At 39.8% G+C, this 117942-nt stretch overlaps 1 protein-coding gene across 1 annotated transcript; it reads left to right on the top strand.

The window, feature by feature from the left end:
* Positions 1-25554: 25554 nt before the first annotated feature.
* bahcc1a (BAH domain and coiled-coil containing 1a) lies at positions 25555-101360 on the top strand. Its single transcript, XM_014990874.2, has 29 exons — positions 25555-25852; positions 28666-28993; positions 64902-65084; positions 73208-73330; positions 73420-75702; positions 76173-76284; positions 76386-76585; positions 76830-76991; positions 78566-78819; positions 78909-79254; positions 80619-81563; positions 83122-83291; positions 83624-83760; positions 83934-84047; positions 87441-87555; positions 87867-88098; positions 88222-88413; positions 89247-89420; positions 89865-90145; positions 90398-90478; positions 91790-91916; positions 92268-92382; positions 92788-92863; positions 95151-95259; positions 95338-95451; positions 96599-96760; positions 97494-98734; positions 98843-99079; positions 99236-101360. The coding sequence occupies exons 2-29, from the start codon at positions 28822-28824 to the stop codon at positions 99443-99445; spliced, it is 8667 nt and encodes a 2888-aa protein (XP_014846360.2). The 5' UTR covers positions 25555-25852; positions 28666-28821; the 3' UTR covers positions 99446-101360.
* Positions 101361-117942: the final 16582 nt, after the last annotated feature.

Raw genomic sequence — 117942 nt, 5'->3', positions numbered from 1 at the left:
ATAGTCTAGTCAATCACAGTATATTTCCAGCTCTCTTTCAGCTAAGAGACTCAAAAGTATAAAATTAAGACCTAAGACAAAGTGCTCATAGTTCTTCAAGTGCAGCAATTTCTTAAGAAGAAGACACAAATTAAAACCCCGTGACAATAAAAGTTAAAAGATCTGGTCGACCTTGACATATTTTTGTTAAACTTTGACAGAAATGTATTTGAACAGCTGTTGCCTGGCTTGAAACGGGGCTTTAGTTGGCATCAGGTAAGCAATTTCCTCATCCCGGCCAACGCAAACATCTGCTTTGCCCTGGCCAATATCAGACAAAACCCCACCAGCTCCGATGCCACCCATGACCACCTTTGAATGGAGACATGCCTTATACATTGACCCGGCTAGAGTCGATCTGTTATAGTGAAATCTGTCACACCTCAGGGAGCACAGCTTTTATTCTGGTGAAAATTCCTTACACAATATCTGTACTTAATGCTAAACTGTACAGTTAATACAAAATTCATTTGACCACCCTTGCTGTTGCTAGCTGCTCAGATTCTGGACTGAGATAGTCCAGTTACTCTCGCTACAGCTGTCTCTGTTTTAGTGCTTTCACGGAATGAACAGACTAGCCACACAGACATCAGGTCCTGCATACATAGGTCACTGTCTCCAATTCCACTTTATGGCCTGCCTTATTCAGTTTCACACAATGCATTCCAGCGACAATTTACAGTTTTTATTGCAGAGCAAAATTACTGTCGAGGCTCCAATCTGTCATCCTAAGTGTTCACCTCCCAAAAAAAAAAAAAAAAAAAAAAATCAAGCTTAGAAGCAGTTTCAAGAGCCAAACGGTTTAAATCTGTTTTTATATTTTCACATGCACTGTTTTGCATCTTACTTTAAAGGGAAAGGACAATAAAAATGTCCAGAGAAGAAGGCAGATGCATGTTTTCATTCAAACAGTGCAATCCAAGGTACAGCAAGTAAATAAAAAAAAACAAATTCTTGTTTTTATGGATTAACAAAATGTCTCTCTCTCACACACACGCACACCCCCCCCCCCCCACACACACACACACACATATAAACAAATAAACAAAACAACATTCTTATTGATGTATTTACACTATATACTTACAGTAAAGTACATAGTGTCACTTTATATTACCCTCAGTTGTTATAAAATATTCTGCATTTATTAAACATAACAAAAGAAATTTGACTTTTTGCAATCTGAAACCTTGAAATTGGCCTATGTTTCTTTAAGAAGCTCCTGCTCTTTCAGACACTCCGCCTTCAGCACATTATCACAACAATGCCTTTCCACTACTCTGCTTACAATAATTATGAGAGCCTTGATTTAAAGGAACTCAGCGTTTCAGCATGTTTGCAGCTTTCTGGAAGTTTGTTCCAGATTAGAGGAACACAAGAAGTGAATGTCGCCTCTCCATGTTTAGTTCTCAGTTTGGGGTGTAAAGTAGAATTAAACCAGAAGGCCTGAGTGATCTGGAATGTTGATGCAATGAAAAAAAGATTATTAATGTATTTTGATGCTAAGCCATCCCACTGCTGAAAGTCGAGATTGGGACAAATCTTCCTTGTATAATTGTCAGGGGCTTGTAGGTAACTGCAAGAAATATCTCAAGTAAATTTGTAGTTGGTAGGGTGTCCTGACTTTTTCCTCTTGTCAATAATTGAGCTGTGTAGCACTAGGTAATGGTGTTTACCTGTAAAACCCACACAATTTGATATTAATATGTCAACATTTCTTTGAAATGCTTGAACATGTAGTGTGTGGTCAAATTTTGTTGTGTAGGTGGCTTTCAACTAAACTTGGATCCAAACCCTTTTAAAGGAGAATATGCATACATACACGCCCTTCCACTCACACGCTCTGGATCATCTTGGTAAAATTGTGATGTCTTAGTGGTTCGGTTTTGGTCCGTTGAGCGGTTAACACTCACAGGCTTTCGCCCCAGAGCTGAAGAAGAGCAATAGTTTAGAGAGAGCCGTGCTAACTGGGAGCGTTTCGGCTTCACTGGGTCGAGCAAGCACTCAGAGCTTCATTGTATAGACCACTGTTTTCTAAATGGCTTTTATTACTGAATGGGAAAAGGTTGAACTGCAGGAGTGTGTTGTTAGCTCATAGAGGACGGGGGTACTCGGCTACTGCTGCCCTGCGTTGTCTATACAGCAGCTGACCCGCCACACTGCCATGTTTCATCGCCATCGGACTGATACGGCGCCGCTTACAGCCACTAAGGTGCAATTTGTTGCATTTGGACTATAACTGTCAGGAAGAGATATACTGTACCCTCACTTAAATCGCATCCCATAATCTGCCCCTCTCCCTGTATTATCCTAATTGAACCCATGGGCAGCCAACGCCATCAAAAGCTGAGCTCATCTGCAAATTAATAAAACATGGGCCCTCACCAGCTCCATGCCTGGGATACAGCTTGGAGCTACTCAGACACACTTAAAGGGAAGAGAGTTTGCGATTGTTATGGAGGCACAATAAAATCCTTTTATTTTGTTTTCAACACTGATGGCTCCCACACTCTTACATGTATTCCCATTGAGCTCTTTTCCCTTCTTCTCGCTTCCTGGGCATAATGGAAAATGCTTATTAAAGCCATCAAACACCATTTACCAAAGCAGGCTTCTGCAGTTTCTTCTAATGCATTGTTGTTAGGTCAGCAGCCATAACGCTTTGAAATGCAGATTCTCACCAATTCAACAGGTGATCAGACACCAGAATGTTGTTTTTTTTTTTTTCCACCATTGCTGGTTAATGTGAGGCCATATCGCCCTTAGTCAGGACTGAGACATGCTGGCACCATTAGCAAGTGCTACATCAGCACTAGTACAGGGGGGCGGATGTTGTCTTTGGGTTTATTTTGAAGCTCTCCTAGACGTGGGAGACAATAGAAGAGGTGGTCATCATAATGAGATCTAGTTCCTAATAACAACACATCCCGGGGGACCCTGGAAAAAGCAGCCAAAGGTTATTAAAGGCATCTATCACATCTGTTGAGCAAGCAGCCTTTCACTCACCAACCCTACCTTCTCTTTTTGTCACTGCTGATGACTCTTCTGAACATGCAACCGAGACCACTGCGATCAAACACCTGATTTCAGCGTCATGTTACAACCTCATTCCACAATGCCTAATTACACTGTGGAAGGAAAATAATAAATGGTATTCCCTTTGTCCTATACCAAAAATATGAAATTTGTGCCATGCATCTGTGTTTCGTCCTTCAGACTACATACCATGCATTAGCATCTTTTTCTGCTCATTTTGCTGGACTTTTTGCCGGTTTTTCTTTGCTAAATCACTAAAGATCAGTCGAACTGATTGTCTCCTTTGGACAATATAGACTGTCTACAAAATAGGATAAAGAGTGAAAATTTTGAAGTCTTCCCACGGATTATCAATTAGACCAACGTCTAGACTTTGGCTGGCCTATTCTAACACATGGATATGGCGTTGCATGAACCTTTACTGCGATTGTTGTCTTTCTGAAGGGTGAACCTCTGACCCAATGTTGCCTCTTTGTCCAACAGGTTTTCTTCCAGTATTTCCACCCATTTTCCATTCAGCTCTGACCAGCATCCCTGTCCCTGCTGAAGAAAACATTTGCGCTAAACTCTATACTCATGTGACGGATGAATTTCTCAGTGGTGTAACAAAACTGAGTTTTAGACTTCTCCATAGCTTTCTCCCAGATATGTGTGGTTTGTTTCTTGGACGTCATGGCACTTTTTTTTTTCTAATGTTCTCCAACCAACTGCTGGGATTAAATTACACAAGAGACTTGTAATCTGACGGCAGTCGGTTTTACTCGCTTGAGAGTAAAGGGGGATAAATGCAAATCCATGCCACATTTTTTCAGCTCTTTAGTTGTTAAAATGTCAAAAGCAACGCATCGTTTTTCTTTTACGTCATTACTATCCACGACTTTGATAGGTCTGTCACATGAATAGACTACCGTGAAGTCTGTGATTGCATCATGAGAAAACGTGATGACGTTCAAGGAGTATAATTAATGCATATAGAGATCAAACCAGGCATTTAAAGCAATGTGACCTCCTATTATTTCCCCAAAAAGCAAGCTATATCCAAAAAGACACGTACCTCTGCAGGAGGTCAGAACTCCTCCAACACCAACACAGTGTTTCACACCAGATACAGGAAGGATGTAAAAAAAAAAAAAAAAGCTCTATTACAAACAAATGAAGGCTAAGCATGTCGTACGGCCAAGACAACTAGATGAGCATCAAGAGATACTGTGCACATGCAAAATTATGCAGAGAAAAAGTTGACAACACATAAATTGGATCTGAGGTCATTGATATATAAACTCAATTAAAAGAAAACAAATTCTTTCTCCAAAGAAAACACTTGGTAATTCTTGGCTGGGGTATTGCTGGAGAATGCTCCCAGTTCTTGAAGCACTTTAAAGCCACGGTGACTGATGGTGCATGCGTGTCTGGAGCACTTGCAAAGTGAAGAGTGTGAAAATATGAGGAAAATGAAATCAAGTTCCCATGGGCGACAAATTTAAGAAGCTTAGTTTTCATACAGTTATCAGTCAAAATTAAATCAAAAGGTAATTACAACTCCCATCTGGGTTAAGAAAGTACATGGAGTAAAGAAAAACCGTGAAAATAAGTTGCAGATCTAAATTAGATCGTAAAGTGTGAACTTTGAAGCCGAGAGTTTAAAAAAGGACGAACCAAAACACACCATTTTTCAGACACGTTAAACACACTTTAAAATTGCTCCCCAACCGATTCCAAAGGTTTAGTAGTTGAATATTTTACTGAATCCTTAGCTTTGCAGCAATACTTCATACTGAGCGTGTGTTTGACAACAGAGGGGAGGAGAAGTGTGAGCAGCCATCAGTGGTTGCTATAGTTGCTTCATTTAGGACAGAAAGACAGCTAAACACATACATCTGTTTGAGAGCTCAAATAGAAATAAGTAACCAACCTTGGATTATGTTGCTTACTTTCAGCAAGACGAAGAAACTTTTGTATGAGACTTTTAGGAGGTGGAAGCAAAAATAAAGCAATTTCGATTGATTGGAAGTGAGCTCTTTGGTTAGTTTTGGTTTTTACAAAACAAAAACTTATAAAAACCAGAAGGAAACACAACAATGTGGTTAAACATCTTAGAGGTATGTCTTTAATCCCCCAAAATGTGATTTTTTATTATTTATTGTTTTTACATCTCTAAAACACCTTTTCCCAGTTTTAATAATTTTAATATTATTTTATAGTTGTTTCAAATGATAATGGTGGTTGAGACTCCCCAAGAGTGCACAAAGTAGTTTGCGGCATCTATATTAAAATATTCCCTGCTGCTTTGTGCATAAATAATTTACCTCGCTGAATGGGGTCGTTCTTCACAAAGATGACTGCTCCTTTTGATCCCCCACCTAAAATAAATTTCAGTGTTTTCGCTTACCTTCAGCTTTCTTTGTAATTTTCCACATGATTTGTAACCCTAAATGCAGCTTCTTGAAGATGAAAGTTGGATGGATGGATATAAAGAAACGAAACAGATGTAATTCGTCCAGTGTGGTCTTTGGATCATTTAGGAGCCATTTGAACTGTTTTCTCGTGAATTACACGAATTACTAAAATTCAGTCGAAACACACACACATCCCTTTGAAAAGCTTGTGTTCGGCAATGGAGCAATAAATTGTCTTTTATTGATGGATTGGGAATTGCTTAATTTAAAGACTAAAGTCTTGAGTTGTTCTAGGCAGCCTTGTTGAAATTTGCTGTGTTGACTAACATTTCTAAACGCAAGTCACTCAATGTCATTGCCACTGACCGTAAAAGTGGAGCCAAAAGGACATTAAGTGGTGGATTTATGGCCCCTATATATCTGAGTGCTAAAACCTTGTGAAGTCCCTCCTGGCGCTGTAAGGTTTTGCTTTCTCTGCCTCGCTCTGTTGGGTTTTTTCCCCCCGTTTCTTCAGAGTGCCTACATTTTCCCTTCCCTTTATTTTCATTGGCATTTAAAGAGCACGGTGCGCTGTTCAATGTACTCATTCAATGCTGAACTTTTCAACACGGACATATTAGAACACATACGCATGTGCACACAGAAAGCAAGAAAGGAAAGCAGCCATGGACATGCAGAGAGCGGACCCTGACTCTGCTGCTCCGGGCCACAGCGCGCTGGAAGCCCAGCAAGTCGCAGACATGCGCAGCGGCTCTGAAAGCGTCCCCCCTCCCGCTCCAGCCCCCCCGCCTGTGCTCGTTATTGTAGAAGGGCATTAATTGATCGCTTTGGTTTTCATTCCCTTTTGTGAAGTGGGTTTAGACGTGGCTTTATGGAGGTCGGTGAACTCTATTGAGACCGTCCTCTTTGGCCGGAGCACAGCAGTAAAGCAATCACCGTCTCCACCTTTATTGGTCTAAATTGTACTTGTAGTTTTTAATCGGTCATTTCCTGGGTTTTCAGGGCCATTACGCTTTTTTCATCTGATCCTCGATGTGCTTATTTAATCTAAATGTTTTTTTTTTGTTTGTTTGTTTTTGACATGTTCTATTTGTTTCACGTTTCCCGTTAAATTACACGTCGTAACGTGTTTCTAAGTGATTCAGGAAACAGAAATTTACACTGCCTTAAATTTTTGAGAAATTTTGGAAGGTTTTTCTGTCATCGCTAAACACCAACAACTGTTCTCTCTCCTGGGAAAATCTCCTTTGCAACTGAGCTTCGTCCCACTAACTGAACACCCCTAATTCTAGCTTTGCCAAAGTGTTCATGATCCTTCACTTTTCAAGATTTTGTGATGTTGCAGCCTCAAACTTCAATGCATTTTCTCCGGATTTTATGCGATAGACCAACACAGAGTAGCCCATAATTGTTATGTCGAGGTTTCCAAAAATGTTCAAAAATGTGTTTTTTAAAGTGTGCTTGTATTTAGCTGCTTTTACTAAAATCCAGTGCAACTAATTGCTTTCAGACATCATCTAACCACAGTATACCAGCGTGTAATTTATTCTCAGCTTATTCTGTGAAAGTGCCAGAGGTTTGTCGGAAAACATTAGTGAACAAACAGCATGATAAAAACCAACACACTAGACAAGTTAGGAGTATACAGAGGCTTAAAATGGGGTCAGGTCAAACATATCCCAAGCTTTGGACATCTCATGTTACATTTCATCTGGAAATGTAAAGAACATGGCACAACTTACAAATTTACCAGGAAATGGCTGCCAACTGAACTGACACGTGGAACAAGACAATGAAACAGAAGCAGCCAAAAGGCCCATGATAACTCTGGAGGAGCTACAGAGATCCACAGCTGAAGAGGGAAAATCTGCTGTCAGCCACACACTCCACTAATTTGGCCTTAATGGAAGATAAGACTAGAAAACAACATGGTTCCAAAAGTGATCATGCTGTGAGGATACATTTTTCAGCTGCTACAGGAAAGCTGACTAAATACAAGGCAATCCTGAAGTAAAACCCATTAGAACATTTCAAAATGTGTCTCTTGTCTTGAGTCTGGATCGGAGGTTCACTTTACAGCAGGACAGTGACTGTAAAACATACAATCAGATCCCAGCATAATTCATGTGTCAGAATGATCCGGTCAAAGTTCAATCTGCAGCAAGATTTAATCTTCACAGATTTATGAACTGGAGTTTTTTTTTTTTTTTTTTTTTTTTTTTTAAAGAAAATTTTGGGTCTCTGTGCAAAGCTTTTGGAGGTGTGCTCCAAAAGGCTTGCAGAAAAGGTGCCTCAGACCCTCTGATTGGCTCTGAATTCAAATACAAAACTAGAACAGCATACATTATTCTTCTTCAAATTTAAAACAACGTTCTATTTTGGGTCGGTGTGTGGCATAACCCCCAGCTCTTCCTCCAAAACGTGGAAATGTTCATGGGTATGAATACTTTCTTAGTTAGTACAAGAAAGTAGGTTTGATTATTATTGGTTTATCCTGTTTATGTATAAAACTTTAAATTTTATGCAGAAATGGTAACAGTCAACGAGTGTAGAAACTTTCCATTTCCAATGAATAAACTGTAAAAAAAAAAAAAAGCATTAAAACAGAAAGGTATGCTTTTATTTTTATTCCTACCTTATGTGAATGATGAATAGCAGCAGTTGTGCTGCGCAGCTCTAGTTTATGTTCTGCATTTTAATTGGATTAAACTGTGACAAGATCATGAAAGTTTATGAACACACTTGAAGCTATGTTCCACTAATTAAACCTTTCACAGATTTTCCCCTTATAAAACAGCCAGCGTGAACAGTGGAGCTATCGAGATCTTCTGTAACGCCACGGTGTCAGGATCAAATCATAAAAATTAAAACGACAACAACAAAAAAAGAAAAGAAAACGGGAACATTACTCAATCTGACACAGCTTTCTGCTCTGGCTTCCTCCTTCCTTTTTTCTTTCAAACGCACACATGAACAAACACAGACCGAGCAACAGCTCACGCAGATGGTTTTCAATCTACATCTGGCAACAGCTGGGAGTTGCGAGCACATCTGTTCCACTGTAGGTGGAAACCGAGTGCGTTGTTTTTGCTTTAGTATTGACCTTTGTCTACATATTTCTTGCTTTTCAATGTAGCTTGGGACAGCAGTGTTTTCACATTGCTGATGTTTTAACAGCCCTTCATCTAATTTTCTTTGAGGGAATATTTTCAGAAATCTCGTAATATTTTTGCTTTCATTTTATAATTTGTTTTACTGTTATTTGCTTTATATTTTCTGATGTTTTCTGTCTGATTAATTTATACAGCCAAGCCTGCTTTCAAAAATATTGGATAGCGAATTGAACTAAGTACAAATCCATTCCAGTTCACAAAGGTGAAATTCTTAATCTACACAAACTAATTATACAGTGGAACATATTTTAAATGATTTTTTTGTTTGTTTGTTTGTTTTCTAAATTGAGTTTCTTAAAATCAGAATATTAAAAAATGCCTCTTAAAAACATTTCAGTGCAGAAATGTAATGTGGGGTACACAATAACAGGGAAATACTGCTGACTTCTGAGATGAACGTCAGTTGCTCCGGACACTCTCCATGGGAAAAGTAAAGCACAAATGGTGAATGGTGGAGAAGCTAACTGTCCACAAACGCCAACATTGACAATGGAAAGTTCAGTGGAAGTACAAAAAGTGGAAAAAAGTTTTCAGTCTGTGATTAAGTGACTCATGTTAGCTGCTGTTGTGCTTTATCAAATCCAAGGTCTCCACAGGTATCTACCAGGAAATGTTAAATCGCTTCATGCCTTTCTGTGCAGACAAACTTTAGGGAAATGTCAATTTCACTTTCCAGCAAGACGTAGCGCCTACACTGTCAAAAGTAGCAGGCCTGGTTTTATGACCAGAGTTTCACTATATGTGATTTGTCAGCACAATGGCCTGGTCTAAACCCCATGGAGAATCTCAAGACAAACGAACGAACGAACGAACGAATGAATGAAAATATTTTATTAATGCTAGAGGAGGAAATTAACAGATGTGAGATGGCAGACCAAACAGTATAGAAACACTGGAGGCTGATAAAGTAACCTGAGCTTCCTTATCAGCTAAAGAGTCCCACAGGCTAAATGTGTCCTTGACACACAGCATTTATGCAGTAATTCATGCAAAAACAAAACAAAACAAACAAAAAAAACTGTGATCAAGTGTTGAGTGCTTATACATTCCAGTAGCAACTATAGGGATATTCCAGCATCTTTTTAAATTTTCATTTTAAAAATGTGTCTTTTGAGTGACATTCTAAAGTATTTAGATGCACTTGTGTATACACAAGAATGTGATCCAAGACAGATCAGTGTTTCTCCCAGAAATAGACGGAAAATAACCCAAATAATTACCTTACAAAAGCCCCCTCTCTGCTTCTTCTATCGAAGAAGATACATGAGATCTATTTCCTTTCTCCTCCATCACCTTCTGCTTCTCCACGTCTTGCTTTTCACTTGCTCCATTTTGCGATCAATCTGATGCTCATTTTGTCTAATGAGCTCATTAGGATGTCTTAAGCAATAGTGATGGATTATAATGGCTTTGAAATATCCCACTGATTCACTTCTGTAGCAGGCCGGTAAAGTTGAGGCCCTCCACTGAACCCTGTCTCTTGCGGTATGACCTCTCTCATGGGTAAAATCTCTGTTGCAGCTGCCCTCTCTTCTCGTTTTATCCGGGCAAATCCATTTTTAAGGCTTTCTTTAGAACAGTGTGAAAACACATCACGGTTTATTCACTCCTCTCCGCAGCACCTTTCTAGCCTTGGCGCTGTTACATTAAGTCGTATTTTACACAATTACAGAGATGAGCGTGTGAAACCGAATGTTAAATTTAGAAATCCCATCATCCCACCCTATCAAAACAAAGGAAATGTGTTACAGTTGGTCAGCCTGCTGAAAGTCTTTAATTTTTATGGCTCGCCTTTTTTTTAACAGCCATGACTGATGGAGCCATGTGAGTTTAAAGCAGTGGGAGTCCCTGTTTGCAATGCAGACGTGTTCACGGCTCCACCAGCAACACATCTGAGGGCATGATACGGCTTTGTGTCTCCTGTTTGTGTGTTTGCATTTGCATATGTAATTGCACGTGCATGGCAGCAGTAGATGGTGTCGAGGAAAAGAAACGTCCGTGCTTTGCATCCACGTAGATATTGCGGACTCAGCACTCGAGCTTGAATATCTTCAGCAGTTTTAATGGCCCAGTCCTCTGCCGGTGAAGTTTGTATTCCAAATCCTGTCCATAATCTAATGGCCTTTGAAAGTCTGCCACTTCCTCCTGGCTGACAGGTTGTGCATTTGGATCTAATTGAATCCATTTACATCCTGCACAAATGGAAAGCACATGGAGGCCACATCCACCTGGTTCTGATCAGCTACCGAGTTGGGAGAAGCACACTCTTCGGAGTATGCCTCGTGCCAGCAGGGATACGCTACACAGAGCAGACTGAAGAGAAAAGGAAGAAAGGACACGTTTTGATATAACAATTGGCTCTAATTTCAGTTCAGCTGTCCTGTCTGAAGCGTGGCTTGTCCCTGTGTTTAGACTGTGTTCTGTGACTGTTGTTCTGTTTTGCCACAAGGGGGAGTCTGGCAATAATTTTGAAAGTGTGCGTGTTTAAAATGTGTCCAGGTCTCTTTAAGTGTATCATTTCTAACTCACTGCTCCGTGAATGAGTGCATGCACACGTGCAGTGGAATTCCAGTCATGATTGGAGTGCAGGAAATGTCTTAAATTGCTTTCCTTGTTTTACCTGTTTGCTTCAGCATGAAACAAAACATTTTATTCAAATTTCAGAACCTTCTCTCCATGTGAAGTTAGTAAACGCTGGGCCAACTCTACATTAAGCACAAGTCTTCATAGTTCCAGTACAGAGTTCACGTAACGTCCCAAATGTAATCAAGGACAGGGAATGACTCCAAATCATGGAACACATTCTGTGCAATGTATCTTCAAATCTGAGTTCTCAATAGTAACAGGATGGTGAATACCAAAACAGGTTATTTAAAGTGAACCAAACGTCAATTTTGACTCCAACATTGTCGTTCTAGAACAGCCTGGAAGGATTATTTAGTATAACAAAAAAATGTGACTTCCTAAGAGGAATAAATATATTGACAAATGAAAAATGATTTTCATATTTCATAAGAAAGCTGCAACTCAGTAAAAAAAATAAATAAAAAAGTTCCCTTTCAGTTGGAACATTTTTAGTGGTGTACCTGGTAAAGCTCTGTACATATATTAATTAACTTGTCATCCATTGTAATATCCACTTTGACTTATTCAACAAGATAATTTAAACTACAAAAATAATTAAACTACGTTGCATGGTTTATGTTGCCCAGCATGGAAAGAGTGGTACCATTCAAAACTCATGTTTAAGGAAATATATACATCTTAATCAAAATCAAACAAACGTATTTTTGTGCAGGGGTGCATCACAAACATTGTTAAAAGATAGAAAAGCTTAAACATAAAACAAACAAATAAATAAATATTAAGTTTATAGTTGTACATTCTGACACATTGTATCATAATTTATTTATTTTTTTCTGTTTTCCAATATGCCTTTTCTGAAACAAAAAAATATTACAGATAACTGATCAATTGCATTGAAAAAGACACTTTTTAATGACATTTTTGGAAGCATACATTCCTCCTCTGATTGTGATTTTCATAAGCCTTTGACCAAAAATCATATGTATGAGCTGAAATTCTATGCATTAACTATTTTGGGTAACCCATTTATATATAAAAAAATGTTTTTTTCCTTCTTTTTTTCTCAATGAGACAGATATGCTTTCCATGACCAGCAGAATGCATCAGCGGTTAAGGAGTGGCTTCTGGATGTTTAAAAACATCTCCTTTTTCTTTCGGATATAGACATACAGAAACTCACAATTCTGTGACAAGCTCATGTATTCCTCATGATTTACTTGTCACTCTTTTTTATGGTAGTTCTTTTCTCCTAGTTTAAGTCTGAATGGAAATTTAAATGCAAATGTATGTTTACATGGTACCTTAATGCTACATCAAACAGATTGTGCCATGTAAATGAGAACGTTTGGGTGCAGTTTACCCACCTAAAACAGGATAATTTGAAAAGAATAGTCTAGAAACATTTTAGGAGGGGGCAGTGCTAATGTAAACCAGTAATGTTTTAGCCTTAGCATGTCACAGATTTGTCACTATGACTTCAGAAACTTGATTATAAAATGGGATTATGTGAGATCTGTAGGCAAGCTTCTCAAAACATATTGAGCCCCACATTGTACCTAAACTCTTTGTTGCTCCTAATGTGAATGAATAGGAAAAAAAGCACACTCACACACACACACACACACACACACACACACACAGACAAAACACTTAGAGAAACAGTGTCCTTAAGACAGTTTAAGAAAACCTGGCCAAGCAGGGCATGGCCAGTACAAACATAACAAAAAGCATCTAATATTGTGAAATGAATGTGTGGTGAAGTAGGGACTCACCAAGGGCACCGTTAATACAAGAACAGTCACAGCAGAGGAAAAGCTAAAACACTAAATTTCAGTCAAACTGTCAGAAAATAATTTAGATTTTTTTAATTATTATTTTACTACCAATAAATCTAAAAAAAAAAATATATATATATATATATATATATATATATATATATATATATATATATATATATATATATATATATATATATATATATATATATATATATATATATATATATATAAGTTTTGCATATTCTATTCTGGCAATTTGTAAATAGCATATTTAGGTTTTAGGCGGCCATTTTCAGATGCGGTGCATGTGTACTGGAGCTAGAAAATATATTATTGAAATCACATTTTATTTATTGACAATTTGCATTACAGTTGTTTATTTTCATATTACAGTTTCATGTCTTCTTGCAATTTCCTCTCTAACTACCCAGTCCCTTGTTTCGCTTTAGCAATATTTCCTAGAAAAAAAAATGTCAAAAAGTATTATTTCGTTAAAGTCTTGCTTTATGACTTCACTAGTTCTGGCATGTGGATGTCTGAGTACATTTAAGATATTTGCAAGCAGCTGCTAGTTATTTTGGCTCAAACTTTTATTCACTTCAGTTTATAATTTCATTGTAAAGCTTATAAAGGGACTGGGAGTTATAATACAAGCAGTCTCCAGTCTCCAAAGCTAGACTAGTGCTGACTGCCAGCCGTAACCTCATATTTACCACACAGATATTTGACTCATGCTCATTTTTTATCCTTCTTCCTGTAGCACAATACACCCCATTCATTATAATTTTAGCATTATTTCAATGCAACATTCTGTCTTTGTAATGCTGTTGTAGTGTAATGAAGTTTTGCTGGCCAGTGTCTACATTGTGGGTACGGCCGTGCTCTGAAGGGGAGCAGCATGTGGAAAGCAGTGTTTATGTGTCTGCATGAATATACAATCTGGCCATTGTAAATGGCCTACATTCATGTGTGTGTGTGTGTGTGTGTGTGTGTGTGCCTGCGTGTGCGTGCGTGTGTGCAAATGGAATGGGGGCAATGAGTAACACCATGACCTTCATCGGGTTCCCCTCAGTCCATCCCCAGCCCCACTTACGCCACATCTGGTTTGACCATCTCCACCTCAAAACCCCTGCTAGCCACCCCCACCTGCACCTCATCAATCCTCGGTGTCATCATTGCCACATTTCTGGCTATTGCCAAAGTAAGCCATGACGCTAAGACGTGAAAATGATGAATAGACTTTTTCCGGACAGGAAGCTGCCTGCGATGGTTGAAGAGACACCCCACCCTCACTCATCTTTCCCATCTATTTGGCACTTTGTGTTTTTTTTTTTGTTTTTTTTTTCCTGCTGTGCCTCTCTGTTGTCTACCACTCTTGCATGGAGCAAATATGAGTAGCTACACTTTCCGATACCCTTAACAAACGCTTCATATAATGTATAGATGTGAAATATCGTTCAGTTATTCACAATAACTAGAGTCCCTGAATGTGACTGAGTTTCTTACAATTGCTCTAACTGAGACATTCCTTCTAAACTGTGATCAGATATAGTTATTAGCTTCACAAATAGTAGTAACTTTTTCTGTCATATGATTTTTAATGTTTGTAGCAGGGCCATGCGTTAAAGGCCTCAGCCACATGTTTTCTCGAACAGAGCCCGCTCATAAAACCCCTCTATGGTCAGTCCTATGAACTTAAGCTTGCGGCGTCACAGCAAAGAATCACTCTCTTGTTTCCTTTCTCCCCCAGGCCAAAGTGGCACTGTTAAATATTTAAGAGATTTAAGCCTTCTTTGTCAAGGCACTGAAACCGCGTTTTCTGCATGCCCAAAATTGCGGTCCACCAGCTTCAGTAGAATAGTTTCAGTATCTCTGTTTCGCACTGCGAAAGGATGTCGACACTATAAAAAGTTCTACCAAAGTTATATATAATATTCAGAGATGGTTTGCTTCCCAAGTTGTTCAAAAACAATTCTCCGTGGAGTTTCACGGTTTGTTTCTCATGAGATATTTCAAGCAAGATAAACCGCTCTAGTTTGATCCATCCACTGTGATCAGCAAAGCAGATGTGAATTTGAAAAAATACTCAAAAATCTGCATAGTTACTCCAAATCTAAGGCATTTGAGGGTTTCACGTTCAAAATATTTCTGTTTTTGTTATTGTTGTTATATTTGGATTTCCTTTATAGACTAGTTTGATTTGTGGACCCAGATTGTAGATTACAGTTATTTATATGGAGCAGCAGCAGAGTTTTTGACCAAATAGGGCTCACTACTCAGGGTAGTATTCTGTGGGGGGGTGGTACCTTTTTTATTGCTAAATTTCATGTCAACAATGTGGTGAATTAATCTAGAGAAAATTAATACATAATCCACAACTTTAGATTCTGTCCTAACCTAAAGGGTAATGTTACTGCTTTTAAAGACTGTGTGCTGCCTTTGATCATTTCCTGTTCAAAATATAAAAATATTTAAACTGAAACTTAAACACGATTAGATACAGATGAGGATGTTTAAATCTAAGACTGAGATTCGGAAAACCTCACTGGCGCAAAAACACAAAACCCCATTTCAATGTTTTTTTTTTTTGTTTTGTTTTTTTTTGAGGGGGGCATTGTAAACACCTTAGATGGAGAGAACCATACAAATGGAAGAGAGAATTCATACACGTAGTGTATTGGAGGGCAATATAGACACACGAGTGGATAAAACACACGTTACTATAGGTTCACACACACAAAGCTCTCATTTAATCCTTTATGATGCGTCTAGAATTTGTAACGATTTTAATTAGGAAAGGTGCAGGAGAAATCTACTCGATGGTGGAGCTGAAACTCCAGGGGGGCCTGGAGCCAATTAAAAATATGTGCTGATCAAACAGCCTACCCTCGCCCTACACGAATATCACCGGAGCCTCTGCTGCCGCAAAGGGACGTCCATGCTCAGGGCCCTTTGCTCTCACCGAATGAGATCTGGTGTTGCAGGGCTCCATCCAACTCTCCACAGGCCTGAGACTCGGTTTGTTCCCATCAGCAGTGGGTGACGAAGGAACGATGCAGTGAATGCAGGCCCCTTAAGAGGAATCCTTTAGCTCACAATCAGATGTTTGTGAGAAAATGTCACACACCCATTTGATTTCCAACAGAGATGGGATTTTCTTCCCCCTCCCACATAAGGGAGTTGGCCCGGCCCACTTTTCTTTCACACCTCCAGTGAGAATGTCATATTAAATTAGAATTATATGTCAATTTAAAATGACAACGAAGGTTGTTATTAATTACACTGTTCCTTTTGTTTCAGGCAATTCAGGCAAACTTGCCAGACCCAGGAGTTCTCAGAACAGATCTTGTAAATTTAAACAGATGTGAAAGATGCTTAGATTTTTTTTTCTTTTTTTTTTTTACAAAATGTAATATTCTGGTGGAATCCTTCATCTCTGTCGCACATTTTTTTTCTCCTCCCTTGGCAAAGTCCATCCTCCCTCTATCATTAGACATTTCTGTCCCTGGTGATTAATGATTCTAATGAGCATGTGCAGCCATTCACTCAACACTACACGTTATCCTATCCTCTCTCGTCTAAGCCATGTAAAATGTCCTCTAGAGAGAGAGAATACTGAAGCCTGGTCATCCTCAGCCAAGAAAAATACAGTCTTTCTGTACGCCTTGTTTAGTATATCATCAAATAAAGTACAAATGTATTTTCATCACAAACCACATTACCCTTTTGTAGACGAGTAGATCTGCAGATCACTTTAGTAAAAGACTCATTGAACATCATATTTCAGAATTTTTACAAGCTTTCATTTTCAATTGTGTAAATTGTTCTTGAAAAAGATAGTTCTTACCATTTCCATGACAATATAAAGATGTAAAAAGGTGTGGATGAAAAGAAAAAAGTGAGTATAAGACAGGTGAGAATGCAGGCGAAAAGTTGCCAAATTATATCAATACTCAGCCTGGCTGTAATTCACCACGGTGGTAGATTTACAATCGAATTACAAAACCAGTACTTTGAAATGCCATCATTTTTGCAGCATTTATTGTCATAACTGCTCCAGGTCTGACCAGCGTTGTCACTTTGAATTACAAAGGTATGCATCAGTCTGAACTCCTACCAACAACTTTGTCACCAAATGACTCGCGATTCTTTCCTTAATCCACATAATCAGTTTGTGTTTTACTCATGAGAATTCATCTACTCCACAGTAATAAATCTCAAAATATAAATTCTGAGAATCAGTCTTTCATGCTCTTAACCTTTTTGAGTCAATCTCGAGCTTGTTTCTCCACAAATATGTTATTTCTCCTTAAAAAGACAGTTTACTACAGTGCTGGCTACACATGTGGTGAAACAATTGAATGTAAAATACTGACATATAATCATACAGATTAAGCCATAGTCTCTCTTTCATTTGGCTCACACATAGAAAAAAAAAAGTCCATTTGAAGATTCGGATGGAGCTGTTAAATAAGGATGGTTATTACATCATTTATGAGCATCAGCATACATTTTGTACTGACAAAAGACAATTAAGATTTTTTTGTAGCAAAAACTGTAAGCCTGTTCTTATTAAAAATATATTTTAATCAAGAAAACAGTCCATGTCCTAGCTGCAATAGTTTATTGGACCCTGTTGATCCAGATTACACATTATCAAACAATGCATGGTACTCATTTATTTATTTATTTATTTTTTTTAAAGAACGTGGCTAAAATGGGCTTTTGTTCTCAGAAAGTGCTGTCTACACCACAGAGAGGCCAATTTATGATTTATTAATGTCTCATTCTCATTCAGTATTTCCAGGTTGTACAGCACTCAATATTTGTTCATGACCGAGATATTTCAACATTCCTAAAATTCACTCTTTAAAGGGAAGCATTCTGTAATGTCGACTAACTTTATATCATGTTATAATGTTATTTCTTCATCAAAAACATAGCTGAAGACTTGCTTTGATTCTTTCATGCATTTTAGAGAAATCCTGGAATCTCCAGACAGCCCATCCAAAACGCCACCTATTTTCACAAATTTCTTTCTTGGAGCTGCACCCTCCTCTGCGCTTTCCCCACACAGCTCCACCAGACTAGTGGCAGCAGCAGTTAGCTCATCATATGAGCTAATTTTCAGTTCAACGCCCCTAAGAATGGTTGTAAACAGCAACATAAAGAACATAGTTTTGATGACAGAGGCCAATTTCAAGGTGTCAAATTGCAAAGTCAGATTTCCTTTAAGTTATGTTTGACATATGCAACATTTTTATAACAGCTGAAAGTAACATAGTTGCCTGATTTGCCATAAAATGGCCTGGAAAATGCATAATACTCTCTCACCCCTCTAAATTTCAGCTTAGAAATTTAGATGATTATGCCATCCCAAACATGACATAATCTGTGTCATGTTTTGGGGTTTTTTTATGTATTGTTATGTATTGGCTGATTGGTTTAGATCAGAATCAAAGGTCCACTTAATTTAAAGATTTTAAAATACTACAAAAGGCAATATGATTTGGACCTATTCAGTCTTTTCATCCCAAAGAGTTACTGAGCTTATCAGAGCATATTTTTTCTTATTGAAAGCGACAATATTTGTTGTTCTGTTGTGTTCCTCCACATATGGCTTGCAGTAAAGATCTGGCATAGTTAAACCTTTATGCTTGGCAGACATCGCAGCCATGTCAGGTAGACGATGGGAACGATGACTGCATTGTTGAAAATCCATAATAAAAATAAAACTAAAGGCCACCATATCTGTGGGATTTCTGGGTATCAGCCGTGGCGCTGAAACACGGCTCATCACTTTTATGTTGGAGTCGCAATTGGCCATTGGGATGTGAAATTAATATGACAGAGGGGCCATCTGCTGGAAGAAGGGTGGGGTCTGGGAAGGGTGGGGGGGGCACAATGGCTACCAGTAAAACTGGTTTAGGTCTTGCAGAGGACATTTTTAATTGGATGCGTCATTCGCAAAATAATATACATGTCACATAAACTGATTTGTTGTACTGATGATGGGTTTAGATTTATAGAAGCTTGAAACAAAGACAGGGAGAAACACACAGAAGGGGAGATGTGTTGTTCATTTTTATTATTTTAGCCATTAACCCCCTAAATTGGATGGCATTGCATGAATGCTTCATTTTATTCAGATTATTCTGCTTGTTTTCAGAGTCAATGACATGTTAACATGTCCCGACTTCAGTGCATGCTAAGCCTTTTAATTACTTCTCAACCAAGCTACACGTTATCAAAGCAACAGCTTGCCGTGCAGGAAGGCGTAAATAACTGAATACATATTGATCATTCTTCGGGAGGCTGCGATTCAGCAACAGTTTTCAGTGAGGTTGGAGTTTTGCGCTGTTGCCACTACTTAGCTCTAATTTGATTTTCTAGCATTAAACATGTTCCTCTTTGAGATTTTAATTTTTATTTCTTCAAGTAAAGCAGCAATTAAGGTACGTTTTCTTAATGCCAACCTTTTGTCATGTTCCCTACCCTAGATTTGCATCGGCTTTTTTGTTGCATTTAACATGTTTACTTGTAAGAACTCTATCTGTTGCTGTAAATCATAGTTTCAAGGTGAAAACCCTATTTTGGTTTGTGAAATATGTGTGAAATTTTCTGATAACCTTGTTTATCCTTCAAATAAATCAAATTTGCATTAATATGTTTTAGGGAGATTAAGAGTGCATAGCCTAGTCTTTATTCGCACCTTTCAGCCCCAAAAATAATGTCGTATTGCTTTATTTCTGGAGAAGTTTGCAAATAAGCAGCCTTGATAATTCTCCAGACTGTTGTGCAAAAATTCAGAAGCTTGGGTAATTGAAAATAAGACGCCCAATCAACTTATCTGGCTTTCCATAGGCAATACTTAAGTCTTAACAGACCTGTTTCAGAAAGTCCAAAACTGATCTTTATCGCTGCTGCTGCTGCTGCTGCTGCTGGTTCAGCTATCTGATGCCTTTGCAATGCTTCTCCAACCTACAGCTGTGTGAGAAATCAATCACTCTACACAAAAATGCCTTCTCCTCTTTAAAACAAGGCCTTTATTGTAACAACACGCCTGCATGACATCAAGATCGGACTCAAAGATTGTAGGTTAAGTTGATCTATATTTTGTCAACGTGAACTCATCTCTTGTATTAGTACGGCTTTAAACGATCAGAAAAAAGAGAGTGTATGAAAGTGCTATGTTAAGATTTGCATGGAAATCCCCATAACAATGCCACAGAGGTGAAATCTATATAATACTCTGGTAATTTAGGGGTTAAGTAAAAAATTTTTGGTTACCTTAAAACTGAAGATGAAATACAGGAGAGGATATCTAGCAGCTGCTTTGCAAATAATTAATACAAGTTCTATTACTTAAATAATAATGTCTGTTTAGTTTAATGTGTGTGCGTGTGTTTGTGTGTGTGCGTGCGTGTGTGTGTGTGTAGGCCCTGATCTGTCTTTCCATTGTATACACTGGCTGTGCTGGCAATGCTTCCAATGATCTTTTGTTTCCAGTCACAGGACGTATGATATGAATAAACAGATTGTCTTCTGGCACAGTACCTACACAGCAATGTATTACAGATGCCCCTTTGTAAGTGTTATATTTAAGTAATAATAACTTAAAAATAAAATCAGCGTGTTTTTAAAATAATGAAAAAAAAAATCAAGGGAAGGCAGATCCATGCAGGGCGCAGATTTAAATACACTGCCGGTCTTCGGTAGGCTTCTGGTTATACCATATGCCACTACAATTCAAGCAGTTATTGTGTAGGACCCCCCTCCTCTTCTTCCACACATGCCCAAGAACTTACCTCCTCCCATTGCACAGATTTAGATTATGCCAATCCATAATAAGCATAGCAACAAATAAAGAGTAAGTGTATCTTACAAACATTTCTCCTCGGTGTTACGTAATCTCCAGATATATCTCTCAGTAGTAAATTACACCACTTTGGTTCACGCACAAACACTCACACAAGCACAATCATGCAGATCGAAGGTTATCCGCTTTCTTTTTCAGACTTCATGTAGATGGAGGATGTAACTTAATAAAAAAAACATATATATTTAGTCAAGCAATCAATTGTGGATATTGTTTTTATTTCTTCACATTTTAATAGCTAATCATTTGTCATTTTTATCTAAAATCAGGTAAGCGTTTTAGATTGGAATGATGAGTCATACCCTAACCCTAACCCCATTTGCAAGAAAGATTCCCCTTGTAGTCATAAGTTACAGATAATCAACAGTTTTTTATTATACTCCAATAGCTTATAGGCATTTTTATACTTTGAAATCAATGGACAATGAATTTGTCTATACCTAAACATCCAAGTCCCCTTTATCCATGGGTAGATGTGGGTGGGAGGCAGAGACTGTCAGTCATCAACGCTTCATTGATCAAGGACAATCCTTGTCATAAAACTGGTCTTTTTCTTAAGAAATCACTCACTTCGTATTAATTATCACCAAGTCTGCTGCGTGTGGGTGTGCATGCAAGCGTACGCATCATTGTGTGTTCCTAAATGTGCAGCTAACCACCTCCTTTGACTATTCTGCACTGGATCCACTCATTCACTCATTTGACAAGAGCTCATGGACAGATGAAAAAACATTCCAGCACCTTCCAAATACAAAAAAACAACAACAAAAAAAAACAAAAAAACAACCAACATCTGAGAAGATAGAGGGGATCTTGAGCATAAAACGGGAAAATTTAATTAATATCCAGGCTTTATATATATATGATTTTGTTGTTCTGTGAATAATAAATAAAGTGAATAATTAAATACATAAATATAATACTACTACATTTCAGAAATGAAGCACATCATGTGTTTTACTTCAACTGACTACCTCTTTGATCGTCCTGCACTGCATTTATTCACTTCATCTTTTGAGATATTTAAGCAAATAATGCTATCCCAGATTTCACCAATACAATTAAACTACATAATACACATTTGTTTGGTTTGCTTTTTTTAATTTTGTGATTCAGTATTATCACAGAAACCAAAACAAAATGCAATAATGTAGCATTTATTTTTTTCCCCCCAAACACATTAAAACCCTCATAATTTTAGCAATCAAGTCATACACAATGAAAAAATAATAAACAGATCAAAACTTACATTTCAAAATAGTACTGCGTTTACTTCACTGTACCCCTCGAAATTGCGGACAAACAGCCAAACCGCGACTATTATTACAAACAGCATGCAACGCCATCATCCGATTAACTGCATGAGAAAAAAAAGTCTGACTTTTAACAAATTACGCTGGTTTTTATTTTCACCGCACCGACCAAACAACGACAAACCTCATGCAGACCCATTTTAACACGGTGAAAAGACTCCATGCAGATTTTCTCCATTAAAGCAAAGCGATCCACAGACGGAGCTGTTTTCTCTCCCAGCGCCCTCACGTGAAGCCTCCTTTTGCCCTGAAATGCTTCGCTTCACCTCTTTTTTTTTTCTTTCTTTCTTTTCTTTTTTTTTTTTTCAAACAAATATAAACAGAGATAAAAGCGTTGCTGGTCCACCTTTACGCTTAAACTATAGCCTGGATTATTTTAAATATCCAACCTAAAAATTCTCCCTCTATGCAGCATTCCCTTTGATTCACGCTTGACTCATATGGCTTCAGGGCCAATGTGGGTCCGCCTATAGGGCGCCTTGAAACTGTCCCATTTTATCCCCTTTCATCATCTAACCAGGGACGCCTTGAAACGGTTGGGGCCAGTTATTGCTTTTTTTCCCCTCCCCGGACAGCCCAATGCGGACTGGCTAACAGCCAATCACAGTCTTGTTTACAATCTATGACTGACAATGCTCTGGCACCACGCCAGCCAATCAGATCACCACATACAAAAGACGGGGATTCATTTGTAAACATTAGAAGCAATAACCAAAGTCCATGGTAATAACATATCGAGAGATATTGGGTTTGCTGTCTTGTCTGAATGATTCATCGCAGACTTTAAACAGATTAGTTTAGAAAGTATTTGTCAAAAATCCCCCAGTGGCTGAGCATATGAAAAAAAAAAAACATTTTGAAACATCTCTAACTCTCGATTTACTAGAATAGCTGAAAATGTTTTTTTTTTCCTCACTTAAGCAATATATGTATTTAAAATTGCACAATATGGATTTATTTTATGCAAAGAGATAAAGCTTGATTTATCCAAGTCAGGAGTGCCCACAGAGCCTCCTTGAAATCTTGGAATATTTCCATAAGTGTTGCCAGACCTATTTTATTGGGGCATATGAACCAGCATTTATCTATAGTGAACCCAAAAAAACTCCAGATCAAACTTAAGCAAAACGTTATGACCTTTAAATAGGAAAATGCCGAAACGTCCACTTTAAAGATTACAAGAAAGTCTGATTGCTTGGAAGAAAAATAAAGAGTAATATAAAAGACAAGGGGATTATGGAGAGCACTGTTTGTGCAAGTACGATTGTATTGTGAAGCCAGTTATATAAAATAAACGCATTATACAAGTTTGAATGTTTATAAAATAGTATATACATGTGCAAAAACTGAAGCCACAAGGTAGCCGAAATGCCACCATTAAAGAATTTTACTAAAAGACCATGTTGTCCCAAAGAATATAAGGGCTATGATTTAGACTGTAAAGGTAACATTTTCATTTTATTTTAATGATTGTTATTATCTCTATTGGTCTATAATTATTTTTGATTAGCAACAAAACAGCTGGCTCAGAAAGCTAGGAAGTTTTTGATATGGGTACGGCTCTATGCCTAGGGTACCACTGTGGCAGAGGGTGGTACAATTATTTGAATCTAAAAAAAACAGGAAAAATGTTTTATTTTTTTTGTTTTTTTTTTGTTAGAAATGTGTTTTTATTTTATGTCCAATCAAATATGGGGTGGATGGATATTTATGTGGTGCATTCTGTAGGCTCACGCCCCGTCTATATGGAAACATTTTTTTTCTAAAATGGGATTGTTTTTATCCATCTGTGCCTTAATCCACAAGGTTTCCATGTTTTGGGGAACCCTAGATGTTGTTTTTATTTTTTATTTTTTAATGGGTTCCAGAGTAAAAGTTTGATCTGAACAGAGAAAATAAATCTTTTGTGAAAACACTGACATATTAGCCCAATATTTAACCTGACCTGTAACCCCAAACACATCGTTTGTGTCATACAAAACAACAATAGCGGATTACATGTTCATGGTTGTGCTGCAGCTGCTGCTGAACCTCATTAGTCAACTTCAAGTAATCCTCTGTAAGTTGAACAATTTGGCTGAAACGAGAAGGCTGATGCATTTTCTTTTTGTGTTTACCAATAAACTAAGGCTTTATGTGCTTGCCCCATAGTCCATGATTAGTGCCATTTACACGTCTGAGAGAGTAAAAATAGTTTGGGGCTATTCTCTGTGATTCAGGGTGGTTAAAAACATACCTGGAAACGATTCCGTGTGGATGTGGGTGATTTTGAAACCAACAAAATGTTCCTTTGTGGACAGCACCCAAGTTTTATGGTTTACCAGTAAACCAACATTTAAATTGGCCACATCACAGAACCAGTTTTGCTTGAGTCTATTAGTCACATTAATCTTTAAATAAACAGAAGTAAATAAACTGTGCAGAAATTTCATTTCTCTGAATTACTATTTGGGTCTTGCAGTCATGTTGGATGTACAACTTAAAACCAGGTCTTGCTAGCGTGAGGAAGGAGTAATTTATTTGTTTGTTTGGTTGTACTTGCAAGCAAACTGTCAGTTATTTATTCAGTTTTATTTGTAAATTGATGATTTTCCTCTATGATTGTGGTCATTATGTGTATCAGTTTTTCTTAAAGCCTTTATCAAGACCCATCTTAAAATCCTACTTTTAAATTTATAATACTTTAAAATATTTTTAAACTGGCATTCTTCTAAGTAAATTTAACAAACGCTCATTCTTGATAAGTACAACAAATATGAAGTTCTGAGATCTAAGTTCTGTGTGAAAAGGAGGCCCGCTGGTGCTCTGGGTTCTCTAGCTTAGCTTGCTTATGCCTTGGGCAAGTTTATGGAGGATGGCAGGGTTTGCAGTTGGCCATATCCCATGTTCTATTTACATTAAATGCACAAATTGAATTTCAAATGACTGAATATTGATTAGATTCAAGATTTACATAAAAAAAAAATCAAATTTCCCCTGCTCGCAGTCCCCCACTGAGCCAGGTTCAGAGTTAAATCTACTTGGTTTATTTTTTCTTTATACTGTAAGATTTTTCTTTGTAAAATAAACATCCAAAAATATATCTAATCTGTCTTTTGACCTCATCCATCCAACTCCCCCTTCTGTTCCCCTTCCCTCCCTGCCTCTGCTTGACCTCATAGTTCGTTTTAGGTTGTGGTCTGATGCACTGAGCGTCATTGTGAACAGTCTCACCATTAAGGCGCTTTAAATCTGGCGCTTTTCACTCAGTTTGCCATCGTCAGTCAGCACGGCATTGGCTTTCGCTGCGGGCCAATCGCAGGCTGCCGAATCTGCGGGCGGGCGGCACGAATCCATTAACATGCACTTATCCAACCAATGGGAGGGCGTGTTTACCCTGCCCCAGAGACGCCGAGGTGCGCAGTTGCATCGGGAGAGAAACCGCTGCTTGGAGATCCGAGCCGCAATCCAGCCAGGCCGGAAGCCCCAGTCCCACTGGCCTCTGCTTTCACAGACTGAAGCAGCAGACTACTGCACAGCCTCAGATGGAGATATTCCACTCTAGCCACACTAAACTCAGATTCTGATTTTTAAATGGGCGTCGCACTTGCACCTTCTGTCCCAGAGTTTTGTGATTTTAGAATGTATTGTTATGCAAGGATTTAACACACCAGTAAGTAGTAATTTTATATACTTGATATTTCTTTTATTTTAATTTAATAAAACATTTTAGGGCCTGGCTCCTCGCTACGAGATGACTGAGGCTGTGTTTCGTCCAAATTGCTGGATGTGACATGCTGTGCATTACACACAGCACATTGTTACAATTTTCCAAATAACAAAGCAGGATGTGTCCATCCTCTGGAATAGCCATTACATTTATTATTAAATGTAATATTATTATTATTATTATTATTGCATGATGCAGTTTCTGTAAATACCTTCCATTTTCTTTGAGATTTTTTTCACCTACGTATTTGTCATTTACTCATCTATATTTTAGGAAAAATAGAAAAATAATAATAATAATAAAAAAAGTTTGAATTTATATTATCTATTTGTAAATTGTACTAAATTGTGGTGTTCGTAAATTGCGGCAGCTTGTTATAAATTCGGAGAGGCTAGGTTTTACCGGGGAGGAGAGCGGAAGGCATGTCCAAACGCGACCGGGTAAGGAGCACTCTCTGCCGGCCAGCTTATCCGCGGAGGTCGGCTTGTTTTCTCAAGACCCGACCCATAAATCATAATTTGCTTTGCACGCGCGGCTAATCTGTAAATGCAGCTGACAGTCGTCAAAATTCCACACTTTTAATTTTTAAAATGTTAAAAATAAAAACGAAACATTTATTTATTTGGCAGGCGAACCCGTATCGTCACGTTTGAAAAGCGGACCAGACGAAAACACCAAGAAATTCAGATTTTGAACCACAAACAGCTGTAGCTGCTCATAATTCGCGTAAATGCGTCAACTATTTTATTCCCCGCTCATTACTGGGGAATCCAGGGTGGAAGGAACAGCATGGCGAAAGGGGGGGAGGTAATGGCCGACTGCAAAGCGCTTTCTCAGTGTGAAGACAAAGGCAGTCCTCCCTGACGGGCGGCCATTCACCTTGAATTCCCCCTTCCAGACCACAAACCGACGACCTAAATGCTGCAGCGTGGCCTTTTTTTTGGTAAACGTCTCACCTTGTGAAATCACATGCATGCACACAAATTAACACAGGAACCTCTCAGCTGAGACGGATTTTTCCTCCCCTTGCATTTGGAGCGATTTTATTGTTGCATTAGCTCTGAATTGTGAACTGCAGCTGGAGATATGGGGTAATGATAGAGCTGAAATGAAATGGTCAGTATAATAACAATATCCTTGGTCAGTCATATATGCTACAAATGTCCTAAATTTATTTTTTATAATTAAATTTATTGCAAGAGGTTTTTTTTTTCTGAAGAAGTAGCCCTATGGGACCTCAGACTGACACCATGACAAAAAAAAAGAAAAAAAATTGTTTATATTCCTAATAATTTGATAATACAACCCAGGTCTGCCTTGTTATGGCCTGCTTTATTTTTTTAATTACTGGCAATGTTCTCTGAGGGAATGACATGTCTGATTCCCATCTTTAACAGCAAAATATATTTTATTGTCATTTTATGAAGACTGTTTTCCAATTTAGACGAAATAATGCCTTTTTTTTTGTTTTGTGTCAGAGGATGTCACTATAATGTATTTACTACTCAATTTGATTACCTGACCTGAAATAGGTCAAGTCAGATAAAGACAGTGAGAGTGCAGTTATTCACACACACTTACACACACACACACAGACACACACACCCACGCATGCAGGCACACACACAAACTCAAGCAGGGGTGTGCACATGTGCGTGCACGCAAACACACACACTCACATGCAGAGCATGCCTTTTAGGAGCTGCTGCATATCTTACCAAATGTATAGCAGGCGTACTTTTTAATAATAAATATTTATCTTACTTTGTGACATGTCTTTGAGCCTTGTGAACTCTGTTCATGTTCATTTAGGCGTCAATATCCCTCCAGTTGAAACAATATATGTAAATACATTTTTTTTTTTAAATTCCAATACACCAGATTTGTTACAAATTGTTTTATTAAATTAAGTTGGAAAATCTTCTATTTTTTTTTTCCCATTTACGGCGATTAAAATCAATTTGCAGTAAAATATGGACACAGTTTGGGATTAGAGATAACAGAAGCAGGAAAGATCGTCTGCATCAAGTCGAGACAATGGAAGGAGCAGAAGGAAGGCAGCGTTGTTTACCTCGGGATGTACACTGAGTACCATCATTTTAACCCAAATGGATAAACAATAACTTCCCCCTCTTAAAACACAATCCTCTTGTAGTTTTCATTTATTTATTTTATCTTTCTTTCTTTCTTTCTTTCTTTCTTTCTTTTTGCAAATCATAGTTTATAAGAAAAAATGCATATTGTATATCAATATTGTAATTGTTTTGGAGTGATATTTGCAGACATGGCATTTGGATTGATTATCTGAAAAGATGGTGCAGAATATAAAGATTTTAAGACTAGAAGATCTGCTTGTTGTGCATGTGTGCGTGCACGTGAGTGCGTGCATGCGTGTGTGTGTGTGTGTGTGTGTGTGTGTGTGTGTGTGTGTACTTCGCCATATCGGCCTATGCATCCCAGGCTGATCAATAGAGCTGAAGCTGAGCCTGCAGTGACGCCTCGCTAGCCGCCTGCATGCATTGTGGCTACTTTGCCAAGGAGATTTCACTCGAACTGGCAGGGGTTTTTTTTAGCCAAAGCTTTAATGCAAAGACGAGTGGAAAGATTTTAATTAAATAAATAATCATTTTATCATATAGGAAATGAGCCTTTTTTAAAATATAAAAGGAGAGTGCAACCTAAGCGTGTTGCATCGTGGTTGAGTTTTTAATTTTCCCTGATTGTGACAGTCGCTTTGAATTTCTCTGTCCTGACAGAAAAGATGATCGGGAGCTGCGCTTTTGGCTGGAGAAGCCTGCGATCGACCGAATGCAACACATAGACAACGAAGGGAAAGGATTATTTTATGGGTTTGCATCCGATTTCACTGACCTTCCCCGTCCGGATTTCGGATTACTAAACATTCCTGCGGAATGGAAGGACGGGATTTTGCTGCTCCGGCGCACCTCCTTTCGGAGCGGGGCGCCCTGGTGCACCGAGCCGCCTCTCGGATCGCTCCCTCGGGCCACAGCTCCGTGCAGCACGCCGGTCATTTCCCACCGGGGAAGTACTACCCGTCACACATACCGATGGCTCCCCACTCAGGTCAGTGGAATATCCACGGTGGTTTTGACATTATTCTCTGCTCTTGATGGGGGGTTTCTGTTGTTTCAAATGCGACCTCAGCGTATGTGATATGGGCATTGTATGGTGTCGTGCAAAGCAGAAAAAAAAATAGATTTTGCTTCTCGCGAGTAACTTTCGACAGACATTAACTGCTCAAACATAATCTAACGATATGATAATAGGAGCTTAATTTGCATTAAGCTCTTAATTGGACGTTTTTTTGAATAATCTAAATCTACACTTGAATCATCGTATTCCAAAAGATAATGGATGCAGCTTTTCTAAACAAATAGTGATTTAATTTTAAAATGCCTTGTAATTTTTTAAAAAGAGAAAAAAATCCGTTAAGGACCTGGTCTGGTTTTTAGACACACCATATGTGCACTGTTTTCTCTGTCTTGCATGCGTTCAGGAGAATCTGTCACTTCACGTAAAACGCATAGGTGTCACCCCAGCGCCATCACTTAACCAAAACCTCTATAGGTCAAACATTAAAGGTATAAAGCTCGGGTGGAAAGGTCTCCATGCTCTACAATGCAAGCTAATGGGGGTGTTAAAGGAATACAAGCAATGCCGGGGGAAAAATCCCATTCTGCATTGGGCTTTGAAGTGTCTGGGTGCAAATGTGTTCACAGTGCATGCATCAGGTTTAACAAGTGACTTAGGTATCATCTGAACCCAAATGAGCACGTTTACAAACAGGAGAGCATGAAAAGAAGAGTCAAAAATATACCTCTTAGAGTGGACGCTGCAGATTTATTTTGAAAAAAATAACATAAGAAAAGAAACTCCACACGCAAAGCTCCAACTAAGCAAACATTAACATATATTTATAGCTTCATTTAATTTTTTTAACACTTCAGGGCCACAATTGACGCATCTTAGTCATTAGATTTATTTAAGCTTGGCATTATTATGAAAAACACACAAAAGTATGTGAAAAAAGCAAATTGTTGTAATTGCTTTTATTTTGCAGGTAGATGGTGTTTATGTCAAAGCATGCATTTAGTGCATCAAACAGTTTCCCTTCTGAAATGCTGTTCTGTGATAATATGCTAATGAAGCTTCTAAAAAGACGCTTATGATGCATCTGAGTGGTTCTCAGCTCTGGAAAAAAAAATTCTAATACATATTCAGCCACTTAAAAGTAATTTTAACGGCTGTAACTGTACAAAATTAAATATTTGTGCAGCTGGTTCAGTTAGATAAGAACACCATGAACCTCCTATATGTATTTTGTCTCATATTTCCAAACATTTTAGACATCAGTTTATTTATTACTTATTTCACACCCTTTTATATGTTGCTCCACTCCACAGTGTTGTGGCAGGCTGACTAAAGATTTTTTTTTTTCAATTCAAATGTTTGTGAAGGTTGTGAGTTAATTCTAAAAAATAAATAAATCCAGACAAACAAGAAGCATAATTAGTCATTCAGGAGAATTAATGGGTGCTGTTCACCATTCATCTCTCACCACACATGTTTGCTTTTGGCATTGCTCATGTATCCACGGAGAGCCTGCTGCATTTGTGCACCTTTTTTTTCTTTTTTTTTTCTTCTGCATGCAGATGTTTCATTGGAAACATGAAGACTAACGCTGGTTGCACGGTGCAGGTGCTTACACCAATCAGACGTTGTGTGCCTATTGAACAACGTCAACATGCAGACCTATCCTCCAAATGTCATCACTGTTCAATGAGCAGCAGAGGTGCTTTATTGTTCTCCTTGTTTCGTCAGCAACGCATGGGGAGGGACTGAAAAGCGGCCCTGTTATCCTGCACATAAATATGATTTAATTATTTACATTTTCTGCTTTTGATTAAATGAACTTACAGAAACAGCTTGACATAATTTCACATGATTTCAAAAAACCTGTAGTGGGTTCTGTGAAAATGATTTTGCTATTACATTCAGCTGATTTGCAGTATTTGATTTATTGTTTTAATATTATATGAAAATGTCAAGCATGTCATAATGCAAATGGGCGGATGAGGGATGAAGCTTAATTTGAAATTATTCATGATTTTCATTTTTCAGGTGGTGATGCACTGAAACAATAGACATCTTATGTTGAAACAGACTGTTCTTGTTTGTAAGTTCACGTTTTCAGTGGACTATAAGAACATTTTTTGTGAAACTGGTTCTTTTTATGACATTGAAGTAATTTGAACTCAAAGCTGAATATATATATATATATATATATATATATATATATATATATATATATATATATATACACACACATTTTGTTTTGTTTACAGAGATATTTGTTTATTTATTTAAGAGTAATTAGTGAGACACCAATTACGCGTTTCCTCTCCAATATCGATTTCCAATTTTCTTTAAGGACTGACCTGCCAGTTCCAGTTTTGACTGAGTCAGACTTTTTATTCTTTGGGTCACAAAAAAAAAAAAAGAAAAAGGGAAAAGAAGATGTGCTGCAGGCTCTTCTGCCTCTTCTAGAGGCAGAAGTTTTGAATCCAACAGAAAATGGAAATAGCAGAGCACATGCTCTTGTTTAATGTATGTATATCTAGACCAACGATTTTGAGTTCTTAGTTGGGGTGCATGTCTTAAATAGGAAAAAAAAATCTGACCTATTAGTATTTGACCCTCCAATCACCATTCAGAACATTAAGAATACGACAAAAAGGAAATACAAATTGTCAAAATTTCTTAATCATAGTACAAGCCCCATCTCAAGTAATAATATTAAATTAAAATAGAGATGGAGCCTGTCTATTGTATTTCATCTACTTAATTGGATTTTTTTTCTTAGATATTTATGAGCAAGTCTGGAGTTTTAGGTTGTCAAACTGGTTGAGGGCTGTTCATCTTGATGGGCCAGGTCATTAGCATTCCATTGAGTGACCTGTGTGCAAGCAACATAACAACACAAACCGTGCGTGGTGTTTGCTGAGTGTGTTCAGTTTCTCTGCACTTTCTGCCCCTGGGGACTAACTTGCACACTAGTTCACATGAATACTTTACAAAGAGCATGAATATTTCAGGGTTGATGTAAAAATGCACTGAGAGGCAGGTTTCTGATGTGGCTCCATGAAAGGCCTCGTCTGACTTTGCAGAGGTATTTATCGCGAGCGCTTCCGACACCTTTTGCTGTTGAAAAGAGTGACGGCAGCTGCAACACTCTCCCTTGGCATCGTTCCCAGCAGGGTTGCAGAATTTTAAACGTAGTAGGGGAGAAAATCTTTTTTTTTTTTTTTTTTTTCTGTTGCGCAGACTTGTAAGTTTGGCGGTAATTAGGCTACAGCGGGCGCCGGCATGCAGTTCCACCTTCTTACCCGCTGAACCGTGTTGCTTAGAGCCGATGGAGATTCTGTCGGCTCCCATTTGCCTCTGTCCATCTTCACCTACTACAAGTCGGTCATTTGTAACGCACGCCAGGTGGTCGATTTATAGTTTACACTTGCACTGTGTTCTGGGAATGTGACATTGGAGCGGCTCCTCTCTTTGTGTACTCCCTGAAACAGTAAGACCTTTAAATGCGTTTAATGCTGTTTAATTTGGCCTGTTCCTTTACAAGGACTTTGAAATAGAAATTTTATCTTCCATTGGCTCCAGCGCAAAAGTTGGAGACAGACTTGTCTTTGGCTGTGAACCCTGGATTCAGATGTTGGGCAGTGTCAGTGCCCAGAGACACAGTGGGGCTGTCTTCCACTGCTGGCATTTATGGCTGCGGGTTCATCTTTCAGCCATATTGTTCTGATCAGGCCACTCTGGCTGAGGTGTGGTTGTGTGAAAGCAGCGTGGGGGTTCAGGGCTCTGCTCTAAACACCCCATATAATCAAAGGTCATATTTGTGTCATCTTCCTTGGTCGGCCTCCCCTTCCTTTACATCTGTCCTTCCCTCTTTCCATAAGCTGTCCTCCCAGTCTCTTCCCCTCCAATTTTTCAGTCTCCTTTCTTTCCAGCAGGAAGACCCTCGTGTCTGGGAAGCAGTGGTCTTCCTGCCACTTCTGTTTTAGCTACCCTTCTCTGCCTCTGGGCCATTGTTGCAGACCCCAGCTTGGTGTGTGTTTTACAGCTGCTGTTAAAGATAAAAAACAGTCCCTTCCACCCCCTTTATTGTTTACTGGTAGGATGTCCCTGTCATTCCCTTGGTTTTTATGTCCTAGCTGGATATCTTAGAACCCCCCCACCCGTCCCCTCCCTTCAAATGTTAGCCGTCTTGTCTTCCTTTGCCCCCGACCCCCCCAAAGAGGAATAAATAACTTTACAGAGAGTTTTATTGAACGTCTCATTGCAGGACTATCCCATGGGTCTGTGATTGTCGAGGAGACCCTTCAAAGACAAACACAGGTGTCTCTGGTGGAGTTAGCAAACCTCAGTGAGTGGTTAACAGTTGTTCAAGGAAAGGGAGGTTTCTGTTTCAAGGCCTTGGTGCTCATGTTTTGTGAGCACTTAAAAGATTGTGCCATAGCCTATACCCACCTTATGTCCTTGAGGATCCTTGGCTGTGCTGTTCAAAGGCGTAGCTCAGATTTTTTTAAGTGAGGTTCTGTGAAGTAGATATCAGTAACAATTATCTTACCTGTAATAGTCAAAATGTCTTACGACATGAGTTTGGAGAAGGAAGGGAAAGACATCCTCAGAGAAGTGAAAGGCTATCTGTTGGATTTATTTAAAGATGATTTTAGCAACTCAAACTGAGTAGTTTCATATCACTAGGATACGATAATACATTAATGGATATTAAGAGTTTCTTTCAGATCAGTGCAGTTTAGGGGACTTGCTGCAAAGAGGAGAGAAATGGTGAAAAATGTCATACTTTCATTTCGATTTGATCCATGTTCATGCCATTATTTTTGAAGGTGGACCAAACTACTTGGACAATGGCACGTAGTTACATTAACTGCTCATTTTGGCTTTTATCACAAGAAGCTGCCCAGTATGAGCAGCATGCCAGTCAGTGACTTATCCAGACTTGTTTTTCTGTATACAAGGCAAGAATGCAGCAGTAGAGATAAAAATGGCAAAGAAAAAGAGAGCATGACATGCACAGACTCAGAGCGAAGAATTGCAACAATTTATACGTTTTTAGATCACGTATGTGTCGATAAATCATGTGTCACTTTCACCCTTTAGTTCCCTTTCAATCTCTCTCTTTACTTGATTATTCATTTGTGCTTCCATTGTAAGTGAACCACACTTGGGTTTACTTGCTAATGAACTGTGACCTCTGTTTTCAAGAGCTTGCATGTTTGCTCCAGATTAGAGACTTGCTTTTTGCCTAAACAAAGTGGACTATTATGGTAAAAAGAAAAAAAAACTGTTGTAAAGCCTTGCCAAATGATTTAACTGTCACAAAAAACCCAAAACAAAAAAAAATGTTAGGTTAGTTGTTGCTTATTTCTCTGCTGAGTTGCAATTGTTTTACTATTCAAAGTAACGTTGGTCGAGGCTCCCAGATTCCTCTGTCTGCCTCATCGGCTTTCAGTAAATGGACTTAAATGATGAAGAACTTTCTTTGTCATACCAAGCACTGAAAACACTGTCCCATCCACCCATGTGCACCATCAAATGCTTCTCCAAGTCTCCAACTCTAACCTTCATCCTACAACTTCAACTGGCAAAACTTTGTGAAGTAACCCAGACATTGTTTGGCTGAGAAAACAGCTACAAACTTAGTTGTCTTCGAACTTACAAAAGATCAGACATTTATTGCATGTATTATACCATTGTATCTCAAGGCTATGAACTTTGTCATAGTTGGTTGTTTTAAATTGCTAGAGCTAGCAAAAACAGGAACAAGTATCCACTGGCAAGGTTGGTTTGAAAGCCCTGTCATTCTCAGTCGTTTTCCTGGCATGCTCTCATGCATAAGCTCAACCAAAACCTTGAAATCAAACCTTTACTCCTTTCAGTAATCTTAACCCAATCCAAAACAGGAAAAAAAACTGCATCAATAAGACACTAAAGTATTGCTTTTTATCCTTTGGGGAGTTGGGAACTGGCAGAACATTGGTCTAGGTTTCCCTGGGTGCATGCGTCAAAAGGACATAATGTCATGTGTGAACCTGAAGGAATTTGGACTGTGTGGGCTTAAAGTATTATTAACAGCCTGCAGCAATCTGTTATTTAAAATGATGGCCTCATATCTGACTAACTCTTAGCCATATACCACGTTGAGGATGTCATCACTTTTTTCCTTGTCCAACATATTTATGTAGCTTCCTAACACCAGCGTTTACCAAAAAAAGTGTTCCAACTCTGTCTTTCTAAAAAATTGTGGATTGTCTCAAAAGGCAACTTGAGATGAACTGGAGAAGGTGCTATGACAGGACGTTGGTCACTCATTTAACTTGGTCTCCTCCATGGCCTGTTGTTAAACTCATTTGTGGATCTTTGTGAGATGACACGGCTCAGGGAGTGCAGTCACTGGAGTCCGCCGTTGCTTGGCATCCTATGCCTGGCTAAAATAGCACCTTGCCTGGAGCTGCTACTGCCGGTACCATCTGTCCCCTTCCCCATGACACCACACTCCTGCAAACTCAAACGTTTGGCAAGGCCGGTCAGGTATTGTTGAGAGGGTTAGCCCTTGACATAATTGTGAATAGTTTTATCTACAAGAGTAAAAGGTTTTCAGTGTACTCAAGGATCAATAAAGCCATGGATGTTTTTTTCAGTACATATTTTTTTCTTCCCATTCTGGTATGTTTATATATCAAATCAAAAATGTAGTCTGCCTCTGTTTCAGAAATTTCTCGGGTCATCAGAAAAACTTTCCCGACTGTTTGAGATCTGTCTTTCAGAGAGAATTTCAGCGGCCATGTTACAACAGATACTTGCTCTTCAAACTGCTTCCTCCCCAAACTTACACCATGTGGCACACCGCCACACAACCCTCGCCTCGAGCGTAGGGCGTGCACACATGTCCAACACAAAGAAGATCTACAGGTGAGAGTGACGCATATGAGAATATCTTCCTTTATTGGGTTTCAGAGCATTGGATTTCAAAGCCCTCTCATCTATTATGAGCTAAATATAAGGAAGCGAGAAGCCGAATTAGGAATCCAGTAGTTTTATTTCACTTCCTCTGACTAAATGGCATATAAACCGATTCATTTTACTCCAAATCAACCACGTTATTTCTGTGTTTCTGTTTTCTTTTTCCTCCGGTGTGCCTTTACTCTTCCTCCTCTGACCCTCTCCCAACGTCAGGCGGCTTCTCATCAAGCTGCCCCAGGCCCACCTCAGTGCGTTGCTGTATTGCATGTGACAGCTGTTAGACATCATTAACGGCTCATGCGTAAAATCCAGATTACTTTTTTTTTTTTTTTTCAAATTTTGTTAATGTGAATGCTCAATGAAAAGAAGAAGAAGAAAAAAAAAACAAAAAAGGGGGCAATGGCTTCATTGTTGTCACTTGATTTGCAGTCAGTGACAATACTGTTTGCATATTAGTGGATGAATATGTACATACAAGCTCAAACCTCCAAGTGTTTGAGCTTGTGGGTGGGTGGGATTGTGTGTGTGTGTGTGTCTGTGTCTTAGGTTTTTCCAGATGTCCAGCCTCCTTTTCCACAGCTGAGACACCCTGTGGTTGGTTGTGAGGCAGGGACAGGTGCACTGTTAAACCCTCCAACGGCTGAGTTTGTCTCTGCTGAAGTTGAAATATGCTACTAAAATGAACAAGATATGCACCTCAAACAAATCCAAGTATTTCCTGAACACACTTATTATTATTATTATTTTTTTTTACTTTCTGGGAAACGTTTTGTGTGCATCATTGTTCCAGGCTTGAATTTTTATTATTGTGCAGACTTTTTGTTTGAAAAAGAAAACATTCACAGAATCCTGAGGCATCCACAGTATTTATTTCTGGCCTTGATACTCCGAACACTTATTTATTTGTATTAGAAGCGAAAGTGACATCACATTTGCTGTAAAACAGAGTTTTGATAATATTTTAAAATAGAGAAAAGGCAGTTATGGCAAGGTTCCTCAAATCCAGGCCTCAATGGCCGGTGTCCTGCAACTTTTAGACATTGGTTCAAGCACTTCAATCAAATGGCTGAATTATTCCCCTACTATGCAGTCAAGTGACATCCAGAACCTGGAGGACACCAGCCCTTGAGGCCCGAATTTGAGGATCTCTACATCATGGAATCATCTTAAACTGTCTCAGCCAATTAACAATGGGTTAGCATGGTTAGTGTTACTAAATCTATATTCCTTGGATAACGTAGAAATTTGTCCTAACCCAGATATCAAAAAATGTGTCCAACATTTCAACACACAGCATGCTCCGTGACCAACCGATAAATTAAAGCAACTTTGCTGTGACTCAACCTTTATAAGTGTCCCCTGCAATTGACTTTTTGGCCAATTGCCGAAAAGTCAATTGGCTTTTTGCAATTGCCGAAAAGTCCATTTCAAAAGTGGCCATGCAACTGGCCACTTTTGGCCATGCAACAAAAGTTGCATGGCCAAAAGTGGCCATGCAAACTTTTGTTGCCAGTGCAACAAAAGTTGAGGTACAAAGTGATCAAATTGCAAAAGTAAAAAGCACTAAAGGGAAAATGACCATTGTAGCAGTCTAAATGAAAAGCCAATATGCAGTGCAGTTGAGTTTTTATGCCCTTTGTTCTTCTCCCAACTTCATATTACAACACCTCACTGATACAGAAAATATCTAACTTTGAGTCTTCTTCAGTCAGTAGTAAACATTCAATCTGAAGAGCGTTGGTGCGTCCTTTTAGCACGTAGTTATTGCCTGTAAATAGTAAAAAGTTGAATTCTTGAGCTTTCACCTGGATGGGTGCCTGTCAAGTCAAGCTGAAAGTCAACTGATTCTGGTCGCTAGTCAATTTCTCTGCTTATCTTTACTACTAACAGTATGGAGAAAGTGTGTGTACAGAGGATAATCTTATAATTACATTGATAATTGTATTATCATGGAAACCTTGGAAAGTACTTCTGGAAATGTACAAAGATTTGCCTTCAAATCCAGATGCATCATACTTAATAAGGGTGTGGAAGGCCTTTTTTCCAGATAGAGATGATTAACATCAGGAATTCCAGTGTAATAAGTGCCCTGAAACCATCGAGCCAGATGCCTGGTTGTCAATCGAAAGGAAACTTGACAGTCTCACAGATTTCTTCAGCTTCTTTAACTTTTATTAACTAAGATATGTTTTGATGACCGTTATCTTTAACCTCCAGTTACGTCCACATTCTCTTTTACCCTGTCCCATGTTGTCAGAAATGTAGTCATTGTTTAAGATAATGGATTTAAACTACTTTAAACCTGGTGAAGATTAGAACAAAAATTCTAGTCTAGAATTAAGAAAGGAGATACTTTATTTTTACCGAAGCTATATGTCAGAAAACTAAGGGTCCTTCAATGATAACTTTTAGCACCGATTTGCATTTCTCTTTCATCTGGACCCCTTTGCCTGTTATGACCACTAGGCTACACTGCATCCTCTCTGTAATGCAGCATGAGATGTGGGGCAAACAACTGGCTCTGCTGCAACAGATGTGTGTTTGTCTGCTGTTGGTTCATGCATATTAGCTCGTCTTGCTGTGCCCATCCAGTGACCTACAGGAAGAAGCGAGGGTGGGGGGGATGGGATAGACTCTTGTGTGCGTGAGTGAGTGTGTGGGTGTGTGTGTGTGGGGGGGTGAAGACAGAGAAAAATCACAGACATGCAACCAGACTGACAGACAGACAGTGCAAAGCGACATCAAGACTAGATGCACACTGTCACATGCTGTTATACACTTACTGGTGCATCTCAAACAGAAAAGATGCACACACGCACGCACACACTTGCACTCTGCACAAGCATGTCACACAGACTCACACATCTTGCCTCCCAGGAGGCCGTGGGGCCAGTGGGACAGAGAAAGCTTGAGAGTCTGGTTCATCTGTTTACATCTAATTATAGAAACAGGACTATTTCTGCAACTGCCGCTCCAGCTTTTTTTTTTATATCCTTTAGAGAGAATGAGAAAAAAAGGAACAGGAGGAAAAAAAACAAAGCTTTGACAGCCCTTTCTCACAACAGTGAGCGGTTATCTCATCCCTTCAGCGCCGCTAAAGTCTGCAGTCTCTCAGTACAGTACAAGAGGACACTTAGAGGGGGGAGAGAAGCTTGTGTGTAAACCCTCTCATCTTTGTATAACATGAATGTGCAGATTTACAAGATGACACTTTCTTTATTAGAGAGCCAATAGGCAGCTACCCTGATTAAAAGAAAAGAAATACTTCACCTCTACCCTGTGGGCTCTTACTCTGCTTCCAGAGACAGAGAGAAAGTGCTGTCCCTCGCAGCAGCCATAAGCAAAAGAGAAAAGAGTAGAAGTTACGGATTAGCATTGTATCTAATGTATCTAGCGCTAAAGAGACAGTGCCAGTGTGGAAGTTAATCCTCAGTCTTGGTTGCTGATATCCAGCTGAGTCGCTGAGTGGCTGTTGTTTGCCAGGGCTGCCTGGAGGGGAAACACTAAGGAGGCGGGGGAGAGGCAGTGGGGAGGGGGACGCTAAGCCACGGCCTGGGGATGGCAGGTGAGAGCCAGATCAGGATGGGATTGGGCTGGTGGTGTTGTGGTTGCAGCTTCTTGCAGGTGCTTTCATAAAGATCCCCCAAGGCCAAACCCACAGCCTGCTGGGTGCAACCTGAGCCAGGTGGACGCCCCCTCCCCCCATTCCCTTTGTAACACGCAAACCAGCTCACAACTGAAATGTACACTTGTGCACACAGCCTCGCCACCGCCAACTCCACGTGCTTAAGCCTGAGACGTGGCAGGTAAATTAATTGGCTGTGAGGATGTAATGTAAACGCCGAGATAAAGGTGTGCTGTCTGGCCAAGGCATAGCGTAACGGGCGCGATGATAGCTCCATTGTGTTGATGTTAAGAGGGGTGTTTAGCAGCAGAGCCAGCAGGGCCTATTCTGGAGGGCTGGATAGCTTCTGATTAATAGTGGGGAATGCTTTGAAGTGACACCCAAGTCCTCACGCTCACAGGCTAATAGCAATACCATCAGTATTGGAAGCGTTCCCCCTTCCTCAGTCTTCATTAGACAATTTCCCAATGCGGCTCTGTCTTACCACCTGGCCTCCTCACACCTGCCTCTTTCTGCGAGGAACTTCTGGGAGCTTTCAGGCTTTTACTTATTTTGTAATTGTTTCATGATTTTAGGTCGTTGCTCTTTGTCACGTTTGTGAAACTTTTACAGTTCCTTGCCAATAAAGTTCTTACAAGCCTTGAAATTTTGCCCCATTTTGCGAAGTTGCCTCCATAAACTTAATAGGGTTTTATCGGAATTTTATGTGATATTTAGAGAAGAAGCCACAGTGACTTAGGAGAGCTACAGAGAGTCCTTGCTCAAGTGGGAGAATTTGTTCACAGAACAAATATTAGTTTTGGCCTATATGGCAGAAATCTTGCGTCAGAGTATGTAGATTTGCAACAAACCAGCGGAAAAAGGGGTTCTGTTCAGATAAGACCAAAATAAAAATTTTGGGCCATATTTGAAAATGCGACACAAAACAATCAGGAAAAAAAACAAAACATGATTGGGGTGGGGATTTTTTCAGCACATTAGGGACTCTGGTCCAAGTTGGACATAGAGGTAAATACAGGAAATTGAAGTCTTATCATTTTCTACAATAGCCTAGTCAAAGTCCATGCTTAACTCCAATTTAAAACCATTAGAAAAAAAACTGAAAAATGGATACTTACAGTCTTTAGCACAGATGTTTATATGTAAATATGATAAAAAAAAACAACAACAACATGCCATTCTCCTTCCACTTCACAATCACACAAAACTTTGCGGATCTGTTGTAAGTTTGCCTTTGTGGACGTAGCAAAACGTGGAGAACTTCCAGGAGTACGAGAGTTTTTGCAAAGCACCATGCTTTAAGAAGTGAATTGTGGTCCACACTCACAGGGTTGATGTGGCACAAGTGGGACACGGCTGGGGGACTATTACCAGGATCCATTTTGATCTCCCGTGGTGACAGACAAGCCACAGCTGTGGATGTGTTTGCGAGGAAGCTCGTCCGTGGGTGCTCGAGTGTGTGCGAGTTTAAAAAGCCGTGCCAGGAGAGGCAGGGTTGGGTCTGTCAGCTGTTGGAGTAAAGTAAACTATTAGCGGTGGGACAAGGCAGTGCTTCCAGTGAAGAATTAGAACCAGTTCTAATTGCAGTGAGGTTGGGCTATGATTACATGCTGGCTAATGCACTGACAGACCTCTTACTTGGCTGCCTCTCAGAACGCTGCTGAAATGGCTGAATGCCTTTTGGTTATACAGCATAATGGGAGGGTGTGCGAACACACTTGGGCGCTCGCGTTGGCTATGTGTGGGTGGCTGCCTGTGTGTATATGTGATTAAACTTGCTTTAAAGAGTTCTGTTTTGCATGTTTTATTTTTAAAGTTTAGCATTTCCCTTACACTGTGTGTGTGCGTGCGTGTTTTCGTGTGATAATGGTGCGCCGCCTGTTCCTCGAGTGGCTGTCATTATTTGTTGTAGAGGCAACTTTTCTTCCCAAATCAAAACTCAGCTGGCGCAACTGTCTCTGAGCAGTGGGGAAGGGCTGCGTTTGAGATTTTATGCATGCATGTGTTGTATTTGTTTTTGTATGCGTGTGTGTGTGTGTATGCGTGCCCACGGGAAACGGCAATCAAAGGAGCTGTGTGGTGGAGAGATTGTATGAAAGAAACGAGAGAGGAAACAGAGTGGCAGGCAGATGAGAGGGCAGCACGTGGGGGTGCGGGGATGGAGTGGGATGATGCAGGTGCCTAATTCTACCTCATCCCTGGGCATTTGCATTGCAGCCGTCCATCTTGTCTCAACTGCTGTATCCGTCTGTTGGTGTTGTAGATCCACCTGCTTCAGTTACAACAATGCTGGTATGTCTTTGACTGCAATTCAAATAATAACAAACAGAAGCACTTAATCCAGTGTTATCAAGAAATTTCCAGTAGAATTACTTGGGTATTTTTTTTTTGTTTGCTTATTTTTTTATACACATCTAATTAAAATGCCGAAATATGGAATGTGGCACGGATATATTTTCTGTTTTTGTTTGGGCTGTAATTCAGACATCCTTGCAGTCTCACCAGCAGTCAGAAGGTCAGAGAAATCATTGACAGGAATTTCCTGGAATTTTGTCATTTTTCTTCGTTGATTGCTTACCAGGTTAGTCAGGGTTCACTAACACCCTAAGGTTTCTTCGTTCCTACATGTACTTCAAGGTGTTTTTTGTAAGTGTTAAAGTTACACATTAGGTGTGTTTGAGGAAAACTGCGTCGCTGGAGAAATAATAATGAAAAAAATAAAAACATTCAGCTTACAAAACAAGTAAATTTATGATTACTTTGCTTAGTTGATTCTTAACATAAGCATGAAAAAAAAATAGCTGTGCTGATGACAGTCCTCCATCATCCTCGTTTGTCTAACCGTGGCGACTCATTTCTGTCCTCCAAAGGTTTTCTTTTGTCTTGTGAACAGAAAACTTGGAAAATTTAAATTTTCAATATCAAGAAGAAGAAAGTCTTACAACAGTCGGAATATGGTGGCTGATTTCTGATTTCTGGTTCTGTACTGAATTAGCCTATTTAGATTTCACTTTAAGAATTTTATTTTAAGAACATATAAAGATTCAAAACATTTTTCTAGCCTTGAGTTTATAATTGCTCATTATTTATTGATGATAAGAGAAGAGGTGATTTCACGTTTTGTGTCTGACAGAGGTGGTGAATATATTATTTCATAACATTTTGACATGAAACATTACATTTTGCCAGCATCATCTAATTTTAGCGTTTAACACATTTAGCATTACAAAAATAAGTCTTTTTTGTCCCCAGAGAATGTAGAGTTATTACCTTAACGCTCAGATTTCCTAAAGGATTTCAACCTTTCCAAATAAAGCATGTTTTATAACACGAGTAGAAAGCGCAAAGGGAAGGAAAAACAGAGCAGCTTGGCTGTACTCCATTTAGCCTTCCTGTTGTTGTCCTTAAAGGCTGTTCTTGCTTGCACCCTGACTGAAATACACACAACTCGCCCATAATAAGAAATAGAAAGTCTGTCAATAAGGACATATTAAGGCCATTATTTGTAAAAACAATAAATAAAAATAACAGGTTATGTGAAACATAATTACCCATTGGCAGATAAAGCAACAGCATTTTAGAGTTTTCAGGGAGCAGAAATTACTTTCACTTACAGCATCGATGTCGACAAAATGTTTTTACACAACAGCAACGGCAGTAAAAGAAGATAAACAGGAAGCATAGTAATGTGACACAATTGTAACCAACATCAAATTAATAGCAGCTTTTAATGACTGTTCAAAGCAATACTGTTGCTGTTTGTGGGATATTTTAATATTGTACTATCATCTAACGCAATTGACTAGTGCTACTACAGCTGGCCTCATTGATACTAGTGTGCAAGTCAAAAAAATGGCATACTTTTTTTTTATTATTTAGACAAAATTTACATAAAATTAGACTGTGTAGGAGTGAGAATCATACTGGAAGGTTTTTGGACTTAGTGTAATTTGACTGTTATATCAGTTGCTGACATCTTGTTTCATTTTACAGTTGTTAGGAAACAAAACAACATGTCTTTGAGTTATTGTGGTGACGTGGAAAGTCCAGACGTCTCAGGCTAATGTGTGACAAAGCAGTGAGGTATGACGAGAGGATTGGTCATCCTTGCTTACTGGACATTGCATGGGTAGAACTATGTAATGATGGAAACTGGAAGGATAATCTGATTTTCACATAAGTAAACTATGCAGCTGCCTGGGATAGGTGGTTGAGTCTGCTGGCGCCTGTAAGATTAAGGAAATAATTATGATCTTGGCTTTTTAAAAAAAATATTTTAACTACTTTGTGTTCGGTTTTGAGTGTGTGTGGGTATATGTGTGTTTTCCCATTAGACAGATCTTCTTTCAGAAAGTGGAGCTGCTTTGAGGATCAATACTGAAACACTGTATGCATCAGCACACACATAAAACACACCCGCACACACACTTCTGCTGCACTGTCTCATCTGTCACTTGACAGAGTTTTCTACTACTCTATGGGCTCTCTTTTCCTCCAAGCAGATGGTGAACATTCAGAATGAAAGCAGATCCTAAGTCCTTTTGGATCTTCATCAGTCCACTGGTCTCTGGGTCTGTTGTGAACAGCAGCTCATGTTTCCCCAGCTCTAAGTCAACCTTTTTAGCTCTGCAGCCCTACAGTAGAACAACCCGGCTTTCCATAGAGCGTATATACATTTTGTCAGACATTAGAAATATTAGCTGCTGACAGTTTCTCCTGTCGGCCATGCTGTTATTTTTGAGGAAATACTTCAAAGCAAACTGTTTGCTTTGGGTTCTACTCTTCTTTGGTGATTATCAAATTCTTTATGGACCACTTTCTCCAGATCTCCCTGTCCTACTTACCTGCAGAAACAGCTGCACTGCTCCGTCCTCTGCAAAGGGTGTGTGCTTTTATGTGGGCAAAGGAGCAGGATTTACTTACGCATGCCTGTTCGTTCCATGCTTGCTTCTGAAGCCTGCGCCGGTCCTAACTGTATGTGATTTTATGAGACCAGCTTCTGTGCCATTAAGCCAGGCTGCTGTGCAGGAGCCAGGGCGAATGGAGAGCTTTAGAGATGCCATTGCAGCACACACACAACATCTGGGGGGACTGTGCTGTGCAAATATGAGGGCAGAACACACATGTTCATGTTGGTGTTTGTGTGCATGTAATAGGAGGAAGGTGGTTAGCTTTGGCTGTTAGGAAAAAAAAAAAAAAAAGGAGTTTGGCTTTTTAAGTGAGGCCTCAGACTGCCCTGCATGTTCCTCTTGATTTATGGGCTTATGTAGGAAATCTCCCATTTGTCACTTTTCATTTCTTTTCCCTAACTTATCCGTTTTTTTTTTTTTTATTTCTACATTTTTGCTCTTACACCAAATGTTGAGATGATTCCTAACAGAAAGGAATAAATAAAATCATTTATGTGCAAATGTTTCTAGCCATGGGAAATAAAATACTTGTTTTTGTGGGTACATTTTAGTCAATATTCATACATCATTTTGTTTGAGATAAGAATTGTGTGTCATACGTGGCATGCACCCAATACTTCTAAATATTTGAAGCCCCTTGTAACTACATTATTTCAGCATTGTTACATTATGCAGATATTTTTCTGGTTAGAACAAAACCTGCTAACCAGGTTTGGTTCAAATACCTTCTAGCCTCATTTTGATACTGAGTTCATACTGAGGTCAGATTTAATCTGAAGTGTCTCTCTCTTTGTTTGTGTTTGTATGCATGTGAAATAGTAGTGGGTGAGTGTTTTAGTTTCATGTTGCACCTTCCTCACTCAGGTGGAAGCTATAAATCTGCCTTTTTCTGATTTGCTGAGGATAACGCTGGAGCAGTCAAAGTTTCACCCGTATGTGAAAGTAGGGAAGGAAAGACGTGCAAGGAGATGAGGATTGGATTGGAGGAAAAACTAAGGAAAAAGGAAAAATACAGTTCCTTTAAGAATTCCCATATTCCCCCATTCCAAAAACCTTTAGAAATTTTGTTGTGCTGCAACTATAAATTTTAGTGTTTTTTTTTAATTCTTTTTATGAGATAGACCATAAAATAGTGCATGAATATAAACTAAAAGAAAAATAACAGTATTTTTAAATACATTTTGAAAAATGTGTTTTAGGGCTGCACAATATATTGTTACGATATTCTCATCATGAGCTAAATACAGAGTATGCACATTAAGCTGATCTATCACTGTGCTTTTGCTTTTAGTCCCCTTTACTCAGCTATCTCTAAATAAAATCTGAAGGCATCTGGTTGCAATTTACTTTGGGGTAAAAGAATGTGAGGAGATAGATTCACAATTTTGCATTATTTTGTGTTTCTCTATCATATACAATCCCAGTAATATTCACTGTTGTTTGCTTTAACATGATAAATGCAATAAAATGGGATAGGAATACTTTTGCAGGGCGCATAAAATACATAAAGAGGCTTAATGAAAGACCTGGATGCCATGATTATGGGATTGGCTTATAGAAATCAAGATCTTTCTCAAAGAAGCCAATTTAGCCCCCCTCTTCCTACCCTAATTATAAATAGATTGCTCCACTGGCTCTTTACTGTACTGATAGCACTGCTCAGCACAAGTCAATATGCAGACTCATGCTGCCTGACTCAATGAGATTCTGTGTGTGTGTGTGTGTGTGTGTGTGTGTGTGTGTGTGTGTGTGTGTGTGTGTGTGTGTGTGTGTGTGTGTGGTGTGGTGTGAGAAAAAGCTTGAAACTCAGAATTTTTTCAATGCCACTTCTTTTCTTTTCTCACCCGACAATAACAGAACCAGTACCGGTCTAATTCAGCAGGAGGCTCCACTCTCAGAGTCCTCTGGCCATCAGTGCATAAGGCCTCAATGACGGCCGAACTCTGTGGTCAGAGTAAATAAGCAGTGTCGGAGAATGTCAACACGACCAGGCGGCTCCTTCACAGCGCCCACTGTTGACATAACTTCTCTCTTATCTGCGCCGAGCGCCACAATAGAACACTGTGCCAGAGCAAATACAGTAAGAGTTGCAAAACTACACACGAAGCGATTCTAGCACACCGCGGCTGATAGGGAACGCATCGGCGGCACGAGTTAAAGCCACTGCTGCTAATGCAGTGTGTCCGAGGACAATGCATTAAAGATGGCTGCAGATCCATGAAACAGCGGTGCAATCAAGTAAAAAATAAGTAAGGCCAACCTTACGGCCTGAAGGAAAGTTATTCCATCAAAGCCGTAATGGATGAGCAGCTTAGGTTGGAGCGTCAATTACCTCTTGTGTGTGTGGGTGTGTGTGTGTGTGTATGTCAAAGCAAGCCCAAAGAGACACAAGACACACACGGAGAGAGAGAGATGTCACTGGCCCACTTTTAAACACGTGTTTAAGTACCTGTGTCACATTTGCTTTTTTCTGTGTCAAAACATTTCAGTGGAGCTTCTTCCCCTCATTGCCTCACATCACCTTAATAACTCTTCTTTAGTCTCCTTCCCCCGCCTGTCCCCGTCCTCCTTTGCCTCCCTCTCTTTTCTCTCCATTATGGTCTCTGCCAGCTCTAAGACTGAGCTTGGCTCTGTCTCTGGCGTGTGATAACCTGTTGAAAGCTGTTGCTCTCCCGTGAATATGCAGTCTCCTAACTGAGGTTTATCTGCACTGCCTCTCCATGTCGCTCTCTCCCTTTAAATCGCTGTTTCATTTAACAGAGTCTCTGAATTGTTCAACATGTGATATTGGTATACTCTCTCCGCCCGACATAAAGCATATCGTGTCGCCACTTGGTGCAAAGTTAAAGCTCACATCCATGAAATAGAACAAGTAAACAGCTTAAAGACAGTTAAATAGTTACTATGGGATTTTGAGTTATTATTTCAGATCCTCTGTGGTGCTATTGAGCATTGCCATTAGGACAATATATAGTTTTAATTTTACTATGTGTGCATGTGTGTGGTATTCTTGAGTCTTTGTGCTTGTTCTCTTTTTTGAGGATATGCAAAGACAGATCAAATGAGCAGCTGCAGCACATCTGTTAAATTCGATCTAATGGTGCAATCCTCATGTAACCCTGCAAGTGGTCTGTCTTTTCCATTTCCAAATGGCTAGCTAGAGGAGGAGGCTAACACACATAAGTTCACACTTATCAAGGACTAGTTCTAACTTTTACTTCACAAAGGTTAAAAAGATCACCCTCTAAACATTGTGAAGTAACTTTGCTTTCCCCATATCAAGTAGTTCTTGTTCATTAATTGTAAAATCAAGGAAAAAAAAGAAAAGAAAAGAAAAATTCTGTGCTCAGGAGTCAGTTCAGAAATTGATAATGTCATTCCTTATATTATAATGTCAGATTTGCCAATCTTACTTGCGTCGGCTTAATTTTCACCTGCTCTCACATCAGTTATATTTTAATAATTTGAAGCTGCAAAATGTGTGCTATTGTTGTTGCAACATTGATCTTTTTAAATCACAACTGCAGTGGACTAAATGGCCTTAGCACATGCAACAGATGTACAAGTTTAGTCTTCAGGTTGAAATGATAAAACTCCTAGAAAATGACGGGTCCATTGCGATGTTAGGAAAAAACAGTATGAAAAATGCAGGTTAATTACGATTATTATTTTCATTATGTTGTTGTTCAGCCCTAGTTTAAAAATTCATTTTATGTATCAGTTTGCGTTTAATTTCGAAATATTTTGCTGTTATTTTAGATGTTTTTATTATAAATACAGTTTTTAGACGCAGTTTTTTGATGCACAATCTTAGTTTTCAAGCTTTTTTTCTTTACTTCTTAATTATCAACCTGGCTGCTCTCATTTACAAAATTTCTCTGTTAAATCTGGAAAAAAGAACATCAATCCTATCTTTGTAATTGCAGCAACTTTTGAAGCACTGTGAGGTTTGTTTTTGTTCACTGATGAATTGCTGACTCTGTTTATATGTCATCTGACAAAAAAAAAAGTGAAATTAGAAGCATTAAATGAAAATGCTGCCTCATTTTTCCGCTTGCTGTTTTATACCTGCGAACTCACCAGGATGCATCCCCCGCCTGCAGCAGGGTTCCATGCCTCCAAAACAGAGCCAGGTTTTAGTAACTTCTCACCATAATCGGTTTTTTAAGGTTGTGGTTTAAACCCTTCAGTTTATACTAAGTTTAAAACGAGTGAAGGGCGAGGAGGAGGCATTCAGGTGACGTAACACGATCGTAGAGAAAGTTAATAAAGTCTGTAGTGGTAGAGCAGTGATGAAATGCTCTTTCTCTTTCCTTCTAGCTGTTAGAAGGAGAGAGAGACAACCAGTGCTTCTTTGTTTCTTAAAAATGTTTTACTTTTCATAAAAATGACCCGCTGTCATCTCTATAGATTGCAGGAAATGTTTCCAATTTTGCTCATCCCTGCCTGAATATATGGCTGCAGATGTCGGGGGGAGCATTCCATGGAGGACCAGCGTCAGTGGTCGGAAGGCATTCCTCAGCTTTAAATCCTGGTTTTGTCAGGAGTGATTCATAAATCTTTTTAATGTACAATTGAGCTGAACTTGTATACATTTGAGAAGATGAGTTACCACAGGCGGAAGGAAAGCAGCTATTTGGTTGAGTCCAGAAGTAGAGTCAGTTTGACTTTGAGGATTTGCGCCATAAAACGCCAAGGAGAGGCAAACATATTTATGTAGATTTTTGTAAAAGTATATATTCTTTCAAGTTTTTTTTTTTTTTTTTTAAACCAGAAACCTTAGTGTATTTAATGGCAAATTTTTGCATAGTGGACCAATACAAATTGTGCATGTTTGTGAAGTGGAAGGAAAATGATTGTTTTCCATGTTTTCACAAACGAAATCTGCCGTCTTTGTTGTATTTGTGTTAAGTCCCAGTGAACAGATACTTAATAAAATCACCTTTGATCTAAACAACTTAACTGCACCTCTTGCTGTATGTTTAGGGTTGTTGTCCTGGTGGAAAGTGAAACCTCCACATCACTCTCAGGTCTTTTACAGCCTCTGAAATCTTTCCTTTAATATTACCTTGTATTTAGCCCATCAACACTGCCTAACCTCCTGTTTTCTTCTTAATTAAAGCCTCCCCACAACACGATTTTGCCACCACTATATCTTAACTGTGGGGATGGTGTGTTTTGGCTGACGATCAGTGGTTTTCTGTACACAGTATTTTCCACACAGTTCAAAGTTTTAACTGCGTTCTCATCTGACTGCACCACCTTCTTTCACATGCCTGGCTTGTCAATTACAGAGTGGGTGGAAAAACTACAAATCTGACATCGTATAGCTTTTTTTAAAAAAATTTTTTATTGATGTCTTTTTTTATTGCCATTCCTCCATAAAGGCCACATTTTGTGGAGTGCATGACCAAAAGTTGTCTTGTCAACATACTCTCCCACCTGAGCTGCGGATCTCTGCAGCTCCTCCAGAGATCTGATTGATTTCTTGGCTGCTTGTGCAATCATTGCTCTCTGTTGGATCGACTTTTGGGATATTCTTTTATAACCTTGACCTGCTTTAAACTGCATCTCTGACCCGTCTTCTTATGCTCCCTGGTCTTTGTGATGCTGTTTGTTCTCTGATGCTTTTTTTTTTTTAACAAACTCTTAAGGCCTTCACAGCTGTGTTTACATTCAAATTAACTTACACACACACACACACACACACACACACACACACACACACACACACACACACACACACACACACACGTACTGTATTTACTGATTAGATGATTGATGTGCTGAATTTTATTTAATAACGTCGGAGCAAAGGGACGTGAAGACAAATGCTGGCCAGATTCTTCAGATTATCCTCTGAAGCTGATTTCAAACCATCATTATGTTTTGGCCCGTGCATAATTAGACACTACTTTATACTGGTTTGTTATGTAAGTCCTCTATCAAAAACAGTGAAGTTTTCAGTTGGAACAGGCACTGAACTGTGTGTTCTTTACAAGGTAATACTGTGTAATGCTTGGCCTTGGCTTCCCAGGTGCTTTGTCTGTACAGGTTATCAGGGCAAAAACGCCTTGCATTCGTCTTGGCCAGAGCTACAAGAATTAAACATTTCTCCTTTGTTCCCCTTGTGAACCTCACAGCAAATTACACTCATGGCCGCAGAAAGACCTTGGACTTGCCGGCGTGGCGGCTCCCGACTTGTTATCTGCGCTGTTCTGCCTCTGTGGCTCTGACAGGCTACATCAGACAGAGAGAAGCCAGAGCAGGGAGCTGCCTTCTGTTTCTCGAGCACGCAACTCCAGGAGTTTATCATATTACAAGCCGCTCCAAGAGAACTCAGAGGACAGCAGTGAGGCAAGGCCTTGATGTCCAGCACTTGCTTCGCATGACCTAAAGGAGGCGCCGGGCTGCGGATTAAAGAGCACGGCAGAGGATGGGAGGACAAACGGGGAACATGACATTCTGACAAGTCATGGTTTGCCTGTTGAGTGCTCCAATGTTGATTTATCTAATAGAGGGAGGATGAACTTATGACTATCCATAAAATAAGACATTCATTGCACTCCCAGACAAACAAGAGTAAGGAAACAGCACGCAAGTGGGACAAGCGAAAGGAAGGGAGTGTGGAATTTTTTTTATTTTTTATTTTTAAAACCCCCCAAAATATGAAGTGTTTTCATTTTGAAGTATTTGAACGACACCAAGAGAGAGAAGAGAGCGAGGTGGTGAGGGAGGACAGAAATATGGAGCTGAGCACCAGGAGAAAGAGGCAGAGTGATGGAGAGGGTGTGAGGACGGAAAGGGAAAACTGAGAAGGGGAATGAGTGATGGGGCTCAAAGGAGCAGAAGGAGACACGAGGATGAAAGTGAAAAAGGAAAAGACAGCAGGCAAAATCTGCTCCAATGACTTGAACTGCTTGCAGATTTATGTGCTGTTCTGCGTATCATTATACATCAACCCGAGTGGATGCGGAGACTCAACTAATGTGACGCCTGTGAGGTTGTACGTGTGTGCGTGTGTGTGCGTGTGTTTATCTGTGTATGTATTGCGGCGCACTTTTATTCTTCCTCTACATGCAGTTTATGCCTCCTCCAAAGCAAACTGACTTCTGAGTTCGGCAGAAAGCACTCGCCTGTGGTGAGGCAACATCCACCCACATCCAAACACCATTCCCCCCCCTCCTCCCCCCCAAAGCCTACCTACCTTGCTGGTACTGGTCGAAAGAAAAGAGGCTTAGACCACCCAGGACCGCGTAGTCAAAAGTCTGCTTTGATGTGGCACCGGCATATGTGGTACAATCACAGCCAAAACACACTCACAAAACACAGTTTTACTGCCTCCTGCGCCACATCGCCGTGGCTCGTTGCTAGAGTGGTGGGATGCTTCAGAAGACAAAGAAGCAGAACGAGAGAGAGAAACAGCCACCTACTGTGCCAGGCAGTGCAGGGCTGAAAAACTGGAGCCGTATGGTCCCCCTCAGGGAGGGGAAACCTGCCCAGTCTAACCACATCTCAATTAAGCAATTAAGTTCAAAAGTTAACAGGGGACTAATTAGAGAGTATAATGCTGAGTACTTGCCTTTTTTTTCCGTTCACCAGGCAAATCTGTCCGTGACCTCGCTGGCACGCAACCTACTGTTAGTCACCCATGTATGGTCGGAGCCTTAAATATGAACCGTGCAGTTTCAGACGGATCAGTCATCGTCTGTAAAATAAGCCAGATCCACTGGTTGATTCCAGCGAAACTAGCTGACTGTGAGAATCCAGTTTTAGAGTTTGCAGTTGTAGCCATGAGGAAATCACCAAAAAAATGACCTTTTAGTCATATGCACCGTGACTGTTTTCTGTTTGCCTTTTCGTTTTTAGCCCTGCAGATTGGTTTTATTAGACGCCAAATGAGAGGTTTAGAGCCCTGTTACTGGGCCATTTTTATCTCAGCACACTCAGAACAATGACTCGCTTTTAAACCTTGAGGCTGGATCATGCTCCCATCTCTGACAATATGCCTCCAGCAGAAACTGTTTGGAGCTCATACATTTTATATTTCTTGCTAAAGAGGAGAACCGGCGCAGCTAGACTGGGGCTTTCAATGAAGAAATATATGAAGGCGGGATGACAGGGTTGTAGTGGGGCTGCTTTAAGCCAAATGTGTTTAGATTTAGGCTGACATCCGTCCACACACCGGCCCTCACAAAGGTATTTCCATCCTTTGAACAATTTCACATTTCATCATCGAATTCATTGTTTTAGAAAATCAATTAATGTGGGATGTTATTGATTAACCGACGTTTTTTGTGTCGAGCATCAGGATTTACTGCAGGAACAGTCGATCCTGCCGGCTGAATAATAATAGATCAGTGCAAAATTTGAATTTCTGACATTTGAGTAAGTTGGTCAATAATTACTTTTCTTTCTAAACAGTCATTTGCTATATTAATATAGCACACAATGATGAGGTGATGATGATGTAGGTAATATATTTTGTCACTGTAGTTCCATGTATTTGCATGCTTTTATTGAATTTGTATTTTATAGACCAACCCAACGTAGCTCATAATTGTGAAATGAAAAAATAAGTATTCAACAAATAAGTAAACATCAGAAAAAAGTGTTTTGCATAATAGATAGCCCCGTTGTTTTGATACCCTAATAATCAAGTTCATCCGGTGCAGCCAGTTACTTTCGGAAACAACCGAATCACCTGTATGGAGTTGCAACTACTTGGCCAAATACAGCTGGGGTTTGTCATAAGCCAATGGTTAAATGTCAACCATAAAAGATCCATTTTAATGTTTGCCTCTATAGCAATGTAGTGACAGACTACACTGCTAGTAGTTTGTCACTTCTAGCATTGTAGCAGTGACAATCTTCTAACAACTAAACTTGGTAGAATATGCTTTGAGTAGATGAGATCAAAGTTAAACATCTAAAGCCCTTTAAATCTCCATAACAAACGTGACATGGTGGTGGCAGCATCATGCTGTGGGAAGGTTTTTCTTTGTTTTTTCAGCAGAGCTTTACAAAACCATGAGGCTGGGGGTGCGGATTTGCAGGAATGCCAAACTAAACATACATATCTATAATGGAAGGGTTTAGATCAGTGTTTCTCAACCCTGGTCCTCACTGCCCCCCTGCTCTGCATGTTTTAGATGTACCTCTGTTCCACAACAGCTGTTTCAAATGATTGCATGACCATCAAGTACTGCAGAAGCCTGTTAATCACCCAGAGATACAATTCAGGTGTGTGGCAGAAGGGAAATACCTAAAACATGCAGAACAGGGGGGCGGTGAGGACCAGGGTTGAGAAACACTGGTTTAGATCAAAAAGTTTTTATGTTTTAGAATGGCCCAGTCAAAGTCCTAACCTATAGCAATGGATATTCTCTGGCAAGACATAAAACTGATATCACCATAATCCAAAGTGATTGAGCTTGAGCTATTTTGAAAAGAAGCGGCAAAACGCTAGGTCTCAATATCGGCAGAGCTGCTGGCGACAAAACCCAAAAGACTCGCTGCTGTAATTTCAGCAAAAAGTGTACCGACTCATGGGGGCTGAATACATATGCACGCACACTTTGCGGCTGCAACACGTCAACACGAAAAAGGTACTGCATACAGAGAGGTGAGAAATAACTCTTTGATTCAGTTTGTTTCCCAACAGACGGCTCTTAAAAACTCCGAAGTGGTTGATTAGCAGTTTGTGTTCTTGCCTGTGTGCTCATGTGTGTGAAAGAGGTGGGAGTGAGAACAGCCAGGATGCAGTCTGAGAGGTGAAGGACTCCCCTGTTGTATGTGAGGCCCTGGAGGATTCATCTCCCCTTCCTCCTCCTCCTCCTCCTCCCTCTCCCCCTCTTACACTCACCCCTTCCTCTGTGAGCTCCACAATGCTGGGAAGAAATGTGTCATTAACGGGGAGGGGGGAGAGAGACCAAAATAATGTTTATGGGCTCAAGCAGCACTGAAATCATTTTCCATATCAGTGCAACTGCATGGGCCCTGTGGGGGAGTAAATCTGATTTTCTCCTCCCTGTGCCAATGGGAAACATCATGGGAAAGAAAACAGATTGGATTGTTAGAGCGATGGCCTGACGCAGCTGTGGGCGGCTCTTTTTTTTTGTGTTTGGGCGCTTTGCTGTGCGCGCGCGTCTATGTTTGCTCATAAGTTTAAGTGTGTGTAAAAGAGAAGGATTGAAAAACGAGAGATGGGGTGTGAGTAAGAGACAGCTAAATGTGGGGAGATAACATGCACATGTGGATAAACGTTTGCATTGAATCCCCGTTTAATGCCGTGGAAATGCAGAGTCGGGACTCGACACGTGGTCCTAAATTAATCTCACGTAGCAAAGGGTCAGATAGCAAGCGTACTTGTTAAACCTCTGTGACCCCTCCACAAATCCACGCCTCTTTTCGTGCCCAGTCTATAAGAAGCGTTTAACTAAAAGACAAATAACCCTAGAATGCTAAAGGAAACACTGAGGCGCTTGCAGAGAAAAAAAATCACATTGCAATGAAAAAATAAACTAGATTGGAGCAGCCTGTAATTCCCTTCCTAATACATCTGGAAAATTTAAGGGGCAGTTTGCCTACTGTGTGTTGCAACATTATTTTCACTGTGTGTGCTGTTAAGTCTGTTTTGTGGGAATCGGGAAAATCGGGAACGTGGGTGATTTCACTGGTGGGTGTTACGGTAGGGTGACGAGTTTGGAATCTTGGTTGTCCAGATTGTTGTCCTCGACCCGCTGCTGTTTCAAATCTGTCCTCCCACCTTTGGCGCCCCGGTCTGGAATTCACCGCTCTTCTCAGATTTGTCCCAGTGACTCGGCAAACATCTGCATTTCGACGCGAATCATAGCCAGTACGCCTAAGTGAGCCCAAACCTTTTGCTAAGCCCAGTAAATGTGCCATCGGATGCTGCTGCTTTACATTCATTTTTACTGTAGTTCTTAAACTTTATTTCTACCTGATCCTCCTCAAATCCACGCTCTCCCTCATCACTCAGCTCTTACCATGACAGTCAGAAATATTTTTTACTCTTAAATGGCACTCTCTCTCTAGCCTGCTCCTCTGTAAAGCTGCAAATGTGCTACATGTCCTCTTTATTTAATGTACCAATAAAATATCTCTTAAGCTGGAACTCTTCCAGACATTGCTTTCGCTTGCTCGCCGGCCACTCCCCATCCGCTCCTCATCAAGATTGGTGGTGGTGAACTCTTTGAACGGCAATAAAACTCTGTGAAAAATTACTTTATGAATGATAATTGCTGTAACACCTAGGTCAAGTATACACTGAAAAAGATTAGTGACAATTTCCTCCGAATTTATTCATACTCCTTGAACTTATTCACATTTTGTAGGGCCCAGAAAATGTTTTGGGATTTTTGTTTGATAGACCAGCATAAGGTTTGCGCTGGTCTTTGTTTATATGACTGTTCAATCTCTGGAAATGGAAATAAACTAATATTACATGTTACCCTGAATAAACTATCATTCACAGTGACACATGGTGATCCTCGTCTGATCCCTTTTCTTTTCTTTAGCAGGGAGAGCCAAAAGTGGCGATAGGTTGTCATGAGGCATTCATTGTTCAGTATATCATCCTGTTGCATTATGTTCTGATCTGGCTCAAAGGCCACAGCAAAAAGGGAGATGCCTGTTCTAAAGTTCCTATAAATATGTTCAACACAAGCTACGGTTAAAATCAAAGTTTCTAATATGAAGTGTGACTTTGGCCACAAAAGGACTCTGGTGTGCATGGGCGGAGGATATATGTGGAAGTTTTGTAATTTACAATCAAAATAATCTAGAAAGCAAAAGCAGCAGAATACCTGTGGAGGGGAGCAAAGAGAAGTTAGTTTGCAGTAATGGTTTAAATAATTGAAGGTTTAGGCATAACCTAACCACAAGGATCCTGCAGGAGTCCTAACACTGTAGAGGAATATAATTATTTAAATTCCTCTATAACACATATAAATACAAAAGACTTTGAGAGAACTAATCATAGAAACATGCTAACTCTGGAGGAGCTGCAGGAATCCATAGCTTGCGTGGGAGAATCTGACAAGAGGACAGCTATTAGTTCCGGATCAGACTTTTTGTGGAAGAAGAAAGTCATTGTTGATGAAAATCCATCTCGATGACAACAGTCACGTTGGAAAAGGTATTACAGTCAGATAAAAATTAAACATTTGGACTAGATGCATCATGTACACACAGCAATCTCTTATGTTGGAAGCTGAATTGTGGTTCGATAATGAGCTAGAGCAGGCATAGAAGCTAGTGAGAGATGGTTGGAGATACACACTGCAATCCTGTTAAAAAATGTGCTGCAAAAATGTTAAAATGGGGCAGAGGTTAATCTTTTAGCATGACATAACAAAGCAGTACAGTGAGAAGTACAATAAAATGTTCAAATCAGGAGTCTCAAACTAAACGTCCCTCAAGCACATTTAGATGTGTTTCTAATTCAGTACACCTGAGCCAATATTTAGGTCATAAGAAGACTTCTTTAGAAATTGGTTACATATTTGATTCAGGTTTCTTGCACCAAGGATGCATTTTAAAGTTCAAGGCAGCATGCCTTGAGGACTGTATTTTGAGATGCCATATTTGGATCAAAGATAATTCAAAGGTTAAAATGGCCCAGTCAAAGTCTAGACCTAAATATAATTGAGAACTTTACTAAATGCTGGAAGACAAAAATACTTGAGATTGTGCTTGCAGCAAAATAGGGTTCTGTAATTTATTGAGTGAGAGATTGTATAAATGCTGGTCAAACTCTTTAGATATTCATTAGTGAAAAGAAAAAAAAAACTAATCCTTTAATATTTTTTTTCGTTTAACATTTACATAATTGGTTTTGTTGGTGTGTCACGCAAAACCCAAATGATTGAAGTTGTAGATGTACCGTGACAAAATGTGAAAAAGGTCAATGAGCATGAATAATTTTGCAAATAACTTTAAGCATCTGTACACATAGAGTGAGAGCAGTATTGTTGCAAGATGACTGCTTTCCTTCTTGAACTTCTGTGGAGTCAGTGTTAGAAATATTTTTGACAGTGCAAAATGCGGTGAAATGCTTTGATGTTGCCTCTAAATACGTCTCAGAAGAAGCATTTCCTTGTGTTTCTGTTTGGGCCCGAGTTCACTCACTGTTATTTTCAGAATTCCTGCCAAATTACAGTAAGCCATTTTGGGTTAATTTATTTAGGATAAGAACCTCTAATCCCCGTCATGTCCTCTTGCATGCCGTGCAAACACTTGTTCAAAGTTTGTAGATAAATCATATGACCTCTCCAAATAAATTGTATTTGCTTTGTACTGCTCCAAAAGGATTTCTAGTCTGCCTTCGCTGTCTTTACCCTGTCATCGTTCTGATAGTGAACAAGTGGCTGACCACCAGCCCCACTTTGCAAACACAGGCTGTCAACTTCGGCAAGACGGCTGCCATATGGACTCACAATCGCGCACACAGATGCTCGCATATGCTCCGCAGCTCCCACACGCTCTTTCACATTGAAACTTTCTCACAGTTGCTCTCACACTTATCTGCTCTAAACTCTCCACTCTTACCCTCCCTACCGTCCCCCAGTGGATGTTGCCCTGTGTCAAAAGAGTCCTTCTCACTCTCTTCCTCCATGCGTCTATCCACCCATCCTTCCAACTGCTTCTCGCTTTCCACTTCTCCCACCCCCGCGCTGACCACATCCACTAAGCTCACTCCACAGGCACGCAGTGTGGAGAGTGTCGGAGGCGTGCGCTGCTGGCACTTTCCCCCACCCCTGCACTGGGCACGGCTCCAGCGCTGGACTGCCTGATTGCTCTCTCTTTCTCGCTCTTGCTTCAGTATACTTCTTGATCAGCCCAGCTTCTCACTAGATAGATGTTACCATCAACTCTCTCTAGAACAAAACGAAAAAAAAAAGAAAAAAAAAAAAAAAAGAAAAAATATTTGCAACAATTGTTTCTGAGAAGGAATTTGGCTACCAGTTGCACAAATGCTTTCAATATGGCTTTGACTGTTTAAAGGAAATCCCCCCCACTTTAGTAGCCATTTCGAATTCCTACTGGGTTTTATTGTGAGGAAGTAGGCGCTGGGTTAGTCAGCGGCCCTTTGGGATAGCATATGCAGTCTGGCTGGAGCTGCTGGTGTGTACAGTCCCTCACTACAGTCCAGCTTTTCAAAGTTTAAAAAGCCCAGTTATGTACTGTATTTAGGAGTGAACGCTGGTGTGGAAAGTCCGTCTTGATTTTTCATGGACATCTAAATTCCTGGACAGAACTTGGAATTTGCTCGTTAGGAAAGTCTGGTAGGAAAGAAAGTGGAGGTCAAACCTTTGTACCAACAGGCGTCCTGCTCAGTATGTTTTTGCTTGGTAAGTCGATATTCATTTCCCTTGGTTTCAGAGTGAGTTTGTTTTGGAGTTGTCCCAAGAATACATGCCACAATTAACTGAGTCACTAGTGATTATTTCGTTGTAATTATTATTATTATTATTTTTTACATAAACAGTGGCTCTAAATCGTGTGCACAGTGCTGTTAAAATACAAGGTTTATGTAATGTAAAATAAATGGTAGAATGATAAATTATAAAAAAACCCAATACATATAATGTTGCATTTATCCTAATTTATAGAATTTACATTATACTATGGGTGTAATAACTTGGTTGAAAAAGTGTGTACACTCTTTAAGTAATGCTGTAAATTCTGCATTGATTCTTCTTGAGTACTCAATTACCATTAATTCTATAAAAATCGCATTTATTTGAAAACAAGTCCCGTTTTCCTGCTGGGATTTTTCAGATTTTTTAAATTATTATTATTATTATTATTATTATTATATATTTTTTTACATTTGCAACCTTCGTCTGAAGCCAAAGGTTATTAAGATATCCAGAAAATCTGTCTGGATATCTGAGGCAGAATGTGAACAGTAGATGTCCTCACAATTCAAAAGACTTCGAAAAGGCTTGCAAAGTAGAACGGGCAAATCTTGTCAAATGAAAATGCGGGATGCTAATCAACTCCTGCCAATGAACACTGAGTAATGAAATTGAATCAAAGGTGCTTCAACAAGTTTGGATAGTGCACACTATCCAAACTTTCCTTCTATTTTTCTTTTTATTCTGCGCTTTGAACTTGTGTATGCGTCTATTGATTAACAGGGTGTACACATGTGAGAGTCTCTCCATAATCACACAGGTAGAGAATGTTTGCTGGAATTATAAAGAACTCAACTTTCACACCACAGTGACTGCCTTCTTCACACACTTCGCCTTCTTGTGTGTGTTGACCGTTTCCAAAGATACGTGGTCTGCTTCTTCTGGCCCATTTTCTGCGGCGCTCCCTGATCACTGAGCGGTGGAGAGCAGGTTTGTGCAGTCACACCTGCAATTTTCTCTTTGTCTCCCTTCTCTCGTCACCGTCACTCTCACCTCTCTCATTGTCTGTCGAGTGTCCTTGTCTAGACGACACGTCTATCCGTCCCTTTAGGCAGCTGTCTGAAAACAAGACTGAGAACCAAAGACTTCCTGGGCTCATTTATCAAAAGCAGAGGAGGAAATGTGATGCACTGGGAAATAATCATGGGCAGTGTGTGAATGAGTGTGCATTTCCTAAGGAGAAAATGTTGGTGTGAGTCCAGCATTCAAAAGGACAACATGCCATTGGTGGGTGCTTAATGTCTTCTCCACCGTTTTTATTTCCCAGATTACTTCTTGACCCACGTAAATCTGTTCACATCCTATTATTGTTCAACGCCTTGTTAGGACACCAAGCAACAGCACAAGCTTGAGTAATATTAATCAGCAGGGTTGCTAACGGACCAGATTAGTTGCCCAAAAAGTACAAAGAGGTGGGGCCTCTCTCCCAGGATCCAAACAATTAAAACCAGATAAAATTTCTTGGTGAGGTGTGTGTGTGTCTGTGTGTGTGTGTGTGTGCGCGCGCGCGCACGTTTGTTTGTAATACCTTGTGGGGACGATTTTCCTGACATATACTACGTTGTGGGGACCAATTGCTCCTTGTGGGGACCGGAGCCTGGTCCCCACAAGGGGGAAACCCTGTTTTTGGGTCAGGGGTCAGAGTTAGGGCTAAGGTATGAATTGAGTTTTGGTTAGGGTTAGGGTTAGGTATGTGATGGTTAGGGTTAGGAAAAGGGTAAAGGTAAGGTTTAGGCCAGGGGTCCCCAAACTTTTTCCTGCGAGGGCCACATAGCTGTTCCTTTCTCTGGTCGGGGGCCGGTCTCAGGTTTTGTAGAAAGAAACCTTAGAAAATTCTTGTCGACGGGGGGGGGGAGACACATTCGCGCTTTTAGATAGATTTTTACCCAGAATGCAAATGGAAAAAACCGTGAGTGAAACGGTGACTGGGACTGACTAGTATATATTCCATTGAGGGAAAGTTAGTTTCACATCTGCTCAAAAGCCCCCTGGTGGTTGAAGAAAAATCCACATATAAACCGGAAAATACAATATATGAAAAAAAACACTGAATGCTCTCTGGTATGAGGAGGCGGGCCGGATCCGGCATTGTTCAGGGGGCCGGACCAAATGACGTGGCGGGCCGGATCCGGCCCGCGGGCCGTAGTTTGGGGACCCCTGGTTTAGGCTGTAGAAATGAATGGAAGTCAATGGAAAGTCCCCACAAATATAGCAACACAACCGTGTGTGTGTGTGTGTGTGTGTGTGTGAATACAAGTTCTGGGGCTTCAATGTAGGCTGTGAAGGCTGTTGTTGCTGAGCAGCAGGCTGACTGAGTGCATCAGTCCATCGCTTGTTGTAAAGCCTACTTGCCTTGAGCGCTGTTTCTCCTTTGTTCCCATGACAACTGGGCCTTCATTCTTTTGCTCCGCCTCCCAGCCTGCTGCTCGCTCCTTTCCGTCCTCAGGGGCCTTTGCCTTGGCCCACGTCACCTCACGTGCACAGTTGTTTAGCTTTGTTCCGCCGTCATCTTACACACCTACGTTGAAAACTAGTTAACACCTCCAGTTCAAGAGCTGCCATGCTATCTGTCAGACCCTTTTTTTTTTTCCTTTTTTTGCTTGCACGTTTCAACTTTTCTACAAGACATTAATTTTAGGCTTAAAAGAAGAAAGCTTTGATTCCTCAATTCATTCGTTTCCCCCTTACTTTAACTCTATAATAGGATTAATCTTTATTTCCATTAGAGATTGGCGCCAACTAGGATCCACATGACCTGATGTTTTTAAGAACCTGCACAACTGCGTTGAAAGAAAAGTATAATACATTTAAAGATCAAGTAACTTCATTTTGAGAAGTACTGATAGATTTTCTATAAATACAGGGGAATTCAGTGCTTGTAGTAACTTTGTTTTGCACTTAGGTTGGTATCCAAAATGAAAGTCCCTCAGGAATTAGCTATTTCACCCCTGGTATTTCCAGAGTATCAGGATGTAGAGGGTAAAATATAGTATGATGTTGCTCTGTTTCTTTTAATAAAACAAAATGAAATGACAAACTATTGGATATGTTCATTACTGCTGAGTCAGCAAGCCAGTAACCTGATGTAAAGGTCAGTGTGTTATGAAGCCATATTTTCTTCTGCAGCTGATATTGGAAAAGTTATTGTTATCCTCTCTGGAGTAGATGTGAAGGTCTGATGTAATAGTTGTGGGGAGGGCCTTAGGTATTCCTCCCAAGCCCCCCCACGGCCCCCTGCCTCAATATAATTTTAAATCGGCCTTAAATCTAGCTTAGTCTTTTGAAATCTACTTCGTTGGCATCCTCTTTTCTCATCTCCTCTTTTTCCTTTAGTCGTCTCTCTAACAGCAGCAGCTCTCCTCTCAGATAGTTAAGAGAGGCTTCGCTCATTTTGTCACCTTCATAGTCTCTCTCTCTCTCTCTCTCTCTCTCACTCTCTCCCCCCTCTCTGTCTTTCTCTCTCTGAGGGAAAGCTGTTAATAATGCAGGAGGATTAGCTGATCTATGTGAGCTGGAGGCAATGAGGAAAGCTGGGGTTCCTGGGGGCAACAGGCAGAGGGGACGAGTGTGTGCCATGTGAAACGCGGCGGCACACAGGAGCCCTAGGTGCCTGGATGACGGAAGCTGGATGCGTGCCTGGTGAGCACGCTGGCCATAATCCCACCCCCTGACCCCCTTTGCCCTGTAGTTTGGAGAGCTGTGCCAGGAGCCCTCCATGGAGACAGGGTGATAGGAGGTGGCAGCAGAGAGCAGAGGGAGAAAAACAATGGCTTTTGTGGTAGTTTACAATGCTCAACACACACAACTCTCCTACAACTGAGGAATCCTCTTCTTCAGTTCTATACGTTACATTCTCTAAATAGTTGAAGGAATGATGGTGTTCTTTTGGTTTATTGCAATTTTTGGATCTGCTAGCAGCTCAATTGAGTTATTTTTTACATCTGAGTTTATTTATCTTCATAAAAGCAGCATCATACGCTTGCAACCCTATTTACACACTTTTGTATTGTTTTATTTCTCATTATGCAACCGAAACTGCAATACGCTTTTTGGGGTTTTGCTCTTTTGGGCTACGCCTCTCCTATCTTTCCACATCTGTACGCAAGAACCTTTGCCCATTCTTCAACAGCTCAAACTTGGCCAGATTGAATGGAGAGCATTTTTGAACATATATTTTTAAGCCTTGCCACAGACTCGACCATTCTATCACTCCTTCTTAGCGTTTTAAAGCAGGTGGATAGCCATTTTGTTTGTTGGTTTTGGAGTTGCTGTGTCTTCTGTACTTCATGAAGTTATTAATTTACTAATGTATTATACAAAAAAATCAGACTTTTTTAATATTTAAATTAAATTAAATTCATGACACGAAAGGCTAATTTCATAGAGGTTTATTTATTTATTTATTTATTGTTTTAAGTGGAAGTTAGGAAAATTTGGATGTCCTGGAGAATTTCCACCTGTCTTATGGTATGGTAGAAAATGTGGCTCAGATTATTCAAAATGTATTTCCTGACCTACCATAGATGGGTGTAACCTCCTCTGTTGACCCTTTTGTTTTGACATTTTAGCAATACGCCTGTTTGCTGTAGGTGCACTGAGCAAACCGGTGAGTTCAGGCCTTCTGTCTGCCTTGAGGAGATGCTCATTCCCTGCTTACCAGATTAAAACTTCAGACATTTTGTTCTCACAGTCACTGGAAGGGACCGACTCATGTTTGGATTGATTAAAGGTGGAAGAAAATCAGGTCATGTCACACATGTTGCAAGATCAACCATCCTAGGACAAAGATGGTTAACCTTCATAGTGTTTCTTAACCCTATGTATATATTTTTATAGCTTTACATGTATGATACACACATCTGTGTGCATGTGTGTGTACAAGTGAGGTCTCATACTGGCAATTTCATACATATGCATGAGACCTCATGGTTGTGTCACTTGGGGGAAATGAATGTGTAAAGAACTGGGCTCCCGGGCCCCTCACTCAAGTGCACTGGCGGGCGCGTAATGGGAATGCAATTTAAGCAGTGGTTAATCAGTGTGTTTTCACCAGCTTGCCCAGCAATGCATAATAGACAATCAGCCCCCAGTCACATGGGCGTTGCTACAAATGGTCAATTACTCATCATAGTCTTGTTAAACACAAGGTTCAGCCAGCCAGGGACAGATTGCTCTGCTGGTGCCATTATTATTGGGAAGAACAAAGCGAAGCAACGTTATGAGTCAGAAAGAAATCGTGACAGAGGAAGGGAAAGAAGAGACAATAGGAATTTGAAAAGGCACGGACATAGTGTATTTCTGCTCATCGGAATAGGAAAGAGAATAGCGGAAATGGCTGTTGTGACAAAAAAAAAAGAGAGGAAGGAAGAGGGAAAACCAAAAATGGAACTGAAAAAGAGTGAAAAATAGAACTGTTATAGTCACGCTGAGAAATGCAAGAGTGAAAGACAGAAAAGAGAGAGCGGAGGTGAAATGGAGCAAAGCAATAAAAGAGATTGAGGGCATGAAAGTGAGAGATGGAGAGAGCAAGATAATGGAGAGAGGGAGAGAAATTGAGAAAGGGACGCTGGGGAGCAGGAGCAAAAGTGTGTGAGAGCGAGAGGGAGAGAGCCTGAGAAAGTGTGTACTCAGCTGTGAGATGAGACCTCTGTCTGCCCATGGGGAGAGGTGCTGTGAGGGGAGAGGACTCCGCTGACAGCGAAGGGGAGGAGAGTCTCACACTCTTTCTCTCTCTCTCTCTCACACACACACACACACAAATACATGAACACACAATCTCTCATCCTCTCCTTGGCTTAATGATTCAAGCTAAACAGTGAGTTTACAACGAGATAGGATGCCTCTTCCTAGAAAGTTTGGTCACAATCATGGCAACAGTCCACTCCTCTAAATCTAATCTTCACTTTCTTTCTTCCCCTTTTGTCCCGTCAACGATGCAGGCAGTGGATTGATGGGCAACTCGTCAGCCTCTTTCATGGGGACCTTCCTTGCCAGTAGTTTGGGTTCCCCGCCTTCTCACCCGCCTCACCCCTCCAGGCCGCCGTCCTCCCCCTCTTCGCCATCCTTCCGAGGCGGACCCCACTCCAGCGCCTCACAGATCTGGTTTCCACATTCCCATGAAGGTACCTCACATAACACCAGCATATACACGCTCATGTAGTTATTCCATCACTTCATCACATCGTCAGCAAAAGGTGATACTTGTATCTTGGCTGTTCTGGAGACACGGGTTTGGCTGGTGTATTGTTGTCCTGACATTTCCTATTCTGGGGATTTGCATAAGGCTTCTGCTAAAATTTGCAGTGGTCTAACGATAGTTTTGTACCAAAAATAGAAAAAAAAAAAGAACAGAGCGCTGTGGTTCAGTTGTCTGGATAAGGATGCAGGGTCAATAGTTCAGCCAAAGAATCTTGCGGTATTCAATTCATGTCAGCAAGAATGTCGCCCCAGGCTGTGCGAAGCAGCACATGGAAACGTGGGCCAATAAAAAGTTGCAGTGATTGCAAAGCTTTCTGCCAGTGCCTCAATTGCAGCTTAACAAAGGGGCGTTCCCACCCAACACTCAGCATTACAACATCCTAACTGCACAAACATGTGCTCAGACACCCAAAAATAAGTACATTCTTTAGGTTCAACGCCCCCAATGTTAGTTTCATCAGGAAGTCAGAGAAGGATGACATTGAGAATTTATTTTGTTTTTGAATAGACTAAGAGAGAAAATATAAACAAAGGGATTTTCAAATAAAGATCTGAAAAGTGTAGCCTTCCTGAGCAGCTTCCCTGCCCCTGCTTAACAAAGTCATCCCCACAACATAAATCAGTCACCACCGTGTGGCAATGGTATGCTTAATGTGATGTGTGGTGTTAGTTTTCCGCCACATATTGTGTTTCGCATTTGGACCAAGCAGTTAATTTTTTTTTTCCTCATCTCATTTACCTTATTTATTGCTGATTATATGTATTTTGGCACCAGCTGGTTTTATGTAAGAGCAAAAAAGAAAAAAAGTTGACAAAAAGAAATGGCGACCAAACCTTTCAGATACCTTCATTTGTAAAACAAATGCTTGAAAACCGCATGTACCTCTTTTTGTTGGTCTGTCACATAAAATCCAAGTAAAACACATTGATGTTTGGGGTTGTAATGTGGCAGTTCGTGGTGTGTGAGTGAGAGAGTGAATTTTAGAGAAACTCTTGTTTTGCCTGGCTTTGTACATCTGGCGAGGAGATGGACTTTCTACATTAACACAGTTTCCGTCATAAAAAACATTCTGAGTAATCCTGCTGACAAATAATCTCTGTATGAGCAGATGTTTCACGCATCAACACAGCAACTCTTCAAAGACATAAAAGTGTTTTAGAAGTAGATCAACAGAAACAACTACAAGAACTCTTTAAACTAGTGTACCACCATCAATAAAATGCTTAAGGTGCAACTACAAAAGACTATGGTGTCTTCTGAACTTCAGACTTTACTTCCTCGAGCCCACAGACGACGTGTGAGTTTGTTGGACCACCGAATGCCTCTTCCAACCAAAACATCATTGATTCAGTCAGTTAACAGTTGCTCTCCGACACATTCTCCCTCCAGGCTCATTTTCTGAAGCCCCTCTGTTTGTCTTACCTTGCGCTCTTCAGGTTTCATCGTCGAGCACTTTCTTTTGTGGAAAAGAAAAATAATATTAGGAGCGATGATGGCAATGCCAACCCTAATAAAAGTAATGGAGGTGATTATGACTGGGATTATTACTCAGTTGGCAATGGAGGCCATTATCTCTATTGCAGTTTAATTGCATATAACGCACTAAGAGCATGATTGAATCCAGACTGTTCATCAACCACATTCAGCTGTTCCCTCCTCGACATAATTGCACATTGTCTTTTTCCTGTTTTGCATAAAAAGCAAGTCATCAAAATGAGCGGCACAATTACCCAGACTCTCGCCTCTTCTCTCTGGGTGTCAAGCAGCCCCCCGCCGGCAGCAGAGCAAGCTCTGACTTCTTGCATGTGTCGCCGCATTAGTGTCTCACTTGTATGCTCTGAGATACTCTGCGGATATTTTTTTTTTCCTTGTCTCCGAGTGTCTTTTTAAACAGATTACTTACATGCAAATTCAAATGTAGCAGTTGAAATTTAAAGTCAGCTACTTGTTTATGATTCATATGTTTAAGGTATAGACAGCTTAGTATCCCTCCCCCCTTCACTTTCTGACATTAAACTGTGATTATTTTTTTTTCTGATTAAGGTAAATTGTGATCTCTTTTATCTTTTCTTTTTTTTTGCTAAATACTGGTAAAAGAAGAATATTTAATTTACTTTTCATCTTCTTCCATCTTCCTTTTCACCTTCAACTTATTACACACTTAGTGTAAGTTGGGCTTTATAATTTTCCACATGATGTTGTCTTCTTGTGATGTCATGTATTCTGTGAAGTTCACCAGTACCCCCTGCAGCAAAACTCCCCCATAACAAGATGCTGCCGCCACCGTGCTTTAGATTTGGGATTGTGTTCTAAGGTTTACAAAGTTACCAAGTTTTTCACCTGTCTTATTTGAGTGTATTTGCAAACTGTGATCTAGGTTTTATGTTGCTTTTGTAGCAATGGCTTCTTCTTATTCTTCCTTCCTGATTGACCTTCCATGTCTGAACATGACTCTTTTGTGGACACTGGCACTATTTTTCTCTCTTACAAACTTCAGCCAACACTAGGTCTTTTGCTTTTGTTCTGGGGTTGAAATGCATATTTATCTCCAAAGATGTGCTCATTTTTGGAAAACAGAAACTGTCTCGTTGACTAACAGTCTGAGGAAGGACATTCCCGTGTTACATAGGTGTGAGTGTAGAAGAGGTGAATATGGCATCTTGTTGAAGTTATATCTAAGATTGAAGAAGGCTTTTGGAGAGCTGCTGTTCTATTTTCCCATGAACTCACATCAAGAAGCTGCTTGTTTGATTTCCGGGTGTTTAGCCAAGACATCAACACCTGGGCTTTCCCAAATAGTTTAAAGAGATAAACTCAGTGTATATAAACTCCTGAATTTGAAGCAAGCAATCAACAAAACATCCATAAAAAATGATATAATGATTGTATATTTTAGCTAGTCCAAATTATCTTGGTAATCCTGAGTTAATTTGAGAAATTATTAGTCTGATTTAAGGTCAGACAGTTAGGGGAAACAGTTATGTGGGGGGGGTCTTGTATACTGGATGTAAACATCTTGTTTTTTTAACCGGAAATGTCATTGCGCGTAATGCTTCTCCAGTCTTCCTTGCTTTGAAGTGAATTCTTATGTTCTAATTGGCATATGATGTATTTGAAAGTGAAATAAAACAAGAAGCTTAAGCAATCTGGCATCTATCAATGCAGCGTCTACAGAAATACTTCTCCAAGTTTTGTTTTGGTAAAAGAAAAAGAATGGAAATGTCAAATCTCACTAGACATGCCAAGCCCACAGTAATCAAAACACACTCCGTCAGATAAACGTGTTCTCACTTTCAAGCCGTCAGATGTTGCTGTTTTGTCAAAGCTGTTGGCATCTCTTCAATATGCACATGGTGTCCTTTACCGTTAATTCGGTGATGTAACAATATTTCACACCATTTATTTCTGATTTGAGTCTGAGAAAACTGTCGTTTCTTGCTAAGTCTATATTTTGTCTCAGATTAGTTTGAACACTCTGCTTGGTCCGGAACTGCATGTCCAGTGAAGACTATAGCAGCGAAAAACAAACAAACATCAACATTTTATAAAATCAAGATTTTATGCTGATCCTTCAATCAACATTCTTCATTCTTCCCTTTCAGATATGCGACTTTAAGATGCTTCTTTCTCATACAAATCATTCCACAGATCAATAAGTATGCTTTGATTCTTTCTGATTGTATAGGCATACACTTTCACATTAAGAGTAGGGCCTGCTGTAGATTTTGTGATGACAGTTTAGGATTCTGAGACTTTAGTTACCGTCTTGTCTACTTTCTTTCAGGGTGAACTTGTATAGATGACCAGAGTGAGGCATGTTTGTGTGTTACTTTAAATGTCAGCTATTTTCAAGACAGAAGAATGGCTGATTTAAAGTTCTCTTTATACCTCTTCAATACCCTTACCAGTCTCATAAGGATTTTATCATAGTGTGAATTCTCATTTTAACATTCAGAAGCAAAACAAAAATGTTTGTGGTTTAAAAACAGAGCAATTTTCTTTTAAAAATGCTAAATATTTTATTATTACATGCACTAGTGATATGCCTTTGTGGGATTTTATCTATTTTAGATTTTGCTATAAATATCCAATTTCACTCCTTATTAGAAGCAGTTTTTATTTTTCTTGCATTTCACAAAATGTTTTAAAAATGTTTAAATATACTTAGCGTTGCAATTAGATGTTTTTTTGCAATAACTATTTTGAGAAACCCAGCTTTAAGTTTTTCGTTAAACTTTGCAAGACATGTTTCTAAAGAATATTGGACAAAATACAAAATTAAGCTTTCTGTTATTCCTTTACTGACTTAACTTGTGTCTGTGTTCAGATGTTTGTGAAAATTGGTGGGGAGGCACTACCTTGTATAGACCTAGAGACTATTATAATGGGTACTTTATTTGTTTTTTAAGTATCAGGCCTTTGTATGAAAAGTCATGTTAATTCGCATAAGTTTTTTCAGTCAGCTTGGTAGCTGAGTGAAAAAAAATATATATATATATATATAGAAAACATGTTTGAATCAAACCTGAGGCCAGCTGGATGTGGTTCAAATGATTCACCTTGTGCCAAAAAGAATCTCTCTCATAACTCAGTCTACACTTATAGACATACATGAATACATCGATTACCTGCACACTGCTTGTCTAATCTACTCCTGTTTGATACGCCTTTCCAAGCCCATCTTCAGATGTCCTTCTTTTCTTTCTGTGAGTCCTTCCTGTTGGTTTTCCTGTAGAAGGATTTTAAGCAGCACTACCCACCCTCCTCCCACCCCAACATGCACCCTTCAACCACCCAAGTCTCCCGAGTACACGTCTGCTTCTTTCATGCTCTCTCTCTCTCTCTCTCTGTCTCTCTCTTTCTCTCTCTTGCCAGCCTGCATCCCTTCCTTTCAATTAGTCAAACCTGAGGAGATGCATCACAGTGCTGCCCCTCCTCCGCCAAGTATCTCTCGCCTCCTCTGCTCTTCTCCACCCCTTCTGTGTCTTGATGGTTCTGTCATTTTCTTCTCAATTAGCGGCCCTGACAGGCAACTTGGGCTGCTCCTCCTCTTCTCTTGGTCTTCATTTGCCCTGCACTGTCCATCAATTTACCTAGCCATGAATTTTTGTAGCCATGTGCGTTTGGGTGAGGAATATAAAATTGTGAATAGAACTTAACATACTGACACCCTTATACAAGTTGTAGAAATGTTATATTAATTCATTTGTTTGTTATTTATTTTGGATAAACTTCATAAGTAATTGATTGGGCTGAGGAGAACTAACTCTTTCCTTTGTTTTCCATCTAGACTCTTCCTCTCTTTTCGTTTTCAGTTGTTTAAGAAATTACCTTTTGGATATTCAGAAAAGGAATTCAACTCTGTGTGCTCTGTCTCTTGCCTTTGCTCCTCCCTTAGAATTAAAGGCATGCACTGTGTTAACGCCCCTCTGTCATTTACTTGCTGATGCTGACATGTCTCTGTGCGTCCCCGTGTATGTGCAGAGCGCCGGGCTGCTGTGCAGTCAGCAGACTGCACTAAGACCTTTCTCAAGTCACCTGCTGGAGCAGCAGCAGAGATTAATGGCTGAATGGGCTCCGCCATGCCCAGCAGTCTCCCCTGTGTTGTCCCATTGGAGGGTACGTTGAAACTGAGCAGGCTGGCATTATCGGGCACAGCCAGACCACACTGTGAAAAGGGATTACGCTGTCAATCGTCACGCTCACAAACAACATGCTGCTGGAGAAAAGAAGGCGCTCTCCCAGCTTGGATAAAGACCGACGAACTGCGCTCTGCTTTTCTCCCCCTTGAAAATCAGAGAAAAATGTCTTGCTTAAACAAAGGATCCCTGTGCCCCCACCTCAGTTGGTGAATTGGCATAAATCTGGATGCTTATTAATCATCACAATAAAAAGAAAGACAAAGTGGGGATGGGAAAAGAGTGTTTGAGGTAGAAAAAGCTGTGAAACAGAGGAAAAATTAAAGAAAAAAAAAACAAGAGTATGCAATTATCGCCCTGTTACCCTGCACAGAAAGCCACACCTCCCGTGTTATTGCCATGCTGTTTGCCCTCTCTGTGCATTTCATTAATTAAGATTGGAGGAAACAGGGGCTGCAATGAGGCAAGGTCATTAAGCCCACCACAACACTCCTCCCTCTCCTGAGCCAGCTCTCAGCTCCAGCTGCATTGTTCCTATGTCAAGAAAGAAGAGACTCAACACCCAGGGATGAATTTGAAAGGAAAGAAAAAAAAAAAGATACCGTCATATAGGGACAAGGCCATATAAAGTGCATTCCTGAATGAAGTTGCATGTTTGTCTTTGATTTAATTTACAGAGATTGTATTCTGTTCCTTTTTCTCATTGTCCGTATTCTCTGTATGTTGGAAAGTTAGGTTGGAAGAATTGATGGGCCTTTTTGTGGGCATTAATCTTCTGGTATATTTATGATTAGATATTTTACCGCTCTTTTTATCAGTGGTAAACTGATGAACGAATAAATCAATTCATAAACTTGGTTGAAATTAGTTAGTTTCCAACTATGGATGATAGGTTAGACTTTAGATTCTTCATAGAGTGGAAGTTGGGGCCATTCCAGAAGCTTAGCTGTTTTATCCATACCATGTCAAACCCAGTTCTGATACTAATTTGGCTTTAGGATCCTTTTGGGACACCCAAAAGGGTATCCAAGTTTCAACCATCTGCCACTTAAATCGAGGGGGGAGTTGAAGAATTTGGAGGTACCCCCTGATTAATCTATTGCCCTAGTGCAATAAACCTCCTTGACTCATCTAAACATCAGAACATTCTTCTCCTGCTTGACCGTAAATCCTTTCTAAAGAAGGAATCTGACTTGCTCATATGGGCACTGAAGATGTTGACTTTGTTTGAAGATGTTGGTTTTGCTTGAAGATGTTGGTTTTGTCACTTGGGCTCCTTTTTTGGTTGGCACTCCCTCAGACCTTGTTGTGATGCCAGGAGGTTGTTTAGAGATACTGTCAGTGTCTGGTTGGACTGCAACTTCCTATCTTTAATTTACTCAAATGGATTGGGGTTGTATGTATGCAATTCAATCTATGTCTATATATTTGATCTTAAATCCATAATAATAATTCCAAACTTGTGCAATCTGTTCTTATTTCATAAATGCATTGAGGTTGCTGGCTGCTTGCTACGCAAAGAAGAATGGTTTATATGTATCATTGAAAACGCCCAAATTATGACATTCATGTCATTGATGAGTGCACGTTTCAGTGACTGGCATTGCATATGAATCCCAGAAAAAAGCAGGTACACTCTGTCATGTTAGGGTTTTTAAATATTATTTGCTTACATGTATCCAAACTTAAATATAAATAAAGATGGCCAGGCGTGCCACATTATTTATCTAGCACTCCTTAGACCTTATTTTTTAAGCTTCTTTAAAAATTATTTATACATTTGTATAAATAGGGTAGTTTAATTTGCATTCACGTGTTTAGAGACCATAGTTACCCAGTTGCAGTGGTGTTGTCATAGTGATGCCTGTCTAGGCTTTCATCTCAGTCCACATTCTCTCTCTTCTCCACCCTCAAAGTCCTTTGTGCTCTCCAGTGTCCTATTTCATAATGATTATGTTTTTCTGTGGTATTGGTATAAATGTGCCACAGATGGCCTTGATTTAAAGAGCGCAGGTGTACTGGCTTATAGGCCCAAAATCCAAGCATCCTTTTACCTCTAAACTAGGTTACTAAGAGTTATAGAGAACGAGCTCTCTGTTCACACAAGCCTAAAATCCACCCTCATCGCCACACTCAGATGAGTATAGGTGCTGCTGTTGGTTCTCACGGTGTGATGAAGAATAAGCCGTATGTCTCAAAGAAAAATGTCATATTACACCAATCCCAGAGCTTTTCTTTCATTATCTAAATGCTAAACTCAGGCAGGAAAAGCAAACATTAGAATCACAGCCAGTACTTATTTGCGTATGAACACCAGCAGCTGCACTGGGCCTGAAGGATTACCACATATAACTCCATCACAGTAGCGGGTGTCACTTTATCAACCGTCTCTCTCCCTCTCTCTTAGGTCCAGGATACCCTCGATTTTCAGGGAGTCTGGCCCACACTTTCCTTCCAATGAGCCACTTAGATCACCATGCCAACAGTGGTGTTTTGTATGGGCAGCACCGTTTCTATGACACACAAAAAGGTAAGACATGCTAATAAGAAGACAGTTGAGAACACATTTATTCACCAAATGTAACCTTATTTGCTTGCATGTCTTCTTTTCTGTTCTAGAAAACTTTTACCTGCGGGGTCTTCCATCCCAGCCATCGCTCATTTCAGCCAATCACGGCCTGCCATCGATGTCTAGGACAGGTTCAGGACACTCTCAGGGGTCCTGCAGCAGGGACAGAGACCCAGGCTTGGGGGCAGGTATACATAAGGGTCTTAAAGAGGGATCAGTGGAGAGAGGAGTGGTACCTGTCAAGGACAAGGAAAGATCCAGTGGAAAACAAGATGCTAAAGAGCGACAGCAGCAGCAACAGCAACACCAGAATCACCAGACACCTCAGACCACGCACCACCACCATTCCCACACCCATCAGCAGCAGTCTCACTATCCACAGCACCCACTGCCATTAGAGGAGGTCAATAGTCGAGCGCTGGAGAGACATAAAGCATCGCTCGCCATGGAGTACACTAAAGATCACCATCAGAATATGAGCAAGCCCCTTAGTGCTTGTTTACATAATGGCAAGATGCCAAATGGAGATCCAGGAACGACAGCAGGGTCGAAAGTCTCCTTGCCAAGCTGTGGTGGAGAGGGCACAGGCCTTCGATCTATGGTAGACGGGGGGAGCAGCCAGGGCAGGCATATAGGGTCCAATGTCAATGGTCGCTGCACCAAAGAAGGGGTAAGTGGTGAGATGAGGATTAGTGAACAGCCTTCTGATTGTCTGGAAAGGGGTCAGGCACCACTTCATCACTCTCTGCCCTACTCAGTACCTCCACCCTTACACATGGGCTCTGCTGCCGGAGGGGCACATAGTCATCCCCATCCTCATGCTCACCCCCATTCACATCCTCATCCAGGGGGATTTCATTGCCTTCAGCTCCACCCCAGCCATCCACACCACCCACATCATTCACACCATACCCACCACCATCCAGATTTTTTCTGCCCACCCCCACCTGCTCCTTTGGCCAACCCTGCCTCACAAGACAGAGGGACAATCAATGTAGGACGGGACCCTAAAGTCACAGGGCCAACATTTGTACCATCTGTGGCAGACCTAGGGGACAAATCAAATGGACCATTCCAGCTTGGTAACCCTGATTGCCAGGGTGTGGGAAACGGAGGAGGCAGCACCTCCAAGGACAAAGCAATTGAAAAAGGTGGCAGTGGGCACCATAGTAACTGGCAGAGAAAACAGCAACAGCAGCATCCATACAGAAAGACAGAGAAGTCTCTAGACTGGATGCAGTCTCACCATCAACACGTTCAGCCCTCACAGCTTCCTCCGCAACCCCAACAGCAACAACAAAAAACGCCCCATTCTCAACAACAGCACCAAGTTGTACGATCACGCAGCGCAGAGTGTATTAATAGTTCGGTGGACATGGATGTGTTCAGGCCTTCGCTTTCCCAGGGACCAAAGGCGGGGCATTCTGTCCCTCATTCTGTCAACTCTTCTCCTTACAGAGATTGTTCCCATCAGGGACCTCCACCTAATTCTTCCCCACTTGGAAACAAAAACATGGGACAACATGCAGGGGCTGGAGCAGCCCATACTTCCGGAGGCAGCTGCTCATTACAGAGAGAAGGCCAAAAGGTAGCTAGGATTCGTCACCAGCAGCATGGCAGACCTGGCCCAGATGCTCCTTCTCCAGCTGAGCTGAACCAGAGTAACAATCAGGAGCTTAAGAGAAAGATGGACATGTCTCCTTATGGGTATAACAACAACAGTGGTCAACATCATCACCAGCAACCACCTGTACCTCCGTGGGGAATGAGGCCTCCACATCACATGTCACAACCAGAAGAGGAGCAGAGGAGGTCGTACATGGAGTTAGGAGGCTCTGGTGGACAACACTCACAACGGCAACAGCAGCAACAACAGCAAGGATTAGGGCTCCCTCCTCAACAGCCCCCACCCGCACCCACTCTCAGTCAGCAACAGCCACAGCAGCAACCGGAAGCCCAAGGTCCAACTCAGGGCGAGAGCAGTGCCATGAAAAGCCTGCTGAAGTACAGCAACCAGCAACAACCATTGCTTCTTTCTCAGAAGAGCCCATTTGGGGGGCTGGGAAGTCTCAAATCGGGTCCATCAGGGGGTAGCTGTGCTCTCCAGGGCAACAAGCAGACTCTCCCTTCCAGGAAGGGCCCTGCTGATGGTGAGCGCCCTGATTACAGTGTGAGGAGCAGAGAAACGGGGGAGGCGGGTCATGTGGAAAACGAGGTGCGGCAGCCCCCAGTGGGAATTGCAGTAGCAGTCGCCAGACAAAGGGAGCCGCCATGCCGTTCAGGAGACGGTCACCCCAACAGCCGGCAGGGACGAGTTCATAACTCTGTGAAAGGTAGGGTAGAGCAATGCACAACAAATGACAGTGTAACAAATTGTTGAAACAAAGATAAAATATTCAGAAGGCCAAAATTTAAAAAAAATTGTTGTGGTCAATATAAGTCAAAATAATTTTTTATTTAGTTTTGTTATTTAGCAACGTTTGGTCGCCTCTTTCGGGATTCTTTTTAAACGCAAATTGAACTCCAATTTTGGTGAATGTTGCTGATTACTGTTGAATTTCATTGTAAATATTCATTCAAATAATATTTTTTCATACTATATCCAGTCTCAAATATTGGGTTTTGCAAACAAACGGAAAGTCCTTTTTAAATTTGCATCAGTAACAGAAATGAATTCCACTTGTCCATATTTTAGAACTTTGAAAAACTTGTAACTTGTATCAGCATGATTTCATATTTTTAATATATAGTTAATAGAAGACTATTAGGAGTATCTGCCTTATGTGTAATGTTCGTCTCACAGGATTGCCCCGCTCCATGTATCCTGTGGATCCCAATGAGGAGGAAAGGAAAAGGATAAATGAAGAACAAATGGGTCTCAATTGTCTGGATAGAGATAGAGACGCATACATCAGGTATGTAAATGTAGTTCCCAAGGCTACACAAATTTGCTTTGTAAAAAAAAAAAAAACACACATGTACTGTATTTCTCTGCTCCTCTATTTTATAATGACAGGGATAATAAGGAACGTGTGGAGTTTGCAAGGATCCACCCTTCCACCAGCTGCCATGGAGACCTCACCTCCCATCTGATGGTCCCTGGTGGGACATCCCTCCAGTCTGGTCAGTTAGGAGACCCTGCTGCACATTCTGCTCACCATCATTGGATGCCAAGAACTGGAAGTCCATCCCTTTGGATGACAGGACATTCTTATGGTAAATAAAATAAAATAAAATAAACTAACAACAACCTTCTGTTACACATGTCTTGTTTGCAGCAGTTTCAATTTCAAACACAAGTTTTGAAAATGCAAAGAACAAATTCTCTCCATGCTTTTTGTTACCATTTTGTTTTTAAATCAAACTATTTCAAATTGCCTTTTCATTCTTCTGGGATTTGAAACTGGTAATCACATGCATATATTAGTTTTGTAATCTCTGTTGTAATCATTTTGTACAGCAGGTATAGGTCATACACCCTTGCATCAGAACCTGCCTCCAGGTTTTTCTTCAGCCATGCCAGGCCCCCTGCAGCCAGTCCTTCCTCTACCACAGGACCCCTCAGCCCAGTTAGTGGTCCTTCCCTCTGAGCCTGCACCCCATCCAGCGCCACATCACTTGGGTATGCCATAATTTTGCACTATCAATTGTAAAGAAAAGAAAATGTGCGTAATAGTAATTCAATTAAACATTTACTTTAATAAATAATGTTTACATGTTTGAATGTTTGAAGTAGACATTCAAACGTCTTTTTAAATAAACTCCAGTGTTTTTTTAAATAATTAGTGGTGATCTTGCAAGAAAACATAATAGAAGCAACAAAAGACTTTAGATTAAAAGGAAACTCAACATCCTTCTGGACAAAAACATTTAACATGCAGAGCTGCAACTGAATGGTTGGGATCAAGTTATATTTATGTGTCAGAATGCCCTCATCAAGGCCCCAAGAGCTAAAGAGGAATGGTAAAGCAATTCAATATCTTAATGTGTGAACTGGTAAATATACCCCAAAAAACATTTAATAAACACACTCAGAGGAGCTATATACAAATGCTTGCCCCCCATTTTAGATTTTAATTTGTTAAATATAACATTATTGCAATTTTTCACTTCACAACACTACTAAATGATGGTCTATAGCATAAAATCCTATATTGATATGTCAAAGTTTTTGTCTGTAATAAGACAAAAATTCAAGTAGCATAAATACTTTTGCACTTCATGTGCACTACAATAAACTTTGAATGCTCAGGGGAGGAAAAATAACAAATGTGACAGAATGATTGCTTTTTATAAGCCACCATATACACATATTTAGTCAATAGACAGACGACTTTAATCTGCCTGCTCACAGTCTTAGAACCGGCAGTTCAGTTGTCGCTCAGCGGGACTAACAACTGAGAAGGAAATGGATCAACACAAACTACCCTACAGGGAAACATTTGCATATTCAAGTCTGACTTTAATTGTTGGGCTATGACAAAAGAAGGAATTAAGAAAAAAAAAGTAGATGAACCTGTTAATAGGAAATGCATAATAAAGTCACACAGAGAGGGAAAGGGAAAATAAGGTGGTTGTGTGGCTCCTTGAGTGTAACATCTGCTATAAGAGAGGAAGTACACTTTGAGACGTGGGAATTAGGATTTCTGAAATCCCCCTTTTTATTGAGGTTTGACTGAGCAGGTGGGACATTTCTGAGTTCTCCGAAGGGGCGTAGTTCTATTTTCAGCCTGGAGCTTGACCTCTAATCAACCTAAAAACAATAATCATCTGGTGTCATTGCACCATTGTTAAAACTTTCCTCCTACATTCCAAAATTCTCAGAGCAGATTGTAAGAAAGCGCTTTTTGTTTTAAACAGAGGAGGGAGAGTGTGGGATTTTTGCTGCCTGGGGAGATGTTGTGCAGTGAAGTAAAAAAAAAAAAAAATCGTTTTTGAAAGGATCGATGTTTCTATAAAATGTGAATACAATGGTTTTTAAATGATCCCTAATGGTTTTTGCTGTTTGACAATTGTCATCTGACAGGTACATAATGATAGAAAAAGAGAAAAGAATTGTTATCTGCATGGCAATGTATCGTAGGGTGCTATACATGGTGATATGAAAAAAAGAATGTGTGCATGGGTGTGCATGCATGGGCTTTTGTTGTAGCGAAGAGTCCCCTCATTGAATTCCTCCTTCCTTTTTCTCATTAGACGTGATCGAGCAGCAAGGGCTGTGGCCCCCTGTGTATAGCGCGCGGGGCCCACCCTCCCACATGCAACATCCTGCTGTGTACTCCCGATCTCAGTTTCTACGGCAACAGGAGCTGTACGCCTTCCAGCAGCACCAACAGCTCCAGCATCAGCACCAGAATCACCAGTCGCAGCAGCTGCAGCTACCTCCTCAGCCTCAGCAGCAACACAGGGCCGCGCACACCATGCAGCATCAGTCCACGCACAATGAACAGGTGGGTGTCAAGTCTCGGTGTGTGTGTTTATCGTATTTTAAAAAGACACACACGATATGTGTATAAAACGAAACTTTTTGACATGGCAGATACACAAGAGACCAGACGAGCCGTCAGATGAACTAGAAGAACTGATTACAGAGCCAAGACCATCCAAACCTGCTAAGAACTACTCCTACAACCCCCCACAGAGAAGCAACTCACCCCCTGGAGCCTGTGCCACTCACTTGTCCCCTTGTTACCAATCCCCCTCACTGCGCCAACATCCCAGAAGCACTCCTTCCACGCCCTGCCCAGCACCCAGCCCCATGGCGGCAACCCCTCACTCTCCTGCAATCAGTCCTGCACCACCTCAGATGCTCAAGGGTCCTGAATCCCAGGATAAGAGGGGCGAAGGACAGGCCCCTCAAGATTACCCAGAATCTCTGGAGCCTGGTAAGCAACAGGGGAAAAAAGCCTTTATTGTCTGCAACTGCAGAGTGCTCTTTGGATTCAAGTGAATCGCAGTAAAAGAGGACATTAGCTTATTTCTTCACAATAATTTCAATCTTACACTGGTCATTAAACATGGTGATTTCATCCACTTCTGTCAATACTGATGATAACGACTATTGAAAGCCTAAAATCCAGTTTCTTTGAAAAGATGAATATTACAAAAGACCAATTGGGAAGTTTTATTTCACGAGATGTAAGCATGAGTCAGTGCTTCAAGAGCCACTTTGCTTACGGTAAGCCACTACTGAACCAGAGACAATTTCTGAAGAGTCTTGCCAGAGTTGAGGAGAGAAAGGACTGTACTGTTGCACATTGGTCCAAAGTCCTGCTTAAAAAAAAAGAAGTACATGTTATAATTCATCTGGAAATCAGTGTCTCAGAACTTAACGTAGAAAAGCAGAGGTGCAGAATCCAAGTTGCTTATGAACAAGTGTGAAGTTTCCAAAGTTAGTGATTTGAAGAGCCACGTTGTTTGCTGGTGTTCTAGCACTTACACACACACCCACAACAAAAGTATCTACTTTAATGACAATGGTATCATCATGATTGACTGGCCAGTCACCTGGCCTGAATCTTTGAGATAATAGTCAGGACAATAGCCCCTCAACAGTCTGCCTCCATGCCACGATACTTTGATAAGCCAGTGACGGGTGGTATTATCAAAATTACTACAAATCAATGCTTGACATTACAAGTTCTGCTTTATAAAATTTAAATATCAAAATTCATTAACTTTTAGAGAATATTCAAATTTATTGGGATTTACCTATACATCTAAATAAGTCTTGCTAACAAAGGAAAAGTTCTCAAGGATTAAGCAAAGCGCTGGAAATACACTGAATGGTAATTGGCATTCAGTGATCTCTTATTTCAGCTGGTGTTGTGCTAAAATGTGTGGGTGGCTCTTCTGGAAAGCCCCCAACTGACTAAACAACTCAGAGCTCAGGAAAATGTCTGCCGTCTGTGACGGCTGCATTGGGACGTCGTTCCCTTGGTGATCACCAAGAAATACCTCAGCCATGTCCCCCACCTAGCTCAGCCATTACTCTCTTTCCATCATTATAATGTCTGGCTCATGTTTACTGCATGCCAGAGGAATTTTTAGTGTAGCGGATAAACCAAAGGCCTGGCAGACTTTAAATTAAACACATACAGATTTCTCTGAGCCCCTTTCTGCTGCTGGGAGATAGAGCCAAGAGCATCTTCATTAAGCTGTTACTCACTTCTTAAAACTCTGCACACAAAAGGAAAGCTTGCAATAATTGTCCTTAGCACCTACTATTCATAACTTTGTCTGCTTTTAGATTTGCCTCCGGGATATACATACCCAGCCATTGCCCTGGGATACAGAAATGGACCATCCCCGCAGGATGTTCGCCTGGCTCAACCGGCCGACCTGGAAGCGGTCCAAGCAGAACCTCCAGAGCACGCTCCCCAGTCTCTTGCTGGTCTAGGGGAGGAGTTAGACTGCCAGGTCCCAGTGATGCCCCTCACAGAGCCACTCCCACTCAAGGAAGTGGAGCCAGGAGAGGAGGAAAGCATGAATGAGAGAGCCCTACAACTGAGGGAGGAGGTGGAGGTCACCGCGGTGACGGCAGCCAACTATGTGCCTGACGAGGAGGGGGCCGATGAACAGGGTTCAGCTGAGGCAGATGTGCTTTCTTGCCCCCCAGTTGTGAGCTCAGTGTGTGAGACGGCTTCCTGTCCAGTTCCCCTTGTGAAAGAGCAGCCCAGTGGGCCACATGCTGTCATTACTTTAGAGGAGGAAGACGATGAGGAAGCGGTGGGTGAGGAGAGTCAGGTGCTACATGATCAAAAGGTCAACCTACATGCAGAGCAGGAGTCAGAGCTGCCTGCCATCATAGAGCTTGACCCCGCTTCCCCTGCTGTGTATGAGTCGCCATGCCCCCAGCCAGAGGCGGCAAAGGAGAGTGAGCATGAGAATAAGATGACCCAAGAAGATGCCGCAGTGGACTTTCTGTGTCCTTCGCCTGCCTCAACCTCCGCCTGCAGCAATGGCGAAGAAGCTGCTGCTGTGCCCTGCAAACCTTATGTGCCCTGCTACTGGAGTCTGGAGCTGCTGATTGCCGCTGCTTTTTGCACAGATGTACCCCCATTTCCATTGTTCTCCAATAGCACGCCATCAACTGTGCTGTCACAGTGCGCCCCCAACAAGGGCATGGAGCTTCTAAGTGAGCTGGCAGATCTGGAGCTGCAGCAGATGAAGCACATCTGTGGAAAAACCCCTGGTGAGTGACAGTGGGTCTTGCATGACTCACTCAGTGCTTCTGTTTTGATTTTGTTACAACCACACACTCTAATACATTTTTATTGGCATAGCCTATAACTTTAAAGCAAAAGAAAATTAAACATTTTTCATTTTTGTCGCTACAATGGAAGGGTTTAGATCAAAATATTTGTGGGTTGGATTGGCCCAGTCAAAGTCCAGACCTAAATTCAATTGTAAATCTGTGGCATGACTTAAACACCAAGTTATCCAATCATCCAATGTGAGTGAACTTGAACTGTTTGGGAAAAAAAACAAAAAACTTTCTCTTTAAATGTGCAATGGTGGTTGAGACACACTGCAAAATGCTTGCAGCTGTAGATGCTGCAAAACAAACTGAATATAAATGCCCATAAAAATCTTCTTTCAAAATCATGCATCATTTCCCTTTCAGTCAACAATTGTATGCTACCATTTGTTGGACTGGTACATAAAACTCTAGCAGAATAAATGGAAGTTTGTGGCTGAAACATGGCAGAATGTGAAAAAGTTCAAGTTGTTGTATTGACAGGTATCGGGATATAAAGAGCAACACACTTCTTACCCTTCCTCCTTTTTCTCTTTCCGTTGAGACTATCCTGCAAGCTCCCTCCCAGTTGCTCATCTCTTCATGCTGATCTGGGGAGCATTTGATGGACTTTAACATGTCCCCAGAGAGGCTCCTTTCATGCTTGCCTTGTGTTGCTCATCTATTGCATGTTAAAAGCACTTTTTTTATTTCCTAAAACCTGTTTTAAAGATGCAGAAGCCTCAAGAGAGGAAGGAGAAGAAGCACTGCAGTGCTGAACTCTCAGGAAAGGGTGTGCACCCCCTCTCACTTTCTTGCCGCCTCTCTCTTATGTCCATTCGAGGAAGCTACCTCTCTGTCTCGCCATCCGGCAGCTGTTTGATCCACACGTGTGCACACACAGTCAAATCAAAAAAGGAGGCACATCAGTTTCTTTTCCGTTCCTCCCAAACACAACATGTTATCAAAAGTCTTATTTGCAGTCACAAAAGCAGTGCATGTTTTCAAGTCGTTGAGCATTGCCTCGCTAATTAGAGCCTATTGTTTAAAGTGGCTTTAAAAGCGTTCTCACTGTTCAAAGCACTGTGTTTTTTAATTAATACAAAAGAATGTTTTGTATTTACCACAACATAAATGCGTTTAACTGCTCCCTTATGAGGGCTCTGAAAAAAAAAAAAAAAAAAAAAAATCACATGATTACAGAATAAGGAACATCATTTCCATGGCAGAACATTAACAGTTTAAGTCAGTTTAGAGGCACAAAAGCATTCTTTTCCAAAGAAAGAGATAAAAAAAGCAACCATACCTTGGTTTTCTCTATGCTATTCCTCCTGTGGTTCAAAAACATGACTAAGTTTGCTTTGTCAGTGAGTTTGATTATGCCCAGCTGTTTGTCCAGTTGTCCAGTGTGTACCCTGCCTCTTGCTCTCAATGACACTATGATCACAGGTATCTATAAAAATATGACCGTTATTGTAAAAAGCTTAAGCATTCGTCCTTTGTTTCCATACAGAGGAGGACCTGCTCATGTTTGATCTCCAAAGTCTTGCCACCTTGGCGACAGCCCGCGCCTTGGAGGCGGGATCACAGGAGAGCAGTAAAACTGGCCCACAGCAAAACTTCTCGGCTCGTCGGATCTTCAATTTACGAAGAAAGTTCAGCTGGGCGCCTCGTAATGAGCCGGTGAGGGTGAAACTGATGCGAGGAGATCATTATTTTAAATTCTTTCAGTTACCAATTCACATTATTTATTTGGACCAAGTTATTACAACTGTCGTCTTCAAGCACTTTCCAGATGAAATCTGTCAAATAGACAGATTTAAATACATTCCAAATTTCTCCTCAATATCAAACAATGCATTGAAGTTAATTTATTTATTCAAATTGGTTTAAAGGCTTTCTATCTAAGGAAATTCATCAGATTGCATAGTCACACTCTTTTCACAGATTTTTTTTACTTTAACAAATACCAAGCTTTATCTCTAATATTTGCTTTTTTACTCTGTGTACTTCAGGTATGCCCAGCTAAAGTTAGCATGGAAACAATGGATGGCCCTGAGCTTGAAATGCGTGTAAAACTGGCTGATATACAACGCCGCTACAAAGAGAAACAAAAGGAGTTGGCCAAACTTCAGAGGAAGCATGACCATCAGTGAGTTTTTTCCATAAAGCTTCACTCAAACATAGTCAAATTAGTTAAAACTTAAAGTAGTATGCTTCCAGTTTTTATAGAGGATTATATTTAATGTTTCACAAATAGCACCTTATGGTTTGGATGCAAGTTCATCTCCCTTCTTGTGTGTTTACGTCCTCTTGTGTATGTAGGAAGGAGGAAACACCTCGAAGTCCTGCAAGGCGAGGGCCTGGACGTCCAAGGAAGAGGAAGCCCACCCTAACCACGGGCCCTGTGTCCTCAAATGAGGGCCAAAGGAAAGTCAAGTAAGTGTAAATCAGTCCATCTCCGCTTGCCGACTGTAATCAGAGCTTTAATGAAATCACCAGCAACCAGAGATCTCCCTCACTGGCATAAACAGGACATGGGAGCTTTTAGGAATCCCCCCTTTCTTATTTGAACTCTTCTTGATCTAATAAACACCAGGAGTATAAGCTATCTTTATCGGTACGCCTGACTCAGATGTGTCTTAAAATGTTTTCCAGTTGCAGAAACATTGTCTTACTTACACACAAACAGAATTAAGATCCAACCTTTGATTTCGACTATATTTACCTAATGTTAAGAAATGATACACTTCAACGAAACTACAGGTGCCAAACTTACTGGTTACCAGTTTGTATATTATTTTTTAAGTTGATAAGAATTTCTAAAAGCTACTAATTGAAGATCCGTTGCTGTCTACTATTTCCTAAGCATACGAATATGACATGACAGCCTTTGGACATAAGGTTGATCTTTGGAGTCCAGTAGCAAAGAGTTAAATATGTATCACATCCATGACACGCTATGCACTTCTTAACTGGTTCTTTAGTTATGCCATAAGCCTTTTCTGTCCAATCACAAACATATATGTGGAGTTTGACGAACACTTTTGGAGATTTTACTAAAATTGAGTGATTTTGTCAAATGGTGAAAACAAAAACTCTGGAGGTGTAGGTGTGACAAATAATGAATATGCAGAAGAGCCACTGTCAGATATGGCAGGCTAAACGTAATAACACTGAAAACGTGTAATCACTGTGGGTCTTTTAATACCATCCAACTTTTGGGATCTTTTTTTTTAACTTGTATGAACATGAGGATGGCAGCAGGAATGTGATTTGTATCTTTGCACAAAAGGGTCCAACGCAATGTGAACGCTCAAACGGCTTAACGTAGAAAATTGGGAATATCAGAGAAATAAAGAGATACATTCTCTTATGCACAATATAAGTTTTTGATAGTGGTCACCATGGATCTGATGAACAATGAAGGGTTTCTAAACAGGCTTTAATGAGCCTTGTCTTTAGGGATTACATGGAATTAAGACACAACAGCCTACCTTATGGCATTTTCTTGTCTCCATCTTCTACCCCCCTTTCTCTCTGTGCTTTCTGGGCAACAGTCCACAGTGTTCCCAGCTGACCCTCTGCAATGTCACTTCCATTTTGCATCCGCCTGTGCACCTTTGCCCCCTCACCATGCTAACAGTAATCAGATAGGGGACACTGATGACGGGTGACAATGACACCAAGATGAAAAGGTAACAGGCCAGGTCTCTGCAGGGAGGTAGAGAGGACAGGAATATTGTTAGTTCAGGTCAGAATATAGTAAACCTAAGAATATTCCCTCACTTGTAGAATACTTTTTTTTTCTCAAGGTGAATTAAGTCCTGAAGGCTTAATTCACTTTTATTTGCTCCATTCAAGCATCTCTCCTTCTGCTGGATGTGAATCGGTGCAATTATATAGATGTAGGATGCTTTACTGCAAAGTTTTTTTGTTGTTTTTTTGGCTTTATTTCTAAGTGCGTTTAGGGGTAGAAGGCCTCATTATTATTATTATTATTATTATTATTATTGTTATTATTATTATTATAAGTATTGCTTGATGGCAAACCCCACTAATCAATTCTCTTAATTAGCCACTGCATGCTCAGCCCCTTAAGCCCCCTACAGATGGGAGTCACTGTGTCATGTTGTGTTTGTCAGCAGCAGAGAGCAAGGCGCGGCAGGATTTGCCTCACAGGGACAGCTCACAAATCACTGGTACCTCTGTCACTCAGTCTGTCAGTGGGAAACGAAGACAGTCCAACTGCCAAACTACCCACTTCCACAAAAAAAAAAAAAAACACACAAACATAAATTCTCTCCTTTTTTCTTTCAATAGATTACAGGTGCATGTCTGCATTTGCTAATTACGTTATTTCAGCAGAATATGCTCACCCACAGATTTAAATGCGCGTTTTAAGTGAAACAATATGCAAATGAAGACTAAACAAAATATGCTGTACAGTATATGGTATATTTCATAAAATGAACTTTGTTACAGCTAATCATATATTGCGCTGATATTGCGTGATGATGTGATTTGGAACTACTACTTTTAGCTATTGTTAATTTGATTCTGATATATAGAGTTAAGCAAATATATAGAATAAAAGAGCAGTCTGATATTGCAGTCAGCAGCTTAACAGATATGCTACTTGAAGATTTCCAGCTGAGGATTGATTAGTCTCCTTTTAGTCTAAATCTTATGACTGCCGTGTGTTTAACAGCTGGAATTACTCACAAGGCCAATCACCTTGCCTCTCCTAAGTGAGGCAAGGTGATAGGAAAACAATCTCCTTGCTGCAATTCTAGGTTAACCAGGCAAGTGCTTTCTGCTCACCCTTCACCCACAGCAACAGCTGTCTACAAATATCTGAGGACAGTGTAGGGTAGGTGACATGACCCAGACAAACTAGGAGCTGCAGTAGCCAATACAGTCTCCTCTTTACAGTCAACATCATTGTACAGTGTGGAAAACTATCGGGAATATTCAGACTTGCTAGATCAACAGAACAATGTGCAAAGCCTACGACACCGCTTTCCACCTCTGTGATAAGCTCACAATATTGTTGATAGTTGGTAATGCAAAAAAAGTTCCACCAAAGGACTGTTGACATGAAGTCATCCACTTTAGATCAATAGTAGGCATTGTTTTCCTTTTAGTGAACAGTAATGAGTTGCCTTCTTTCACCCAGCTGGACACAGGTGTGCAGATGGAAGGAGGAGTGTTGCTTGTACTTTTATGCTTCGAGATAAAACTCTTGTTGTTTTGGTCCTTTATTACTATTCTCGTTAGAAGCAATTCTGGGAAAAAAATAAAATAAAAAAATGTGTCCAAAGTTGTTTGTGGTTCTGAAAACATTTTATTGGTTTTGAAGTGATTGCTTTTAAAAACCACTAATTTACTTTGATGCTGTTACCAGCCCATTACTGATTGTTAAAGGCTTGGTTGTGATGCTTCTCTGTGTTTCTCAGTGCTATGAAAAATCTACTTGTACTGCTGAATACATATTACTTAAAAAAAAAAAAAATCTTTCATCAGCCTTTAAAGAGACGGTGTTTCTAAAAGTCCTAAAGGCTTTTCCTCGAAAAGCTTTAACGCCTCCTATACCATGTTGCTCTCCAGCGATGCTTATTAGAACCAGTTTTTCAAGTGTGTCTCAGACGCTGAGCCCTCCTTGTCCTTTTTTGTCACTCTGTGAACCAGACACAGAGAGCACTGTTATTAGATCCCACAGAGATGTGACTCAAACTGTGTTTTTATCTGTAATGTCCTAGCGTCCTATTTTTCTTTCAAACCAACTCCATTCTCCTCTGATAAATGTCTCTCTCATGTTTTGACTGGCAGGTCGGCGGGGGTGGGGCTCAGCTCGTCGCCTGAGGACCAGGGAGGGGGCGGGGAGACCCAGAGACGGAAGAAGAGGCTGTCCAGTCAAGGCTTTGAGCGAATCAGCACTGTACAGGTCAGGGTCCTCTTGTCCTACTCCCTTTTGTCCTGTGTGCAGCCAGAAATGAAAAAAGGCCGCTCTCTTTGTTACTTTGCATTTGATATATTCCTTTGTTGCACACTTTTTTCTAATTAGGTACTACCCTCAGGAGTCAAATCCGCTGCTCTCCATATTAATGTCTATTTCACTGAGGCTTCTGCTGTTCTGTTTTCCTCTCAGTGCATGTGCAAATGAGGGCCCTGACATTCAGAAGCTTTTTGTGGCTGCTGTAACCCGGGAGTGTAACCTGCTTTCTCTGTCTCTCTCATGCCTCTCTGTTGTAGCAGATAAAAGCACAGGGCTGCAGAAAAAGCAGTGTTCACAGCGTGCTCAGCTCCAAGCTGGTTGGTGATGTGGCTCAGCTCAAACAGAAGTCCGCGGTTAAAAGGAATCTCTCAGGAACAGGCTCCAGGGACAAGGAAGGTTCACCTTGCAGCTTAAACCTCAAGCATGCACAAAGGAGTCAGGGTGGAATCAAAGGTGAATCCAGGCGAGAGTCGGGAGGACAAAGTGATACAGGTACCCACTTTAGTTAATTGTACCTGTGGCCTTTTTTCCTGCTGGCACGTTGTTGTTTTTCCAACAATGTCAACATTGTTTTTTTTTTTTTTTTGTTTGTTTGTTTTTTTGCGAACTACACAGGAGCCAGTGTGGACAGTACTACCCAAGAAAGCTGGTCGGGACAGGCGCGGCATGGAAGCAAGAAGGGATCCACGCAGGAGCAAGGTTCCTCCTATTTTCACCAGGCCAGATCAAAGGTTCTACGTGGTCAGAGGCAGGAAGCAGCAAAGGAGGAGGAAAGCTCCTCCGCCGAGAGTGACTCCTCTGACCAAGGTGAGAACGTGTTTGGTATATTCTTCTCTTTCAACTTTTTCCTTTAGAGTTCATTACAACAAAGCTTCTGCCTCTATTTAGTCCTGTCCTCTGCATCCTACCCTCACACAAGCTAACTTCACTTTCTTAATCGACTTCTACTCTCTAAATTGACTGTTTTGCAAATTTGAGTCAAGAGATGAACCAGCGCTACCGCTGCATCCGTTGTACCTCTTGTTGATAGTTTTATCATAAGATGCCACAGAATCAGATCATTAAAGGGTAAATAAACTCTGCAGTGTTTGAAGTGCACAAAAACAACAAAAAAAAATCCAACTTATGTATCTACCAGTGGGAGTACTTAGTAAACTCCACACAATGAATCTCAAAGCCCAGAACTAATTTTCTCTGTTTGTAAATGACTTTAAAACCAATCATGGTGAGTGCAAAAAAAGTGCTGATGAATGTTGCAACAGCCTGGAGTGTTTGTGGATATCCAACACCTCTGTGATTGGCCTTGTTGCCTGCTCTGGGTTAGATGTGCCGCCACAGCTGTGGATACTTGGCTGTGAGAGACTTTGACAGCCTGGAGACTTGCAGACTGGGTCAAAGAGCTGTCAGGACAAAAACACACACACACATGCACACACACACACACACACAGTGCATTGGTTCACACCAGGAAATACCACTGAAGCACTTCATATATCATCTCTGTTCTAAAGAACTAACAGAGCACCGGGAAATGACTTGCCACAAGGAAAAAAAAACATTTGTTGTTATATATGAAACTGATGAGTTTGTTAAGATGTAGATTTAAAAGAAACTGGTACAATCTATGCTTTAACCATTAGAAGATGAAGAAGAGGAGGGAAGTTATGAGACCGATGAAGGTCAAGATTTCAGAAGTCAACCTACAAGAGACATCACTTCAGGCTCATCCATGATGGGCCCCAGTCCTTCATCTATCGTGAAACTGGAAGCCAACCAGAAGGCCAGGAACAAAAAACAGAGGCAGGAGCTGTATGGTGAGTCTTCATCACATGCCTTGATATTTTCTACATTTTATCAATCACAACTTCAATTTATTAGGAGCTTAAATCTGAGAAGTAGCAAAAAGACCCGTGGCATTTCTGTGGGAACTGTAGACGTCTACTAATCAAGTGATGTGGTGGCCCTTTTCTTTAGCAAGCATAGCTGTTCATTTGAAAGTGGGCAATCCTGGAAAAAGATTGGGACAGAGATTACCCTGATGACACTAAATATTCCAGTCTATTATATGAAATCCAGTAAAATTGACAAAGCTTGTGGTTTTAACTTTACAAAGTATAAAAAGTGCAATGGGTACGAGTATTTTTAAAAAGCAATTAGTCAGCACAATTGCCCGATATCTTTATTGGAATGACTGATTCAGCGCTCTTTACAATTTGTAGTAAGCTTGGACTGAATGTCTCTCTAATTGAACAATGCAGGGTCCCAGATTCTGTCGGCAGCAGAGAGTGAAGTCAAAGTAAAGAAGAAACCCAACAATAGGTTGGGGATCGGCCCAGCTGTGAAAAACCTCCAACACCAGCGACCCGAGGGAGGTAGGAGAACATGTGGACCCAGGTCAAAGGAGTCCAGGTGGGGGAGCCTCGGGACGAGAGGCAACCGCTACAGGAAGACCTTTGGGATGGCCACCTTCCCAACAACCAGTGAGAGGCTGAAAAGGGCGACACGCAAGAGCACAATGTTGAGGGGAGCAATCAGTAAGGTATTAAAACTTTTTTTTTTCCTGAGTACAAGTCATAAGGACTTTAAATGGCGATTCAGTAGCAATAGTCATTTCCATGCACAACATTTAGCCAACGTTGACGCAGCTACCCTCCTACCAAAGAGTTTTAGTAAGAACTTAAATCTACCTCTACCTTAAAAAAAAAGAGCAAGATAGTCTTCATTTGGGGAAACAGATGCCAGGAATCACTGAACAAAATGTTAATGACTGTTCTCATACTGATTTCATCAGAGGAGAAGCTGCTGGTCAGTCGGAGCATCTTCTATGCAGAACGATGATGGAAGCCGAGGACAAAAGAGCATGGACCAGCAGGTAACAGTCATATTTAATCCACCGAGTAGAAGCATCCATTTCACAGTTTTGATATAGTTTGTTCTAAGACTGAGAGCTTCAGAAGTGTTATCCTGAAGAAACTAAACTGTTTCAGCATTTGAAAAGTCCGTGTTCTTCTACCACTTCTTCCATCCTGACGAGATTACACAGTATTGGCTTGTATGAAAAAACTGTTGGTTTGAAAACTATCCGACCAACAGGTCCCAGTGTGGTCAAGTGTAGAGGGTCAACTTCCACTTGTTTCCATTTAACAAGTGGGTCCAGTTTTTCCTCTGGGTCCACTTTTGTTTGTGTTACATAAATAGTCTTTATTTAAATGTACCATATGCAAGATTTCATGTTTTTTGCAAACATATTTTTTATCTCTTGAAGCTTGTTTTAATGCAGATGAATCTTTGGCGCCTTCCAGAAAGTAAGCATCTTCCAGTCATTACTACTACAGCTGAAAGTTTGAAGGTTTAAAAATTGTCACTCCATAAATACTTATGATTTTTTTGTTGATGATTCTTTGTAGAGCACAGGTTGAACATCTGGTCGATAAAGTTAGAAAAGAGGTTTGGACATGCGTAGAGGGGGAACAGTGGGTATAGATCGAGGAGGATGATGGCATTTTATACATGTGTGCTTCTCTTAAATGTTTTCATTCGCTGGATACTGTTTATCATGAAACTTAAAGATTTATGACAGGCTTAAAAGGTTTTTGACATCATTGTACATTATACGACCGGCTTGGATGGATGGCCTTGGCTACACATAAAATTCATCCCTGGCATATCTTTATTTATAAGGGAGTATTTGGATTTCTGTCATCTTATTTGTTGGCCTGCATAAATAATAAAGACGCTGGAGGATGTTCTCTTCGTTGAGAGAACTTACTTTTAATTTTGATGCATAAAATCCAAACTGAACGTGAAAAGAAATCTTTTCAGTTTTATGCTCCATCTTCTTGGACCAGGTACAGAAAGACATTAACGTAAAAGTGCTGTTGTCACTTAATGGTTTTTAAGACTGCTCTTAAAGACTTTGAGAAGGAATCATTTGTCTGTAAATGTTTTAATTGAGGAATCCTTTTAGTCTTGTATTTATGGTGGTGTTAACTTTTCCTTTTTTTTCTTGTGAGTGTTTTGCAAACTGTGTGGACTGCTGCCAATCTTGGTTGCTGTTCTCTTGTAAAATACATTTTTAAAGAGATTAAAAATTCCATTGATTCATCCTTGATGAATTAATAATAATAATAATCATATTGAATATTTTTTTTTTCTTTGATTATTTTTTCATTATATTTTTCAGTCAAAGGGACGAGCTGTAAGTCGTCTTCTGGAGAGTTTCGTGGCTGACGAGGACTTTCAGATAGATGGCAGCAGCTTCTCAGAAGAGGAGGAGGACCGTGGTCTTTCAAACAAGAGAAACCTGAAAAGTTAGAAGATTTAATGATGAAAAATAAACCATACAGATGAAACCAGATATTTACATACGTTGTAGAAAAAGACAGATAGCTTCTTTCCCTCGTTATCTGGCTAAATGTTTCCGGTCTTAGGTCGTTTACGATGATATTTTGATTTCCCCATGATGTATTTTATCAAATTGAAGTACATTTGGCTCATTTGTTGTAGTTTCAGTTATTGAGGGGGGGAAAAAAGTTAATGTCACGTTTTACATATCACAGGCGAATATCTGGCTTCAGTTGTATCTTGAATCAAAGTTTCAGAAGTTGCATATTTTGTTGACATTTAAGATTAAGTTTTTCAATTTGCTCTTTCCTGTACAGTTCCTAACTGCATCCTGACCAAAGAACACTTATGTGACGGACTGAAGGTGCTGATCTCCAAGGAGGATGAGCTTCTGTACGCCGCCAGGGTTCACACTCTGGAGATCCCGGATATGTAAGTAGAAAACCAGGTTGCTCTTTCAGAAACTTAATGAAATGCCAACTTTTCTCATAACTGTGAAATCCTCTCAAATGTCATTCATGCAGACAAACATTCTTAAGACCAGGCACAAAACACTGTAATTTTGCATGAGAGGACAAGCAGTAGTTTTTTTGTTTGTTTTTTTCATCCCCATCTGTGTCTTTTTCCTCCTTACAAAAAAAAAAAAAAAAAAAAAACATTATCTCATACCAAGCTCTAAATATCAATATCACTCCTTTGGCTCAGGCAAGCAAAGAGATGCTATAACAACAGCAGAGTGGGAGTAACATATGACATAGGAGCCAGGCAAACATAATACAAGCCTCTGAAAATAACCACGTCTATTTTTCTCTCTCTGCCGTGCTCTTTTTCATTTAGCTTTAGCATTGTTATCGACGGTGAAAGGGGAAACCGACCAAGAATCTATTCACTGGAGCAGCTGCTAAAGGAAGCTGTAAGTTTACCTCACTGCACGAGAACACAATAAAAAATAATCTCCTGTCATTTTGTGTTAATTTTTTCTTTAACAATGGCAACCTTTTTGTAGCGATACTCTTCTCTTTGCTTTCCCCCTTCTCTCTCTGTGAGTCACTGAAGCCGTATAAACTTATAAATGGACACGGACAGATGGCCAGGATTTGTAGTTTTATGTGTGAGTGACTGTGAATGTCCGTTAAACCAAGCCGTGGGTGGGATAATCCCCCACAACACCTGGGTATATCCTTGTTTTCAAGCTGAAATGCGAGACGTTGTTAACATTAAATCTCTTTAAATACACGAGCTTGCCTTTTTGAACAGTTTTAATGCAAATGGAGTTTACAGTGCAAATTTGTGTTTATTATAGCAAGAGCTGATGTTTAATGAGACGATGGCGGCTTCTTGCATTTGGTCAACAAAAGAATTGGCCATATCTCTATACCAGGTGGTATATTTTCAGCATTTCCAAATAGGGAAAGGGGTACTAGATTTGTATACAATAGAATATCCAAACAGGAGGAATGTCAATATGTAGGGTAGGGTTTAAACTGCCTGTTATTGTTTTAGTGCATGTTTTTTTTTTTTTATCAGAATAAAGGAAACTGCTTAAAGGTCACATTAGCTATGCAGGAGTGATCACGATTGTTTTATTTTAAAGCTAATTACAGTGACACAAAGATAGTTCACAATTAGAAAATTTTGAAAAGAACAAAAGTATTTCCTTTGTTTTATTATTTAATCAATTGTGTTCATGTTACTGAATGTTGAAATTATTATATTTATATTTTATTTAAAAAGTTAAAAATCAGTGGGGGTTTTTTTTAGGAAACAAAACTTGCTTTCAGTTGCCTTAAGTGATCAAGAGTATTTTTATCATTGTGTTTTAAGTATTTTCTTATAAGCATAATGTTTTATTAGGACTAACAGCTTGGTTGCAGTGTATATTTAGGTTGTCCAAGGTTGTACAGTAACGTACCATCATTATTATTGGTTTTTACCTGGACAGACTGTTGTGTCATCTACCTGTTTACCATTATTTTTAAAAAAAGAGAGAATTTTGATAAATCACACCAGAAAACAAGTTACCTCTTCAGCTTGTTGAAAATGTTCATGTACCTTTGATCTTATTTCCGTTGTTTTATTAGAAGTGTGCTTGTGCTCTCTGGTTTTCCAAATATTTTATTTGAAGCCATCATTAAGACATGATTTTCCTCTTGTCTGCTGTGGCTAGAGATTCCACAGAGACTCTTAGATAATAATTCATCAGATTCTCATCAGTTCTACAATGTGTTTTTTATTATTATTTCTGGATTATTTGCTCGTGGCCTTATAAAGAGCAGTAACCACAGCAGCATGTACTCATCTTCTACCATCACATCATTGTATCTGATTTTTCATAGTATTTAAAATTATATTTGTACAAACTGTAGTATTCTAGTTATAACATATGAGTTATAATATATTTTCATATTAAAGCTTTATTCTGTTTTGTCATTACATTTATTTATTTTTTTTATTACTGTTTCTAATGGGTCCAAGATCAGAATTTCCAGTTTTAGTTAAACAATTCCAGGCTTCAACTGGACAATGAACATTCAACCCCTAATTTCCTCACCAAGCTCAACTTGCTTAGTGGATCAAAGTATTTTCTTTTTCTTTCACTTTTAACTCTCCTGCGATTTTAGCACTTAGCATCTCTGGCAACCGTTCTCTTATCTAAACACTCAACACAGAGCAGCTGCTTCTAATTACAGCATACTTCCACTTTAAATGTGTCCAAAAGCCATTTATTTGACTTTGACACCAATACCGCAATTTTTACTGATCCCCGTGCCACCTTCTCCCCCCTACACACACTCTAACATCCACACCTCATCAGTCAAAAGGTCCCTCACCATGGCAACAGTAAATGAAAGCAACCTGAAAGGGCCCCCAGTGAGCGGCGGATGCTGAGACTGGCTGCATTGTTGGAGGGAGGATCTGGCAACCTGCAATCACAAGCCCTCTATTCAGACCCTCTTTAGTATTACTCAGCAAGTCAGGATTTACTGCATCATGGCTTCCGCTCCTTTCAGCTCTGACTGGCACGTTGGCATGAGATAAGGACCGCTTGGAAACGTGGCACAGTGGCTGTCCATTCACAATGCCCCATTGCTTTCACACTGTTTGTATGTGTGAGTGTGTGTATGCATTCACATCTTTGTTAGGGGACGTTGTCTGCAATCTGTAATGAATCTTAATTATGCTTTTGGTCTGCTTTCAAGGTCTTGGATATACGACCAGAGTCTGAGGCTGTGCTAAGTGACGGAACCAGGGTGTGTGCTTACTGGAGCGAACGCTCACGGTGTCTGTACCCCGGCTACGTTCGCAGAGGTGCGACGATAAATACACATTTAACTGAATTTGCATAGTCGTTACTTAGCAGTAAAATAGCAGTTTTGTCTCTTGCAGGAGGTTCAGTTGATGAAGGGAAGCCAGGAGTGATGGTTGAGTTTGATGATGGAGATCGGGGGAAGATTTCTCTCCCAAACATCCGACTTCTTCCTCCAGGATATCAGATCCAGTGTGGGTAGTCTTGCTTTGTAATTAACGCTCCTACAGTTATCATAAAAAAATAAAGTACACCCTTGCTAGTACTATATTTCAATAAATAAACTATGTGGGGCTTCATGCACAAAAATCTGTGCGGATTTCCCTCTGAATAATGGCATAGGATTAACTTCAGAAAAGGTCATACACACAAATAAATTCAGTATGTATGAAATGGAACATTCAGACTAGGACAGACATAAATATCTGGCTTGACACACAAATATCCCCTGTACATGTGATGGAAGCTTGTTACATACAGAAAGAAGAGGACCTTAGAATGCAGTGCATAGAAAGACTTCACAAGTAGTTATATTTACATACACGATTTGTGCTTCATCTGTTACTTCTTTACATCACTAACTCACTGTTATTATAAATCAATGTAGAAGCGTGCCAACAAAAAGGCAAGGCTGAGGCATGTCAGACTTTATGCCTCTGTTTATTAATATAAGCAGAGGCTCCTAAGCTGCATTTTAATCAGCAAAAAACAATGTGTCACAGGCTGGATGTGCACCTGGCACGTTAATATGTATCTGTGTTAATATGTTCTATTCCAACCACGCTGTTCATAAGAATAAATAATCATGCTTGGTCACCTCAACAGGTTGCTTATCGGCTTTTGCCCATCACACATAATTTGTAAATTACTTAAATAACAAATCTTTTTGTTGTTGTTGTTGGCATTAACAAATTTACCCTGTGATTGTATTTTTAGCAATGTGTGTGCAGAAGATTTTTGTTTATCATAGAAAAACGATGTAAGGTTTCTTTTTACTATTGATACATCGGAAGATTTGGATGGAAAATGCTTCTTGTTGAGTTTCGTTGTGATAGTGCACCTTTTGTATGAGGTCTCTTTACTGAATTCAAACAAAATCACATATATCACAGATTCCACCGTTACTGTTTACTAAAAATAATAGCAAAATGGAAAAGTTTGTGAAAGATTAATCACACCCCAAATCTGGAATTACATACATAATATTTAAAACAAAGAATTTAAAAGGGTTGTGCGATGTGTTTTACCATTGTTATACTTGCAATGCATATAATATTCTGTATTTTTTAATCAAATGCTAATTTTTTTTCTTTTTTTCTCTTTTTAAAATTCCTTATTAAGGTGGGGAGTCTTCTCCTGCTCTGCTGGCACCGAGCGGAACATCAGCCAAGAGAAGTTCCAGTCTGGAGCAGGCCCCAATCAGCGACAGGCCTTCTGACAGACTGAGCTCCACCAATTCTCTGTCAAACACCCAAAACCTCACTGTCATCAAAAGAAGACCTGGTAAGATTTAATTCTGAACAGAAAATGATGTTATTCAGCTACTGCGAAGTGGAGCCGAAGTCCCTCTTATTGCTCATAGACTCATAAATCATGTTGCTTTAATCTTTTATTCAATGACTGGTTTTAGCAACACACCTGTAAATGCGGGATTAAAAGTACTTGAGATGATTAAGCAAAGGTGACACGGAATCAAAACAAACTGAGCAGCAGTAAGCAAAATAAGTCATGTGTAATGAACTGTGTGGAAAGACAACACGGTGGAGCTGCTGTCAAATTTTGCACATCTGTGCTTGAAATTAAAAACTACCAGAAAATTTCTTGTGAACATCACACAGTGATAGCAGTGTGGTCTTACTGGCTCTCATTGGACAGAAATAAAACATTGTGCTGAGTAACAATATGGATAACCATGGAACATATTTATTAGCAGAATTATTTGCCCAAATCAACACCACATGTAAAAGAAAAAAAAAATTATATCATAAACAATCCCGGGTGCAATTTTTCTTATGATTTCAGTTCTCTGGAACAATTTACAGCTTGCAATATTTCTATTAAAATTGTCATCTATTACATGTTGTCATTCATGTACAATCCACCCTGTGTAAAGTTTCTGCTGAGTTAGTTAAGGTATTATCCCTAAACACTACAAAAAGTGAATGCAGCAGTGTTGTAAGTGCTTGCAATAATTCTCCTAAATGCAATGTAGGTAACATTTTGTTGTTTATTCTAGGGAGACCAAAAGGCTCAGGGAAGAAACAAAAGCAGCAACAGGCAGAAAATGCCAACAAAAATCCTCCAGCTTTCCTGGGTTTGAGTTCACTGGGTAACACCCGGAAGAGACCTGCTGACAGTCTGTTTCAGTTTAACGGGGCACCCAGGAAGGCCTTGAGAGGAAAGGAGGATGCCTTGTTTTCTTCCCCTCAAACGCAGTCCCTGACCTCCCAACCAACCAAAGGCCTTTTCAGCAGCAGCTCCTTTGAGGTGGATTCTTTTAGAAGCATTGCAAACGGCTATTCCTCCTTCTGTTCTCAGTCTGCAGGGGCAGGACCTGGTTTATCTATGGTTCCCAGGACTGGCATGTACAATGAGAAGTGTAGGCAAGATGACATGGTTGCACCAAGGAGCAGAAAGTCTGGACAGGAATTTCTTATCAAATTGGACCACGAAGGAGTGACATCTCCCAAGACCAAGAACAGCAAGGCACTGCTGCTGCAAAGCGAATATTCCAGTGTGAGCAGTATGCCTAAAACTGAGGCATACTCTCACCCAGTCCTGCTGGTCAAAGACAACAAGAAAGGTGGTGCCTCCAGAGTGGAACTCCTCTTAAAAGGAACCACTCCTCAAAGAAAGCCCTCTCCTTCTCTGCGGCAGGAGAAATATGGCGATCTGGGCTTCAGCTCTCACAGAGAGTGTCACCCTTCCTATTCTGACCTGGATGATGAAGAGGAAGAGGAAGAGAGGAGGCGGGCTGCACTGGCTGCAGCCACAGGAGGACTCAGGATGCCTGGTCGTTTTCTTTCTCGCCTCTCTGTCTCTTCTTCCTCTTCTGGTTCTTCGAGTTCTTCCTCTTCAGGCTCCCTTTCCAGTTCCAGCTTGTGTTCGTCAGACAACGATTCATCCTACAGCTCAGACGACGAGGATAGTTCGGCACTGATGCTCCAAAGTTGCCTGTCCTCTCACCAGGGACTGCTGCCATCCGCGGAACCCTCAACTTCTTCAAGGCCTCGGCAGCATTCCTTTGTCGCCAAAGCTGTTGCTGTTTCCAGTGCCAAAGGAGGCCCGTCAGAGCAGTTGTCCAACAGCAAGCCCTTGAAGAGGAAGGACTGCATGGCTGCAGTGTCGAAACCGGCAAAGGAATGCATGAAAAAACCACGGATGCTTCCAGATGACACTTCATTTATTCCAAGACCCAAGGTATCTGCATTCCTGGCTGGCCGGCAGATGTGGAGGTGGGCCGGAAACCCTACACAGGTGAGAACAGTCATTCACATTTTTACTGCATTCACCAAGCTTGCTTTATAGAAAATACGTGAGGGAAAGACGTGCAGTTCAATCAATCCATTTCCTTATTTTCCACAGAGACGAGGATTAAAGGGCAAGGCCCGAAAGCTTTTCTACAAGGCTATTGTCAGAGGAAGGGATACTGTAAGAGTTGGTGATTGTGCCGTTTTCCTCTCGGCTGGACGTCCTAATCTCCCATATGTGGGTCAAATCGAGAATTTCTGGGAGTCCTGGACCTCAAGAATGGTTGTCAAAGTCAAATGGTTTTACCACCCTGAGGAGACCAAACTAGGCAAGAGACATCGTGATGGCAAGGTATGTCGCAATTCTATAAGACTTACATTAAAAAAAATAAATAAATAAATAAAATATATATATATATATATATATATATATATATACACTAGTACATAAGATGAAATTCAAATTTTTGATTAACATCACCATGCTGTGTCTCTGTTTCCTACATAGTACGCCCTTTACCAGTCGTGTCACGAGGACGAGAACGATGTCCAGACAATCTCTCATAAGTGCCGGGTTGTGAGCAGGGAGGAGTACGAGTGTCTGACTCGCAATCAGAAGCCAAACAGTAGTTATCCAGACCTGTACTACCTGGCTGGGACGTACGACCCCACCACTGGTCAGCTGGTCACTGTAGAGGGGGTTTCTATCATGTGCTGAATTGCCACGGGGACACTACTGAAGGACTTCTTGGGCGTAAGGCTTGTGAATAGAAAACGATGCCATGGGTGAGTCTGAAAGGTCCACTAACTGTACATCAGTCGCCAAAGCAGGGCTGTCTGCGATTACACACTGGAGCATTCTGGCGTCTATAAAAGTCCGGGTCTTCCTGGGGATCAGAAACTTGAACAAGTGGTGTTTCAATTCCATAATTAATCTATTTTTTTAAAAGCGGTCTTTCTTGACTGAATACTGGTTTTAAGACTTCTACTTCTGGCTCTTCTCCATTGTTTTAGAAAGAGAGCTGTGATTGCACTGGATTGTGCAAATCGTCACTGTTTGACTACGTTTCAAAAGGCTGGCCTTGTCTGAGTCATTGGAAGAAAATCTTAAGGCACATGGGGAGCGTCTTCATGCCTTTTCATTCCAGAGAAGCTGAAAACATGTAAAGGCAAAAGTGTGTAGAGTTAAAAAAGAAAATGTCTGTAAATATTTTGAAATCTTCCCCAATCAAGCCATACACTTCAGTACCTCTCGCCTGTCTTAACTGTTCAGGTGTACATTGTACAGATCAGTTAATGTATTGTTGTCTCTTGTCTATATGTACATAAAAGCTATTTTATATAGGAGTTTATTGTATATATGAGATGTATCTTTCCATGTTTGCAATTGATTTATTTTTATATGGGTGTAGACTGCATTGTATTGTGTTATTTCTTTTTCCCTTTGCTTTGGGGAGTCGAGATTGGAGAGATTAGTGTTGCACTGCGTTTGCCCTGCTGAGACAGACCCGAGAAAAAAGAGAGCACAGACGGAGGCAGAAGGATTTAATCTGTAACAGGAGAAGACTCACTTTCTCAAAGAAAGTAATCGCCCTGTTAAAAAAAAAGTGTTTTCTTTCAAGTGTTACTTCATTTTTACAAAAATCATTTTTTATGTCTTTTTTTTATTATTTATGTATCATGCATCATTATCACAAGGCAGATCCTATCGGACTGCTGTCACGGGTCAAAAACGAGTGTATCATTATGAGACTATGTTTGTGTGCGATAAGTGTCCTAGCATCACTATAATCATGTCCACACAAATAAATAAACAAAACAAACAAACAAAGAAAAAAAAAAAAACTGGGTCTTTCAATGAAAACGTGTTTGAGTGTTGCACTCATTAGAGTTTAGACTAGCACACCATGGCCTACAAAATACCAAAGTGTCTTTAGAAATTTTATTTCCTTTATTTAAATTTTTTACTGAAGCACTTGTGCAAAAATTCAGATCAGAAATCACTGGCAATTACTAAGAATGCTTGTCCTCCACTGTGTGCATAAATATGAACTCTGCATTGTGACAATGGTTTGTTCCACATGTACCTGCAGATTTTTTCAGTGCAAAAATATGCATTAAAAAAATGCCACCTCTAGGGATGTGACAATGAAGGTCAATGTACTGGCAAATATAGATGTTGACAATTTGAAATTATTTTATTCTCATCGCCATCTGTGTCTATTATGTACGGTCCATACACAATCTCAGTGCTAACTGTGAACGACAATCAGATTCACAAAGCAATGGACGAAGTAGGTTCACTCAATCTGAAAAGTTTATTTAATTTGTGCCAAGTACATTTTTTTTTTCTATTTTTGTCTTGTCTGATATGCAAGCTTGAGTATTTTTTGTTGTTGTTGAAAGTTTTATTTTGTTTGCCAACATTTTATTTATTGTCAGTTTGCTGTTTGTCCATGCCAAGAGAGCTTTATGAGAATGTAATTTGTTTTTCTTTGTTTTTGTTTTTGTTTTGTTGTGTTTTGTTTTCTTTGTTTTTGTGTGCTGTCGCATTTGCATTCTGGTCCTATAGAGGCCATCTAGTGAAAACAAATAAAGCAACACTGGATTTGTCTAATCCACAAAACAATCTATTAATTGTACATGCCTTTTTTCCTCTTCCTTTTTATTTTTGCTTTATTTGGTAGCAAATCTATTTTTGCTATCACTGCTGTCATTTCCCATCACCATATTGTGGTTAAAACCAGTTTTATTCTGTCAAATTTCCCCCTGCTGTTTTTAAAACTTTGTTGATTAAGTGATTTAGTAACAAAAAGAGTTTGGGGGAAAAAATGAAACAATAATTTTGCTGTTTGTTGTGCATTGAAGGTATTTGAGCAAAAAGCAATGGTCATAAATTGTGATTAAAACAGAATTAAATATCATTGGGATGCCAGAATTAAAATCAATGAAATAATTTAGTGTCTTACAAAAATATTCACACCCCTTGAACTTTTTTTCACATTTTCTCAAACATTAATGTTTATTTTATTGGGATTAGTTTTGATAGACCAACACAGGGTAATATATATTTTGGCATTATTAAAATTTTTTATGATCATTTATTATTAAATACAAGTGGTAGTTCTATGGTGTCTGCTACGATTCATTTTATTTAGGAGTAATGGTGAAAATGTCATGCAAAAGCACATAATACTTTTCAAATATTTTGCAAAACATTTTAATACACTCACATCCCTTCTTCATAAACCTTATTAAAGATTTTTTGTTGTCATTTTCCAGAAAGTCCTGCAAACACGTTGGTACAACGATGTTTGTATTTGTGACCAGATAAAATGTGAAAGTGTGAGAGGTATAAAAAAATATGCAATGCACTCTGTGTTTGTTCTGTAGCCCTCTGCAAACGGAGACAGTTAAACCTCGAGAACTATTGTCTCAAAAAAAGTTCTGTATTTAATATCATACAATAGGCCTAAAGAAATATAGAGTCTTAATTTGACATATGAAGGAGATTATTTCATAGGTGTAATATTGTTTCATTTGCAAGTGTGTCATTTATAAATATGTGCAGCATTTTTATAGCAAATGCAAGAAACTTATTTTTCTGATTAGGTATAAATAATAGAGTAAAAAATATATTTTTTAATCAAACCAAATGCTTAATGGAATTTTAGTGTGGAATTGCTATGTCAATTCAAATCGCTAAAGTAGTTTCTAGTAAAGTAAGTCATACTGCATTATTCGAAATACCTTTTTTCCTCAAATTAAGTATTCTTTTGTGCTCTTTTTTTATTAGAGCACAAGATGCCTTCAGCAACATGTGCCCTTCTCCTTTCGCAGCCTAGAGCTGCAGGTATTTTCCTCTAGCCGCCCACACAAGCCATAACCTCCAGCATCTGTCCGTTTGCATACATGCTCATCAGCTTTGACAAAGCCAATGTCTCTAACCTAAATCAGTAAAATATCTACTGGCTATGCCTGGAGGCATGGAGACAATAAGGGTCACTGACCTTTTTCTCCAAACCCAGGGGTCTTCTTTGTCCTGCATGCATCCAGAGCACCACCACCACCATCTTGTTCCCCTTCCCCCCTCACATGCCCAAGTAGGGGCCAATGGGCACATCAGTCATCTCCGGCAGTGGCCCAGTGAACACAAACAGTTGTGTTTACCACCACAACCTTTTGTGTTGACTGTGGCCACTGCCCCGTGTCCGAGCTGCGGCCTTTCCTGGATCGGCAGCATGAGGGTGAGAGACACTCTGCACAGTGTTTGAGTTGAGGAAAAGGTTAAGGTGTCTGAGTGTTAAGGTTAATGTGTTTTGAAATAGTTCTGGTTCATTACCTTTTACACAGTAAGCATAATATTCATCAGGGATCTAATCAGGCAATTCTGATCCATAATACAAACAGTGAGGAGGATAAGGTCACCAAGTGATTACATGTAGACTGTACTCATTTGGAGCAGCTTTTCTGAAATATGGAATGAAGGGTACGTTACATATCACTTGACGGACATGTCTGCCTGCCTCACGTTCCACTGCCTGTCTGGTTCAGCTTGGTCAGCATCCAGATTGTGTTCCTCGGTGTCAACAGGAGGAATGCTTTGCTGCGCAAATATCTACACCTCATAAATGTCTCACCCTTTGCTTGACCCCGTCTGGCCTCAGAATGTGAGTGGGTTGAGAAAGGGACCGGCAGTCCTGTGTGTGTTGGGGTCTGTGAGTCTGAGAGTGAGGAGCAGAAGGGTTGAGGTGAGGTCTTGGGTCTTAACAAGGTGCTAAGAGAAGAGAGCAGAACAAAGGCACGCACTGCCTCTTTTTAAAGGCCACTTATGCTCTTATCATCTATTTTAAGCAAGTGTTGCTGTTGGAAAAGGTTCACTTATAATGCATCTTTAAACGAAGCGGGTATTTCAAGTTATTCTTGTGTGATGTGAAGTGAAGCCTTTTTGTGGACATTTCGATGCCAGAGAAGATAGTAGTTTGAATGCGCAAATGAGCAAATCGTTAAGTGGAAATAAATTATACAACACTGCTGCGTCTTTGTGAGATAAATGTATTTAACTGAAATACGCTAACGGGTGCACTGTACAAAACCTCCACCTTCTGATGAGTTCCTATAATCATTTTAGTGGCCGTTTGTCACCAGTAACCTTTCAGGTCTAGAGTTCCTTGAAAAATTATTCATACTCTGTAAAATTTCCTAGAGTAACTCTTCAGGAGCTGCAGAAGCCCACAATTCAGCTGGGAGACTCTGATGAGAGGACTCCTGTACTTTACAAATCTGTCCTTTTGTAAATTGAAATTCTGTACCATGTAACGGTCAAAGAGAAGCAAGAAGGTGAAGGTGTTTTGGTCAGATTAGAGCAAAATTGAAATGTGTGCCCTAATTTAAAAAAGAACATTTTAAAATTGGCCCTGCACATGAACTTAAAATGTTCATGTTTAGACGGAAATGGTGACACCAGCATAATGTTGTGGAAATGCTTTTGTTTGGTTAGAATGTGATGGTCAGTTTATGGTCGATAAGGCTAATGGGGCTTTTCTTTAAGAAAACCTGTTGGCATTCCAAAAGGCCAAAGTCTGTGGGGAAGGTTCAATATCCAAAGCACAGTCGAATCAAATATGTGGCAAAACCTGAATGCTTATGTTCACAAATGTGAACCTTCCATCCAGTTTACTGAGTTTGACCCACTTTTGAAAGTAAAATGAAGGAAACAGTTGTAGAGTCTACATTGACGGAAAAATTACTAGTCACTGAAAAAAATAAAAGAAAATTCAGATTTTTATGTCAGAATGTTAAGACTTCTGAGAAAAAAAAACAGACTTCTGAAAAAAGAAGAAAAAAAAAAGAATTCTTAGAATAAAAGTCAGATTTGTATTTTTTTTTTCCCCCAGTGGCACTAATTTTATATACTATTTATGCAATGAAAGCAAAGAGAAACCACAAAAAATGTAGTTACATGTCCAGCAACTTACTCAGGGAGGACTGACTACAGATCAGTGCTACTTTTTTAAAAAAAATTATTATTCTAAAAGATTAACTTACAACTGCTCATGTCCTGGAGATAGATATCTTAGGTCTTCCGCTTAATTAACTTTTTATGTTTCAACCACACACAGCACAGTTTGGTAAAAATACTGGACAATTGGAACAGCAAAATCTCCACAAGACCTACTTGAAACCTAAAGAACAAATTGTGAGAAGCACTTTGAATGTCTGTAAATTAGGTGTGGATTCAAACTTTTGCATACTGCTGTACAGGCAGCACATTGTTGTTGTAGTGGCCGCTGTTCAGACGTGCCACGCCTGATTCATGCCTCCGTGGCAACAGGCTCGTGCAGATTCCGAATCAGCTATGCTAAAGAAGCTTTTCTCTGTAATACACAGGATTACAGTTGCTCCTTGTTACATATGTCATGTACAAACTCTGATGCGTGACTCATATTCATATTATCACATTTTCTTTCAGGGTTGAAGTTAGTGGGCTTCTTTTTATTTATTTATTTATTTATTTATTGATAATGTTTGTGGCAGTGATGAACGTGGTGTTTCCATGGATAAATCAACAAAGTTAGGACCAGAAGAAAAGAATCAGCAAGCTGTTCAGGTAAAACAAGAATATAAAATGTATGTTTCAACTTTGTTTTAAGTAATTTTCAGTTTTAAAACTGGTCTTTACATTTTAAAGATTTCAACTTTTCCAGCCTTTCTTTTTCCTTATTTTTTTTTTTTACAAAGTTCTATGAAAAGAAAGAATATGCAACATTTAGTAAAACTCCATGCACGTTTTGCACATAAAAATTTAGATTTTGGGGAGCCTGTTTAAGACTATAGAACCTATGTGTCAATATTAAATTCAAAATATTTTGTGATTTTGTTAACCACGCACATGTCCAAACAGCAATATTTGTATTTTTTGCAAGCGCAGTAGAAGTCACTCCTGCACCTATCATAAAAGATGGCCTCTTGTAGTATCTGTTTATAATCACAGGACAATTGGCGCACTCCTTGTCTTGTAAGCAGTATTAAAGTGAATAATTAAAAAATGTTTGGTCTTCAATATCGTTAAAGGAGCCACAATCTTAAGTAATCAAGATTACAAAATAAAATTATGTAAAAGATAATTACAGCTCCATGAGATGTGAGCTTGTAATTTGGTATCCAGTCAGAAAAAAAAAAAAAAAAAAAAAAAAAAAAAACATCATTTATTTGCATGTGAACCGTGGTTGGAGTAATGGTTGTTTCACAATGACCCCCTCGCCTCCCTCGTTTCTTCCCAAAGCTGCTATGTAGTGGTGTTTGTGCATTCCTGTGTTGACAACCCCTCCATTTAGTTCTCTGGGGTGTTTACTCCGCTCATGGTAGCAGAGATCCAGGCCCCCACCTCCCCCCTTCTCATTCTGTTTACACTGCTCTTCTCCTCTGTTTACTCTGTGCTCCAGCACCCTGGCGCACCATGCTCCAAACAGCTGTTCCATTATGGAGGGAGCAGCAGCTTCAGCCGAGCAGCGCTGCCACACAGCTCTCTGACAGCCCACCACGGTCGCTGCCGCGGCTCCCCTGGCACGCCTGCCATTGTTGCCGTAAAGCCCGGCCTCATGCAGTTGCCAGAGTGGCTCCTGGGTAGAGTCAGCCGTAGAAACCGTCAGAGATTGTCCTCAAACCACACAGCAAATTTGCCAAGTTCAGCTTTTGATCAGCTGGCTCTGTACGGGATTCATTCGAGCTTAAATAAGCAACAATCATATCCAGATGATCAAGAGAATGCTATCCTGCTCCAGAATTATATAATCTGCGGTTTTCCTTCCTCTTCAATACTTTTTCTGATTGCCGTCAGCTAAAGTGAACACCATTGTCCATCTGAGGTCATACTAACCTCTGAAGCCTCTTGTGAATTATAGATTTTTTATTTTTTTTACCTTTCACAAGTTGTTTTTTTCTTTCTGCTGGTACGCACAGCTGGTGCTGAATCAGGAGACAGGAAACCTAGGACAGAGGCCACCAAGCATCTGCAGGCTCCCTTTGGAGAGCTGTGGAGCCCTCTGGCTACAGGGACAGGAGACAGTCCATTTATCACAACACAATAGCTGCTGCCTCCAGCTTGTGGAAAACAAGCCTGTCTCAGTCAATGCAGCGATGTTCATACGCATGTATATGAGTAGTAAAATGTAAGTGAGAAAATGTGTGTGTTGGACTTTTTGAACTATATATATATATATATATATATATATATATATATATATATATATATATATATATATATATATATATATATATATATATATATATATATATATATATATATATATATAAAACTCTAGATTGTTCAGATATGTGTCATCCTTTTGTATTACATCCTGTGTCCTTTTTTATTTCAAAGGAAGGACGCAAATTCCCAAGACCTTTAATTTATGTGGTTTTAGATTATCCATTTCAGATAAGCAGTATGGAATTAGTGTTTTATCTTGACACTGTGATGATGATTAAACTGACAATAACAAGTATAAAAAATGCATTTCTTTTTGAAAGTGAATCTGTCATGATGTGCCGCGGTATCAAAGCTTCACAACAACAACAAAACAGAAACAACTGGAAATTGTACTAAGCCCCACTCTATAACTGTGCTCAGTAATAACTTTGAATGGACTTGATTATTATAATTATATTTTGATATGATATTTATTAATGCCCTCGTGTAACCAGGTAATATCATTTCCATTCAATGCTGTTTGCTTTTGGGGTTTGAGCTAAAAAAAGAAAAATCACAATATGTATCACCATAATTATCACCATCATTATTATAAACAATTCAACAAACTTTATTATTTCAAATAAATAGTGTGAAATATGTTTCAATTAACAGAAACAACAATTAATAATGGTCTAAGTTTGCCATAAAAATTTAATTTCACTCTAAGTTATATAAATAACATCCTTTATTTCCCATTTTATTTAGGTTGGGTCATGAATTATAGACATAAATAAGATGTTTATTTTTTTCTAAAACACCCCATCTCATTTGACTGTGGTTCTGATCCATATTCAGTCCAGCTGATTTATCTAAACATCTGAGCAATGATCAAAACAAACTTGTTTTCCTCTGTTGGAAAAATAGTGATAGCGAACAAGAAAAACTATAATCTTTCTGCTGCTGACAAATTAAAAAAAAAGTGATTGAAAAAAAAAGAAACGAAATCTGTCTCAGACCTGGGATGCAAATGCTGTAAGAACATGATACACTACTGCTTCCTCTTGACCTTTCTGTAACACAAAAGCTCATTTGTGCAGCACTTTAAGCTTCTGGAAGCACATGGAGAAAACATCTGCCTTAAATATAAACAGCCGGACGCGAAAGAAAAAAACTTATTTTTGCATGTATGTTGGCATGAGTGGAGAGAGTTTGCATCAGATATGGATTAGAAACAGAGCATGAACCTGTCCATACCTCTGTAAATGCTAGCCATTCCGGTTTATAAAAGAATTTCGCTCTGCTGCCAGGCCCCCAGAGTCGCTTTGCAGAGTCCTTAAACACATCTGAGTCCCTCACAGGAGCTCTGGTTTTCTCTCCTCCTCAGTTGTATGTTGCACTTTAAAAATATGCACTCTGCTCAGATACCACGCAGTCATAAGCTCCATGACTGGCACGTGGACATCTTATCAACATGAGCTGAAGGCCCTGGGCAACTAAACAAGGCTTTGATCAGATGTTTTGGAGACATCTCTCGTTTTCCTGCAGACAAATCCAGTGGGGGTTGATGTGCTAATTTTAAGACAAACTCAAAGTACAAAATGTACCTTGTGATGTGAGAAAGAGAGACAAGTCCATTTATAGTTTCTGTGATATTACAGAGGTGAAATACAGAGAAAAAAAAATGCATTTCTAAATGCGAAAGAAAGGAAAAGATGGAGAACAGCATGCATGGATCACACTATGAGATCAGCTGACAAACATCTCTGCAGCCTTAGCGGGGGCAAATCACCATCTGTTCCCTGAATTGCCTGTGACAGATGTTATAGAGGCCCAATTTTTACCTTATATTTTCTGTTGAATGTTCACTGTGGAACCTGACAGTGGGGGAGATGCACAGAGTGAGCAGACCAAAGAAAGAGATAGAAAAGTCGAGCACAGCATGCAACAGCCAAACGGTGGGGGAGAAAGTGATAGAACAAGACAAAAAAGGAGGATGTAGACGGGAGAAAAAATGAAAACCTAAAAGGACCAATTCAACTGGCAGAGTCCCTGCAGAGAATTCACCTCGAGGTAGCCTTGTGTCCAGTTTGTGTCTCTTTGGAGAAAGGCCTCCTGAGTGTGTGCCACTGTACAGACTGACAGTAGCTCAGTGAGTTAGTACTGCTATTGATTTCCGTGGTTTTAAAGTCAAAATCAGTGGAAGAGTGGTGAAAACCCCTGCCAAAATCAGGCAGTACGTCTCCTTTGTGCCTACAGAATTAAATGAATAATTTATGATTTTTTTAAAAATAAGTGTTAATTAATATTTTACCTGCTGTTTATTAAACCCATATACCTCCCATCTACATATTTTTCCTTTTGTTTCAATAGCATTGGAAGAATGCTATTGATGGCCTTTCAACAGATTTAAAACTTTACTCAATTTAATGACCAGAGTCCACAGAAGTCAAAGCATTGAAATGTCATTTATTTTATTTTATTTTATTTTATTTTATTTTATTTTATTTTATTTTATTTTATTTAAAAGAAACAGAAACGAGAAAAAAAAATGTCTTGAAATTTTGCATTATCTGTTTGGAAAGGAGCATTTAGAAGATACAAGACCTACTGATTCCCTGTCTTCCAATACCAGATAAGCTTATATTTTTCCACAGTGTATGACATTTAAATTTCATTTTATTATCCTTAAATGTGCAATTAATTATATATTTTTGGTCTTGGAGACACCCATTGTATGCAACATATTTCCCAATAAGCTGCGTTTGAAAACAGTTTAAAAAAACAAAAACTCATCATTTAATCCATTCCATAAATCTACCCTACCTACAGTGATAAAGAAAAACTACTTTTGGTTGGTTTGCTTCAAAGTTAAATTGAGATTGTGCCGTCACAGAAAAGAGCTGCAGCCGATCAACCAGCGGAAAGCTAAATTCCACCCCATTCCAGTCACTGGGGGCACGCCTCCTCCTACTGGTTTCTGTCAAATAATTATTGGCCTCACAAACAACCAGCAAATGCAAACATGACCAGGGTTTAAAGGTGTTATTTCCAGCGGTCGAAGTCTGAATCTGATCTGGACCAAACGGCAAGTCAGTCTGAAACCAGTCAACACCCTGCTATTAGAGAGCAGTCAGCTGAGGTTCATATGGCAACCAGAGTCAGAAATCTGAGTGCAGTGCTGCTGCATGCTGATATGATTCTAGACATTCATAAATGCAGCAAAGTGCTTAGTTTACGAAGAAGTCTTTCTGTGAGTTTTGATTAACCGAGATTAATTGAAATCACAAGTCAAGTCAAACATATAGTGCATTCCAGCAACAAGGCAGTTAAGTGCTTTACAAGATAAAAAAAAATAAAAATAAACAAAAACATAAACAAAAAACATTACATTACAGAAGTAAAATAAGAAGAAGCAATGAAAATATGCATGATAATAACGATAATAATCTGTTTGCTGTATCTCATAGCGTGTAGTTGATTCGAGTTTAAAGACTCCAACCAAATTAGTTTCAGTCTTGAGGGCTTTCCATATTATGTTGCCTTAAGACAGAAATGCATTTATGGTCTGACCCATATCAGTCTCATCTCCCTTATTATGAGCTTTTAAGCAGTTGTCTTTCATTACAAGGCTTTTTTGTCATCTCTCGCCTTCATCAGCTCTACTTATGGTATGATTCCATATGAACCAGATCAGAGACTCACTGGTTTTAACTCGGGGTCTTTAAGACAGTGTCAGCTTACAGGCCCCACTCTCTTCACTCAGAACATTATAGAAGTTTTAATAGATGATCAGGGCAGCTGTTGTCGACACTGTGTGATTTACTGTGGCGAAGAGAAAGCTTAATGACTACAAAGCCAGACACTGATGTGCAGTAGATGATGTAACCGGATCAGGTAGCTGCCCTCTGGGAAAGTTACATGCTCTCTAATGTACCAGTATAAGAAAATACATTTCTTTTGGATTACAACTACGACATCTAAGAGATCCTTGATAAAGCAATGGCAGCTTATTTCTGGTGTAGACTTCAAACGAGACAATGGGTTAGTTTTGCCAATACTGGTAAAACTTCTCCACAGTCAACACAGCATCTACAAAAAAAAAAAAAAAAAAAAAACACATAAAACATCCAGATACAATTGTGCTGATTGCTGGCAGGTGGTGCATGCTCAAGGAAATAGAAGATTGCCTAAAACAAACAGCCCCAGCAGACCTAACACTTCAGCTGGGAGCAGTTGGTGTATTTATGCACGAGCTTGCACTACTGAGACAATACAGCATCCATCTCAGAGGTCAAATGGTGCAAATTCTGTTTGCGCATTGAAGACGATGACATCCTCTTTTCCTAGGGTGTTTGACATTGCAGGTCTACAAACAATGGGCAGTCTCCTGGCCAAAGAGCCATGTGATGGATTAGACATCCAGTGACCTGTGAATCTGCCAAATAAGAACCAGGATCCGTAGAGATTTATTTTATTCGAATAATGATACTTTGATGAAAATACAAATGTTGGGTCCATATGTCTAAACTTTGCTACAGTAATACGCTTCCTAAGTATATTTTAAACGAAGTCGACACACATTCTGATGAAATGTCTCTTTCAGTGTCATCTAATAGCTCTCTGTGCGCAAGTGAAATAAAATTTGTGAATTTTAATATATAATAAAATTCTAAGTAAGAGAAACAGCACACAGTACAAGAAAATGTATTCATACAGGACATATTTGATTTGTAATCTATTGTTCATAAATATGATAAAATGCTGTCATAAGTTATTCGTGGGTTGTTTGGGGTAAGAACGAAAGGTCGGTTTGAATCGACAAGATTCAGCCCTAAGCTACAGTAGGTGGAAATAATTATTCGATCCCTTGCTGACAAATTGAAACTTTATTTCTTGTACAGAGAGAGAGAACAAGCCTCTAGCATAACCATGTTACATTATTTTGCTTTCATAAATGATCACTTAATTGAAGGAAGCAACTGAACAGAAGATACAGGTTTATTCCAAGCAATAACCAGAGAAGAAATTTTGAGCTTAATACTTTAACATGTGTGTTAATACATGAACATTGGAGTTGCATTTGAAGAGCCAATGGTTTCCATTCAGAGCAAACTAAGTAAATTTAAGGAAAAAGTTTTTTTTTTTTTCTTTTTGAAAGGATTGTCTTTTAAGGAAAGCCTGATATCCTTTTAGTATGACTGAGGTATTATTTTATTTTCAAATCCTAGACTATTTGCAAACAAATCACAATTCTAGAGTCGGCAGGATCTCATCTCAAGCTCCTTAATTATTCATAAAAAAAAAAAGGTTTTTAAATGAAACTGCTCAGTTTGTTGATATTTAGGTCTAATGATGGTGCTACAGTTAAAGGGATCACTGAAACCAAAACAAATAAACCCAGATGTTGATCGATTTCATTAATAAACCACAAATATATCAACATGTTAGTGCTTAAAGAAAAGTCTGAAGTCAGTCTTGATTGCTGAAGTCAAACATCTGTGCAAAATGTTGTGAAATTTTATCATATAGTTTCTATGATCAAATGTTCTTGATGGATGTTGATGTCATTGTCATCATGATTTATTCTGACGAATTTACTCATTTTTATTGTAGTTCATTCCTTCAAATTTCCCAAATTTCCATCACCTTGGGAGGGTGAAATCAGAAAATCTAACAGATATTTGTAATCTAGCGTGGATCAAAGCTAATGAAAGTTTCCCTTCCTGACTCAGTACCAAACCTTTAAAAATGCATTGTCACCAAAATATCATGTTCACACATGAGAGAAACGCAACGAATGCTCCTGAGAAGTAATCATTGCTGCCACAACTGAAAATCTGTGCCAATCAACTGTTTTGAACCCCAGCACAAACCTTACAGCCGGGGCCCCATTAACCCATCTAGGAATGATGGCTAAATTGTCCACTAGTTCTCCGAGGCCGTCCAGGATGTAATCAAAAACAGACGGAGTAATCAGCAGAAGCGCTTTCTGTTCCGGTAAGGATGTCTCCCAAAAGCACATGAATTACACTGAAGCGGGCGCTGGGAACTGTGAATGATGTTGGGCTACCAGAGCCAGCCAAGTCAGTGTCTCCCAATGCCAAGTGAGAGGATGCCAGACACTTCCTGCTGTAAACAATCTACCCACAGACCGAGAAGGAGGGGAGGGAACCTCTCAATGAGAAACAACCGGAGACACAGAAAAGACCCAGTTGCTCAATGAAAATTTCTCTCGTGAACAAATGTGCTCAATTTGTCAGACAAGCTACAAAAGTCTGTTTGAGGAAATGGTGTTTGTGTGTAAGTGTGTGTGTCAGGACAAATGGCAAATCTCTGTGCACTGAAAGTGAACTCAAAGCCAGCGCTTAGGGCTTGAAGAAAAAGAAAACAAAAAAAAAAACAAGAGCTGAATACACAGAGCATTGCAAAAATAATTCCCCCCTTTGAGCTTCTTCACATTTTGTTACTTTACAGCCACAAACTTTATTGTGTGTCATTCAGATTATATCTAGTGGACCAACACAAACTATTGCATAATAGCAAAATAGATGGTTTCAACCTTTTTCACTCATAAAAATCTGAAAAAATGAAAAACAGAAATTTGCAGTTTTAGTTTCTGTCACATTTAAACCAGAGTGTGTAAAGAAGAAAATTGTGACTGTATAAAAAAAAAAAAAAAAAAACTAAGCAGAAGTCAAGTCTGCAGTTTGCCACAACCCATACATTGACATCAGATACATGTAGAAAAAGATGTTGTGGTTAGAGCAGAGCAAAACTGAACTTTTTAACCTTAGTCTAAAGCATGGTGGTGGCAGCATGATGCTATTTTTCAGTAGGGACAAGGCGATGGTCAGAGAAATGAGCTAAATGTAGGACAAGCAAACAGAAAGAAAAAAAATGTAAGAGGCAGTAATAATACTAAAGATTCCTTTCAAGAAAGAAAACAAATGTCCATTATATAAGATAAAAAAAATGCAATCAATTTTGTGGTTGTGATGTCACAACACTTCAATCTTAGTGAATTCAGCATGCTAAACACCTCCGATGTTGTCTTCTTTAACAGTTACCTTTGGCCTTTACCATGTTTTTCATTTAACATTCAGAAATATCATATTAGAAAGTAGGTTTAAGTCCATAAAGCAGTTAGAATCGCTATAATTCTGCATTTGAACTGTTTTGGCATTGTCTTCTCTTATGCCTTTGGCTACCGCACACAAACAGTCCCCTTTCAGAAAAGGCTGGGATACTAAACAAACATGCTCGTTTGACCCTCTAAAAGAACTTTGGGCTATCTAAAGCCTTTGAGTCAGCAATGTGTACCATAGATTCTTTTTTTTTTCTTTTTTTTCTTTTTCCAGCTCGAAGTATTTTCTCTCTTGTTTTCAGAGCGCCATATTTTACTGTCTCTGTGTGTGGGAATGCAGAACAAATTCAAAGGGGAGAAATTAGGAGCTTGATGCATGTCTGGCTCTTTGGAAAGACAGTGCTTTGCATATGAACCTCTGGCAGAGCAGACCTACATGTGGGCAAAAGACGAGCGTTTGCACAAAAATGGCCATGCACGCATGTACGTGTTCTCCCAGGAATAAACCAAGAACATGGGAGTTTTGAATGCAGCTCCCTCACAGAGCAAGTGCATTTCTTACATGCCACTTTAAATCACATGATCGCTCTCTTTAAATGAAAGACACATTGAATTGTCAGGATGGCACCAGCTGAGGCCACATATTAGACCTGATGTCAGGGTCGGTGAACCAAGAATGACACTGATGTGAGAACTCCTGTCCCTCAAAGCTCGCCATGTCTACCTCGTAGCAAGAGGCCAGCCTGTGCAGCTGAGCTCCATCCTCTAGTCTGCAGCTTCATCAATAAGAAACTCAGCCGTTTTTACTGCTTGCCTATTTACAGGATGCTTCACCTGAGAGGCGGCATCTCTTTGTCGATAATGTATTGCACTGACAGCAATAACCTCGAGTTGAGTTACACCACTGTCTCCTGCCGCATGAGCAGCCTTCTGTGTCTGCTCCTCCGAGACAAGTTTGGGTCACTCTTTAAAACAAACGTGGAAATACTACCAACCCTTAGAAAGCCTGGAATTTATCGGTGCTGCTCTAATATGTGACTTCCCAAATTGGACTTATTGAAAGTTCCAATTATGATGCTGTATGGTGCCTTACAGAAGTGCTCACATCCTTTTTTTCCACATTTTACCACATTATAGCGACAAACATCAATGCATTTTATTGTGTGTGTGTGTGTTTTTTTTATTATTATATAGACAACGGGCTTGCAGCTCCAGTCCTTTAGGCTTCTGTCTGGTAACTTTATGCCTGTTCCAAAACACCTGAAGCAAATGAATGCTTCATTATAAGGCCTATAAAACTTGACGACATGTAGAGGAGGTAGTTCAGTCTTTGGAAGAGCATAAAACACATTGTTTTTAAACAATTTAAAATATATGAATAAGGAATAAAATGAACCCCACATCATGATACTCCCACCTGTACATGTCTTCGCCATGTTCCCATGGACACACGAGGATGATGCCGCAGTTGCTTTTTGATTTCATCTGACCAGAGCGCCTTCTTCCATTTGTTTGCTATGTATCCCTACATGACTTGTGCGAAACTGCAAACTTCAAATGGTTTCATTTTAACCAGAAGTTTATTTTTGAAACTTCAGATCTACTGGTTTGTGCCATCTGCTTCTTCTACTTGCTCTGTCAAAATGATTCTCCCACCTGACGAGTAGATCCATACAGCTCCACAGTTGCCTTCGGCCTCTTGAGTGTTTCTCTGAGTTATGATCTCGTCCAATTATGTAGATGACAATTCATTTTGGAGGTTTGCAGTGCTGTCTTAATCTGTCCTTTTTTAGATGATGGATTGATCAACGCTTTGTTCAAAGCATGGGTTGCTCTTTTGCAATTGAATCCTGCTTTAGACTTCTCCATGACTTTATGATCTGCTTGTCAAGCTCGTTGGTCTTCGTTGGTCTGTTTGTTCAGGTAAAAACTAAAAAGGAAAGAAGAAGAAGAAAAAAAAGGAAATAGGGGAATTAATAATTTTGCAGGCACAAAACCAAACACTTCTGGAGAGGGACTAGGATGTCTCTAAGAAAATACACTAGGGTTTGTCTTTAGCTGCCTTTGGGGATGTTCGTACTGTAGATGAATGAACAGCTGGTTTGATGGGGTCAGTGAGCACCAAGCTGCTGAGGAAGGAGAATCACAGCCAAGCAAGTCATTTTACGTTCTACTTTTTACTGGTTGTCTCATAGTTTGTTCGTTTTCCTCTGCTGGTTTTAGAGGGGGCAGTAGGAAGGTCCAATGGGAGCACAGGAGAGCACTGAAAGGACATTTTTCGATTCCTGTACATTAGGTAGGATGGGCTTGGACTGGCTGCTTTTTATGCTATTCTGGTTTTATGAACACACATCTGCTTCAAGGACAAAACTGGACAGAAGTGAATGGTTTATGCTAAAAACATTAGGAGAAAAAAAAAAATCTACAAAATGTGAAACATGATAGAAAAATGTCATCTCAGATTTTTTTTAAGATGACTGTGCGCAATGTGCCACAACACAACCCTTGACTACTTGACCAAAGTGCTTTTTGATGAAACAGAGCAAGTGCTGGCCCTTTAGCTATAGTAGAGGCAGGGAGATGGAGTTTATAGGTGCTAATGGATACCAATGTGAAGAATGGTGTTATCTAAAAAGGTCTGAGACAGTAATAAATTAAATAATCGTGCCAGAAACATTAATCTATGTTTTAGTCATGTACGAGTGGATCTGAGTTTACAGTTTGATCTGTTTCAAGGAGCTTGTGTGTATGTGTGTGACTAACGATCTCCACATGTGTTTGTGCACGACAATTTGCATGCCAATCACTATTTACCAAAGAATATAACTAAAAGAAGAAAGTAATGCAAGCATTTGAAAAATTACAATGAGAGAGCTGCATTGAATATAGTACAAATCCAAAAAGCAACAACATTTAAATGGCATCCAGCTATTGCTTATAAATATGAATAAGGAATAAAATGAACCCCACATCATGATATATATATATATATATATATATATATATATATATATATATATATATATATATATATATATATATATATATATATATATATATATATATATATATATGTATATATATATAACATGGAGTATATATATATATATATATACTCCATGTTACTGTATTACAATTACAATAAGGGTTGCATTCCACTGTATTTAAACAGAATTTAAATGTAACTATGCTGTATTATCATCATCTAAGTGAATCTGAACTGAAATTGGACATAAATCAGATCTGTTTTTAAAGTGCATTTAGAAAAAGGTTGAGAAAAAGTAAATTTACGAAACCTCTGCTATAACTTGGCACAGTATAAGTGAGATGAATTTAAATGTAACTAATTCTTTTTTTTTTTGTTTGATCCCTTTTCTCTGAGCAGCAAACCCAAAATTAAACATACACAATTTTAAGAAAAGGCCATTTCCAATTTACAGACAATGCTGTCCTCTGCTGGCCAGGAATAAATTTTAACAACGTCCATTTAATATGTCTAAATTGCAAATTGACAAAAATATTTTTTTGCTTCAAAACTAATACATTTAAAGCAAAGGTGAAAACGTAACAATTTTAGTGATCAATAAAAACTAAACAAAATGTCAAACACATGTTATGGTTCATAGTTTTTGCGTAATTCATTTAGATTTTGTCTGTGGCTCCCTATACCTGTTCCTGTTAGTGATTAAACAAAGAAACATTTCTGTAGACAGATGCAGTCCGTGCAGTTCTTTTTTTCTCTCTCTTTAGATTCTGAAAACAAACATCATTAAGAGAACAGCTGTCCTTTCTGAATTTCATCTCTCAATTTTTTGCATTTACTTAAACTGCTGTTATATTTTGAAAAAGACAATGCTGCCACCCCGTGAGCACAGGATGAAAACACAGAACCACTTCCGTGTGTGATGTCATTGTGAATGGTATCTTTTTTATTTAT

The sequence above is a fragment of the Poecilia mexicana genome, unplaced genomic scaffold (assembly GCF_051168715.1).
Source record: "Poecilia mexicana isolate PSO_F unplaced genomic scaffold, ASM5116871v1 scaffold_8, whole genome shotgun sequence".
NCBI lineage: Eukaryota > Metazoa > Chordata > Actinopteri > Cyprinodontiformes > Poeciliidae > Poecilia > Poecilia mexicana.
The sequence above is the reverse complement of the archived record's forward strand: the minus strand, read 5'-3'. Positions and strand labels throughout refer to the sequence as shown.

Bases quoted from the DNA above. Each gene is read 5' to 3' on its own strand.
- bahcc1a (XM_014990874.2), top strand. From the start codon at position 28,822: ATGGAAGGACGGGATTTTGCTGCTCCGGCGCACCTCCTTTCGGAGCGG. The intron at 87,556-87,866 runs GTCAGGGTCCTC...CTGTTGTAGCAG, and splicing joins AGCGAATCAGCACTGTACAG to ATAAAAGCACAGGGCTGCAG. The intron at 95,260-95,337 runs GTGCGACGATAA...TGTCTCTTGCAG, and splicing joins CCCCGGCTACGTTCGCAGAG to GAGGTTCAGTTGATGAAGGG.